General features: G+C 53.1%; 2 protein-coding genes across 5 annotated transcripts; both read left to right on the forward strand.

Moving 5' to 3' along the window:
* The first annotated feature begins 16,371 nt into the window (after positions 1-16,371).
* ERGIC1 (endoplasmic reticulum-golgi intermediate compartment 1) lies at positions 16,372-120,001 on the forward strand. 3 transcript variants are annotated; one of them, XM_075996291.1, is made up of 11 exons: positions 16,372-16,839; positions 34,770-34,890; positions 67,425-67,486; positions 74,990-75,062; positions 84,172-84,266; positions 87,733-87,857; positions 95,458-95,562; positions 98,962-99,022; positions 103,589-103,689; positions 106,824-106,946; positions 118,033-120,001. In XM_075996291.1, exons 1-11 carry the CDS (start codon positions 16,467-16,469, stop codon positions 118,138-118,140), a joined length of 1,347 nt encoding a protein of 448 aa, XP_075852406.1. In that variant the 5' UTR covers positions 16,372-16,466; the 3' UTR covers positions 118,141-120,001. The 3 variants fall into 3 exon arrangements, with proteins under 3 accessions (XP_075852406.1, XP_075852408.1, XP_075852407.1); XM_075996292.1 differs by lacking the exon at positions 34,770-34,890 and adding an exon at positions 59,061-59,107 and having other exon boundaries at positions 16,804-16,839; XM_075996293.1 differs by lacking the exon at positions 34,770-34,890 and having other exon boundaries at positions 16,680-16,839.
* Positions 120,002-126,490: 6,489 nt separating this feature from the next.
* On the forward strand, positions 126,491-133,944 carry RPL26L1 (ribosomal protein L26 like 1). Of its 2 annotated transcripts, none has more exons than XM_012765500.3 (4): positions 126,491-126,556; positions 126,942-127,118; positions 132,812-132,952; positions 133,602-133,944. In XM_012765500.3, the coding sequence occupies exons 2-4, from the start codon at positions 126,951-126,953 to the stop codon at positions 133,728-133,730; spliced, it is 438 nt and encodes a 145-aa protein (XP_012620954.1). In that variant the 5' UTR covers positions 126,491-126,556; positions 126,942-126,950; the 3' UTR covers positions 133,731-133,944. The 2 variants fall into 2 exon arrangements, with proteins under 2 accessions (XP_012620954.1, XP_012620955.1); XM_012765501.3 differs by having other exon boundaries at positions 126,501-126,560.
* The last annotated feature ends 6,420 nt before the right edge of the window (positions 133,945-140,364 follow it).

Genomic DNA, 140,364 nt, shown 5'->3' on the forward strand with positions numbered 1-140,364 from the left:
AATTTTATGTGTATGTATATATCTATTTTGCCACAATAAAAAATACCAATAAACATTTTGCTTAATAAAATGTCTTACAGATGAAGAAATATCCCAGAAAACCATCCACATCAGCAGGATAAGGAATAAAAAATGAGAATTGGTATTTGCATACAATGTATTACCACACAGCAATGAAAATTAATGATCTATAACTACACCATCAACATGGGTGAATCTTACAAACATAACAAATGAAAAGGGCAAGTCACAAAATAATACACTCCAGTTATACCAGGGTCAAAAACATTACAGTGTTTTGGGGCACAATGTACATACAGTAAACTGTAAAGAAACACAAAGGAATAGTTCACACAGAATTCAAGATGGTGGCTACCTTTAGGGGGGCTGGGCAGAGCACACATTCACAGAGGGCAGTGGGGGGTTCCAGGGTCTTGGTGATGGCCTGTTTCTTAAGGTGAGCGAAGGACATGTAACACAGTACTCACCCCTTCTCTCATAGATACGGAAGGGCAATATTGAGGGGGGGAAGACGTAACAGAAGAAATGGCTTGAAAAAATGGCAAAAATATTTTATGTCTTTTTAAACATTCCCCACTCCTTTTGGAGAGCTAAGACTTGCATCCCTGCCCCAGGCCAGTGGTTGGGAGGGGCAGGGGAATGTCTTTTGGTTTTTGTGCCACAGGAGATGGCTCAAGGGATTTGCCTGGGGGGAGGTCAGAGATGGTCTTAGCCTGAGACAGGATTGATCCGGGCAGAGGTCAGAGACTGCTTTAGCCAGAAATGGGATAAATCTGTATGGAGGTCACGAGATTGTCTTAACCAAAGATGGGATGAATCCAGGAGGAGGTCATGAGATTGTTTTAGCCAAACATGGGATTGATTGGAACCTTTACAAGCTCTGTACTTGTGCTCAGAGGCAGGAGCTGGTGCTTTGAGATGGGAGTCTGCCACTTTCCTCTTTGCTGGGAAATTAATAAACTCCTCTTTGCTTCAAACCACTTGTCCTCGTTCTTCTGATGTGGCCTCAGGGACAAGTGCCAACATTTGGTAACAGATATACGGGTATTCATTCTATATTTGTTCTTTTAAGTTATATATATGTCTTGTATACACTTTTTGGTATATGTATGATATGACATAATTATTTAAAAACCCTATATATAGAAAAAAGAGTGGAAGAATTCTAAATATGATGGTGTCTCAGTAGGTGGACTCTTACTTTCTACTTTCTGTATGTTTAGAATACTCTTTTGCACTTTTATAATGAAAAGAGCATTAAATTATATTAGGAAAAAAAGAAATGAAGAGAGTTTTCCCCTCAGATTTGTTCGGAGAAAAGGGAAGTGAGGAGAAATGGGTGAAAGCACTGGGCTTCCCCAAATTCTACTCGTAACAGAAGATGACATTGGAATTTTGAGACCAAATGCTACTTAGGAGATAATAAGTTTTAACTGATATCTTGAGAAGGGGAACATTCCTCCAAAAAGCGAACTCCCCAGTCCCTCTTCTCAAAAAATCCTCGCCTGTTTCAAGAGTGGGCAGAGGGTCGTGATGCCCTTTTGAAACAAGGAGACGTGACCAAGGAGTTGAAGCCGCAGGTTCAGCCAGTCCTTGGCAGGATTGATTTCAAATGAAAACGTTGGCACAAATCTCCTTTCAACAGCTTGAGGAACAGATGAAAGAGATGAAGGGAGGAACATACCAGAGCTAAGAGGGATCATTGAGCCAGGAGATGGTTTGAGAAAATAGGACCCAACACAGTCAGCACGCATCTAGATAGTACGATTGTCTTGGGGGCAAATTTAATTCAGGAGGTCTTGGGTTTCTCATCTTAGTACTATCTCTTGTGTGCTTAGTCTCCAATCATTCACTCTTTTTGTCACAGCAAGTGTTACAGCGGGTGGTCACGAGGACAAACAGAGCCGCACGCTGAGAGTCGGAGAATCAGTTTATTCGCTGGTGGGCACAGAGGAGCCTCACCACCCAATTCTGAGCCCCGTCTACCCGATTTTTCCCACTTTTATTAAGTTGGGGTGGTCCGGGGGTGGGGTATCAGGTGTAGGTTAGTTGATATGTCAGGTATTAGGTTAATATTATGTTGATGCGCCAGGCAATGGATTTAGCGTTGTGCTGATGCCAGGCAATAGAGAGTCGATGGGCCAGGTCGCAGGGTAGATTATGCTGATGTGGGTCTTCCGTGAGTGGGGGGGGGCTCCGGTGCCTGATGCTCCAGGTAATAGATGGGGGTTCCCTTATGGTTTTGGGGCACTGTGTGCTCCATGCACACGCCTGCAGGCCCACCGTGCGTGCCAGCCTCACCCAGCACCTGGAGACACAGGTGAATGAGACAGCCACTCTCCCTTCAAGGGGCTCACCTTCAAACGCAAGTGGGGGGGAAGGGGGGCAGATCTAATGACAACTGGAATGGGGCAGGAAATGCTTTGATGAGAGGATGTACAGGAAATTGTGGGCCACAGAGGAGAGACATCTGACCCAGCCCGGGGGTGACATGGAGGAGACCGCAAGGAGATGGCCGGTGTTTCAGGTCGTAGAGGATGAGTTGCAGTAAACTGGCAAAGAGGGGCTGGGAGGCGAGTTCTCCCAAACAGAGAGGACTGCGCGGGCCAAGACATGGAGGGCAGAAACAACGTGGCATGAAGGGCGCTGTGAGCACTGTAGTTCGGTTTTTCTGGGAGAGTGACGTGAGGCAGAGCCAGGCTGGGGCGGGGTGGGAGTCGGAGGTTGGAGAAATTAACATGAATCATGTCTAGAAGATGCTTTCTAGAGGGTAGAGGGACTTAGACTCTGTCCCTTGGAAACTGGGGAGCCATGGAGGTATTTTCACAGGGAAGGGAGGTGGCCAACGAGTGCCTTGCATCAGGATCACGCTGCCATTTAAATGGCCCATGTGATGAGATAAGCCAGAGGAAATGTAGGGTGCCAACCACGGGCAGATTAGGAGGGGGCAGATTCAACCTAAACTTGGAGAGAGAGAAATTGCCGTCTGAATCCTGCTTCGCTGCTCCCCAGCTGTGGTGAGTCACCCACATTCTCTGAGCCTCTGTTTGCTCATCTGTAAAGTGGGGTCGACGTGAGCACCCCGGGAGATGCTGCCCGAGGAAGCCTTGGCGTAGATGGGTAGATCAGTACGCACCTGATCTCCTTCCTAGATGTTTTGTTAATCCCAAAATTAAGTGGCTGAATAATGTACATGATACTATTCATCTTAAAAGACTAATAAAATAAAACATACATGTATGTAAAATGCAGAGGAAAAGGTTGGAAGGACTCATACTAAATTGAAAACAGCGGTTACTGCTGGAGGGGTAGAAGGAACCAAGATTGGCGCTGGGGATCAAAGGCGGGTTTAGCCTTATCTGCAAAGTTGCCATTTGTATAGGGACAATGTACTCCTACATTACTTGTGTCCTTACCAATTGATTTTAAATGACCTAAAGTAGCCCTTGACGGAGAGTAGGTGTTCGGTCAATGTCATCTCGCTTCCGCCTGCTCGCCCAGCGTCTTTCCAGCTCCATCTCCTCCTTCACACCAACTCCAGCTGCGGTTCAGAGCCAGAGTCATTCCTGGCCTGGCGTACTCGCTCAACAAATGTTTGTAGAAGACCCCCTCTGGCGGGGTCCGCTGATGCCTTGGAAGGGGATTAAGGGTGACCCCGAGGCTCCCGTGTCCTGGAGACCCTCCTCAGCAGGGCCCCTGAGGAGGCCGCCGCCCCTCGAGCCCTCTGGCAGACCCTCAACTCCTTGGGAAGCTTCCGCTCTCACTCCCTTCTGGATTCGGAGCTCCCGGCTGGGAAAGCTGAGTCGTCCCTGCCTCTGTGGTCTTCCCAGAGAAAGGCCAGGGTCCCCGCGGGCACCCCACAAAGCCCAGGCTGATGAAGGAGACCGTGGGCTGTGGTTGCCCTTGTGGGGGGAGGTGCAAGAGAGACTCCATGTCTATTGGAGACCCTTTTTCCTGTTTGAATGTCTTTTTCAGTATGTTTGTTTTTAAATTAAATAATTACTATTCCTTTAATTAGATGAGATCGGGTATGTTGAGGGTGGTATGGCCGTAGACTATTACTTTAATTAAATAATTAGTTGATGTGAACAAAAAATGAATTTCACACAAGCGAATTCTATTTTGATACCTCTGATTTGGGTCAAACGAGAGGTCTTGGTGAATATATGATTTTAGGGATTAGAGCAAAAATAACAATGGTGATTCTAATTACGAACAATTGTGGTACCACTCTGCTGGGCGGAGGACAGAGTTGGCGTCTGCATCCTGTCTACATAACACCTGAAACACTTCCTGGGGCTTGGGTGAGGATTTGTTGAACTTAATTCACATCGGAGGCCAAGTCTAGGGTCTGCCGAAAACGTCGTTGTTGTGTAAAGGGGGAGAAAAAAGTGAGGAGAGGGTGGAGGAACTCACAGAGTGAAGAGAGGCCTTGGTTGTCATTCTGACCAGCCCCTCACCTCACCACCGAGGCCACCAGACCAGAACCAGACCCACGTAGTGGGGATACAGTATGACCACAGAATCAGCACGTGACCCTCCAACAGACTCACGAGGTGGGTATTATGTCCATTTTGCAGAGGAAAAAACTGAGGCTAGAGTGGGGCATGGGACATCCCCAAGGGGACCCGGGCAGGAATTGACGGGGCCAGGCTTAGGACCCTGCACTCCGACCCCAAAGCTCTTTCTGGTACCTTGGCCCCACCTCTCATCCTGCAGCTCTTGGGGTTACAGTGAGCCAGTTTTTCATTTAGCCCTTCTCCATTTGAGGCACCTTGGAAATGTGAATCTGGCCAGAGCCACCTGGAACATATTATTATTGGTCTTGTTTATGTCTGTTATAACTTATGGAGTGCCGAGCACGGACGCGTGGGGGGAGAGCGTTTCCGCCCTGTCACTGGCGTGCCACCTTACAGTGAACGATGATAACTGCCAATCCTCGCAGACCCTCAGTTTGCAGATGAAGAGGCCGAGGCCCAGGGAGGCGCAGCGACTTGCTTTAGTGACACAGGAATCACACCAGAAGTCGTCAGGTCTCCCTCCTCAGAGAAGAAAGACCTCTCTGTTTCCTCCCCAGAGTCAAGCTCAATTTGACGCCAGCTGGTCACTGATCCACCCTGGGGACGCAGCACAGTCATCGGCAGGAGAGCGGCCCCACCTGCCTCTGGACGTCAGTGCTGCCAGCACACGGTGACACCCACACACCGTGACACAAGGTGACTCGCGGGCCACACAAAGGCCTCCCCAGTCCCGGACGGCAGAAGAGCAGGCAGGGGTGGGGCGGGGTGGGGGGATGGACATGGGGCCCGTGGGCAGGTCCCCAGGCCCCTGCTCCAGACAGCGGAGGAAGGGGTGCAGGTGAGTTCCAGGTCAGAAAGCGATGAAGGAGGACAGTCACCGCAGCCTGCGGGAGCTGCCTGCTGGAGGCAGGAGCTGCAGTCTCTGGGTGAGACACCCCAAACCCGTGAGCGTCACAGCACCTGAAAAGTGTGGATGAAGTGCCCACACCCAACACAGACCAGAGGGCCACTGTCTGTTTGAAACAAATGTGCTCTTTCTGTAGGGACCAAATGCTGCTACCTTCCCTTGCAAACACCCTCCCTAGAGTTCTCAGAGTAGGAGGGGGAGGCCAAAGTACCGTTTCATTGAGCATATACTATGCACCTGATTCCATGCTAAGCTCTGGACTGCTACCAAGTCACTTAACATTATGATATGAGCATTACGAACACTCACTTGACAGTTGCAAGCTGAGGCACAGAGTGGTTCAGTAACTGGGCCAGGGTCACACAGCCTGGAGAATGGGGGAACCAAGGTGGGATTGAAACACAGGTCTGGCACAATCCAAAGCACATTACATCATGCGCCTCCCAGAGCAGGGGACCGATGAACAGTTAATGTGTCAGGGGAAAAGGGTCAGGTAAGTGGGTCTCAAGCAAAAGTCAAGACTGAACTGTACCTTACAAGAGAAATTAGATGCTTCTGGGTTTATCTGGATTCAGAGACAGAGTGAAGATTCATGAAGGAGGAAGTAGGTGGGACTCGGAAAAATAGAGTCCAAAGAGCTGAGACCTCTCAGGTGCATTGAAAATGGTAGAAAGTTGCTTCCCAGGAGCTGGTGACCAAGTAGGTTCTGACATAGCTGTGGGCAGCCCTGAGCACTTCAGATTAAATGGAAACACTGCATGCGTGCACACACGTGTGAGCACACTCTTGAGCACACAGTCATGGGCACACACACGAGCACACGTGCACATGCATCCTCCCACTGAACGTGCATCTGTGTGGGATACAGAGGTTGGGGCAGTGGCAAGAGAGGGACGCACGTCTCCCCTCCACATACACGGTCACTTGGTTGAACACCTACTGTGTACCTGGCACTCTGCCAGACACAGGTGGTACAAAGGGGTGTCACCATGATTCCGGCTCCAAGGTGGGCAAGATTTACAGGCACGAAAAGTTACCTATTTGGGCTACTCATCACCCCTCAAAGGGCTTAGGTTGGCAGGGTGTTTTTGAACTTTCAAAGCACTTCTATGTATGTTCTCCGTCAGTGAGAGGAAGAGACCGGCGCGGGCGGGCGTGGGAGAAACTGTGAAGAATGCCTCCGTGTCACCACTGATGAGCCTGGCCTGAATCAATGGCTGGGACGGCTGCCACAGAGCTTTCTAATCCATCATTCCTTCCGTGTTTACTTAGTTGGCATCCTACAAGGAAGAGCTCTCCCTTCACCCCACTTACTGACCTATTTGTTTATTTGTTATAAACTCACATTCTTATTTTATCCCATGTATAATCATCCATTATCCTCATTATCGATTTTGATGTTGAAATTATCCCAGATTTGGCCAGCGGGAGCTCCCTGAAGCTGGCTCTGACGTCCTTTTGACATGTCCCCATCATACTTTGAGCATGTCCTTACTTCTGACCTGAGAGGGTGCTCCAGATTCGTCTGGTACTTTCCCTGTCCTAGGCTAAGAATCAGCTACAGGTTGAGTGTCCTTTATCTGAAATGCTTGGGGCCAGAGTGCTTCAGATTTTGGATTTTGGAATATTTGCACAAACACAAGGAGGTGTCTTGACAATGGAACCCAAGTCTAGACATGAGATTCCTTTATATTTCATATATACCTTGTACACATAGCCTGGAGGTAATTTTATACAATATTTTTAATCATTTTGTGCATGAAGCAACGTTGTGATTGTATTTTGACTGTAATTTGTCACATGAGGTCAGGTGTGGAATTTTCCACTGTGGTGTCATGTCGGTGCTCAAAAAGCTCCAGATTTTGGACTTCAGATTTTGTTAGATTAGGAATGCTCAATCTGTGCTTCTCCTAGGAGCCCTGGTTCTATTTAGTGGAGATTGGTATTTGGAAGCCAAGTTCTGGGCAGTAAGGGTGTCCTTGCTTCCAGGACTTCCTAGATGACAAAGCTAAGAAGACGTATGTACATTCTCCTGTGCACCTCTCTATCATGTCTATGCACACAGCAGAATCCGCGAGTTCACACCAATACCTTCAATTCCAATTCGAAACCACATGGCCTCTTCTAGTCTTCCCCTTTCCCACATCTGTAACTCCCATCTCCAACAGTAGGAACCGGGATCCCACCGTCCCCGACATACATACTCCATTGTTCAATGCCCCTGTATGCAACAACCACCCATCAACACAGGCCTCCTCCTTGGCCCCGGCCTTACTGGACACAGTGGCCACACAGGCCAAGTTCCCACTAGCCCTGGCATCGCTTTCACTCTGATATGCATTCATTCCTTCAATAAGTATTTATTGATCACTTACTATGTATGTGCCAGTCACTATTCTAGATTCTGGGAACCAAACACACACCAAAAACTCCCTGCCCTCATGGAGCTGTTGTTCTAGTGGGGGAAAGAGACAACATGCACAACAGGTAAATGAGAAACAAGTGAATGAAACAGCAAGTTAGAAGGTGATGAATTCTACGAAAACACAAAACAAAACAAGAGTAGGGTAAAGGGGGATCAGGAGTGTTGGGGAAGGTACGTAATTTGACCTGGGGAACCAGGAAAGCCTCCCTGAGATGACATTTGAGCAAACACTTGAAGAGGAGGGGGTGAGACAGGCAGACATCCAGGGAGGGCAGCCGTGCAAAGACCCTGAGGCAGGAGCATCCTGTGCTCGAGGCGCTGCGAAGAGCCGCTGCAGGTGGAGCAGAGTGAGCAGGGATGGGGTCAGAAAGGAGGCCAAGAACGTAGTGGGGCAGACCCTGCAGCCTGCCAGTTATTGTAAAGACTTTGCTTGTTACTCTAAGTGAGACAGGAGCCTCTGGAGTGTTCTGAGCGGAGGAGGCGCAGGGTCTTAGCATGAAAGGTCTGCTCTGGCTGCAGTGCTGGGAACAGGCTGCAGGTGACAAGATGGAAAGCCAGAAACTGGTTGAGTAGTGACGCCTGATCCCGGTGAGAGATGGTAACAGCTTAGATCAGGGTGGCAGCCATGGGAGGTGGTTAAAAGGGCCCAGATTCTGATTTATTTTGAGGGCTAGGGGGCCTGACATCAGAGTTCCAGGGTCTGCCAAAGTTCGGTGACCCTGGCAGATCTGCCCCCAGCTTGGGTGTGCCCCTGAAACCCTAGCAGTACAGGCGAAATAAAAGCAGACTAGCCCTTGGACAGACCGAGCCACCCGCAGGTCATCTGGGTGACCTGGTACGTCTCACGCTCTGAACTTGCACTAAGGTGATTCCAGAATGCTGGTTTCCCCCCAGTGCCTGACAAAAGCAAAACAAAACAAAACAAAACAAAAAAAACACCCAGATCTAAAATTATTTTTACAAATGTTTTTTTCAAACACAATTTTCAGCACATAACCAAAGATAACTAGATTCATGAAGAGACAAGACACTATGAATGAAAACAAGCAGAAATGGGCCTCAGGGACTCCAGACATGGGAGCATCAGACACTGACTGTGGTGTAATTATGCTGCTATGTTCGAGGAGATAAAACGCTATGCTAAAAATTCTGTAAGGAAATTGGAAACCATGCAAAGCAGCTATGGCAGCCCATGTCCTGGCCTGAAAGCAATGGCGTAATCTAAGTGGTTAATGAAGAGCTTAACAAAGAGATGCTTTTACCAGTATGAGAAGAATGTAGGGAAACTACAAGAGATACCCTAGAGCTAGCACCCTGGAGTAAGTATCAGTGCAGTGTTACTGCCCATAGGCCTGAAAGGGCAGGAGAGGGAGTGGTGAGTGGAACCCAGAAGGGTGCTGGGTGGAGAGGACCACCTGTTGGGAATTATGACGTTCATGAAGGGCACAGTCACCTGGGTGGGCACTCAGGGTGGAAGCTGGAGAATGCATACCAAAATCCATTCTTCTCCTTCCTTCCAATCTGTTGCTGGTGCCCCCCCCCCAGGCTGAAACCAATCAGAAGCCAAGAGAATACGTGTCCATCAACGCAGGTCAACCTCCCAGGACACAGGGAAGGGTCAAGGAGCAGAGTTGTTCTGGAGGGACAAGCAGAAGGCGTCCAGCATGCCTTCTATTCAAATAGAATATTTGAAAAAGGATAGAATACAAATACGAAAACAGAAAAATACAATAATTAAAAGTAATTCAATGGACAAGTTTAATATCAGATTAAGCACAGCCAAAGAGAGAATTAGTGAACTAGAAAATAGGTCAGAAGAAACTTTGCAAAATGAACAGAGATAATAAAAACAAAATGGGAGAAGAGAGATAATAGGGCAGAGGCAATATCTGTAAATATGGTGGTTGATTATTTTCCAGAACATTGAAAAATCCACAGATTCAATACGTTCAATGGACATCAGCGTTACCCCCATGCTCATCATAGTGAGCTCACCCTGCAGAGACAGAGAGGAGCCAGCCGTGGATGACAGCAAGGATAATGGGCAACTGGAAGTTCATGGAGTCTCCCGCAGCCAAGATGGGGAGACTGAGAGTGGGGGCAAATGTGGGAAATATGAGGAAATGCCTGCGGGCTCCTACGAACTCTAGTGTCTGAGCCTCCTTGTCCCTGGAACACTTCTGAGCAGTTTAACTGCCCCCAGACCGTCCCTCAAGCCCTGTAGATTTGGGCCTGCTCCCCATCTCCTCTTGGACATTGCAGCAGCCCCCTCCTTGGCCTCCCACACCAGCCCGTCCTCCACGTGGGCCACCAGAGTGATGCTTCCAAAAAATTTCAAATTGTGGGTGGTGTGCTTTCCCATTGCTTCAGTTTCTATAAGGAGGGCTTTCCCCTCAACACCCTGGGCTCCCCCCACCGCCACCAGGGGAGATGGGTGAATTCTAATTGGTGAGTTTGGGACTGGAGTCTGAGACTATGGTGCCCAGCTCTTCCCTTCCTCCTTTTGGGAGAAGGCTGCTCACGGGGAGCTGCATTTTGCTCTGCCCTCCCCAAGGAGCCTGTGTTTTTCCTTCCCTTCTGATGCCTCCTGGGTGGGTCTGTCTGCCAAATTCTGAGGTTCACCATTAGGAAGACCCCCTGCAGACAGAAATCACATGCATTCAGAACATGTGCAGGAAAGAGAATACAGTATATTGGGCTCCCTAAAACTGCAAACCAAAATATTGCAGTATGTCCTAACTTGAAATGCTTCAGGACCCCTCATTACCTACAGAAAAAAAGTTTAACTTTTTAACAGGGCATTCAAAGTCCTTCACAGCTCAGCCCCCAACTATCTACGGCTCTAGCTGGATGTTAGCGCGGGCTGCAGCCATGCCGTCCTCTCTCCCACCTCCGTGTTGTTGGATCCTTACGCAGTAAGAAGCGAGTTTCTTGCAGACTACTTTATCAAAGGCTGCCTCTGTCTCTCTCTTCACTGACTCTGGGGAAGCCATGCCATGAGCAGTGTTTTGGAGAGGTCCACGTGGGGAGGGCTGACGACTCCAGACAACAGCCATGGGAGTGAGCTTCTATCCTGCAGAAACCGCAGCCTCGACTGAGCCACAGCCAGCAGGCCAAGCTGCGCCTGGATTCCTGACCCTCAGACGGGGGAACGTATCGCGTGCATGCCGTGGTTTGAATGTGTCTCCCGAATTTCATGTGTTGGAAACTTGCCCCAATTCATGCGTTGATGGTATTTGGAGGTGGAGCCTTTGGGAAATAATTAGGATTAGATAAGGTCATCTGGGGTAGGCCCCCTTGATGGAACTGGTGGCTTTACGAGGAGAGAAAGAGACACCTGAGCTGACACGCTCTTGCCTTCTCGCCATCTGATGCCTCCACCATGTTCCGACGCAGCAAGAAGGCCCTCCCCAGACGCAGCCCCTCGGCCTTGCACTTCCCAGCCTCCAGAACTGTAAGAAATAAATTCCTTTTCTTTATAAATTACTCGGTTTGTGGTATTCTGTTATAGCAACAGAAAATTGACCAAGACAATGTGTATTATTTTAAAGTTTTAAGTTGTGGATAGTTTGTTATGCAGCAATGGATACTAATGTGCCCAGCCTACCTCTCTCCCCCTGACTAATTCCCACTTGTTCATCAGGTCTGAGCTCAGACTCTTCCTCCTCCCAGAAGCCTTCCCTGACTCCCTCCCCAAGACGTATGATGATTTAGCCTTCCAGTGTCCTCTTCCTCCTCTATAGCAGCACTGCACAGACTTTTCGCTAGGGAGCCACTCTTCTCTCATCTGATCTGTGTGCGTAGGCTGCGGCTGACTCCACCCCAAGCTGGAGGGGCTGGCTGGTTTGCACACCCCAGTCCCCTGGAGCCACACTTGGGGCCCTTGAGGGGCAGCTCAGGAGCCTGTGCAAAGGAATCAGGGAAGAGCTGATCTTTATCTTCTGGAGTTGCCCAGTGGGATGACTTCAGCCTGGAGCTACAGGCAGACATTTTGCCAGCATAGGAGGAAGCCTGTTCAACGTGAAGCCAGGATTAAAAATGAGCCTAGGATGGGAAGAGACAGATTCCTGGGCAGTTATTGAAACACCTGGATTCAATGTGCCTGAAACCCGAATCTACCTCTGGGCTTTTGGACTTTTCTTTTTTCTTTTCTTCCTTTCTATTGTTTTACCATAAACTTTTCCTCTTTTCTTTTCCCTCCTTCCCTTCCTTCTCCTCTGTCTTTCTTTCTTTTTTTATTTTTAAAAATATAAATAATATTTCTTTTTCTTTTTTTTTCTTTTTTGTTCCTGCTCTTTGAACAGAACAGGAGCCCATGGGTGGATCGGAGATCCCTCCTGGACTCCCGGAACATCCAGTGCTGCCGTGTGCTGCACCTTCCACACAAAACTGCACCAGGGGTTGATGCTCTTGCCCCTGAGTTTTTGCGCTGGCATCACACTTTTGCCTACCTCCTCCCTTCTTTCTTGAAATCAGGGATATGTCATGCTCATTTCTATATCCAGAGCGCCTGTCATAAGGAGGTGTGCAGTAAATAGTGGTATAATGAATGAATAGGAGAAAGAATGATGAATGAACGAGTGTCTTCTAATTGCTTGGGAGACTTTAATAGAGCAAGAAAGGAGAGTTCTTCAGAGACCTACCTGCTATGAGACCTAAGTCACCCTCACGTCCTCTCTGAGCTGACAAAGGATTATTATTTTTTAATCTTTCTTTATCCAGACCACAGCTGAACCAGCCACACCCATGGAACACAAACCAATCTCCCATTACAGAAAAACAAATGTGACCCAGCCATTCCCCTGCTTAAAACAACTTTCAGTGACGTCGTTGGCAGGAGTGGGAGGAAGAGAGTATTTGGATTCAGGGAACATTTCTGCATTATAGAACGTTCATGTGTTTATTGATTGATTCAATCAGCAAGCATTTAATTAGCATCTACTATGTGCCAGGCACTATACATTTACTTCATTTTCACAGCCAGCTTTTAGGACAATGTATTTATTATCTGTTGCTGCATAACCAACTACCCCAACTTTAGGGGCTTATAACAACAAACGTTTGGATGCCTGTGCTCAGGGTCTCTCAGGAGGTGGCAGCCAAGCTGTCAGCAGAGCTGCGGTCATGTCAAGGCTCAACTGGAGCTGAGGGATCCATTTCTAAACTCATGCACACGGCCGTTGTCAGGCCCTGGAAGGTTCACTTGCAAGTTCACTCTCGGGGCTTCTCCACTGGGCTGCCTTGCCACATGGGAGCTGAAATGTGATTGATCCGAGAGACAGTGAGAATGTCCAAGACAGAAGTCACAATCTTTTTGTAACCTAATCTCAGAAGCAACATGCCCATCACTTCCGCCATATTCTGTTTATTAGAAGTGAGACAGGAAGTCCAGCCTACACCTGAAGGGAGGAAATGACACAAGGGCATGAATACCAGGAGGTGGATTAACTGGGGCAGTTTTAGAGACTACCTGTCACAAGTAAGGTATTATTATCCTTCATTGCACACCCGGACACTCAGCTAGTTAAGCAGCTTGTTCAGGTCACCCAGCTAGAGAGTTGTCTGAGTCCGGAGTGGTTTTCTATTTTCCCAGGGTGGTTGGGGTGAGATGAAGGAAAACAGGCGGAAGTTGCTGGCAGAAAAGGAAAATGGGATGGAGTCTGTGTTCATTATCTGCTGCTGTGTAGCTGATTATGCATAAACTAGCAGCTTAAAATAAGCGTTTATTCTTGTACAGTTTATGTGGGTGAGGAGCAGCTCGCCGGGAGCAGCTGAGCTGGTGGCTCTGGTTCAGGGTCTCTCATGAGGCTGTAGTTAGTCGGGGGCCGGGCAGCAGCTTGAAGACTTGACCTGGGCTGAGGATGTGCTTCCAAGACAGCTCAGTCACATGGCTGCTGGCCAGAGGCTTCAGCTTCTCACCACGTGGACCCTACCGTAATCATGCTCGAGCACCCAGAACAGGTGATTCAAGAGAGGTTAAGCGGAGCCCCAAAGTTGTTTTTTTTTTTTGAGACTGAGTCTCACTCTATTGCCTGGGCTAGAGTGCTGCGGTGTCAGCCTAGCTCACAGCAACCTCAAACTCCCAGGCTTAAGCGATCCTCCTGTCTCAGCCTCCTGAGTTGCTGGGACAGACTATAGGGATGTATCACTATGCCTGGCTAATTTTTTTTTTTTTTTTTTTTTAGAGATGGGGTCTCGCTATGTTGCCCATGCTCATCTTTTTTTTTTTTTTTTGGATACAGTCTCACTTTGTTGCCCAGGCTAGAGTGAGTGCCATGGTGTCAGCCTAGCTCATAGCAACCTCAAACTCCTAGGCTCAAGCAATCCTTCTGCCTCAGCCTCCCGAGTAGCTGGAACTACAGGCATGCGCCACCATGCCCGGCTAATTTTTTTTTTTTTGTATATATATTTTTAGTTGGTAAATTAATTTCTTTCTATTTTTAGTAGAGACGGGGTCTCGCTCTTGCTCAGGCTGGTATTGAACTCCTGACCTCAAGCAATCCACCCACCTCAGCCTCCCAGAGTGCTAGGATTACAGGCATGAGCCACCGCACCTGGGCTGCCCATGCTCATCTTGAACTCCTGGGCTCAAGTGATCCTTCCAGCTCAGCTTCCCAAAGTGCTAGGATTGCAGGCGTGAGCCCCAGGCCTGGCCATCAATGTCTTGGATGACCTGGTCTCAGGAGTCATACCCTGGTGTTTCTGCAATGTCCTGTTGATTGCACAGGACAGGTCCACCCTGTTCATTGTGGGAGGTGATTATACAAGGGCATGGGATACTAGGAGATCAGGGTCACTGGAGGTTGGCTGCTACAAAAATGGAAAACTCAACTTTATTTACTTATGTTTTTTAGAGACAGGGTCTTGCTCTGTCACCCAGGCTGGAGTGCAGTGGTGTGATCAAAATACACTGCAACCTTCAACTCTTGGGCTTAAGTGATCCTCCCACCTCAGCTTCTGGGTAGCAGGGACTATAGGCGTATTCCACTGAGCCTGGTTAATGTTTTTTCTGTGGTTTTTTTATTTTTTAGAGATGGGGTCTTGCTATATTGCCCAGGCTAGTCTCAAAGTCCTGGCCTTGAATGACCCTCCCACCTTGACCTCCAAATTAATGGGATTATGGGCATGAGCCACTGAACCTGGCTCTAAAACTCAGCTTTTATTGAGTCACTCCCCTGCTCAAAGAGGTCCACAACCTTCCCATATACTGCAGCCACAGTCTGATTTCTTTACCTCCATCTCGCTGTCTCCTGCGTGGACGGACCAGCTGGGACTGACAGTCTGGTCTGCTTACTGACCTCAACAGTCCCAAGGCAAAGACACTTGTCACGGGCCCTCTCTGCTCTGCGGGAAGGCCCGCCCCTCGAAGCCTCCGTCAGCCTTCAGCACGGTTACCACGCCGCCGCCATGGGCAGGCTCTGGTGGGACACTAGGGCACAAAGGTGACACCACCCTCCCTGAGGGAGCTTCCACTCAAGATAGGAAGGTAGCTATTAGCCAATTAATAATCATCTAATCACAAATTGTGCCGCCTTCTCCCAAGGAAAGCTACAGCGTACCACGGGGCCATAGAACAGGGTACCAGCCTATTCCGTGTGTAGTATTTGTGCAGTCAAGTATAATAATTAACTAGGCTGGGTACGTGTATTAGTGTTAGGTTCAGGTGTAAGTGTCTGAAAATCCAAAACAACCAGAGCTGAAAGATGATAGGTGTTTATTTCTCTCTTGTGTAGAAGTCTGGGCAGGTGTTTGAGGACGGGTACGGTGCTACCCAGCAATCACTCCTTGGCCCCAGGGGCTGCTCAAGGTCCTGGTCTGGCTGAGATTCTCTCCCGCCAGGGTGCCAGGCTGCTTGTTGGGAGGGTGAGGAAGGGATGCATCGGGAGGGAGAGTAGGGGTCAGAGGGAGGAGAAGCAATTGCCAGGCCTCGGTGGATGCCCCCTGGGGGGAAGGCTTTGGCCCACCCCATGCTGGCAGGTCCCTCCAGACCCTCCCAGAGGGACAGGTACCGCTGTTTCCCTCTATTTGTGCATGAGGAAACTGCCCATCGGCCCTGCTCTTTGAACATGCCTCCCACTGTCCTCCCCAGGTTTTTCAAGGCCTGTGTCACTGCAACCTTGAAGAAGGGGTCAGTGACAGAACCCTGGGGGCCTTTTTGAGGAGGAAACTGAGGCTCAAAGAGGGGAACAATGGCACAGTCCGCCATAAGCTGAGGCACAGCGCAGGCCCGGTCGGCCTGGGAGACAAACTCGCACGTGGGCCCGGCTAGGGCGGCGCCCGGGAGAACCCGCTGCAGCGGCCCGCCGGTGGAGGTGGGCACGGACAGCCACGGCGCCCACTATCAATACTGTGGCCTCGGGTGCAAGGCTCTGCGCTGTCAGTAACCAGTTCTCATGTGACCCCCAGGAAAACTCCTAAAGCGTCGCCGTCGTCCTTGTGCAGATGCGCAGAGGAAGGGCTGCTCGGAGAGGCCCGGGCTCTTCCAGAGAGGCCCCTGGGGGCGGGCGCGGGCCTCTTGGCAAGTCTGGGGCGGCCTGACCTCCCCGTGCCCGCAGCAGCCCATGGACTCCCCCAACTCGGAACCGTTCTGCAGATGCGGAAGAGGCGGCTCTGGGAGGCAGGGCGATCTGCCCCGGCCGCACGGAGACGAGAGGGAGACCGGGCGCGAGGCCGGAAGGAGCGAGAGCGAGGGCTGGAGGCCGGGCTCCCGCGCCCAGGCCCGGCCCCCGCCGCCGGCCCCTTTAACCCGCGGCGGAAGGGGCGGCCGGGGGCGGCGCCCAATGGGCTGCGCGGAGCGTCACTTCCCGGCGGCGGGCGGCGAGTGGCGAGAGCCGGACGGCCGGCGGGGGCGGGACGGCGGAGGAGGCGTTGGCAGCGGGCTGGGACCCACGCGGCGCCGCGGCCCGCCTGGTCTGCAGCGCTCCCACCCCCGGCGGCGGCGGCACGATGCCCTTTGACTTCAGGAGGTGAGTGTGGCGACCCCCGCCACTCGGGAGCCCCTCCGCGGGCAGAGGGGGCGCCGCGGAACCCTCCCGCCCTGCACGCACAGGCGCCCCCTGCCCCGTGCATGCCTCGGGGACCCCGGGCGGGCCCCTGGCCGCACATGAGGCCAGCCAGAGCCCCGGAGTGGCCCCTTGTGCAGCCCGAGACAAACCCACCCACCTTCCTCCCGCCAAGCCCCCTCCCCTGCCTCCCCTGACACCTTGCATTCCCCTCCCCCCAGTCTGGGAAACAGATTTCCTCCCTCCCCCCATGGGAACAACCCTTACAACCCGGCATCTCCCCCCCCCCAGCCTCCTTCAGTGGACCCCTCCCCAGCTGACAGGTGGGGCCTGAGCACCTGGGGTGAGCCTGCGGGGGCCTGCAGCCCCAGCCAGCCTGGCAGCAGCTGGAGGGTTTTAGGCTGGGCTCATCAGAGGCCTGTCCCCAGCCAGCCCCCACCCTGTGCTCTGGGTGTGGGGCACATGGGAAGGGGAGGAGGCGGTGAGCCCTGGGCAGAGCTCTGCTTGGGGGCCATCAGGGTCTGGCCTTGGCTTTCTGCAGTCACCACAAAGGGCCCTTTGTGGGGTCCACCTACCTCTTGGTCCACCTTGTGCCAGGGAAGGGGGTCTCCACCTGTCCTTTCCTTAAGGTATGAAGCCCTAGGGGCTGTCCTGGCAGCCACTCTTGGTGTCGAGCTGGGAAAACAGGGGTTTGGTGTAGGGAGGAGCTGGATTAGAATCATAGCTCTGCCATCGCCACTGAGCTGCTTGGTATATTCTAGAAGTTAGGGCAAAGGCTCTGGGTTCAGACTTCCCCTTCACCACTCAGCTGGATGAGCTCAGTAAGTGTGTGAGTCCTTTCAGTGTTTCCGTTTCACCACCTGCAAATTGGGGCTAAAAATAAGGTCCCCACCTGTGAGGGCTGCGTGCAGGAGGCACCCCAACAGAGTGCAGCGTGATTGAGAGCTCAGACGTGGGCATCAGTGGCACGGCCTCTCCATGGGTGCCTTCCTCTCCATCAAATGATGCCTGTGTCACAGAGGGACTGCTCCTCTCCCAAAGGGAGAAGCCTACCCAGAGAGAGAGGTCCCTAGCCTGCCGTGACCCCATGGCTTGGGGACATGTTGGGATTTAGGCCCAGAGAGGACGTCGGCCTTGGGCCTCTTTACTGGCTGGCGTGGTTTTCCAACCTGTCCTGAGCACCGGGGCCATCTAGCAAACATTGCCAGCTTCCCGCCTCCTCCAGGCAGCTGTGAGGCGGGCACCAGTGTCCCTGGACAAAAGCTCGCAGACCCAGGGCAGTTCTGAACAAGGAAAGGCCCTTGATGGAATTCAGGGCAGTCCTAATGCCGACAGCTCGTGTCCGGGCCGTGAGAGCTGTGTTGGCTCATGGACTCCTGGTTCCGAAAAGCCGCCCCGTACCCAGGCTGAGCATGAGGATTCCCACCTCCTGCCCCTCCTCCGTCCCCGTGGGCTTCAGTAGGTTCCGCTGAGGTTGAGCTTGTTGGCGAAGTCACTGCTTTCAGTCCTCTTTCCCTGTCCCTCCGCACCGCACCCTTCCGCCATACAGGGCTGGCACTTGAGGGTCTTGCCCTGGACCTCATGGGCTCCAGATAAAAAGGGTGGGCCTGGGACCCAGGTCACACATTGAGGTTTGAGGGGCAGGTACATGAATTAAGGGAAAGAGGCGAGGCCAGCTCTGGCCTCTGGCCTTGGAGGGGCCTGCCTGCCAAAGGCTGTGTCTGTGTGAGGCGTTGATTTTTCAAGTGGAAAACGCCCAGCTCTGCGAGGCCGGCTAGCCTGGGCTGCCTTGCCTGCTTCCGGTCCCGAGTGCCCAGGTGCCATCAGGGCCCCAGCTTAACTCTGCTTTCCTCCAGGGCTTGGGCTCAGCACGGAACGTTGATAATGTATTGAGCGCTTCATGTTTGCGCCCTGGAGGACGAGCCATTTGTGTGTCACAGACCTGCACTCTTTAGGGGTCCTCAAACTTTTTAAACAGGGGGCCAGTTCACTGTCCCTCAGACTGTTGGAGGGCCGGACTATAGTTTAAAAAAAAACTATGAACAAATTCCTATGCACACTGCACATATCTTATTTCGAAGTAAAAAAACAAATGGGCAGAAACCTGCATGTGGCCTGCGGGCCGTAGTTTGAGGACGCCTGCTTTAAGGTCTGTGAACCGCAAGGCTCCGGGACCTGGGTTCTGAAACAGGTTCCACCGTCCGTGCACCTTCCTCTGCGGTGTGCATTCATCAGGCCCCTAGCCAGCGTCCCCCAAGCTCAGCCCACGGCCCAGCCTCTCAGCACTCAGAAGGGAAGCGGGAGGGCTGGAGGGGCCCCGAGAGAGGGGCGTGCACATGAACAGGCACACAGGGGGTGTTCACTGCCGTATGGACACCTTGGGGTGCAGACTTCCATTCCCGCGTCACCTGAGAGGGGGAGTTAGTCTTCATTTTAACTCGGAGGAGAAGGAGACGCTGCTGAGTGAAGCCATTTTCAGTGGCTGGTGGAGCCGGGTCTTGAACTCAGGGCTGTCGGCTCCAAAGCCTTAGCTCTGGGAGAAAAGGGAAAGCTTGGAGGGTCCCACCACCCCGTCAGATCTTCTGAGAATACTGGGGAGGGGAGACGGGGTGTCCCATGATTAGTGCCCCACAGTTCGAGGCCAGGGAGAAAGCCAGGCTTCGTGCTCATGTTGCTCTTTTCAGAACAAAGTCGGAAGGGGAGAAATAGCATCCTCTTGCCCTTTCCTGTGGATACTCCTTGCTTTCTCACTGCCTATAGGGCCTGGCACGACTTACTCAGCTTGCTGTGCTTTTCTGTCCAATGGGAACGAGGAGAGATGGCACAGTGTGTGTACAGCATTTAGACACAGAGTAAGCACCCATTTGTGTCTTTTCATTTAACCACCTGCCATCTCCTAACACACTGTGTCATTCACTTAATTATTATGCTTGTTCTCTCTCCTCCCATTAGTCTGTGAGCACCTGAGGGCAAGAATTTTATCTGGTTTGTTGAAGATTGTATCTCCAGCTCCTGGAATGGTGTTTGGGCCAAACTTGCCTCCTTAGACATGCCTCTTAAAAGTCTGTTCAGGAAGCCAAAGACATGGTGTGATTTGATATGCCAGCTTTAGTGGGCAGATTTTCAGCTATTGGTGGAGAATTCTTCGCGCTCTGTCCTTGAATTTGCCCTTTCTAAATTGCTTTTGGAGTTGGGGGAGGAGGCTGAATGCAGAGGAGGGACCTGAGCTTTAATGATTACTTCTGTTTGCTTTGCTCTTGTTAAATTGTTTCACTAATAGCTGGATGTTGCAGTTGTGCAACTGGCCTTGTGACCCAGATCCGTGTGTATTTTTCCCAGTTCCGGCTGGCCTGGGGCCAATAGCACCTGCCGCCTGCTGCTCAGGAGGTTGTGGCAGCCCAGCCTAGGGTGGGTGAGGAGGGGAGACAGCAGCACCCAGCAGTCCCTGCAGCCAGGCCCAGCGGAGCCCGAGCACTGCTTTCAGGGAGCTGCAGGTGACTGGCTCCCAGGTGGCAGCCCCAAGACCTGGGCTGGGCCACCGCCCTTCCACTGACTAGCTATACTCCGAGACAGTTGATTTATCCTCTCAGAGCCTCAGTTTCTTCATTTTAAGGAGGGAATGGTACCCTTCACTGCCTTACCTGGTAGGGTAGATGTAGGGGCAAGTGAGATATCCCTGCAACATAGGGCCAGATACATAATTTGTGGGGCCCTTGTTGGAAAAGTATTAGGAATTTCAGGACAGCAACAGCAGAGCATTCAGCCAAGCACGGAGCCCCCGAGCGTGTGGCCGTGTGACTGCACAGGCCGCGCAGCTCTCATGCTGGCCCTGCGGCAATGCGTGGGTTGGGCCCCATGGCCTGCCCCTCACCCTGGCATTCTGAGTGGTCCACCCCCCCCACACACACACACACCAGGAGACCCCAGACCTCCTCAGGACCCGTGAGTGGCTTTCCAAAGTTGAACTAATCTTTTCTTTTCTTTTCTTTTCTTTGAGACAGAGTCTCGCTTTGTTGCCCAGGCTAGAGTGAGTGCCATGGCGTCAGCCTAGCTCACAGCAACCTCAAACTCCTGGGCTCAAGCGATCCTCCTGCCTCAGCCTCCCAAGTAGCTGGGACTACAGGCATGCGCCACCATGCCCAGCCCATTTTTTCTATATATATCAGTTGGCCAATTAATTTCTATTTATAGTAGAGATGGGGTCTCAGTCTTGCTCAGGCTGGTTTCGAACTCCTGACCTCGAGCAATCTTCCCACCTCGGCCTCCCAGAGTGCTAGGATTACAGGTGTGAGCCACTGCGCCTGGCCTGAACTCATGTTTTCATGTCCTGCTCAGCCTTCAAATGTGTCTGGAATTGGGGGAGGACCCAGCCTGAACTCCGTGATACCTCGTTCTGCCCCGGCCAAGGTGGCCTCTGGGGCCCCCTCACCTGCGACAGCAGGCCGAGCCCGGCCGCACTGCTCCACTCAGCAGAGAGTGGCTAATGTGAGTGCCTGTGTTTCCGCCTTGCCTCGTTCCAGAAAGAACGCTAGGAAGCTGATAAGAACCACAAATTTTTAAAAATATAGAGTTAAAAATCAGGTGAAAAGAAAATGAAAGAGCAGAGGGAAAGCCATGTGAAAAAGCCGGTATTTCGTGTGTGCCGAGCTCCTGCTAGTGCCAGGCGCCATTGTAAGGGCCTCGCACGTGCCGGCTCGTGCAGTCCCCCAGCGACCCTGCGAGGCACCGCTGCGGACGTGCCGTGGGGGTGCAGCGGGGTGAGGGGACGTGGCCGGCGGCAGGAGCTGGGGCTGGAACGCTGCCATCGCGCCGGAGCTCTGCCGTGTCCTGCAGCCTCCGCCAGCGCTGGTTCTTTCCCCATCACTCGACTCAGAGAGCTGAGATCTCTTCTAATTGGATTCACTGGGTTTCTCATCACTAATCCTCACCTGGCAGTGCTCATTAACAAGCTTAAAATCATCAGCCTTCCTTTTTCCCAAGCCTCAGGTAGTCTGACACCGGATCCTGAGATTGTCCCTAAAGACTCCCACACCAGGCTTTGCTGCGATGACCACCGGGGGCTTTCAGGCTTAGAGTGTGCTCACCTGCTCATCTGGACATGGAGTGAGATGGGAAATTCCCCCTCCGAAGGCAGCTGGGATTCCTGACTATGAAACCACAGCAGCTTGAGACAGGGCCTCCGCCAGCTGTGGCCTTGTTAAGCTCCGTTCCCACCTGGTGATCCTCACGTCGTGTTGCGGAGTTGCTCTTGGCTGGTGTTCATCAGGCCTGGGGGAGCCAGGCAGGGTATAAAGGAGGGTAGTTGGGGTGAGGCTTACCTGGCACCTCTAAATCAATGAGCCTCAACCCTGGCTGTACATTGGAATCACTTGAGAAGTTTTAAAAATCCCCAAACTCAGGCTGCACCCCAGACCCAGTATCAGGAGCTGAGGGTGGGTCGTAGGTGTAATTTTTTTTAAGTCTCTCTTGTGGTTCTAATGCACGACGAGACTGAGGACTGCTCTAAATTGGGAGAACCAGTAGCGAGCAGGGCTGCGATCGCCAGGGAAGGGGGTGTGGGGAATAGAGCCCTGCAGGGGAAGTCTGGGAGGCAGAGTTCTGGTCCCAGCTGTCACTCCCAAGTGGCCTTCAGCAAGTCTGTTACCCCACCGGGAAAGCGGGCGAGAAGGGGTCTTAACTGTCTGCTAGAATTGCTCTTCGAAGTGTAGTCCCAGATAACAGCCTCAGCATCACCTGGGAGCTTGGAAATGGAGAAGCTCAGGGCCCACCCGAACCTGAATCTGTTTTAAGATTCGTATGTGCATTAACATTTCCAAAGCCCTGCTCTGCAGGACTGACTGGACTCCACACCCTCCAGTCTATGCTCCTCCATATAGCACTGGCTACCTTGCTAAAGGCTCTGAGAAGGCCGGCGCAGTGGCTCACACCTGTGATCCTAGCACTCTGGGAGGCCGAGGCAGGGGGATTGCTTGAGGTCAGGAGTTCCAGACCAGCCTGAGCAAGAGTGAAACCCCGTTTCCACTAAAAATAGAAAAGATTAGCTGGGTGTGCTGGCTTGCACCTGTAGTCCCAGTTACTTGGGAGGCTGAGGCAGGAGTTTGAGGTTGCTGTGAGCTAGGCTGATGCCATGGCACTCTAGCCTGGGCTAGAGTGAGACTCCGTCTCAAAAAAAAAAAAGTCTCTGAGAAGTCCTGTGCAGAAGGACCCAGAGTCACTTGCTTCAGCCTCACTTTTGCCAAATATATAGTCTAAGACACCCTGTTGTTTATGGAGCATCTCGTACTATTTCTCAGAACACAGTTTGGGAAACACAGCTCTAATTGATCCTTTAAGGAAGTGGTAATTAGCCTAATGCTCCGTTGTCAACTTTAACTTTTAGGTCTATTAACTTAATTATATTGGTTGTGTATGCAGGGAAAGCACAGGACAGGAACAAAACGTCCAGCACTGCTGTGTATTCGTTTTTTTTTTTTTTTTTTTTTTTTTTTTTGAGACAGAGTCTCGCTTTCTTGCCTAGGCTAGAGTGAGTGCCGTGGCATCAGCCTAGCTCACAGCAACCTCAAACTCCTGGGCTCAAGTGATCCTCCTGCCTCAGCCTCCCGAGTAGCTGGGACTACAGGCACAAGCCACTATGCCCGGCTGATTTTTATATTATATATATTAGTTGGCCAATTAATTTCTTTCTATTTTTATGGTAGAGACGGGGTCTCGCTCAGGCTGGTTTTGAACTCCTGACCTTGAGCAATCCGCCCGCCTCGGCCTCCCAGAGTGCTAGGATTACAGGCGTGAGCCACCGCGCCCGGCCTGTGTATTCGTTTTTAAAAGTCTTGACCCATGGCAGAGGCTGGATGAACTTGGAGTTCCCCATGCTGCCCAGAGCCAGGGGACATGTAAGGGCCTTTACAGAGACCTTCTCGTCCTCTGAGTGAGCCTTGTTGTAGCTGTTTTACATCCAGGGAGGTCACCCTCCGATGCTGGGCCACACGGCCTCGCGTCACGGAGCCCCGAGGACCCGCACGTCTGACGGTGTGGTCCCCCATTCTCTCCAACACCAGCCTTCTGGAACCTGCAGGCAGCACAGCTGGGCAGGAAGCAAGGTCCGTTTGAAACGGACTAACTGTTCTGTTTATCCAAAAGGTGGAGATGCCATTCGAGAGGAGAGGCCTGGCTATAATTAAACTTGAGTATAGTCACAAGTCCCGAAACACTCGGTGCTGGCGTGCGGTGCCCCTCCATCGCATAGGCTTTCTTTCTCGCATTCTAGTCTGGGTCTTGAATCTCTTTGGAGGCAGAGAGGAAGTAATGCTAATCTTATTAGTAATGACTAACTGTTCTTACGCTTGTGCTGCGTTGAGAACTGTGCTGGGCATGTCATTGGACTTAAACTCACACCGGCCTCACAAGATAGATACAGTTATAAGTAATTTATTTTTATTTTCTTTGTTTTATTTTTTAAAATCAGCATATAGTAAAATTGACTGACTTTTATGTATGTACTCCTTTTTTTTTTTGAGACAGAGTCTCACTTTGTTGCCCAGGTTAGAGGGCCGTGGCATAAGCCTCGCTCACAGCAACCTCAAACTCCTGGGCTCAAGCAATCCTCCTGCCTCAGCCTCCTGAGTAGCTGGGACTACAGGCATGTGCCACCATGCCCGGCTAAATTTTTTTTTTTTGTATATGTATTTTAGTTTGTCCATTAATTTCTTTCTATTTTTAGTAGAGACGAGGTCTTGCTCAGGCTGGTTTCGAACTCCTGACCTCGAGCAATCCGCCCGCCTTGGCCTCCCAGAGTGCTAGGATTACAGGTGTGAGCCACCACACCCGGCCTGTATTCTTATTTTTTTTTACTTTAAAAGATTTTTATTTTTAGAAACGGGGTCTTATGCTTTCGCCTGGGCTGGAGAGCAGTAGCACAATCATAGCTCACTGCAGCCTCAAACTCCTGGACTCAAGGGATCCTCCCACCTCAGCCTCCCAAGTAGCTAGGACTATAGCCACCGCATCCAGCTAATTAAAAAAATTTTTTTGTAGAGGTGCGGTCTTGCTGTGTTGCCCAGGCTGGTCTCAAACTCTTGACCTCAGGCAATCCTCCTGTCTTGGCCTCCCAAAGTACTAGGATTAAGGCTTGAGCCATCATGCTGTGTGCTCTTCTATGAGATTTAAAACATGCTCATCATGTAACCACCGCAGCCACCCAGATACAGAACACCCCAGTCACCCTCCAAAACCTCCCATGCCATCACTGTGTCGTAGGCACACTGTTAACTCAGTCGTTTTCCATGTGGTGAGAACACTCAACGCGAGATCCGCCCTTTTAACAAGTACTTGAGTGTGCAACACAGTATTATTAGTTGTAGGCACTGGGTTATACAGCAGGTAGAACTTACTCATTTGGTACAACTCAAACTTTATGCCTCTCCAACAACTCCCCCTGGTCCCTGGCAACCACCGCTCTACTTTCTGCTTCTGTAAGTTTGCCTATTTTGGATGCCTCACATAAGTAGAATCATACACTATTTGCCTTTCTGTGTCTGGCTTATTTCATGTACCATAATGAGAACATTATACTGGCAGGTTTACTAATGTTGTCACAGATGACAGAATTTCTTTTTTAAGGCTGAATAGTGTTCCATTGTGTATATATACCACATTACTCATCCATGAATAGACGTTTAGGTTGTTTCTTCATCTTGACTTCTGTGAATAATGCTGTAATGAACGGGGAAGTGCAAATATCTCTTCGAGATCCTGATGTCAGTTCTTTTGGATAAATACCCAAAAGTGGAATTGCTGGATCGTATGGTAGTTCTACTTTTAATTTTTTTGAGAAACCTCTGTACTGTTTTCCATAGTGGCTGCACCATTTAAATTCTCACCAGCAGTGCACAAGGGTTTCCTTTCTCCACACCCTCCCCAACGTGTCTTTTGTTTTTCTGAAAGTAGTCATCTGAACAGGTATGAGGTGATGTCTCATTGTGGTTTTGATTTGCATTTCCCTGATGATTAGTGATGTTGAGCATCTTTCTATATACATTTATATGTCTTCTTTTGAGAAATGTCTTCTTAGGTCCTTTGGGCATTTTTAAACTAGGTTATTTGTTTTTGCTATTGAGTTGAAGGAGTTCCTGATATATTTTGGATATTAACCCCTTATCAGATACATGCTTTGCAGATGTTTTCTACCATTCTGTAGGTTGCCTTTTCACTCTGTTGTTTCCCTTATTCAGTTATAGAATAGAGGCCAAGGTGCAGAGCTGGGAAGTGACTGGCCCAGGACACACAGCTGGTGGCGTGCAAGGCTGGGGTTCCAGCTAGCCTGCCTTCTCCTTGTCGATTCTTGTGATTCCCCACCAGACCTTCTCTCACCACCACTTTCACACCAGGAGTCATCAACATACAGAATTTAACCAAAATGTTCCTGGAGAACTTTGGGGGGCCCTGGTGGTATTTGGCCTGTCTTGATGTTTTGCTGGGTCCAAGCGTATGTTCATGGTGTATAGAAAGTACCTCCAAATGTTCAGGGAAAGTGTTGCATGGTCTGACCCTGGCCACCAACTTCAGAATATTCTACATTGGAAATCCCTCCAAGGACTGACTGTAGGATCCCCTGGGGAGCTCTGTCAAACCAGCCTCAGAACAGACCCTCGCCTTTGCTCATTTGGGAGATCTCCCTGGATTTGAATCCCTTCCTCATTGGTCACCAGCTATGGCATTTTACCTCTGTGAGCCTCAATTTTCCTCATCTGCAAATTGGGATGTTCATACTTTCTTTGCAGGGATTGTGTGAGGATGAGATGAGCTTGTGTGGAATGTGGACAAGTGTGCTTGGAAAATGGGAGTACCTTTCCCCTCCTGGCCTTGCCTGGCGCACAGATCCACACTCCTGGCTGAGCCCTGGCAGAGATTTGCGGGTCATCTGGTGGGTTGACGTGGTAAACCAGGGCCCCTGGTTTGGAGGGCCAGAGGCACAGTCATGCGCGAACCCCTGTAGTGGTTAGAGCTGGCCTCCCCTCCCTTGGTGGCACCCACAGGGCCAGAGACACCAGATAGCAATGCATTCATCTGTGGTGAGAGAGAAAGTGGTCTCATGGCCACACGCCCAGGTGCGCCCAGCGCCCGCAGGTACCGGCTTGGCCACGGGAGCAGGTTGTGGGCATGGGCACCCGCAGCGGGACAGGCAGCTCCAATGCGGCTCTGCTGTTTATTGCCCACGGGTTCCCCGATTTTTCAAGAGATGATGAAAATCTCATAAATTATGTGAAAATGGTTGGCAACTGATCCCACCAAATGCACCGTGGCGAGGGCTGCCATGCGGTGGCCCGTGAGCAGCAGCGTGCAGCCTCTGCGGTGTGCATGCCTGTGCGGGCAGAGCCGAGGGACCTGGGGAGGTGGCCTGGTGGGCACGGCCTTGGCAGAGGCAGCCTCGGGCACTGTCCCTGCTGAGCCCTGTCCCACGCTGGGCCTGCGCAGCCCAAGGACCCTGAGTCCCCGGCGTCAGCTGGGCTCACCTGCTCGGAGGTGCCGGGCCGGCGCTGTCAGCCTCGCCGCTGGACCTGCCTTTGCTCCCTGGTGATCCGGGGCTGGCTGAAGTCCCTTCTGAGTGACACGCCCTTGGCACACCCTTCAAGACTCGCCCCCAGGTGTCTCGTTCAGGCGCCTTCCCAGGCCTGTGCTGTGAGAACAGCGGTGCCCACAGTGGTTACCATTTATCAAGTGCCAGGATGAAGGCTTTTCTTGGATTCCCTCGGGTGGGAACCGTTAATCATTCCCGTCCCCCTAAGGAGGCTGCTGGGACACAGGGCACAGGACTTGGCCAAGGTCACACAGTGGGTGACACAACTGAGCCTCAGCGCCTGTCTTGACGCCCAGATGGCTTTCTCAGCCACCGTTTCATGCCCTGGGGGGGCAGTGTCATCGCCTCGATTCCCTCGTGGCTGTTCCACGGCACCCCCTACGTCAGCAGCTGGCTACTTGGTCATGTTTACAGTTGTTGCCATGGAAGCCTTGGGAGGAGGCAGGACCTGGGTGGCCACTTCCTGCCACCCTGTGCATCTGAGGGCCGGCCTGCCACGGGGCCCCTGGCGGGGAGCTGCGGGAGTGCAGATTTCCTGCGGTCGGCGCGGGGCGGCTCGTCCTGCCGCAGACAGCTCTGGTCAGTCCGCAACCCCATGAGCAGGCATTTGCTGAGGACCTGCTGTGTGCTGGGTATTGTTCTAGAAGTTGGGGGGGTTCTGAGCTAACTAGACTGCCCCTGCCTGCCACCACGTGAGACGTAGGTCTTAGCTCTGGTATTTTACTTCTCTCTCTCTGTGTCTCTAATACAGTTCTCATCGTAGAATCATTTGGATTTGCGGGCAAGTTGTTAAGCAGTACAGGTGCCACAGGTGCCCTGCGGTTCCCACCCTGCGCTACCCCATGTCCTGTGTAAGAAGCTGACCTTGGCACGTGACTATTCACTGAGCTCCAGGCTTCAGTAGGGTCTCCCCAGTGTCCCTCAACGTCCTCTCGGCACTCCAGGGTCCCGCATTGCATCTGGAGCTCGTGTCTCCCCTGTCCCCGCTGGTTGGGGACAATTTCTCAGTCCTTCCTGGTTTGTCAGGACCTTGGCAGTCCGAGGAGGACTATCCAGGCATCCTGTGGAGTGTCCCCCAGCAGCCTGGGTTTGTCCGGTGACTTCTCACGGGTAGACGGGGCTAGGGGTCTGGGACAGCCTGGATCTGAGTGCCCTTCCCAGCACACCCCTCCAGGGTCCGTGACACCCACGTGCTCTCTCCGATGAGCCTGGCCTTCAGCACCTGGTAACAGCCGCAGGCAGCTCCTCACCTGCGTCTGCAGTCTTTCTTTCCCCCCTCTTCCTCACTGGGCGCCGACCCTCCCTCCTAGAGGGAAGAGGACTGACTGCTGCGACGTCACGTGACGGAACAGTGCCTCTTTCTGCCCCGACTGCGGGACCCGCAGCCCTGGGCACGCGTCACCTCCGAGCCTTGTGGTGTGAGATGGGGGTGGGGAGTGAAGGGCGCTCTTAGGGCCATTGCCCCCCACCCCTGTGCCGGGCTGATGTCTGGCGGTTTATAGTCATGACGTCATTTTACCTTATTACAAACCTGGGGGGGGAGGTACCGTCTGGGCTCAGAGCGGGGAGGGGCAGAGCTGGAGTCACAGCCGATCTGACCCCCAGCCCACAATATTTCCGTTACACCCCGTGCCCTTTGTAAGATGAGCCGATAGCGGGGGCTGTGGGAGCCACGTCATAAGAGAAACCTCCAAAGGACTGGGAATATTTCTCCTAGGGCAGGGATGTATTTAAGGGGTTAGTGTGAGACTTTTAGGCCCCTTACCGTAGACGGGGTGGTGGGCTTATCCCCAGCCCTCCCTGTGGACGCAGGAGGTGTGTCTTGGCTCCAGGTGAGACAGCGTCTCCCCACCTGTCTGCACCGGCCAAAGCCCCACACACCTCTGCAGCCGGCCGCCAGCACCACCCCCTCCTCCCCGGCTCCGTGTCCCCTCCTGTCCCCATCCGACTCTGTGCCGCAGGCTCTCTTGGTCCCTTCCCGTCTCGCCCACAGGGCTCCAGGGCTGCAGCAGTGGCACACTTGCGCACACTTGTGCTGGCGCCTGCAGGGCCCAGCCCAGGGCCGCACGCAGTCGGGCGTGGCAGTCTCCGAGTGGTGTGCTCAGAGAGGCTGCATGGCACTGGGGCACAGCGAGGGCTTTGCACATCCAGCAGTCCTGGGTTCACGTCTCAGCTTCACTGCTCCCTTGGTGTGCGACCGTGGGCAAGATGCTCCACTGCTCTGGGCCTCAGTTGCCTCATTGAAAGAAAAGCCTAATAAATAGTGCCTCAATCCATGGAGTGTCATGAGAACTAAATGAGTGTCTCTGCAAAGCCCTTAGGACTGTGCTTGGCATCTGTTAAGTGCCTGGTACCTATTTGGTACAGGAAAGAGCACCAGGATGCCCAGGCTGTCATAGAAGCCTTGTAAAATGGGCAGGAGATTGGACTAGAGATGCCTCCTTTGTTTTAGCCTAAGTGAGTAAATTCCTATAAACAACCCAAGAATCTCAGGGTTGGAATGCAACATGAGCTGGTGTTTCACTCACGTAAAGTGCTAACAGAAGGCAGGGTGCTCTGCTCCCTCTGGGTACTCAGCAACCTTGGCTCCTTCTGTCTCCTGGCTCTGCCCCCTTGGGGCGTGTGGGGTCCTCTCCCTGGCCTGGCAGTGGCAGGAGAGAAAGGAGGACGTGGAGGGGTGGGTGGCAGGTGGGATGTGGCACCCTTACTTCTGCTCACACTCCTTTGTCCAGAACTCAGGGACTTGGTCACGCCCAACTGCAGGAGAGCTCAGGAAACAGGTCCAGCGGTGCCCAGGAGAAAGAGAAAAGAACGGGCTTTAATGAGCATATTGATAAACACATCTCTGCCATGCTAGCTGAAGTTAGTGTTCAATCTTTCACCACTCTGGTACCATCTTCATGATTTTTGGCATATGCTTAAACAATGTGTGTTAGTTACTTAATAATTTTTCTTTAAATTGCTCAGGTTTTGAACTTAACACTTTCATCCGTGAAAGGTAACTTTGTAACATCTTTACAAATAGAAAAAGCAACATAACCTACTGTAAGTTGATACAAATAATTGCAGTGTTGTCTGTTCTAGCTAGTCCTTGGAGCCTGTTGAAGTTGCTGGGTCTCTTAAAAACAAGTGCTAGCTCACACCTGGAATCCTAGCACTCCAGGAGGCTGAGGTGGGCAGATCGCTCAAGGTCAGGAGTTCAAAACCAGCCTGAGCAAGAGCAAGAGCAAGACGCCATCTCTACTATAAATAGAAAGAAATTAATTGGCCAACTAAAAATATATAGAAAAAATTAGCTGGGCATAGTGGTGCATGCCTGTAGTCCCAACTACTCGGGAGGCTGAGGCAGGAGGATTGCTTGAGCTCAGGAGTTTGAGGTTGCTGTGAACTAGGCTGATGCCTCAGTACTCTACCCCGGGCAAAGAGTGAGAGTCTGTCTCAAAAAAAGAAAGGAAGAAAGGAGGGAAGGAAGGGAAGAAAAGGAAGGAAAGGAAGAAAAGAAAAGAAAGAAAGGAAGAAAAGAAAGGAAAGAAAGGAAGAAAAGTGCTAGAGAGAGGATGTGTTGAAGTTGGGACAGTACCTCCCTGAGACTTTCTCATGGAAGTTCTTAGACTACTCAGAAGACAGCTGAATAGGGAATAACCTTCTTACTGTGAGGTCTGATGTCACTTAACTGCCAGCTCCTTGTTGCCTGAAGTCACTCCAGGTCCCACTGATGGCTTGAGTGCCATACCTTGGGAAATGCTGGCTCAGGGGACAGCTAGCACACAATTTGTGCACAGACAAATGCAAAACTTGCTGCCAGGAGAGGTGGATGAAAGTCAACCTCTCACCTTGTAGCACTCACGAGTATACAAAGGACATTATAGTCTGTCCATAGATCTTGGCACCTTGATCTGTGCAGGAGGGATCAGTGGTGTCACTTTAGCAATGGGGAAACTGAGGCCCAGAGCAGGGCATGATCCCCTCAGGGTTACACAGCAGATTGCCCCTGACTGCCATCTCAAACCAGGTGTGCATGCACTGAGCAGGGGTCATGTGCATTCATGCCATTCTCCCACCTCTTTGTCCCTGTCACCCGTCACCTGCCTGGGACCTGTGGCTGTGTTTGCACAGGAGTAATAGCCTCCCAGGCCAACTGCCAGGAGCGAGAAGTCAGAAGGCAGCCCTGGGCATGCTTGAGAACTTGGCACCCACTTGCTGGCCAGTGGGTGACAGCGTTGGCCGGTACTGACCCCTGGAGGACTGCTCTGCTACATGCTGTTGAGGGGAGGGCTGGCTTGGGTCCCCGCGTGTCTTTCTGACATTGTGCTCTGGACCCCGGTGGGACTAGTTCCTGGGGCAGAGGAGTCTGGCTTACCCCCCACCCAACACTCCCAGTTCCCCACTAGTCCTAACAGCACCAAGCCCCGCCCACTGACAGCGTGCAGGCCACCCGGGGGCTCCTGGCAACGTGGCCATTTGTGGGGAGGTGGGGTGCATTCCTGCATTCGCTCCAAGATTTATCAGAGGGACTTTGGGGAAGAAGTCTGACGCTGTGTCTGCCTTCACGGCAGGTCCAGGCCGTTGAGGAAAGATGGGCGGAACAGCGAACCAGTGACTGCACGGTGGTCGTTTCCACCGTGGTGAGCACTGGAAGGAAGGAAAAGGACATGGGTGACAGTTTTTAGGGAAGGAGCTCAGCGGATTAGAGTGGCTAACTCGTAACTTTCCCCAAGAAAGATCTTCCCAGGGCTTGGTGCGCACCGTCTGGGGCACGGACACGCCTGAAGCCCTGACTCCGTGGGGCAAGGGCAATATGCGTAACCTAAACATGTGTAGGTAATATGGCCCCTGCAATATGCTGAAATAAAAAGAAAAAACATCCTCCCAGACTGCCCCTTCACTCTAACTTGGGTCGCCCAGCCCTTCCCCGCTGCACCTTTCCGTGACACCGGGCGGCCCTTCACGTGGCCCGCGCAGTCGCAGTGCAGTCTGTGCAGTTCGCCGTTGCACCCCGGCTGCCTCCTCGGGGTGCGGGGGGCGAGCTCGCGCTGCCTATTCCCCACGGGTCTGCACGCGGCCGGGCCGGGAGGTGTTTACTGAAGGCAGGAGGACAGCACTGGCTGCCATCCCCCGCCTGCCTCGTGGCAGAGGCCCTGCCGCCAAGATGGGTGCTTACTGCCGAATGTCTTGGAGTTCGGAAAGTGTTTCCGGTTTTCTCCCAAGGGTGCAAGCACATCTGGAAGGATTCATTTCACCTGTGTCCTGAGGAATGGGGAGGGCCGGCATTCCTCAGGCCCTGCCCAGAGGAGGAGAGGGTGGCCCGCTACCTGTCCTGACGGGAGGCCACCAGGTGCGGCCCACCCTCCACCCCATCCCCCGCCTGAAATGGCACATTAGCCCCAGAATGTGCCTAAAGGAAGTCAGGGGAGCGGAGGGAGGGAGAGGAGACCTGACGCCCCACCGCAACCCCAGCCTGGGGGTTAGGCTTAATAGTTCCCGCCTGGAGGAGAGGAGAGGAGGCGCAGAGTCAGCTGACAGGTCAACAGAGGCAAGCGCAACTCAAGACTTCCTGAGCCCCAGACGGTGCTGCTTTCTGTTAGATCGCCTGAGCCCGGAAATCTCACTTGTCTGTTTCCTGAGCTGAGCAACTGTATTCTCTCTAGTCAGCCGGGGGCTTTCCCTGATGGCCCGGGGCCCCGTGCAGCCCTTAGAGAGTCTGTTCCAGGCCCAGGGATCTGCATTTTCCATAAGTGTCCTCAGCAATTCTTCGGACCGGGCAAGCTGGGGAAGCTTTTCGTGAGGTTCCCGGTTATGCTTCAAGTCGAACTCTGGGAACTGGGTACCATAGATCTTGATTAACTTAATCGTGATCATCACAGAAGTGACCGACAGGACTCAAGAGTCTAGAAAGCCTTTGGAAGGGGTGTGGTCCAGGGATGGTTGTTTTCTCTGCAGATGGGGAAACTGAGGTGCGGGGGGTTGAGGGTTGAGGGCAAACAACCAGCAAGAGGCTGCGGGAACAATGCTGCCAAATTTCTATCCTAGACTTTCCCGCTGGCTGCAGGAGCTGTCTGTGTCTTGGTGAGTGTCAGGTCCTCAGATCCCCGCCAGGGACACAGCTGCGGGCGTTGGTCGTCTCTGTCCCTGGCGCGCAGCACAAGGCCTCACCCCTTCTCTGTGGCTCCCAGTGTTTCTGGAAGGACGGGAGGGAAGCAGGTCCTAGCCGGTGGCAGCACGGGTGCCGGTAGAGGTGAACACGTGTACCGTGCATCTCTGGGCACCGGGAGTGGCGCTACGTCCTGCGACTGTACCGTCTTACTCAGCTCTCTCAACACACCTGTGATGTCGCAGCTCTTATGCCCCCCCACTTTACAGCTGAGAACACCGAGGGGAGGTATTTTCCCAGTGTTGGTGTGCTTCAAGGTGCGGGGCTGAGTAGAATCAGCAAACATGGAAGCTGGAGGGCCAGGGTGATGAGTGAAGCCGGCCCCTCCGTTGTGGAGTTGGGGGACCAAGCTTCTGCAAGTGGAAGAGTCCTGCCCACGTTTACCCAGCAAGCCAGCGGCGGGAGCTGGTCCCCGCCTTGGGCCTGCCTGACTTTCCTCAACTCGGCTTCCGCTGGCCGAGCTACAAACTGGGTCGCGCTGGGAGCCAGGTGTTCTGTCAGAGCTGAGTGCGCCCTGAGGCAAAGGAGGGCCTGAGAAGGTTCGCCCGCCACCTCCGCCCTGCCCCGCCCTGGGCCGGCCCCTCACAGTGGGGCCACACAGGCACGTCACCCGCTTGGACCTCTGCCTGCCTGGCACTCAGCAGAGCATGGCGAGTCAGCCACCCGGGCCTCGGGTGTTCTAGAGCCTCCGCTCCTGCTGCCAGGCAGACCTGGGCCGGCTGGCAGAGGGCTGGGGGAGGGGAGGGCACAATGGAGTACAGAGGGACCTAGGCTTCGGAGTCTGCTGGACCTGGGTCCCCATCCCAGGGCTCCCACCCACATGCTGTGTGTTCTTAGGCAGCTCACCTCACCTCTCTGAGCCTGTTTTCTGGTCTACAGATGGGGATGTAAGTCCGACCTCACAGGGTTGCTGTGCGGAGTTAACGAGAGCTCTCACACAGGCCCTGGCTCATAGTAGGTCCTCACTCAGCATCAGGGCCCCTCGTTTTTTCTTTATGAAACTTCCTGATGGACTTGATCTTCTAAAGCAGAGGTTGCAAACGAGTAGCACTGGGGGTTGGATTTTACCTACAAATGTGATTATTTGGCCCTTACATTAAAAAAAGAAATTGAATTTAATGCCAGCATTTTTTCAATGAGAATATTTCACATAAAAATTTGGATTTTCAGTGTGCCTGGAAAAATGGACCTGGCTGGCCACGGTCGTTGCTGAGGAGTGGCCACCCCGTGACGGACACATGCCGTCCAGCCCCCACCGCCCCCTGTTGCCGCACACCCAGCCTGCCCCCTCGTACGTGAGACCTGCACCCCAGTTCCAGACGGGCCAGCTCATGGGCCTGGGGAATCTGAGGAGAAATGACCCACAGGCAAAGTTGGGCTGGGCAGGGCTTGGGGAGGGGCGAGGCTGAGACCAGAGGTGCTGGGCTGAGACAGGGAGAGGGGTGTGGCCAGTCTGGGGACTTCAGGCACCCTGAGGACTTCTCTGAAATATGAGGATGCTTTTGCAGTGAAACTGGATTGATTCAGCCTAGTAAAGAGGTGGCGGTTAAGAGCCCAAATTCCTGAGACAGACTCCCTGGGTAACAATGTTGCACTTACCAGCTCTGTGACCTTGGGCAAGTTCCTAAACCTCTCTGTGGCCCCATTTCTTGTTTGCAGAATGAGAATAATGGGTTGTTAATATATGTGCCCCAACACATGGCAAGTGCCCACCCATGTCAGAGGCTAATATGATTACATCCCCAAATGGGACGTTTGCCTGGCATCATCTTTAAGAGATGTCCGTAAAGGTTCCTGGAGAGATTGCCTGTGTCTGGAAATCCCAAGTAGAGGCTAGTGTCATTAGGCCTGTGCCTGCCAGCACGTGAGACAGCCAAAGGAAACTCCCAAAGGATCAGGTGAGTTGTATCATTTGATTGGTGGAGCCGTGGTGCATTTGTTGTGCCTCCACTTTGATCCCTACACTTCAAGACTCCATCAAGGCCACCCCGGGGCACTTGGGAGAGATGAAGGGAGCGAGGCCCAGAGGCAGCTTTTAATTTTCCAGAATGCAGGCATGACCTCCCTGGGTGCCCTCTGTGAGTTGATGAGCCTGCAGAACCTGGTTTTTGCTGGCCGATAGCAAATCAAAGGAGTGTCTGGCCAGGCACTGTGGCTCACGCCTGTAATCCTAGCATTATGGGAAGATCGCTTGAGGCCAGGTGTTTGAGACCAGCCTGGGCAACATAGCAAGACCATCCCTACAAAAATTGTAAAAAATCAGCTGTGTGTGGTGGTGCACACCTGTAGTCCCAGCTACTCGGGAGACTGAGACAGAAGGATGGCTTGAACCCATGGGTTTGCGGTTGCAGTGAGCTCTGACGAGGCCACTGCACTCTAGCCCAGGCAATAGACAAGACTCTGTCTCAAACAAAACAAACCAAAGGGACTTCTTGGCCTCTAACCCAGACCACCTCCTTATAGGGTCTTCTGATGTGCTCCATGCCAACAGTGGATATCAGGGACCCAGATGTGGGGGGTGGCCTCCCTTTTGAAAGGAGCCCGTGGCCTTTGGGAGATGGTAGAGACCAGTGGCTCAGAGCTTGGTCTCTGGAGTCCCACTTAGGCTGTCATCAGCATGAGAGCAGAGACCAGCTCTGCGTTACTCACCACCGGGTCCCCAGGGCTAAGGACAGTGCTGGGCACACGGAAGGCTCTTTAAAAGAGAGTGTCGAATATGAATGGGCAGAGCCTCCCTCTTGGTTTGGATCTAAGCTCTGTTCCCGGCAGGCGCTCTGACTTGCCATCAGTGGGGATGGTAATGACACCTTCCTCCTGGAGACAGTAGAGTCTCAATGAGAGAGCGTGTAATCACTCGGCGCAGCCCCCAGCCGTGCTCAGCACCTGCGGCTGTGTTTGCCGTTTGGTGTGCACAGGTATTTCTGTGTGTAGACCTTGTTGCAGGCTCCTACATGGACACTGGCCCTGCAGGTGACAGTGTAACGGCTGTGCTTTTTGAGTCTTTACCTGAGCATGCTGGCAGTGATATCCCAGAGGAGAGGGCATGTGGGTTTGGCCCAGGGAGAGACCCTCTGGGGACAGCCACCTGTTTGTTCAGGAAGTGCTGTGTGTACTTATGTGTGTACAAGGGTACGTGTGAGTGTGCACAAGTGTGAAACCGTGAGTCCGTGCCTTTGCTGCAGGCCCACCAGGTGGCCACAGCACCCCAGCGGGTGTCACACCGTGGGGCTCCCAGTGAGGGATGGGGATGTGGATTTCACGTCCACCCCCTCCCCGGCTTAACTGGTTTGCCACGTGATGTTGCCTGGAAAGATAACCGCACAGAAGATACGGTACCAGGTGAGTGTCCCTGGGCCTGCTCCTGCTAGAGGAGTCGTGGGTGCACCTCCCACCCCGCCTGGCTTTTGGAAGTCCCTTTAGCACCCAAGGGTTCCCATGGTGGAATGGAGGTATCTTCCCCAGTGAAGCCTTCTGCCAGGTGCCTCTCGGCTGTTCTCAGAATGCATGCGTGGCAATTCCCTCATTTGATCCCCAAGCAGCCCTGGGGGGAAGGGGTGGCCCATTTCACAGATGGGAAAATTGAGGCCTGTGGAGTCAGTCTGACTGGCTGGGGGCAGTCTACTGGTCAGAATGCAGATTCCCATGGCCCCACCTGGAGATTGTGATGTGGGGGTCATGGCCTGGGCCTTCTGTATTTTAAGCATAACTCCTCTCTGGAGAGTCATGATGGTCAGGACAGTGGCACACGCAGGAGCTCTGGGTCTCACAGACCTGGGATGTGCCCTGGCCCTGCCGTGTGCTCAGACGGTGCACATCACGCCACCTCCCTGGGCTTCCTTCAGCCTCCCCAGCTGGGAGACAGCGTGATGGTGCCCACCTCAAGGGTCATGGTGGAAATTCCATGAGCAGTCGCGGGACGTGCTAGGGTAACGCAGTGCCTGGCATGGCGGGAGAGCTCAGGAAACATCCATTTGTTGCTATCCACTGGGATTTGCTACAAAAGCAATTTAAGAAACAACAGAAGGAGATACCCACGTGCATAATTTACAGTAGTGTACCTTCTCATCTCCTTTGAAGTGGGAGTTTAGGATACTGAAATCAGGGTTGCGGTGCCCCCAATTTAGAGATGAAACCACAGTGGGTCCTCAGATAACGCCGTTTTTTTATAACGTTGATGGGGGACAAAACTCAGTTCCCGGCTGGGGCCGCTGCGGGTTATCCCTTCGGCTGTGTGCACTTTCTCTGGGCACTCGCTCTGGTCCCCCGTGTCCCAGTGCTGTGCCCGGCAGGTTCCCCGGCGTGTCTGAGCGGGTCTGAGTCAGCGTGGGTGTGGCCCTGCCGTGGACGGCGTCCTGGCCGGGGCTGGTGCCCACCTTGCACTCCGAGCTGCCGGGACAGGCTCTGGCCACCCGCACCCCTGAGCTGAAATAATTGAGTAAATAATTATCTTACTTGTTTTGATTCATCTTTCTTCAATGGATGCATAGCTCACATGTACTTCAGTGTTTAATATTAGAAGCGTTTTGGTCTTTATTTAGAAGCTTGATGATGTTTTTTTGACCAGAAATATGCAGTAGGAACTTAACTCTTGTTTATATCAATTAGCCTATGGGAAAATGGGTCTTGTTATACATGTTTTGCTTAAAGTCACAGTTTCCAAGGACCATGATGTTACATGAGGACTTACTACACCGAGGGGGCCGGTTGGAGCTCATGTGGGCACTCAGCCCTGGGGCTCTGGGGCTCCAAAAACAGACCCCTTCAGAGAGCTGCCTGGGCCGTGTTCCCACGATGGGTGGGGTGGGCGGGCATGGGGGTGGCTGCCTTGCTTGGGGACGGGCGTGGGCTGGGGTGTCACAGGTCACCGCACCACCCACCACCTCCCCTGAGTGGCATTTCCCGGAGCGCCAGGACATGCTGCCGGGCAGGGAGGCAATGCTGGTTTCCAGTTGGGCACTGGGGGTGGGAGAGGAAACCCACCCACCTGCCTCCCATACCTGGTCTGGACCTAGAGAACACTGCCTGCCGTGTGTCCCCACACCTGCTGCTGGTGGCTTGGCTGAGCCAGAGGTTCCGCCCAGAGCACTTCCGCTGAGATGGTCTCAGTCCTCGGCAGCCCTTGCTGGCTCTGCTCGTCCATTTGTGTGAGAGTTATGTGTTGAGCACCTGCTGTGTGCCACTCACCGTGGTCAGCGTGGCACCCGCCCTCGACTCGCGGAGCTTACACGCTAGCAGGGAAGACGGACGGTTAAATGCTCGAGAGTTTTCTGAGCAAGAACGTATCTGGGGACTCTGGGGCTACTCTGATCTAACGTACGGGGCTCGAGGAGGGCCTTCCGTGACGTTCCGCCCGAGACCTCGGTGGAGGGTAGAGCGGGTTGGGTGCTGGGCAAGGGGGCCGAGCCCGTCCAGCCGAGGCGGGAACGCGCCGTCAGCGCGCGGCGAGCCCCAGAGCGCGCCGGGGGCAGAGCCTTCCCGGAGCGGCGAGCAGTGTGAGCACGGGCTTTGCGCGGGGAGCCGGGTCCCCGTGGGGAGTGGGCAGCCCTCCTGGCTGCGCTGGGGAGACCGGCCTGGGTGCCGCCCGCCGGGGGCCGACCAGAAGCTGCTGGCTCTTGTGGCGGCCAGTCTCTTTGCCAAGAGGCCTCTTTGATTCACATTTTCCACATCGACTTGATGTTTTGAAAACGTTGACCTTCAATTCATCAAATGTCACTTATTAAATTGTAAGCCACGTCCCATTTAATTAAAAAAAGACAATGGACCGGTGACTCAGTTGTGGCCTCCTGGCGGGAGGGCGCCCGCAGCACCGGAGGCCAGAGAAAAGGCACGCGCCTTATCAGTGACCCTGTGCCGGCGGGCTGGCGGCCAGGCCGGGGAGCCGGGGCTGGAGCCCCGAGGGAAAGGTGAGGTTTGCCCACTCGGGCCAAGGCATCGAAGGCCACACGCGGTGTGCTTGCCGGGAAGAGGCAGAGGCAGCTGTGCGGGCAGGGAGCGAACCGGGCTCCTGGAGAGGGACGCGTGAGAGACGGGAGCCGTGCGACGGGCAGGGGAAGGGACGGCATTCGAGTTAGGGCTCTGCGCCGGGTGGGAGGTGGCAGGTGGCGCAGGCAAGCGTGGGGGCCGCAGTGGCAGGTGAGCGGGCGTGCACGTGCACATGGGCAGTGGGGAGCCATGTGGGGTGCTGAGCAGGAGCTGGTGCTTGGGAAAAAGGAGGAGATCCAGGAGTGTCAGACTCCCCAAGGCCTGGAGGAAGGCGATGGGAAAGCCCTTCCCAGTGGCAGTGGAGGGAGTGGCCCCCTGGGAGGACTGCTCCCAGGTCTGCCCCTCGGGGGCGGAAGACAGACTAAGGCTGACCTGGACGAGTCCTGGCCTTGCCGCCCTCTCCGCTCAGCCCAGTGGCGCCCCAGGTGAGGTGGGGGAGGCAGTCCGGCCCCGGCTGCACGGAGCTGCGAAGTCAGGCGAGCAAGTGCCTGGGGCACGTCACAGACGCGTGTAGACAGCGCTGGGGGGGGGCGGAATTTCAGGTCGGGGCCTCCAAAAACCCCACAGCAGGAAATTCACGGTTGGGGGGAATTTAGACACTTTTTGCAAAAATAGTGTTGGGGCCCCCTGGGCCCCTGATAGACCTTGGGAACATTTCGATGTGTGTTGACGTCCATTAGAATAATACAGCAAGGAAAACAGCCACAGTGTTTTACATGTCTTAATTAGGAACGGGGAACTCCTTAAGCTTCAGTTCGCTCATCTGTGAAATGGGGCCTATGATAGTACCTGCTTCACACCTGTTGTGAGGGTTAGATGGGCTGATGCAGGTGAGACGCTCAGCATTGAACGTGGCTCAGGTGTGTTCTCAGTTGATATCCCTGCAATGGTCCGATGCATTCCACTCACCATCCTTCCTCCTGGAAGGAGGAAGCATTTCTGCTCCAGGAGTTTCGAGGAGATTCTTTTGGGTGTGTTTTCCTTCTTTGCAGGGATGCCTGGGGTAGGAGACTTCTCCCCTTGAGTCTGGAACTCACCACCTGTGTGCAGCAATGAGTAGTCATGGCCTCCAACCCCTTGCCCGCTGTGGGACCTCAGGCAGGTTCTTCATCTCCCTGGGACTCAGTTTCCTCATCTGTAACAGTGGGCTAATAATGGTGCCCCTCCCCCCAGCCCTGTGTGAGGGTAAAACAAGATAGTGTATCTGAATTGCCAGCGAGGGCTCAGCGACGGCCACATGATCATGGGCCACCTCCTGGGGTCCCACATGCCCCAAGACCCCAGGCACCCCTCTTACACATGGCTCGGTTCCTTTCTGGGGTTCTTGAGTTCCAGCTTCTGTTATGGTTCCTGGATTTCTCCATCTGCTCTGTGCTTTACCTCCCTTTTCACGTTTCATCTCCCCAGGTTGTTCGTTCGTTCGTTCGTTCATTCATTCATTCATTCATTCATTCATTCATGTGTTCACTCACTTCTTCATTTGTGGACAGTTTTGCTAGTCATTGTGTTAGGCACTGGGGGTCCAGTGGTGAATGCCAGGGATATAGCCCCTGCCCTCATGGATCAATCAAACATCCAATTAAGTTTATAATTATCAGTTGATATGAGGACTATGAAGGAAAAAAAGCAGGGCTCTGAGATCTGAGTCTTCTCAGTCGAGAAAGCCGACTGCAGTGATATTTAAGCTGTCTGAGATATGCTTAGGCTCACGGGTCATTGAGAAGGAGGGGCCCAGGAGCAGGGAACAGCAGGGGCAAAGGCCCTGGGGCAGGCAGAAGTGGCTGCAGGACAGAGAGCTGGGGAGTGCCAGGGCTGGAGGAGTCAGCTGGGCCAGGCCATGAAAGGCGCTTAGGGCAGTAAGGGATTTGTCTTTTATCCAGAGACTTTGGCCCTTGAAGACCTGTAAGCAGACCCTCATGAAATGTCTACTCTGGCCTGAAAGGGAAGAGTGGCCGCGTTAAGAGTCTCCTCGGTGTGTGGGCTGGGGGGGCATCACCACACACTAGGCCCTTCCTTCCTCCTCAGTCATGCGCTAGAGGAACGGCTCATGGTTTGCGCTGAGTGCCACCAGAATCCTGGCGGTCACACAGCAAAGTCACAGACGCTTGGGGTGGGGCAAGGGGCCTGCACTGAGTCTTCTGCTGTCACGCAGCTGTGAGGGTTCCAATCCAGGCCGAGTCTGAGGCCGCAAGGAGAAGGCTGCTGACGTGGGCCCTACTGCGTGCCCGGCAGACCCAAGTCCACGGTCTTGGCTAACCTTAGCGGCACCCTGTGGGCGTGGGTGGGAGCCCCCTGTTGTCCAGAGAAAGAAAACACGGCTGGGACCGAAGTCCGTGCTCCCCTGCCCTGCAGGTCACAGCAGGGAGAGCACGTTCCTGTCTCTGAAGCACTTTGGACAGCAAAACCAGGTCAGAAGCTCCGCATGTGGCCACAAGGCCCGCGGCCGGGGACCCGCTCTGAGGGCGTGATTCCAAGGTCCACGCTGTTGGGCCACTTTGTCCAGACTCATCTTCATAGCTCCTGGGGTCTCCCAGGCCTGGGTGGGCAACGGGTAGGCTTACCAGGGAGGGCTCCGCTCCCCTAAACACCCCCCTACACACTCCCCCACCCCCATCCTTCCTCCCGGTCCCTGGGTCAAGGTGGGGCCATTCCTGTACATACCAGTCCCCTTACATGCACGTTTTTCCTCTATGATTTTTCCTGTTTTGATGAGGCACTGCTCTTGGCCCTGCAGGTTCCCAAGAGGGACTGAGGCCGGTCATTCAGGAACTTTGCTCCCAGGCCCAGCCCATACCCAGCTGCATTCCGCCAGGGCCTCGGCCTTGGCGCGCCCGTGAATGGGGCCGCCCCCCACCCGGTTCCCACGTTCCCTGGCGGCCTCCTTATCGCCCTTCCCAGCTGACTGAGAGGCCGCATTCCAGCCTGGAGGTGGCCATGCCCCCTTTCTGTTTTCCTCCAGGCCGAGGGGCTGAGAGCGTACTAGAGTTCGTGGTCCTGCCGACTCTGAGCCTGCTGCACCGGGGCCTGGTTCACAGGCTGCCCGGGGCAAAGGAGGGGGATGGAGTGATGCCTGTCAAGTACGTTAGGTCGTGCGTTTGCTCGTTCAGTCAGTCGTTGGCTGGTTTGTTCACTCAGCAAATGCAGCGGGCACCTGCTGTGCCAGGCATCGTCCTAGGCCTCGGGCATACAAAGAATGGAAGTTTAAAAGTATCCCGGAGGTAACAGGGCCATCCCCCTGCCCTGTGAGGTGTAGCTGCTCTCATTGGCTCCACTTTGCAGGTTAAAACTGAGGCTCACCTCTCTGCCTCTGGGGGGTCACTTCAAAAGCCTCCATTCTTCAGGGCCGCTAGAGCCCTCTGCGGCCCCCACAGCTCCTGGGCTCGGTGTGGGCTTGGTTGCAGCCCTTGCTCACCTTGGCAGGTGCCCTTGGGCAGGGGACAGCCTGCCCGGCTGCATGGTGGCCCTGCCAAGGCGACAGCATGGCCAGTAGGCTGTGGGCTCAGGATTTTGAAGCCAGGTTTCTCTAACCCCAGACTCCACAGTCCGTAGTTTGGGCTTCTGGATTATTGTGGGCTGGGTCATCTCTGTTGCTTTTTTCCCTGCCGTGTTCCTTGCCGTGAAGCCGTGCTGTGCTACAGGCCCTGTCTTCATTACTCCGCTCTGCCAGAGACACTTTTGTTGGAAGTATTTGTCCTGAGTAATTACAAGGTTTTAATCTTACCTTTGACGTACGTTTAGCCGTCCCATACTCATGCGTGTTTGTTCATTACTTACTCATTCTTTCAACAAGCGGCACTTACTCAGTGCCAGGCCCCTGCCGGGGAGGGGGCAGGGACAGAGGTGAACAGGTGTCTCCAGCCTCGGCAGCTCAGGCGTGTGAGGTAGTGGGCTCCGCTGGGGGAGCAGAGGAGGGCAGGGAGAGGTGTGGCAACCCTTGAGGGAGGGACCATGATGCTGACGACAACGATAATAGCCAACCCTGGAACAGCACTCTCGGTATGCCTGCACCGCGCTGCCCTCTCACCTGTTCACTCATGGAATCCACACAACCTGTTATTGGCAACATTTCATACGTCGGGAAATCGAGGTTAACTGGCTTGCCCAGGGGCACCCTGGGCCAGGGGCAGAGCTGGGTTTTGCACCCGGGCATCCCAGCTCCTGAGTCAGTGCTCCTAACACCCGAACCGTACGGCGTGAACGTGAGCTCGCCAGATGCGGGAATGGGAACCGCGTATGCAAGTCTCAGAACCGTGACCGTGAAAGAAGCCGTCTGCTCCGAGGCTCGTGTTGCAGAATCCAGGCCCGCGGGCGCCTGGGAAGAAGCTGTCCTTGGGCCGGTGCCGAGCATGGGTCCCGGGGTCAGGGCAAGGGGAGGGACTGGCCACAGGTCCTTCTGGAGCTGGAGCTCTGCAGCGATCTTGTGCGAGGAAGGCCAGGGTGTTGGCCACGCCCGCGTTTCTTTGTGAGCACAAAAACATATTCTACAGCCAGCCCTGGAGTTCCGCAGTGTTTGGAGCTCTGCCCGAGGGCCTGGGCCGGGGCCGCATGGAGGAGGAAGGGCCCGGCCGGGGCGGAGGTAGGCTAGGCCAGTCTGGGCCCGAGCCTGGCGCCGGTGCTGACCGCCGGGTCACTCTAGGTAAAGCTCACCCACCTTCCCGGCACTCAGTGCTCTGCCTCAAATTCCCTGCAAAGAATAAGCCAGTCTTCACCTTGGCCTGCAGGGCCCTGCGTGGTCTGACCTCCATCCACCTCTCTGGCCTCGCCTGTGCCATCTGCCCCTCCCTGCACGCCACGCACGGGTCAGCTTCACGCCCACCACAGAGCCTTGCAGAGCACTGGCTGTTCCCTCTGCTTGGAACGCTCTTCCCGGCTCTCAGCATGGCCGGCTCCCTCCCTCCCTCAGTCTCTGTTCGGGAGCCTGCCCTGACCTCACCAGCCTGACGTGCCCTCCACCACGCTCAGTCGGGTCGCCCTGGCTCTTCTTAGCTCACACCACGCTTTTGGCTCATCTGTGATCTGTCCCCTTCGTGGGAGCACTGGCTCCTCAGAGGCATAGGCCTCGTCTGCCCCGTTCTCTCCTGTTACCCCAGTGCCATCCGTGGGCGGGCACCTGCGGGCATTAGCACTTGTTGGCTAAATGGATGAACCTCAGTGTCCTCATCCGTAAAATGGGAGCAGCATGCTGACCTGCTAAGGTTGGTGTAAAGATTAAAGGCACGTATTTGGTCAAGGCGCACCTAGTGCAGTGCCGGATACATAGTAGGTACATAAGAATTGGTAACTAACGAAGGCGTCAGCCGGCTGTGAATTAATGGCCTAGTTTAGGCTCAGCGTACACCGCGTGGTGCTGGTTTTTGACATGGCCAGGCCGGTCTGGTGCTAGCAGCTCCAAAACTCAGGATGATGGGAGGGGCAGAATAAGGGGAGGGAAGAAAAGAGAAAAAAATAAAAAGGAAAAGTTCTGGGCTGCAGTGGACTATTTTTCAATAGAAACGTAGAAAGAGACAGTTTACCTCAAAGCCCAGCTTTGCCCACTGGAAAGTTTGTAAATTCCTGCCAAGGACTTTCTATTTTTAAGGAAGGAGGGAGAATAAGGGACAGATATTCCGATTAATAAATGTAGAAAAAAATGATGGAATTTGGAAATCTCCGTTAGAACACCACAGTAATAATTGCATTAGTTTAAATTCATTGATGAATGCTAAAATTAGTGCATAAAAACTTAAGCAGAAACAAGATATTTGTGTAGTTTCAGAGTGTCTCCCCCTAAATATTTAGCAGGAAGGTAGTAACTCTGGAGAGAAGAATCCTGCCCGGTCCGTCTTAGCCAAGCCAGGAAAGCTGTGGCCCAGCAGCGAGATTTACCCACATCACGTTGCCTGGCGCGGAGCCCTGAGAGGGGTGCATCACTGCGGGATCGTTCCTGAAAACATCAGACGATCCCAGCTTGGGAGACATTCCAGAAAATACCTGGCAAGTGTTCTTCGAAAGTATCATGGTCACGAGAGGCCCAGGGACTGTCGCACGGTGGAAGGGACACAACTAAACGCTGTGGGATCCCGGCCCAGAGCAAGGACGTCCAGGGGAAACCAGTGAGGTCCCAGTGAGGCTTGTGGTTCCGTTAACAGGACTGGGCCGAGGTTCATCTCTCGGCTTGGAGAATGTTTCTGTGGGTACACGAGGGGACGCCGGGCACAGGGAGAACGGAACCTCTGCGTCACCGTGCGACTCTTCTGCAAGGCCAGAGTGACCGCCAAATGCAGAGTTTGAAAGCGCGGCGCAGGTTAAGGGGACGATAAAGAAGTAGAGTCGAGGCCGGGCGCTGTGGCTCACGCCTGTAATCCTAGCTCTTGGGAGGCCGAGGCGGGCGGATTGCTCAAGGTCAGGAGTTCAAAACCAGCCTGAGCAAGAGCGAGACCCCGTCTCTACTATAAATAGAAAGAAATTAATTGGCCAACTGATATATATATAAAAAATTAGCCGGGCATGGTGGCGCATGCCTGTAGTCCCAGCTACTCGGGAGGCTGAGGCAGGAGGATCGCTTGAGCCCAGGAGTTTGAGGTTGCTGTGAGCTAGGCTGACGCCACGGCACTCACTCTAGCCTGGGCAACAAAGCGAGACTCTGTCTCAAAAAAAAAAAAAAAAAAGTAGAGTCGAGGGAAACGTGGGTGGAGGCTTCACTGTGGCATTGAGACGGCACAAACGAGCACGCGTCACATCGTGGAAAGGCCTGGGGATGGGGACGGGCATTTAGTGCAGCATTGCTGTGGAGGGTAAAGCATGAACCATACTAACAGGTCCTATGTTTTTGAGCACTTACTATATGCCAGGCACAGTGCTGAATGCTCTCATCTAATCCTGACCATGTTTTGCGTATCAGGCCTCTGAGTCTCAGAGACTTCACGTAAGCCCAGCCCACAGCAAGCAAGGGAAGAACCAAGATTCCAACCTGAGTCAGCCTGACTTGATGTCCGTGTCCTCGGGGCCTTGGAGCCTGTCCCCAGTACATCTGACATGGTGCCTTGTTCAAGGTTGTTCCCAGAGGAGGTGATCCATACATAGGTGAATAAAGGGGGGATCAGATATCAAGTGGCATTGGAAGAAATTCTAAAACAGCCTCTTTAATATTACCCTAAGCCAGTGCAAAGGGTCCCCAGGCCTGTCTGATGATTTGATTTTCTTTTTTTATTTTTAAGTAAGTTTTAAATTGAAGTATTGCTGACTGTAAAGTGTTCTCATTTTAAGTGTACAACTGAATGGCCTTTTACACACATACCACCACGTGACCAGCCCAGATCCAGGTACAGACCATTTTCAGCACCTGCACGCGAGCTGGCCTGTCTCCTGACTTCCCTCACTGTGCACTAGTTTTGCCTGTTCCTCAGTGCCACGTAAATGGAACGAACGTACACCCTGTGTGTCTCGGAGTTCTTCCGTTCCGTATCTGTGGGACTCATTCATGTTGCATGCATCCGTAATCCATTCTTTTCTGTTGTGGTAGTGTCTCAGTTTTGGTACTTTTGGGCTTTTTTTTTTATTTGTAGACTATTTTAGACATAAAAAAATCACATTGAGAATAATAGATGCCCACCTCCTCCATTATAAGAAAACAAGCCTTCACCCCTAAGTTCCCCTTTTTCTGCCTTCTCGTTCCACGCTGACCTGTCCCAGCAGAACCAGCCTCCCACAGGCAGTGCTCATCCTTCGCATGCACGGTGGTCAGTTTTTACTAGAACATCTACGTGTGTATTCTTAATCGATCCTTAATTTGGGGTATGTGGAGGTCCACACTTTTTCTTTTCTTTTTTTTTTTTTTTGCATTGTCACAGCCAGTTAAATTTTCGCTTACATGTTCCATGTCACATCCTGGGATTCAGAACCTCAGCTCCATACTCTTGAGGTCAAGAGAGTTGGAGCAAAGTCCAGAAGGAAAGGCCGGTCCGGGAGAAGCAGGAAGAGAGCAGAGTGAGGAGAGGCCCAGGCGGAGGGAGCTGGGGGTACAGCACAGATGCTCATGGCCCTCGTGACAGCGGCTGTGACCTGGGGGCTCCCCAGGGCCCCTGCAGCTACCCTGGTTTCCCTTCATCTTGCGCCCTTGGGAGCACAGTGTCCCCTCCTTCTGGCCTGATTGCCAGTACCCACTGGAGCCGTCTCTTTGCCCAGCAGCCCTCTGAGGGATTTGGGGAGATTGGGGAAGAAGAAAATGCTTGTGGTCCTCGATGTACCCCACTCCCTGCAACTACGTGATGACAGGGAAAGCAGAGAGCAGTCACTCGTGGAGGCCGGGCACTGTGCTGCGTGTTTTCCGTGTGCTAACACATGAACCCCTCGGAACAACCCAGGAGGTGGGCACTGTTTGACAGCCTGGGGAACAAGGCATGGGACAGTGAGGTAAATTTAGGCCACAGCTGGCAACTGGCAGAGCAGGGGCTTGAACCCAGAAAGACCGGCTCCAGACCCAAATACTCTCCAGCCTGTCCTCTGTCGGGGCACGGGAGGCCCACTGGCCCTTCCCGGTGCTCGTCTCGTTCAGTGAGCACAGCGTTCACGGTGGAGGCTGTCCTGACTCACAGGCAGGCGGGGACTTCCTTTGTTTGGCTCCCACTTTTATCTGCGCAGTCTCTGCAGACCCGTGCTCGGCTCAGGGCCGTGGGGGCTCTGAAGGGCAAGGGTGTAAGGCCCAGCTCCAGTGCTTCCTAGCAACTGGGTGACCTTGGGTGACCTTGATCTTCCTTATCTGGAAAGTGAGGATCCTAACAGCCCTTCCCTCCTGGGGTCACTGACGCTGCATGGTCAGGGTGTGACACCAACCACTCTGGCTGCAGGTGGCAGTGATGGGCCTGCCAGGCAGGCAGGTCTGACTTGCTTGAAAGGCCACAGATATTTCAAGGGAGAGCACAGGAGTCCTTGTTTAGGCCCCACAGTTCCATGGACCTCACGGTGGACACGTGTGAGCTGTGTGCTACTCTCCCGTAACTTTTCCCTGTGTCCCTAGTTCTGCCCCTTGGTGGCTGCAAGAACAACTGGTGGCTGGCCTTGGCAACGGCCTCAGTGTTCCGGCTCTCTGCTGTCATTTGAAACCAGGAAGACAGCCAGGCAGACCTTGGCTGGCTGCAGAGGTGTTACCGCCCCCATTCCTGGCCACCTGCTCACTGTCCAGCGGGTCCCAGCTAGGCCGGGCAGGGCAGGGTGGCACTAGCCTCTCCCCACAGCCCCCTGCCCCAGCACTAACCAGCAGAGGGGCTCCTCAGCCCTGATGTTGGGCAGCAGGGGAGACTTTGATCCCATCCTCTGTTCCCTTCCTGCATTCCGCAGGGCTGTTCGCAGAAAGCGTGAGGACCTCTCTCCCTCCCAGTGAGCAACGGGCGTTTTGTGATTGCCTGCTGGGTTCCTAGGGCTCTTTCCACATTCCAGTGATCTCACTTGTTTTTCCAAATCACTGCAGGAGAGAGGTGTAATGCCCTCTCCTCGTTTTTACAGATGAGCAAACTGAGGCTCGGAGAGGTCTAGCCAATTGCCTCAGCAGTGCCAGGATTTGAACCCAAGACTGGTTGTCTCCACTTCCCCCCATGCTGCTCCACAGGGCAGAGAGGGCATAAGAAAGCCCCCAGATGGCAGCGACAGCCCCAGTGCTGGTGGTGATGGTGACCACAGCTAACATCTGCTTGTTCTGCGCTGTTAACTGCCATCCGCATTTCTGCATTTAATCCTCACTCCCGTGAGCCAGGCAGTATTTTTGTCCCCACTTTACAGATGAAAAATGCTGGAGGTTCAGGGAAAAATCTGTCCAAATCATGCAGCCAGTGCATGAGGCAGTAGAGCCTCTGGTTGCGAAAATCTGTAGGGATTAAAAGATCCAGGTACGCTGGTCCATCCAGACAGTGGAATATTGTTCAGCATTAAAAAGAAATGAGCTATCAAACTGTGACAAGACGTGGAGGAACCTTAAATGCATATCACTAAGTGAAAGAATTCAATCTGAAAAGGCTACACGCTCTGTGATCCCAACTATCTGACATTCTGGAAAAGGCAGAACTATGGAGACAGTGAAAGGATCAGTGGTTGCCAGGGGGCGCGGAGAGGGTGAGCAGGTGGAGCACGGAGGATTTTTAGTGAAGCGCTGTGTGATGCTGTAATGGTGGATACATGTCATTCGAAATTTGTCCAGGCCCGTGGAACGCACAACACCGAGAGTGACCCCTAATGTCAGCTGTGGACCTTGGGCAATGATGGCGTGTCAGCGGTGGCTCATCAGCCGTAACAAACGCACCCTCTGGTCCAGGACGTTGGGTGTGGGGAGGCTGTGCCTATGGGGACGGGGACATGGAAATCTCTGTACCTTCTGCTCACTTTTGCCATGAACCTAAAACTGCTCTAAAATATAGTCTATTTTTTTAAAAAAGAAAATCGAGTCCATGCTGGACTTGCTGGTGCTTGAGCTGCCACCGGCCTGTGCTCAGCCCGCACCCCCAGCAGAGACGGGAAGAGGCGTGGATCTGCAGAGTACGGGGGCTCGTCTCGCCCAGCCGTCTTCCAAGCCTGCTGTCAGGCGTAGCTGAAATCCGGTCCAGCAGCGAGCCCCTCGTGGGGACCGGGGGAGGCAAGGGTTGTGGTTAGGTGGCCAGGAGAGGCTGAGGGGGTGGCAGGCATGCTGGGGGCTCTGCCAGGGCATGGGCTGGTCTCCACTCGGGGAGGAGGAAGGAGGAGGTGAGGGAGGTGACAACTGCATTCTTTGGTCCCCACTCCCCAGGACAGCGTGTGCTCAGGGCCGGCTGGCCTCACTGCTGCCAGGGAATTGCAAAATCCAGGCTCAGTTGAATCAATGTCCTTTGGAAAAGTACATTTTGCTCAGGAGCCAAGTAAAACCGAAGGCTCTGCAGCCGGCGCACTGAATGGTGAGCTGTGACTCACCCCGAGTGGGAGGGGAGGGCCAAGCTGGGAGGCAGGCCGCGGCTCTCGGGTGGGCCCGGCTCCCTCTGGGGCCAGCCCTCGGCCAGCCCAGGCCCTCAGCTGGGCCAGTGTGTGTGCCGCAGGCAGCAGCCTCAGATGGCTTGCTGTTTGGAAACGATGCTGTCTCTGAGAAGTGATGGATAAAATGAATCACTGTGGAAATCAGATTTTCTTAATGACTTGCATTATTGGTTTAGAGATGGCTTCTCTCCAAGATGAGTCGTTGGTAGAGAACAGCTCCCAAAGCCTAAAGATTCAGGGGCATCTGGGTGTCATGGGACAAGCCCCAGACGGGACTCTGGTTCTTGCTTGCGACATTAAGGTTTCAGTGCAGCTTTCTGGATGTCAGTTTTTTGCCTTTAAAATGGGTCTGGACTAAATCAGCCTCAGTGAACACCCAGAAAACATGTAGCTACTGTTGCCATTCCCGTGTCCTTGGCAGGCATTGCTAATCTACCCCCGCACTTGGACACGGGGCCACGGCTCGGCCTTAGCGGCTGGACAAGGCAACTGCGAGACCTGATGCCCCGGGTGAAGCCTCTCGGCCACACGAGCTCCGTGCTCTCCAAGTTCCCTTCCAGCCCTGCAACTTTCAGCTGTCTCTGCCCTCTTACTGTCTTGTCGGTTCTACTGTCTGTTCCGAAACCGAAACACTTCACGTTTAAGGTCAAGTTCACGAACTGATAGTCCCCAGGCCAAATCTGACTCATAGAAGTGTTTGCTTTGCATATTATTTTATTTTTAAAAATAGTTGGTATCATTTTTTAATTGGTAATTTCACATAAGACCCCCAGATTTCTGGTTTTCCTGAGCTGACCACCCTGGGGCCCTGTCCCAGCCGTGTGCCAAGCCGGGAGGCTTTGCGGGGACTCTCCTGCCCAGCCCACTCGCTCATTTCTCGCCTGCCTGGTCCCAGCAGGCGTTTCTCTGCTCCAGAGAAGTGCGCTTGTCGCTCACCTGCTGACGTGAGCAGCTAGGTGACCCACGCTTGGTCTGTTCCTTCGCTTGGGACACTGGCGTTTCCCAGAATCTCGTTCAGAGGGAAAGGTGCTTTCTATCTATGAATAATAATTGCCTGGTAAATTGGTTTTACATTTTTATTTTCCTATGTGAGTTTTCCTTAAAGCAAGGGCTCAGCCATGCCACAGGCTGTTGAAGAAAGCACAGGTTGAGACAGGTGTTGGGAATCTGCTGGGGGCGAGGGTCCTTTCCCCTCCCTCCCTCCCTCCCTTCCCGCCTCCTGTCCTGTCCTGGTGAAGCCCCATTGCCGGGTGGTTGGGAAGCCAGGTAGCTCCCTGAGGGGACGCACCTGCACGACTCAGGTGAGCTCATGGCTCAGGAAAGTGCCACAGTCCTCCGTGGCTCAGTGCCCTCCTGTTGCTCATGGACGGCGCCCCACCTTAGGATGGCAGTGCCAGGCGCTGGGGGCCAAGATGTGTGTGACAGCTTCCTGCCCTTGAGGCACTCGCAGCTTCGAGGGGAAGACACCAACAGTGCGAGTGAGACAGGGCGGGTGTGCTGTTCATTTGCGACTGCAGTCTACACACGTTCAGTGATGACACAGCGCATGTCAGGTGACAACAGGCAGACACACCGAAGGGGCACCTCAGCCTGCCCGAGGCTGAGTGGAGATGGTGTCTCAGAGAAGGGATTTGTGAGCTGCATTTTAACGAATGCCCAGGGCCTCAGACCTCACCTCCACTCCAGGTGTGTCAGCCTCCCTGCTGCTCTAGGAACCTGCCAGCGAGGCTCCCTGCCTCAGGGCCTTTGCACTTGCCGTCCCTTCTGCCTGGGTGCTCTTCCCTGGCTGTCTGTGCTGCCGTCGCACCCAACTCAGACCTCCCTTTGCACGCCTCCTTGTCAGCTGGAGCCTTGCCTGACACTCCTCACCCCACCTAAGAGACCCCCAAATTACACTCTAGCTCCTTAGCCTGTTTTATTCTTTTTTTTTTTTTTTTGAGACAGAGTCTCGCTTTGTTGCCCAGGCTAGAGTGAGTGCGTGGTGTCAGCCTAGCTCACGGCAACCTCAATCTCCTAGGCTCTAGCAATCCTCCTGCCTCAGTCACCCGAGTAGCTGGGACTACAGGCATGCGCCACCATGCCTGGCTAATTTTTTCTATATATATTAGTTGGCCAATTAATTACATTCTATTTGTAGTAGAGACGGGGTCTCACTCTTGCTCAGGCTGGTTTCTTTTTTTTTTTTTTTTTTTTTTTTTTTCTTAGCTCTGAAGGAAATCTACCAGGCTGGTTTCGAACTCCTGACCTTGAGCAATCTTCCCACCTCGGCCTCCCAGAGTGCTAGGATTACAGGCGTGAGCCACCGCGCCCGGCCTGTTTTATTCTTCTTCGCAGCACTCACCAGCACTGACATCTATTAGTTCATTCCTTTTTTTGTCTTCCCCGCTAGGCTCGAAGCTAGGTGGGGCAGGGAGTTTTGTGTCTGAGCCCTGTCGTGTTCCCGGCACCCACGGCAGCGCTTGGTCCAGAGTCGGTCCTGGATGATGGAGAGGATGAATGAGCGAGCCGGAGAAGGAGGGGCGTGATGCAGATGGGGACAGAGCTGGGACAGGACAGCCTCTGGGGACAGAGCTGGAGGGGCAGGGGCGGGAAGATGCGGCAGGCAACATAGCCAAAGGCAGGTCTCCCCAGACGGGTCCTGACTGCCTCTATTTCTTCATTTACAATCTGCTTATTATATTAATAGAAAAAGTGACAATGTTGTGATGTGCCCAGATGAAAATGATCACCGACTAACCTCTCAGCCAGGCCAGCAGGAACATTGCGATCCCTTTCCTTATGCCCTTCTGCACGGGCGTGTCTGAAAAGTCTCACCTTTAATTTGTGACCCAGATCTTTAGAGCACACACAGCTTCCTGCCCTTTCGGGTCCCTCTGCCGGCCCCCAGCCTAGCACAGGAACCTCGCGTGCAGACGGACAAGGGCGCAAGTCTGAGGTTGGCCACGCTAACGAGTGACCTTGGCCTCAGGGGTCGGGAACCTTTGTGGGAGTTTCTGCCCTCCGCCCGGGCACCTTCTGCCCTTTCCTCTCCAGCCTGTCCCCGCCTGTCTTCTTGGGCTCCAGGTCTCCATCCGAGAGCCACGTAGTCCTCCCCGAACCTGTTTCCTTTTTCTGTGAGCACTCACAGCTTTGAAGGGAAGACACCAATAGCGCGAATGAGACAGGGCAGGTGTGCTGCCCTGGTAGTAGGGACGAAGCCAGTGTTTATACTGGAATGGTTTTGGGGATCGGATGAGACGGTGTGAGTTACTAGGGGGGTTCCTGGGAGATACTCCGTAAATGTCATTATCCTTCCCCTCTGAAAGTCTTCGTCCTGTCCTGTGCTTTTACCCCAAGCTTGGCCACAACTCAGCCTCAACTTAGTTCTCAAGGTCACTAAGAGAGTTGTCAAAAAGGCGGCTCGTAGCGCAGAGGAAAACTGAATCCAGTGGGCAGGTGTAGGCAGAGGTCAAGGGACAGCTGGGGCCCTCAACAGGGGCGCCCTCCACAGGCATCTTGGCGTGGCTGTTTTTCCCCAAAAATGCTCTCCTCCTTAAAAACAGACACCAACCATGTATTCCTTTTAAATCTCTGCGACAGGCCGCGCCTGGCGGGGAGCCACGAGCATGAGAATCCGATCCCCGGAATAGCTCCTGCCGCTCAGCGTTTAAATGCCGTCTGTATTTTTATCCGATGATGGGTCACTTTTGAAAAACCCTTCTCATGTTCTGCCCCTCTAAGAATACATTTCCATTTATAGCATCTGCACTCGGTTGTTGTGTCCTGTGTCCTGGTGTGGGGCCGGGTGGCCGCATCCTGTTTCCAGTGAGCTGGAAGCGCTTGGGGGCCCCGGCTCACCCCGCCAGCACCCCCGTGGCCTTGACAAGCGGGAAGCCTGACTCCTGGCCAGGGCCGGGCTGCCTTCCTCTTCCTGCACGAGCCTGAGCTCATCTGCTGTTGTGGGCTGGGGGAGGGTGGGGGCGAGGGCCCTCCCGGTGGCACCGTGCCACAGCCCCTCGGCCCCATGGGACCTTTGTCCTTTACCCACTCACCAAGCACCCACCAAGCCCTGCACGTGTAGGGGTGGGGGGCAGTGCTGAGCACGGACAGCCAAGTTCCCCACGGCCCACAGGAGCTTTGGGGCGACCAAGGGGTTCCGGGGTCAGTGTGCAGCCTCCAGGGTAGGGCTGACCAGGGGTCCAGCCCTGACTCTGCGTCTCGCTGCTGTGTGAGCTTAGGCAAGCGTCTCAGCCTCTCTGGGCCTCGGTTTCCGCATTTGTTAAAGGTTCCTCGTGGGTAGTGGGGAGGATTCCATGGGAGGGAGGGGGCCAAGCGTCTAAGCAGTGCTTGGCCCATAGGGTAGGAGTCCCTTTCCCGTCCCTCCGCTGACCTGTGATGAGTCAGGTGGTACAAACTGTAAGTCTTAGGAAATACATTTGAAATTAGAAATAAACGTGCAGCTTACACCTTAGGCATTCTAGCATGCATTGGCATCTCCTGAACTGCGCTTTCTAGCAACGCAGATTCCTGCCCTCCCCACGCACACCCTGATTTAGTCCCTTCTGCAAGGCCCTAGAATCTGCGGATTGAACCAGCTCCCCGCTGGAATCTAGGCAGTGGTCCTCGGACCACGCCTTGAGGAACGCTGCCTCCCCACCCATCGCACAAGTGTTTCTCCTGGACCTACTCTGCGCAGGCCCCTTCCTGTAGGCCCCGGCGACACAGGTGAGGTGCCACTGTCCTGTCACTTCCCTTCCAGTGGTGCAGTCGGGCGCACACAGGGACATGTGACAGCAGGGAGTGGCGTGGAGTGCTGTGAAGGAAGAGAGCAGGGACGCACAGGCTGCTCCGAGGAGGTTACGTTTGAACGTAGGCGCACACGAACGGGGAGCGAGCCGTGCAGATGTGAGAGGGAAGAACATTCCAGATAGGACAGCAGTGTGCTCAAGTTCTCCAGCTGATGTCAGCAAGACGCCAAGACCTTCCCACGCCTCCTCTGCATCTTCCCTTACGTTGTATCGTAAGGAGCGCTTTGGGCTGAAGTAACAGAAAACCTGACTCACAGCGGCTTAAACAAATAAGGTTTGGATTTTGTCTTTGTTTTCTCACATAACAAGAAGACGAGATAGGCAGCTGCCAATGTTGGTTTAGCACCCCAAGGATGCCAGAGTCTTTATCTCTGCTGGTGGCTACGCCTTTCCCTTGTGGTCCCAAAAGAGCTGCCCCAGCTCCTGCTCTTACATCTGCATTCAAGACTAGAAGATGGGAGTGGGGGTGGAGGTGTCAGTGCCAGGGAAGCCTGACACTTGGATCACAAAACCAAAAGCTCCCTGCCCCCAGCAGCCTTCTGCTTAAATGTCATTGGTCAGGACTGTCATGTGGCCACCCCATGCTGCAAGGAAGGCTGGGGAAGTGCGTGGCTAGCGTGAAATTGAAGTAGGATCCGACGAGGTCTACCTATTGCATATGATGAACGTGTTTCTTAAGATTCTTTTAATCTGTACCAGTTCCACCTCCGCGCTTTTCCCTCCAATCTATTTATTGAAGAAACTGTGTCATTTATTCTGTAGAGTGGCCCACAAAATGGATTTGGCTTATTGAATCGTGGTAACCTGTTCCTGGTATTTTCTGTAAACTGGTAGTTAGATCTGGATCCTTGATTAGATTTGGGTTCAGTTCTCTTGGCAAGAAGCATTCCTAGTACGGCTGTATATTGCGTCATGTTGAGGGGTGCAGAATAACCAGTTTTCTTCTCTCTCGCTGCTAAGATTGCCCCCTGGGTTGCGGTGGCGGCAGCCTGGCCCGCCTTTAGGGTTTGCTGCCATTGCTGGTCATTGCCCACCTCCAGCGTCCTCGGAGGGTGCACGGCAAGGCTTTTCCCATTAGTCCTTCTGCATTTTCTTTGAAATTATTCCATAAAATAGAACTTTGCCCTCATCAAGTCTTTGGTTACCTAGGCACATATTTTGTGCAAAAAGAAAGAATGAGTGCCTTCCCTTTACTTACCGGTTTTCAGAATAACGAGTTGGTGGCCTAGCAGCTCTAAACGTGTCGTCCAATAAGGCCTTCTATTTGTTTTTTGAAGTACTGTTATGAACTCTTGGATTGCTTAATGTATCTGATGTATTTCAATCATGGCTGGTGTTACAATTTTTTATTCAAACAGCTTTATTGAGGTATAATTGACTTACAATAAATGTCCCATGTTTAAAGTGTAAAATCTGAGCAATTTGACATAGGTGTACACCCATGGAACCCTCATCGCAGTCAAGGTAGTGAACTCTCCATCACTTCCCAAAGTTCGCTCATGCCTGTCCTTCCTCCCTCCCCGGGCAGCCAGCGACCTACTGTCACTCTAGATTAGTTTGCATTTTCTAGAATTTTATATAGATGGAATCATGCCATCTGTACCCTCATTTGCCTGCCAGTCAGCATAATTATTTGAGAATCATCCATGCTACCTTTGTCAATGTTGCTCTTTATTGCTGAGTAGTATTCTGTTTTACGGATATGCTATACTTCATTTATCCATTTTCCTGTTGGCCATTTGGGTTGTTTCCATCTTGTGACTGTTACAAATAAAGTTTCCATGAACATTCATACACATTCTTTATATGGGCATATGCTTTCATTCCTCTTGGACAAAAGTCTAGGAGGGCTGGATCATATGGCTGGTGTATGTTTATCTTTTTAAGAAATCGTTGGCTGGTTCAATACTAGCAGGTTACCAGAACTTATTAGTGTCACTAAAGTTGGCATAAATCCCCCACTGCTCAATTTGACTGGCTGAAAAAAAAGGAGAAAAGAAAGAAAGAAGTTGCCAAACTCTTTTCTGAAAGTGGTCGCAGTACTTTAGCAGTGTGTAAGAGTTCGAGTTGCTGCACACCCTCACCAACACTTGGCATGACCAGTCTTTATAATTTCAGCTGTTGTAATCAGTGTAGAGTTGCATCTCATTGTGGATTTTATTTGTATTTCTCCAATGACTTTGATGTTAGCATCTTTTCATGTGGTCCTTGGCCACTGGGAAATCTTTGGTGAAATGTCTGTTAGACAATCTTTTGCCCATTTTTTTTAATCAGGCTCTTTGTCTTGTTATTATTGAGTTTTGAGAGTTCTTTATACTGAATATAAACCCTTTATCAGACAACTGATTCATATAATTTTTCCCAATTTGTGGTTCATCTTTTCCTTCTTTTCACAGTGCCTTTCAAAGAGCAGTTTTTAATTTTGATGAAGCTTAATGTATCAGTTTTTTCTTTTATGCATCGGGCTTTTTGGTGTCTCATCCAAAAAATCTTTGCCTAACCTAAGCTCACAAAGATTTTTCTCTTGTGATTTCCTCTGGAAGGTTTGTAGTAAGTCTTGAAGTCAGATCCAACTTTGTTGTTTTTCAAAGTTGCTTTGTCTATTCTAAGGCCTTTGCATTTCCACATGAATCTTAGAACCAGCTTTCTACAAAAATGCCTGCTGGGACTTTGACTGGAATTGAGTTGAATCCATAGGTTTATCTGGGAAGAAATGTCACTTTAACAATATTGAGTCTTCCTACCCACTAACATGGCATAGTTCTCCATTTATTTATGTCTTCTTTAATTCCGCTCAGCAATGTTTTCTAGTTTTCAGTATGTGCTTCTTATACTTCTGTCAACTTTATATCTAAATATTTAATGTTTTTATGTATCTCTTAATAATAAAAGTAATCATTTGTGTAAGCTTTTGGTTCCACTTTCTATTATTTCTCTCTAAAGGCATAAGCAAGGATGTACATTCATTTTTATCACTATGGCCCCACACACAAACACACACGCAATCTGACAGAATACCACGTTCTTCCCAGCACCTTTTTCCATGTCAGTATGTAGGGACCGTCCTCACCCCCCACCCTCCCCCGTCCAGCTGCATCATCCTCCCCTTTGGGGGCGAGCTGTAGTGTGGTGACCAGTCCCTCGGGCGGGATGTTTGGATGGCCCCCAGTCATTTGCCATTACAGCTGGTGCCGTGGTGAGCAGCCTTGTGCAGACGTCGTTTTATATTCTCACCTGGAATTTGCTGAGAGCCCTTCGTGGGCCAGGCCCCGCGTGACCCACAGGAGACCAGGGACAGACCCAACCCAGCCCAGCAGGGGCAGAAGGCCCTGCCGCCCCTCGGGCCGGGCCAGGTGTGTGGAGATGCCCAGGGAGGCGGGGAGCTGCCTCGGGATGGGGACTGCAGTTCGTGTGACTTTCTGGAAGCCCGGCAACCAGACTTACTCCTCTTCTTTGTCCAGACTTGGTCTCCGCGGGAAGGAGGGAGAGAAGGGCCAGGGTTTGCAGTCAGAGAGTATCTGGGCGTGGGAGAGGTCACGTGTGGGGCGATTGGGATAGAAGTAGAGGCTGCAGAGCTCGGGGCCGCGCTGCAGACAGAGACCCCAGTGTGGGCTCAGGTCGGGGAGAGTGCAGGGACAAACCGTGCAGGTGTTGGTGACATCAGCACTGCACACCGTGGGGGTGGGGCCGTCCCTAGACCTCCTGTGTCTCCCTCTTCCAGGCAGGCATGTGGCCCGTGGTGAGAAGCAAATGTCCTGCAGCCAGACCGTGAGTTCAAGTCCTGGCCCTCCATCTGGGCAAGTAAAATGGAAAGAATGCTGTGGTCTGCCGCACAGGGTTTTCTAAGTGACCTGAGATGAGGAACACGAGTCTAAGCCCGGGGCTGCTGCAGGGGAGCCCTCGCGACGGGGGGCGGCGGTCTGGCTGTGAGTGCTGCTGCACTCCTCCTCGACGCTTCTCCACCTGGGCTAGAGACAGACGTGGACGTTTTTCCTTTTCTTTTCTTTTGAGGCAGAGTCTCACTCTGTTGCCCGGGCTAGAGTGCCGTGGCGTCAGCCTCGCTCACAGCAACCTCAAACTCCTGGGCTCAAGCCATCCTCCTGCCTCAGCCTCCCGTGTAGCTGGGACTACAGGCATGTGCCACCATGCCTGGCTAAGTTTTTCTATATATATTTTTAGTTGGCCGGCTAATTTCTTTCTATTTTTAGTAGAGACAGGGTCTCGCTTTTGCCCAGACTGGTTTCGAACTCCTGACTTTGAGTGATCCTCCTGCCTCGGCCTTCCAGAGTGCTAGGATTATAGGTGTGAGCCGCCGCGCCCGGCCAGAGATGGACTGTTCTTCCCTTTGGATGGAGGAGGAAGAGTGGGTTAGCAGTTTGAATGTCAAAGTCAGGATCCAGGGGGCAATGAGAGTGGTCCTAGGGCTCACTCTCACCCACCTCCACCCGGCTCTGGTGTGCTTGTTTGCCTCTGTGCCCGAGCACACACGCACACGCGCGTACACGTGCACACACACACTAGCACGGCCCTGTGCCAGCGCTTCCCAGGGAGGGAGAGGGATTGAGTAAGTGGACAAGCGGGCGGGTTTCTCACCCGCCTCCCTGGCACTCAGCACTGAGGGCTCGGGCAGGCTGTGGGCAGGGTCGGCCGGGCCAGAGCTCCATCTGAAACCCGCGATGGTTGTTTTTGGGATGAATGACCCACCGCTTCCAATGACTTACTCCTAAATGGCGTCTAATTTCATTAAGCCTTGGAAACAGTGACATCACAGCGCCTGCTGGGGAGCCGCCCACATACGGCGGACCACGGAGTGAGCGCGAGAACAGGGGAGAAGTGAGGTCCCAGGCAGCAAAAGTTAAAATAGCAAAGCTGAGGCATTCTGCTATGAAAAGAAATTACGGCTGAAATCCATTAGTCAGACGTTTCCAGCGGCGGTTTCCGTGCTTGGGAGCAGGGGAAGACGCGTGTGTTTATTTTGGGTTGGGCTATGTAGCCCTCCTTGCTCTGTAGGCTAGATGTGGCCCGATGTGGATTTCTGTTAGGTAGATCCTGTGTTCTCACTGACTTTTAGTGCCGACATTGCCCTACATTCTCGTGGAATTTGTTCTATCCTAAGATGAAGCTAGAGGCATGGATTTGGCACCTTTTTTTGGTTAAAATAGTGACACTTGTGCTTACTGCACCATTATGAGAAGTCACAAGGCAATTCAGGCGGCCTTGACCTTTGCCCGTGGGCTCCTTTGCCAGGTTGCTCCAAGCGAGCTCTGCCTGCTCAGGCACAGAGAAAAAAGGGAGCGGGAAAGACTGCTGGGCTCCAGCTTCCTGGTCTCTGCGGGGGCCGTCAAGGCTGTGGCCGTGATGTCAGCCTGCAGGAGCGGAAGCCACTGAAGCCTCTTGGAGACAGCGCAGATGGATGGGAAACGAGCATGCGTGTGGGAAGTTTTGTTCCGCACACAACGGGGTTCTCAGCGTCGGGTCGGCGCCGTACGCATCTGGGGCGGGCGAGTCTTCGTTGTGCGGGGCCGTCCTGTGCCCTGCAGGAGGCTCAGCAGCATCCCTGGCCTGTGTCCCCAAGGTGCCAGCAGCACCCCCACCATTTGTGACACACCAAAAGAACAGTGTCCCCTGAGGGGCAAAACCTCCCCTGTTGGAGAGCCACTGGCATGCGGCCTTCCAGGGCACGAGAGCTACCAGGATTCCCAAGCGTTTTGTTGGCTTGTTTTTGTCTTTTAAATGCTCTGAGTTTAATTATACCTGGAACTGGGTGAGTCACTCCTCGAGGCTTCCGATTCTCCACCGCGAAGCACATGGTTGGACGCAGTGATGTCGGGCTTCCAGAGCGGTCTGGGGGCGGGCGGGTGCTGAGGGCAGGTGGCCCCGTGGGGTCTCTGGGTCCGGATCCCATCCTGGCAGGGGACAGACCTCTTGCCCAGCTGGCTCCAGTCACTGCTCCCATTCTCTCAGCTCCTGGCACCCAGGTCAGTCTTTCTTAAACCCAGTTGATTGTCATCTTGCTTTAGTTTCAGCCCATCTTGCCTTTTTTTAAAGTGAAAATTTCTAAATATCCACAAAAGGGGAGAGAACAGGGTGGGGGGCTGCCGTGTACCCATCACCCAGATTCATCACCATCTATTTCGTCTTCATCTCGTTTTTAAGGCCAGCCCTGGGCCCTGGGCCTGCGCAGGTGTGTTCATTTGACTCTGCTCCCCACGGGCCCAGGGCGGCAGAGAGAGGGGCTGGAGAGGAAAGGCCCAGGACCTGCCCTCGAGAGGCTCAGTCTAGAGAAACTCAGTCTATTGTGAAGACAGGGAGAGAGCATTTTTTATTTGGCGACCATAAAGAATCCATCTTTTAGCTCTCTCTGTTTGAGGCTAACTAAGCCATTCCAATTCTTTAACTTTTCTTCCTAAGAAGCATTTTCCATCCAAATGGGCCTGGTTTGTGCCCACACTTTTGGGAAAAGGAGCAAGAACATAAATTAGGCCTGGATTCAGATCTCTGCCACGGTACTTCATAGGTATGTGAGCTTAGCCAAGTCACTAACCTCTCTGAGCCCCCATCTGCAAAATGGAACAGCAATCCCTGACCCGAAATTTGGTTGAGAGAATTAGACAAGAACATTCTAATCAAAGGCCTAGCATGACCACAGCACATAGTAGGTTCACACTAAAGCGTCCCTTTTCCTCCCCCATTCTCTTTACCCTTTCTTCCACATTCTCTTGGCGGTGAGGTGGCCACGACTGGTCACATCACCCAGTGAGGGATTGACTAATGTGAGCCTCACTTCCTGGTCTGTCACATGCCTAGGTTCTCACCAGCCTCCCAGTGGCCCATTTTCTCAGCGACATTCACTGCTGACTCACTCGGCTTGTGGTCAGCTATGAAACCAGGGTCTTTTTTAGCTCTTTCTTTACCTCGCCACTATTCCCCACTGTGCCGTGGGAATGGAGTCACTATTAGAGTACGTAGGGTTTAGGTGGGCCTTCCTAAAGGAGCCAAAAGCTTTGCTCAACTGACAGCTTCATAACGACAGGGGCTGTGTCAGCCTGGACAGCTTTTATTTCCCCAGCATCTGGAATACTACCTGATAGAGTAGGTGCTTAGCAAATATCCGTTGAATGAATTAATGAATTTTGAACTGGTCCTTGTCTTCCAGGAGATTCCCATCTGAAAAGCAGATGAGCAAAACCTTAAGACCTTAATCTAATTTACCAATAAGTGAGCTCTACTCGTGATTCCCACAAGTATGGGGCAGAGGAAAGACCATGACTATGGACTCAGACTTGGGTTTGCATCGCGGCTCTGATACTCACTGGTTTGGTGAGCTTCAGTTTTCTCTCTAGAAAAATGGGATATCAGCATCTTCCAGGGTTGTGAGAAATAGATGCGAATATCTATGTCACAGTGCCCAGCATGGGCTGGAGGCGACCGTGGTTGAGCACTGCCTGCTTTGATTGCCTCCTGCAGTTTGGTCCAGGTCGCACCTCCCTCTTAGAGCTTTATTCTAGCCTCCCTCCCCAGTCCCCACCCTACAAAGACGTACTCTTCCTGAAACCCTGCACACTCAGCACACGTTTGTTAAACCAGCACCTTGATTCAAATGCCTACATGGACCAAGCATGTGCGAAGAAAGCAGGCTAAGTGGGGTTGTGAAGTGGTATCTCCCCCTTTAATTTTTTTTTTTTTTACATTTTCATTAAATTAATAATGTCAGACTTGGCCCCCCCATATTGCAAAAAACTGTACACAGAGTTCCTGTATGCCCTTTCCCTAAGCTTCCCCAAATGTTGACATCTTACATAACTGCAGTACTGTCAGCACAACCAGGAAAGTAGCATTGTACAATACTGTTGGCCAATCTGCAGCTCTTCCTCAGGTTTCATTAAATGTCCCACTGATGCCCGTTTTCTGACCCTGGATCCCACATCAGATTTAGCCGTCCTGCCTCTTTAGTCTCCTTCAGTCTGTGAAAGTCTTGACCTCTATGACCTTAACACTTTTGACAGATGACGGCCAGTTGTTTTGTGGAATGCCCTTCAGTCTGGACGTGTTTGATGTCTGGTCGCGATCAGACTGAAGCTGTGCATTTTAGGCAGGATCTCCACGAAGGGACATTGCACCCACCGCCTCGGTGCAGCCCACTTTGAGGCACGTGGCGCTGACGTCTCCTCACTGCGACGTTCGCTTTCTTCACTTGGTGGCCGTGGTGTCTGCCACGTTTCTGCACCGCAAAGTTATTCCTTTCCCTTGGTGATAAGTGTTTTATGGTGCAAAGCTATGTCAGCACCCTCTACCTCATCAGACTTGTGATTCATTCATTTCTTTATTTGTATCTATGTAGATTCATGGCTTCTGTTTGATCCAAGGGGTTATAGTCCGTGGCAGTCATTACGTATTTTGGTACTCACATTGTCCTTTCTGAGGCCAGTGGGAGACCCCTCAAGCTGGTTCTTGTCCTTTTGGCATCTCACCTGTGTTCTTGGAACACTTTCTTGGCTTCTACCATAAGAAGATGTGCCGGGCTGATCCCGTATTTTCCCTGCCCAGCCCCCTGGAATCAGCCGTTTCTCCGAGGGGCTCTGATTCTTTGAGCACCGCGTAGTAATTAGAAGCTAAGGTTTGGGTGCTAGTTGCACTTATTGCCATGGGCTGCCACTCTTCCTGGACCTTCTCTATGGAAAGAGCTAGGAAGTACATGCATATATGACGTGCATGTATGTATATGTATTTTGGTATCTGCATATATTAGAAATCATGAATTCACATCGATACCTCCCTCTCCACCCTAACACTGCGTGTGTGAGCCTCCCTTCCCCCACAGCGAAGCGTCTGGCCCCCATAGTCCTTAGTACGGGCACATATTCCATCAGCCCCGTGTGTATTAGTCTCCCGGCTCTCTCCTCCTCACCCTTATTGGGCTCTGACACTCTAGCCTGGGCCACCCCTGCCGCCTCACCCCGAGAAGCCTCTGACTTCCCACCACACACTCAGTTTTGAAATGGTGGTTCCTGTATTTTTTAAACAGCGAGGCTCAGTTTCTGCCTGCAGGCCCCTGATGGTGACCTGGACGAACGCTGGGTTGTCAGCCACCTGGATTTCCTTTAACCTCAGGGCACTGCTGCCAGTTGAGTTTTCAGCTGGAAGGGAACTTTTAGGTACCCTATGTATTCCTTTATTTCACATTCAGGGAAACTGAGGCCCAGCAAGGGACAGGGGGTTTTCTACAGTTCAAAGACCAAGTTGGGGCAGAGAGAGGATGAGATCTCTCCTGCTCCTTCCCCCCAGACCCCCAAGCTTCCAGTCTCCTTAGGAGAGCCCCCCTGTCCTCCACCCAGGCCCAGCCTGGCCCCTCTAAGACAGGCGGCCAGCCACAGCCTTCTCCGCTCTGCAGGGCTTCTCAGCTCAGACGGCGCACGCTGGGCCCAGGCCTCCTCTGCAGTCTCGCCTCTCTTGTCCTGCAGAGTGCTGGCCCAACCTTTGAGAATGGGAAACTTCCATGTAAAATTCCAAGTCTTTTGCTTGTCTTGAAAAATCAGAAGGTCTGGCCCCCTGGCCCACAGCTGCACCTGGCAGGAATCAGCTGAGGCGTAGTGATGGCCACCCCCTTGTGTGTTTTTTCCTCATCCCTCTCCCCACCTCCAGCTCCAAAATTTGCTGACCTTGGGCAGCCCCTACCTTGGGTTGCCCTCTTGGCCCCGGTTGGCGTTGTTGAGAAAATCCTCAGCCGTGGCCTGGCAGGGCGGACCCTCTCCTTCAGCCCCTCCCACCTCTCCGGCCTCCTCTCCCTCCACGCCGCCCCCGTTCTACGCGGAAGTCAGGGCAGCACCCAGCACCCTAGGTTCGGTCCTAATCTTGGTCTTTGCTCTTGCTGTTCTCCCTCCCTGGGCTGCTCTGTCCCTCCACCCACCTGTCTTCTCACCTTCCTGCTCTGTCCACACTTCCCCTCCAAAACCCCAGAGGGATTTTCTCCCCTGAGGTCGTAGGAAACCGAGCACATTTCACGTGTAATTAGGGTGAGCACATGGAGTCAAATATCAGCCCTTGTTCAGGGTTTCCTAGTCGTTGCACTGGGCTTAGCAGGGCACACTCTGCAGCTTTGAGGAAGTCCCCAGGCCAGGTTGGCGCCCGCTGTGGGCTCCTCCAGCAGCCCCGGGATGGAGCACCCCTGCATTCTCCTCCCTTTCTTCCTTTGTCTGTGCTGCCAAACTGCAGGCTCGTGGGGCCAATGTCATGTCCCTAATGCCTAAAACAGGGCTCAGTGCATCGTAGGTGCTTCCTAGATGTTAGTCAAATTAGCATTATCAATAGTAACAGTAAATATACAACACTTCCCTCGCGCCAGACACTGTTCTAAGTGCTCTACGTGCACTCAGTCATTTGAGCCTCACCACTATGCTGTGAGATAGTTACTGTTGTTGCCCCCATTTTACAGACAAAGGAACTGAGGCACAGAGGGTTAAGTGACAGGCCCAAGGTCACACAGTGGTGGTAGAGGCTGAGCCAAGGCAGTCTGATCCCACAGTTTATGCCCTTGTCTCTAACATACCCCTTGGTGCTAACACATTCCGCATTTTCTGAGTACGGGAGGTGAGTAGGTAGGTATGGATAGGCGAGTTGCATGAACCCCCCTCCAGACACCCGCCGCCAGCCCGTTTCTAGTGCTCTCAGGGCCCTAAGCACAGGTGACTGGTAGTCGAGCAGGCAGTGGAGAAAGCAACTTGTCACTTGTCACTCGGCAACCCACAGGGATTTTGTCCCGAGGTCTTAGGAAACCGAGCACATTTCACGTGTAATTAGGGTGAGCACACGGAGTCAAATATCAGCCCTTGTTCAGGGTTTCCAAGTCGGTGCACTGGGCTTAGCAGGGCACACTCTGTAGCCCGGTCGCCAGGAGCCCCGCGCCGGCCTGTCATCCCCGAGGGCAGGAGCCTCTCCACTAAGCCAGGTTCCACTCTGATCAAACTCTGCTGCGTGAGAACTGTCTGCTGCTCCGGTTCAAGGGCGGGGGAGGAGGCCAAGTGCGTGGGCGTCCTCGTGGCACTCTGCGTCAAGTGCTTTACGGACATTTGTCTCCCTGCTCCTCTCGGTAGCCTTGCAGGGTCGAGCAGTGGTAGCTCCATTTTACAGATCAGGAAACTGAGGCTCAAGGAGGTACAGTTGTTTGCCTGAGGTCACACAGCAAGGAAGAGGACCAGCCAAGATTTGAACCGAGGCAGTCTGATTCCATGGCCTTAACTCTTAAATAGCCAGTAGCGAGGCAGGGCCAGGATGAAATCCGCGGCTGTCCGATTCCAAAACCCCAAATTCTGCCGCCACACCGACGGCTCTCCTGAGCTCCGGTGGGATCGCTGGGAGACGGGGCATCTGTGTGCTCCCGGGGAGGGAGCCGCGGGGGACGGGGCCAGCGCCGCCACCAGCCGGTGCCCAGGCTGTGGGCTCCAGGCAGGATTTTCCGTGGCCTCACACCTCAGAGTTAATCGGAATCTCCCGAGAAGCAGGCAGCAGGAGCTGGTGGGGTGCAGGGGGGAGTGGAAACAGGAGGAGGAGGCAGGAAAGGGAAGAGGGGGTGGAGGGGTGACGCAGAGCAGGAACGCGTCGTCACAGAACTCGAGAACGGCTGTGCGTTTCCCTGTTTCCTCTGGCGTCAGTCCCCGAGACGCGAGGGTTCGGTTTATTCCACAATTGTGTGTCGAGTGCCTGCCATGCTCCAGGCCCGTGCTCGGGTCTGGGAACACAGCAGGGGACAAAACCCAACAAGGCCCCTTCCCCACGGAGGTGACATTCTGATGTGGGGAGACCACCGAGAAGTGTGAACAGCTGAGTGGGCAAGGTCGTTTGTAATGACCTTGGGCAGTAAGTGCTATGGAGCGAGAAGACACGGAGCTGTGATCTAAGGTGTTGTGGGGGGCAGGGGCCCCATCAGAGGGGCTCATCAGAGCAAGCCCCCTTGGAGGAGGACCCTGACGGAGTAGGAGCAGCGGGTTCTGGGAGGAACCGTGGGTGCTGAAGCCCACGGCGCCCCGGCCTGCAGCTGGAGACCCGCCCTTCGCGCCCGCCTCACTCCTGTTCCGTTTGCTCTCCGCAGGTTTGACATCTACAGGAAGGTGCCCAAGGACCTTACGCAGCCCACGTACACCGGGGCCATTAGTGAGTAGCCGCCCTCCTGACTGTCACCCCCAGCCCCATCCCTGTGCCCGCCCTCCCTGTGGAACGTGTGGTCCAGGGAGGAGAGGTGGAAAGACAGGAGGGAGGGGAGAAATGCCGAGCATCTTGGCAGGCCATTGATGTATTTCTTCATTTAATCTCTGTCCTTACTGTACTGTGTAGGCATCTTCTGCTTCTGGAAAGACCCAAAAGAAATGGGCAATAGTAACTGGGGCTCAGGAGTGGGAGGGGGATTTACTTTTCTCTTTATACTTTTGAAACAATTTGAGGTGTTTTGCTTTTTTTTTAATAGGGTCTTGCTCTGTCACCTGGGTAGAGTGTTGTGGTTACATCATAGCTCACTGCAGCCTCGAACTCCTGGGCTCAGGTGATCTTCCTGCCTCAGCCTCCCAAGTAGCTGGGACTGCAGACATGTACCACACGCCTGGCTAATTTTTCTGTTTTTTTGTAGAGACAGGGTCCAGCTTTTGCTCAGGCCGGTCTCAAACTCCTGGCCTCAAGTGATTCTCCCGCCTCAGCCTCCCAAGGTGTTGGGATTACAGGTGTGAGCTACCACCATGCCTGGCCCAGTTTGAGTTTTTGACTTAAGCCTGTTTTTGTCCATTAAAAAAAACAATCATGATCTCACCCAGATTTTGGTTTATAAAGACAATTCTTCCATAAAAGAAACCCAGGCTCCTTGGAGAAATGGCTGATTCCAGGCTGGGCAGGAAAAGTACAAGATGAGCCCGGAGCACCTAGTATCCCAAGACCCAGGCACCAACCTGAGAGAGGCCCCACAGACCAAAGCTGGGGCCATTTGAGTAATTAAATAAACAATATTATTGGTTTAGAACCCAAAGAATTAAGCGAAAGATCTTGAGTCCGTGCTGGTATGAGTAGATGGGGGAGACACAAATCTTCCTTGCAGAAGAATCCAGCGACACTCAGGCTGGGTGTCCCTCATCTGAAATGCGTGGGACCAGAAGCATTTCCGGGTTTGGAACATTGGCATCATGCTTCCCAGTCGAGCTCCCAAATCTGAAAATCCAAAATGCTCCAATGAGCATTTCCTTTGAACATCATGTTGGCGCTCAGAAAGTTTCAGATTTTGGAGCATTTCGGATATCAGGTTTCCAGATTTGGGATGTTTAACCTGTATCTGGATACTCCCCCATCCTGGAGGCAGAGTTTAATCCCCTTCCCTCGAGTATGGGCTGGACCTTGTAACTTATTTCCAAAGAACAGAGAACAGACAGGAAAACTAGAGACTTCACCATGAGGAAACCCGGGGACGCCACCTTAACCGTGAGGAAAGTTGACGTCACCGTGACACGGCACGTGGATGTCACGAACCCCTGATGCGGCGCAAGGGGCGCCTTTCCTCTGTGGGGTCTTCCCAGAAAACCACAGCCCGGTCCAATCGTGAGAAGACACCGCAGTCCAGCTCGCGGACACTCTACGGGACGCTTGGCCCGCACTCTTCCCAGTGGCAAGGCCCTGGAAACTGAGGAAGGACCGAGGAGCTGTCAGAGATGAGAGACAAGGACCCAGGGTGACTAAATGCAAAGCGAGATCCCGGATCGGTTCCTGGAGCAGAAATAAGGCCTCCGCGGGCAAACTGGTGAAACCTGAATAAGGAAGCTTAGTTTTTGGTCCCGCGCTAGCCTTAATTTCTTCCTTCAGACAAACGTGCCGTGGTCACGTAAGCCGTTAACGGAAGGAGAAGCTGAGTAAGGCTGTGTGGGAACTGTTTTCACTGCCTTTGCATCTATTATTATTTTATAATAAAAAGTTTGTTGTAAAAAACAAACCAAAGCCCCTTGCAAGCGGGGGATGCTTTAGCCTCACTCTCCAGATGACACGATGAGCTCAGAGAGGTGACGTGATTTCGCCGAAGTTTTATATCTCACAAGAGGTGGAGCCAGGCTGGGCCTCAGGTGGGCCCTCCTGCACCCCTCTGGCCTCCCCAGCGCTTGGTGCGGGACAGGGACGCTGCCCACGCACTGTCCCAGCCCTGCTGCCCCAGCCGCGATCCCTGGGCTGCGCGGTGAGATCAGAGCCCCTCCTCCGAGGTCAGGCCATTCTCATCTCAAGGGGATGACCTTGACACCCCACCCCCGGCTGGCCACCCTAGCCCTCCCTCCAGCTGGGCTTGTAGAAGCCACAGGAGCCTTCTTTTATTTTGCAGGGGGAGACAAAGTCTCACTTTGTTCCCCGGGCTAGAGTGTCGTGGTGTCAGCCTAGCTCACAGCAACCTCAAACTCCTGGGCTCAAGTGATCCTCCTGCCTCAGCCTCCCGAGTAGCTGGGACTACAGCCATGTGCCACCATGTCCAGCTAATTTTAAATATATATATATATATATATATATATATATATGTATGTATGTATTTTTTTTTTTTAGTTGTACAGCTAATTTTTTATTTTTGGGGGTAGAGACGGAGTCTCACTCTTGCTCAGGCTCGTCTCGAACTCCTCACCTCAAGAGATCCTCCCACCCGGCCCCCAGAGTGCTGGGATTACGGTGTGAGCCACCACGCCCGGCCCGAAGGTGCCTTCTTGAGCCCTGGAGAACCCAGGGAACAACGCAGCGGAGTGGCAGGATGCCTGTCACATGGGCAGCTGTGTGGCCTTGGGCAAGTCACTTCACCTCTCTGAGCCTCAGTTTCCTGATCTGGGGATTAAATGTGTCCAGAACATGTCCCCGTGCAGGGCACATGCTACGCCCTCTCAGTGTGGGTGACTCTCCTTATCACTATGCCGCTTTGGGTGTTGACCCCCGAGGACAGGGCAGTTAGGGGACCACGAGAGGAAAGGGGCTTGTTCCGTTTCTGAACCTGGTCCAGAAAGTCAAACGAGGCTCCCTGCCTCCCTTTCTACCACCCCCCAACAGCTCAGCCTCTGAATTCTTCCCAGTCTCTGCAGTGTCTCCTTTGATGTGTATCCTTCTAGAACTTTCTGGAAAATACTTAAGCTTTGATATACCTATATCATTGTTTTAATCACAAAAGGGATCATGCTGTGCACAGTGTTCGTGCCCTGCCTTTTTTCTGTCGACACATCCTGGACACCTTTCCTATCAGCACACAAACGGCAGCCACACTCTTCTTTCCAGGTGTGTCATGTTCCGTTATCTGACCACCTGTGGTGTACGTCACCGGCTCCTGGAGGGTGGACGTTCCCCGTTCCAGTTTGTTCCCATTACGGACATCCTTGTCCATATCTTTTTTATATCCTCATATGGTTATTTCTGTAAATGAACTTTCCTAGAAGAGGAATTACTGGGTCAAAGGGCATGTGTTGTTTTGAAATTTAGAAGGTCCTGCCAAATGGCCCTCCAGGGATGGGGTCTGGTAGGCAGCGCTCGGATGGCGAATTTCCTTACAGAAGAGGAAAGGTGTGAGGCATAGGAAGCCCGCCCTTAGCTACCATTTCGTGAGCAAATATTTATTAACCAGGTCGTGGGGCATGGCCCCTTGCCAGGCGCTGGGACCAGGTTGATGAATGGACTTTGGTCTCTGTCCTTAAAGAGCTGAGGGGGATGGGCAGACTCGGACACTCGCCATCTCATTACGTTGTGACATCTCATTATGTGTGACTGAGGGAAGGGTCAGGGACGCTGGGGACTCAGGATCAGAGTGTGAATTTTGCCTCCTCCACTTATGTGGCCGGCGAACTTGGATCCCTGGGTCTCGGCTCAGTGCCCCTTTGCTGGCTGCGCCAGGTTTCCTACCGGCCACCATTCTCTTGGGGTCACATTCCTACTGCCCAGCGCCTGAGTCGGAGTCAGAAGTCGGAGTCGGCCTTCGAGTCTTGCCCAAACATGGATTGAATACCTTCATCCTGCCTTCAGTATCAAGGGCCTTTCTGGTTGAAATACTTTTTACCTTCAAGTTTTTTGTCCATTCATTCATTCATTCAACAAATATGTATTTTGTGCCTTCTCTGGGCCAAGCGCTGCTGGCCCCCGAGGCCACAGAGGTACCGAGACCTCATTTCTGTCCTCCCTGCCTCGGGGAGCCTGAACGATCGGGACCTTTGACCTCTTGCATCTTGGCTGAAGAGACTCGATGCTGATTGTGTCCCCCTGCCGGGCTGACCAGGCTTCTGCCCAAGCCTTGAAAAAGCACACAGGCTTCAGAAGGAGGCCTTGCCACCCGTCCCCCTAGCTCTGGTCTGGGTGGCGTGAGAACCTGGGGCATGTCTGCAGGCATTGCACTCCCTGCCGTGTGCCTGTACGCTGTTACCGCACCCAGTGGGCTTGGGGCCCGCGGGGAGGGCTGCAAATGATGCTGAAATGGGAGTCCCGTGTGATCCTGGTCAGAAAAGGTGCAAAATTCCAGAGAAAGGATGTTTTGCCCACGCAGTGGGATTCTTTCTCGGGAGGTATAAGAACCGCAGCATGCAGGTGAGGGGGAAGAACAGCCGCCAGGACGTGCGGATTGAGAGCCGATCTCCAGAGATTTGTTCGGCAGCTGGCAGGGAAGCTGGAATTAATTTCTTTGTTGTGAATAAAAACCAAAAAAAACCATGGCCACTGTATAAACTGATGTGCAGCCAGTTTAGAGATAGATTGCTGAGTAGGCAAAGCACAGCTGGAAGGGGGTGCCCATGATGCTGCGGTTCATTTAGAGAAAAAAGGGGTTTATATACGTGCAGATGCTCGTATGTCTCTGGATGGACATGAGACTGCAGCAGGGAAGAGGGACTCAAAATATATGTTGTTCTGTGGCTGGATGTTTTTTCTTTTTCTTTTTTTTTTTTTTTTTGAGAGTCTTACTCTGTTGCCCAGGCTAGAGTACAGTAGTGTCATCATAGCTCACAGCAACCTCAAACTTCTGAGTTCAGGCGATCTTTCTACCTCAGCCTCCCAAGAAGCTAGGACTACAGGCATGCACCACCACACCCAGCTAATTATTCCTGTTTTTAGTAGAGATGGGGTCTCACTCTTGCTCAGGCTGGTCTCAAAACTCCTGAGCTCTAGCGATCCTCCTGCCTCAGCCTCCAGAGTGCTAGGATATAGGTATGAGCCACTGCACCTGGCCCGGATGTTTTTTCCTGTATGTATGTATTACCTATTTTTAAAAAAAGTGAAACCTTTCAATGCTGCCCCCATGCAACTTTTTCAAAGTTTGAAACCAATCGGGGTGTCCCCCATGTCTCAGTGTGAGGCCCAGGGCCTTCTGGGCCATTCCAGCCTGCATGTGGAGCCTGAGTTCTTGGGGCTCCTTTTCTAGGGACGCTGGCTCTGGAACACGTGGGTTCCAGTCCTGCCTCCCCGCCCCCACACAGTGGTGCCCGGGCCGGCCTGTTCTTCTCTCTGGGCCCCCCATTCCACACCCTGGCCCGGGCTCGTGCCGCCCGTCGGGGCTGCTGGGAGGGAGAGATGACGGTGCTGAGAATGCACTCGCGATGGAGCACACAGGCGGTGCTCAGCAAACGCTCGCTCCCTCCCCTCTGCACTCAGAATGCATCTTGGGCTGTTTGTTTCGAAGAAAGATAGGTTGATTGACTTGGGGCTGCTTGTTTTAGCTCGATGAGTAGGTAGGTAGAAACAGGTAAACAGACAGGCTAATAAGCTGAGCACCCAGCGTCAGCACCCACCATCATGGCTCTGCCAGTCTAGGGCCATCGGGAAGTGGGACTGGGAACTCTTTTCTTTGCAGAAAACTAAGAGTCAGCCAGTTTTTCGAATCACCAGACCCTCCCAGCATCTCCCTACGGAGGTCCTGATAATGAGCCAATGCTCGAGTGACTGTTACTGCCAGACACCATTTCACACTCAGCCTTTGTGTTATTTAAATCCTGAGAGCAGCCCCATGAGGCAAGTGCTACGATTGCCATCATTTTATAGATGCGGAGACTGAGGCAGAGAGAGGTTAAGTAGTTCACCTAGGGACATGCAGAAGGTGAGTGGCGGGGCCCCACGCGCCCCTGGAGTGTGACCCTGCCCACTAAGCTGCTCTGGGATAAGCTCAGGTGAGGGTGTTGAGCCTCACTTTGGCCCTAGCAGTGCCCCTGCGTCCCTAGTCCCGGGAGAGGAGCTGGAGCGTGGAGTTTTGCCTTTTGCGATGTCCATCTAGTGAGAAAAACATCCACAGATAACCAGTAAAACATGGAAAGCGTCCAGATAGAGGCTGGGGACACGCAGGATGGGGTGACTGGCTCTACCTCTGGGGGTGTGAGGAGCTCCCCTTCAGAAGGGCCATTTGAGTTGGGCCTGGGAAGATGAGTAGGAGTTCACCAAGCATAGAGGATGACCATGGAGGAGGAAGGGAGATGGGGAAGTTGGTTCCTGGCAAAGGAACAGAAATGAAATGCATATTTGGGGAACAGCACGTGGCTGGGTATGGCTGGGTGGTTGGATGTTGGGGGGTGTCAGGAGATCTGAGTCCCAGGGGTGCTTGTTATGTCCTGTCCCGAGGAGTGACTCGTGGGCCACAGGCTCCCATGCCTTTGGGGGCCGGGCGGGTGAGAGACACAACTGACACGGGCAACTCTGGGCTGCTCTGCACTCAGCGTGTCAGACACACGGGACCTTTCCTCACGTCCATAAAGAATTCTTCTCTTGGCCGGGCACAGTGGCTCACGCCTGTAATCCTAGCACTCTGGGAGGCCGAGGTGGGAGGGTCACTCAAGGTCAGGAGTTCGAGACCAGCCTGAGCACGAGTGAGACCCTGTCTCTACTAAAAATAGAAAGAAATTATCTAGACAACTAAAAACATATAGATAAAATTAGCCGGGCATGGTGGCGCATGCCTGTAGTCCCAGCTACTCGGGAGGCTGAGGCAGGAGGATCGCTTGAGCCCAGGAGTTTGAGGTTGCTGTGAGCTAAGGTGACGCCACGGCACTCTAGCATGGGCGACAGAGTGATACTCTGTCTCGATAAAAAAAACAAGAATTCTTCTCTGGAAGTGGCACTCAGCAATCTCCTTTTCCCACGCCTGAGGCCCGGGGCGCCTGTTGAGGGCCCCACAGAGGGGTGACGAACAGCAGCAGGCGCTGCCGCCGCCTTGGGATGGGGCAGCAGGAGGGAGTGGCGGGGCTGCGGCAAGCCGGTGGGCCCAGACCCCTCGTGGGAACGGGCGCCGGGTGTCCTGGAAAAGCCAGAAACCTGGCCTTTCATGCGGTTCTGCTGATTGTTCAGTGTGGACTCCACATCTTAAACTCTGGGTCACTCAAGGCAAACAGAACGCCCCTGCGGGCCGCCCGTTGGCAGCCTCTGAGTTCGGCCCCTGCACCGCGGCGGCTGGCTGGCGGAGAAGGCCGGCTGCCCGGGGACGCTGCCCACGCAGGGACCCGCCCCGGCCCGCGCAGGCCACTCTCAAGGCGGACCCCTTTCTGGAGGTGGGGCTGCTTCCTGTGGAGGCCACGGTTCAGGAGGGCCTTGGAGGGCCAGTGGGCACCCCCAAACCCCGCGTCCCGGGGCCTCCCCGCTCCCCTCCGAGCTGGCCTCCCGCGTCAGTGCCTCCCCTAACAGAGCGGTCTGTGTTGTTTCTTGCAGTCTCTGTCTGCTGCTGCCTCTTCATCCTCTTCCTCTTCCTCTCGGAGCTCACCGGATTCATAACCACGGAAGTGTAAGTCGCGCCTCCCCGGCGGGCACTGCAGGGCGTTCGGGGCCCAGACGAGGGAGGGAGAGGTCGCGATCGGGAAAGAAACCTCCGAACCTTCCAACCTGTTTCCCAGGCGAGGCACCGGTCACACCCTCTGGCCTCTCCTGTTTCTTGGAAGGGTTTAAGGTCGGAGCAAAAGTGAAGGTTGCCCAAAGCCGGAGGGAACGTTGAGTCCTGCGAGGTCCCGGCTCGCAGGTGGACGCAGCGATTGGCTCCTCGGTGCCGTCTGCGAGTTTGGCTGGCGGGCCTTCCCCCTGAATCATCACAGGGTGTTTGTGTGAGAGCTGAGTTCAGAGAAGGGGTGCAGCTGGCTACCAAGGAGGGGTGAGGCTGCTGGCGTCAGAGCCCAGCCCCTTCGCCAAGCCCCTTCCCACCGCCTGGGCCCACGCGGTGCGGAGTCAGAGTGGGCTTCCTGGCAGCGGCTGACGCAGAGTTAATCCGTCCATGGTTCCTAGAATTATCCGCCGTCCGGGTAACCCAGTGAAGGCTCGGGGGTGTGTGTAACAGAAATGCCATTGGGATTACTCAGCCGGGCCTCGTCCCGTCCCGTCCCGTCCCCTCGAGATGGAATTAGACCCAGGAGCTTCCTGCCTTTGGCACTGGCTCGAGGCTTCAAAGGCTTTTCGTTTCTGTGTTTGCAGCAAGCAAGTCGTCACGGGCTGGGCCCCGGCCCCCCGCTCCCCTGTTCAGCCTGGAATTCTCTTTCTCACTTATGGAATTTCTCAGTTTCCTTTGCCTCCCGCTCAGATAGGCAATGGGAAACTGCAGCAGAGCCGCCTGGCCCAAGATGGCCATGTTGTCACACAAGCATCAGCACCTTTGACCCTCAAATAGCTCCAGGAGCAGCTGTCCTGTCCCCTCTTTACATCAGAGGAAACTGAGGCTCAGAGAGATGAAGGAACCTGCCCACAGTCACACAGTTGGCTGGCTCCAAGCCACCAAGCCCATCTCCAAGCCCACGCGAGTGCTTGACCGGCACGCTGAATGGCCTTGTGATGGAACCACTGGCCTCGCCTGTCTGGACACACCTTCCTTCCCTCCACTGGTGTAGGAGAGTTTGCCTTCCTTGTCATTCGGATCCTGTTTTAACCCCTTTGATGGCACCAAGGCCCAGGGTGCCTCATGCAGTGGTGGGAAGAGCATTGGACAAGGTACCGGAAGGCTCAGGGCCAGGTCTCTGCTTGGTTACTACTTTGCTGTGTGACCCTGGGCAAGCTGCCAGACCTCTCTGGGTCTCAAATGAGGGAGGGTAGGCCAGAGTCAAAGCTCCACTTCCAGCTCTGGGAGGGACTTTGTCTACTTCCCAAGACATGACCCCCATAGGGTTCAGAGAAGGGGTTTCATGCCCCCCCAGGTCCCTAGTGGGGGACGACTGTCTGGGCCAAGCATCTTCTCTGTGCACGACTGGGGCCCTGGACTTCTCAGGGATTGTCCTGTCATGGATCGGAGGTGGAAACAGAGCGAGGCTGAGACTCGCTGGTGTTACGAGGTACCTGCTGTGTGCCAGGCACCCTCTGGCCTCTCCGGGAGGGGCCTGCGTGGCTGTGAGAGGGTGCCGTGTAACAGCAGCAGGGACCACGCGGGCAGGAGCGCCCGCCAGTGCGGGCCTGTGGCAAGAATGACCTGGTGACGTGGAGGAACAGGAAGAAGGCTGTGGGCTGGGGACAGTGGGCAGGTGGGAGGGGAGAAGGGGCAGCGGGCAGAGTGCGGAGGGCGAGGGGCGGCCCTGTACGCTGCGGGCGTGATGGCCCTCGCTCCTTGAGTTGAGCTCCCGGAGCCCAGGGCCAGGTCGGCCCCTGCCTCCGTGTGGGTGCCGCTCAGAGGACTGGAATGCCGGCGGTGGACACAGGCAGCCAACAAGCCAACAAAACGAGACTGTTCCCCTTAGTGCGAAGTGCTCCAAAGACCAAAACCAAAGCAAGGGAGGAGCTAGAGAATGAGGGGGCCGTACATGATGTTTTGAAGGTCAAACCAGATTATTTGGCCGAAAGGGACTTAGTGTAGTATCTGATGTAGTTTAATATCAAGAAGTCCCTATCCCTCCACGCATTCGTTCATTTCCTATGTGTCCCCATGCAACCCTAAAAAGGTTTTATGGCCACTCTGTGCCTGGCATGCCATAAGTGCTCAGTGAATGTTAATTTCCTGTCCCTTCTTTCTGCCGTCCTTTGAGTTCAGAATGGGCCTCTCTCACCTGCGAGCAACGTGAGGGGTGGCATTAGTCAGCTCAGCCGTGGCGAGGTGGGGCGCTGAGGCACTGGGCCCCGACAGGTGAGTTTTGACGTCACAGCTTGTGAGAACGCAGGAGGGCCCTTCAGCAAGCCCGGATGCGCGTGCCGCTCACCAAGGGGGGCTGGCTGTTCCGCAGAGCGGTGTGTTCCCGCTGTCCCCTCCTCCACTTCTCCCAGACTTGGTCCTCTGGCTCCTGGGGCATCCTGGACACCCTGACCCCGCCAGGTCCCCAGAGAGGTGGAAAGATGAGGAGTGAGGGGCCGCTTAGTGGTGGCCCGGTGCTAAGCGGGCTCCCTTCTCAGTGTGGGAGGCCGAGGGGGCAGGATGAACAGAGAGGGTGCATGCACCCTGGGGGCTTACTGAACAACCGGAGGGGGGGGAGCATCGCCCCTTTGGCATCTGCCATTTGTCGGAGGCCTCTCTGACCTCCCAGGAGCCTTGCAGGTTTGGGAGGAACAGCAAGTCACAATTTTGCTCCTTTCCTGGGCAGCTGGCCCTCTCCGGTGGTTTGGGACTCGGGTGGGTCAGCGCCCCTCCCCCCACCCTGAGACTGTAACCCGAGGAAATGAGGTCACCGCTGGTTGGATCAACATTGTCCAACCTGGCCTGTGGTTATCAGTGACATAAGACGCTTATTCTGGCCTGGCCCTGTGGGGAGGGAGGCATGTTTGTTTGGGCGGTTGGGCTTCAACCTGGGCTTCGGACAGGCCAGTAATTATCCTGGGGAAAGGGCCCCACAGGGTGTTCTGAGACTCCGAATTTCCAGGGGAGCAGTCTCCTCCTCGGAGAGCCTGGCCATAGAATGTTCCAGCTTTTGGCTGCCCAGGCTCTGACTGCTTTAATAATTATTAACCTCATGAGGATTTATGACAATAAAACATAGCAACTGGAACTCTGTTGATAATTCGTAGCATGATACAGCCCATGGCACTTTCCAGTTAGGGTCTGTGACGTGACCACACCTAGCCCCCAGGTCAGCCCTTCCTGACGATCATCTCACTGGGTCATCCCAGAAACCCTCAAGGTAGCTACTGTTGTCAGCCCCACATAATGGCTGGGGAAACTGAGGCACCAGGAAGTTAAAACCATATGAGGTCAGTGAATGGTGGAGCCAGAGGCAAGCCCAGTCTTCATGACTCGGGGGCCCAGACTCAGCACCCCCACTCTGTCCCAGCACCCTGCTCTGCCCAGAGCATTCTGGGGCCCGGGCACATGGGAGCTGCTGCTTTTGGTCAGAACAGTTGGCTGGAGGACTCGGATGCACCAGTCTAGGGTGTGGTGGCCACGCAGGCAGATAGAACCCCTGGGGGTGGGGGCTTGGATGTCACCGTGTGTCGTGTTCTCACAGGCCTGGGATGGGGAAGCCAGTAGCTTAACAGAGGAGGAGCTGGAGTCTCCCTCTGAGCCCAAGTTACCTGCCTTGAGCCTGAATTGGGGACCAGGCTGGGCAGCGCACCCCTGGTGTCATTTAAGGAGCATTAAGGACATTGCTCTTAGCAGGGGGAGGCCTGAAGGCTTCTGAACATGGAGGGACAGGTTTATGAAGATGGGATTGGGTGGGGCAACCTGGAGGAGCTGGGTGAGGACCCAGGGCAGAGAGGCTGAGGGTGGGGCAGGGCTGGGTAGCTGGCTGTCAGGGGACAAATTCTGGACATCCACCTGGTGGGTAATAGATGCACTTCCGTTTACCTGGAAGAGTCAGGATCTGAAAAGCAAGGTCGAGGAGCACTCCCTTGCATGGGCTGCCTCCCTCCCCTCCCTCGCCCGCCCCAGCCCTTGCAGCTGCGCCCTAGCCCTTGCAGCTGCGTAAGTTTCCGTTTGATCAAATGTGAAGCATGGAGGTCAGCGACTTTGGGCAGGAATCTGAACTATTTGAGTGCGCTTCTAAAAGCAAATAAAATTGTTTTCCATGGATGTCATCGGACTCACGCCTCGGCCTAGAATTTCAAGGCCTTCCATTACATTCCACCTACACTCCCCCCACCCTTCCTTACCTTCTCCCTACAAGGCCACTGCTTGCCAACACTCCCACGCACTTGGCCACTCTGAGCCGACTCCCAGACGCCATCTGGGTCCCCTACCTGGAATGTGCCCCCCACCGCTCTGCCGGTGCATGCCTTCCCCACTTCCTGGGGGTTCATTCGCAAGAAGTTTCAAGCATGTGCCCTGTGCTCAGGCCCAGAGAGCGCTGTCCTGGCGGAGGTGATGGAGGAGGCTTGTGGGGCACAAAGTGGTGGGCCCGGGACCGCCTTCGTGCCCTGCAAGCCACGTGGGCCCTGGTGGGGGCACATCTGAAGATTATCAAAAAGAGCGATGGCACCTGCAGCACAAGTCTGCTTGAGGGACACTCGCTCCTCAGTTTTTCACCAATATGTGTCCCATCTAGGCAGCGTGATGCCTTGGAAAGAGTGTGGACTCTGGGCCCAGCCTCTGGGTTCAGATCCTGCCATAGTGTCCCTGTTATTATCAACTCATTAAACGTTGATACTAATAATAATAATAGTGGGCATTTTTTGAGCACTATTTCCTAAGACTGAGCTCAGCGTTTCTCTTGTTCTTGTTTAATCTCAGCAACCCCATGACATATAGATGCTGTGATTGTCCCCATTTTACATCTGGGGAGACTGAGGAAGGCAGAGCCCCTTGCCCAGGCCAGTCATCCAGGAGATGGCAGAGCCAGGATTCCAACCCAGCCAGCCTGGGCTTCACTCACGCTGCTGTATTTTCTTTTTTTTTTTTTTTTTACTTTTAAAAACTTTTTAATTTTTAAATAGTTATAGATTCAAAATTGCAAAAAGATTTGCAAGGAGGTCCCAAGCACCCCCAGTCCACCTGGTACCTGGCCGTCTTTCATCAGTAGACAGGTGGGAGATGGTGACTCTGTCCCATGCTGTATTTTCTTTACCAAGAAGGGACTGTGGCAGGCTGTGGAAAGAAAAAGACAGAGACACACTCCGCCGTCGGGCAGCCTGTGGCTTGGCCACCCGTCTTCAGCAGCCCTGTGATGGAGCTAGGACCTCGTCCTTATCTCCTCTTCCTCTCCTTTCCTCTCTCCCTCCTTCCCTTCCTTCCTTCCTATGTTCTTTCCTTCTTTTTAGTGAGGTCTGAATAACTCACAGCAAAGTGCAGAACCCTTAAGGTAGAGGGTTGATGCGCTTTCACCTGTGTTTACCCCCATGTACCCATCACCCTGATCAACACACACCTTTCCGTCACTGGTAAGGTTCCCATGAGCCCTTCCCCGTCACTAGCCCCATAGATTTGCCTATTTTAAACAACATCGAAAGCTTTTCCAGTTTTAACAGAGAGGAAACTGAGGCTCAGGGGGGTGAAGCGACTTGTCCCAGGTCTGCCAGCCTCTGCGTGCCAGCGCTGGGGGGGTGAACCCGCACCTGTCCGCCACTGCTGCCGCGGGTCTCCTTGTCGCTCACGCCAGTTAGCAGGAGTCAGGCCCACAGGAGTCCTCGAACCGCAGTGGAGCCACAAAAACATTTATTTTTATTGCAGGTAGACTGACTGCCGCAGCCCATTGGCCTTTTAAAATCAGATCGGTCCCAGCCAGTAAAGTCAGTGAGCCTTGGCAGGCCTCTGCCCCGGGGCGGCGGTGGCAGGAAGCCAGCAGCCAGGGAACGTTTGCCTTGGACTGGAAGGCGGCGTGTTGACCTCATCGGGCAGCACAGGTGACTGAGCCGTGTTTATCCCGGAGCCGGGCCCTCCAGGAAGGAGCCGGGGAGCAGCGGGTCCCTGCCTTACATAACCAGACTGGCTGCACCGCAGCCCCTTTGTTCTGCGTGGCCCTTCAGCCCTGGGGAGCCTGCCCCTGTTCGTTCTGGTTAGGAAGACGGGGACCCATGCCTGGAGAGGCCGCCTGGGCCTGGCGGGTGAGCTCACTTTGGCGCCACCCCTGGGATTCACCTTGCCGTTCGTTGAGGTCACCTCCAGAGGATTAGCAGGGGTGACATCATCCCACAGTCCCTCAGTGATGTGCGGAGGCCCAGCCTGGCCAGGTGGGAAAGGTGAGTAGCTTGAAGGAAGAGTCCCAGCCGGGCAGGGAAGCCAGCGGCTCTCCCTGGGTGACCGTGGCGTTAATCACCCGGCAATTTCGTTACTCAACAACCTCCAGAGTTGCCAATTAAGGCTGGGGTGGAAATTGGGTGCTGAAGGCTAAGGCGGAGCCCTTGGCTGCAGGGAAACCCATCTTCCTCCAGCCTCACTCCTCTCCTGTGTGCTCTTGGTGGCATCTGACACAGGCCAAGCACTGTGAGCCGTGCCAAGCACTGGCCTCTGTCTCCCCTCCCCACACCATGTGGCCTCCCAGGGCCAGGGCTCCCCTCGTTTTCCCCCTTGGCCCTGGATGCTGAGGGCAGGGAGGCAGCATGAGCTGTAGGAAGCCTGGGGTTGAGAGTCTAGCTCAGCTACTTCCTGCTGTGTGACCTTGGGGTTGGAACACACCCTCTCTGAGCCTCAATTTCCTGGTTTTAAAATGAGGGTCAGGCCATTTCACCGCAGCAGATGGGATAACGTGGATGCATGTTACCAGGCAGGGGCCCGCTGTTTGAAGGCCGAGCCCCGTCTGCTGGGCTCATGTCTCTGGGAATATCCTGGTGGCCCTCAGCAGGAAACAAGCCCTGGCTGTCCTTCTGAGCCCACCGTGTTCATGGAGCACCAGCTACATCGCAGCGGGTGCTGGGGGCACAAAGATGGGGTCTCAGTAAAAACAAAATTACCTTGCCCTGATCTGACTCGTTCTTTCCCTGAGACATGCGGCCATTCACAAAGCTCAGAGCTGATTGCTTAGTGCGGTGATCGTCCCTTGTGGCACAGCCGGGCCCAGCCAGAGCCCAGCCCCTCCGGCACTGCTCCAGGCCGGGCCGTCAGGTCTGTTTCCCTCTCCTCGTGGGGACACATCCATGTCCACTGGGCAGCTCCCCAGGGAGCTCTCCAGGACAGCTCGGGCTCGGCTCAGCTCTGGCTTTGGTGCCTCCCGCCCCAGTCCTCTTCCAGGGGCTCTCAGCCCCACGCGTGGGTCCAGAAAGAAACCTGACAGTCCACGCACATGCCTCTCTCGGTGCACCCCACGTCCATCCGTCAGCACGTCCTGCCTGCCCCACGCTGTGTCCTGCGGCCCGTCCTCCTCTCTGCTCCCATCACACGCTGCCTGAAGTGCCATCCTCTCCCAGCTGGTCTTCGTGCCACACACTGGCGCCTCCAGTTCCTCGAGGCAGCCAGGGGGAACCCAGAAGCGCGAGCCTGCCCACGTGGCTGGCTCAGCCTCCAGTCTGGCCTCGCTGCCCCCGCCCCGACTGCGTCACACGCCACACTTCCCTCGCTCTTGCACTGCAGCCACGGGGACCTTCATTCAGGTCCCCAAACGAGCCACGCCCTCCCCACCTCCAGGCTTCGCACTCGCTGCCTGGTCGGCACCTGCTCGTCCTCCGGACCTCAACTCGCATCTCAGAGCAGTCTCCCCAAAGGTCTGTCCCTTCAGTCCAGGGTCCTCAAACTTTTTAAATGAGGGGCCAGTTCACTGTTGCTCAGACCGTTGGAGGCCGTTGGAGAGCGCGGCGCACATTCCACACATGCGCACTGCGGGCCCGGGACCACTCGGCTGCTAAGCAGGACAGGCAGCGGCGGCAAAAACACCTGGTGGCCAGATAAATGTCCTTGGCAGGCCACATGTGGCCCGTGGGCCGTAGTTTGAGGACCCTGCTTTAGTCCCTCTCAGGGTCCCCTACAGCTTTCCGTCAACACGCTGGTCCTCGTTGGTGGCAGCACATTTATTTAGGAGGTGAGCAACGTCTGGCTCTTGCGTCTGTGAGCCCGATGAAGGCAGAGACCGCGTCTGTCTGGTCTTCGCTGTTTCTGGTGCCTAACAGGTAGTAGGTGTTCAAAAAAGTCTCTGTGGAACAAGCGTGGGTGGCTAACAGGTGGCGATATTGCGCCACTGTCCCTGACAGCAAGGTGGTGTGGCTGTGGAGCCACCTGCCCTCTAACTGTGGCCATTGTGGGCAACAGAATAATGACCTCTTGCCCCAAAGATGTCTGTGTCCCTGTCCCTGAAACTTGTGGCTCTGTTACCGTAAGGCTTTGGAGCTGGGAGGGAAGACTGGGTTATCCAGGGGGTCAGACGAAATCACAGAGCCCCCGAGAGAGGGGCAGGAGGTCAGAGGTCGAGGAAGGGGCCGGAGCTTGTAGAAGCTGGGAAAGGCGAGAGAACGGATTCTCCCCCAAACACAGCCCTGTGGACCCACTTTAGGCTTCTGACCCCAAGAGTAGAAGCTAAGTTTGTGTTGTTTTAAGCCATCAGTTTTGTGATAGCGTGTGGGGGGCCACAGGAAACTCACACAGCTGTCAAGCGATTTCTCCGAGCAGGCCCTGGGCGGTTCCGCCAGGGGCTGTTGCGGGTGAGCGCCCGCGCCCCCCGCATCCGCCGCCGGCCGGGAGGGCAGGGGAGGGGCAGTGAGATACTGCGCGGCCGCCTGCCGGGAGGGCAGGGGAGGGGCAGTGAGGTACTGCGCGCCTGTGGTGCCGGCCCGTCCCGCACCGCACCTGCGTTTCTCGGCTCAATGTCAAACCACCGACTTGGGGTGGGGTGTCATCCCCACTTAACAGAGGGGTTCGTGGAGGTGAGCCCAGAGGTGCCTTTGCTCTGAGCGGCAGGGAAGCATTTGCAGAGCGTGACCGAGACGGGAACTGGAGCCTGAGCGCGCAGTGTCCTTGCCCAGGGGGAGTCTGGGTTATCTGAGCAGCGCTCACCAGGCGAAGGGCCCCTGGCTGTCCGCTGCAGCTGGGGTCCGTGCCCGCTTCTCAGTGAGCGTTTCTGTGTTCGTCCGTCCCACAGCGTGAACGAGCTGTACGTCGATGACCCAGATAAGGACAGCGGGGGCAAGATTGACGTCAGCCTGAACATCAGTTTACCCAATCTGCACTGTGAACGTGAGTATTCCCTGCAGCCCTCCCTCTGGCAAGACCCCCCTGTGGGCTAATCTGCGTGCGCAGAAGTGGCAAGATCTCTGGGCCGAGTGAGCTTGGAGGGCAAGCTGCAAACTGCATGTAGCATGTGGTTCTCCCCGCCCTTCCTTTGAGGCAGGTGTAATTGGCATGCATGCACTTAGAGCTTTTCTGGCATAAAAACCACAAGAAACTACCCACAGGGGTTGCCCCTGGAGAGCAGCCACGTTGGTGCAGGGAAGTGGGGCGTGTCTCTCAGGTGCTGTCTCAGGTGCTGTGCCTCAGCTGCAGCGCCCAAGATTCTCATGCAGGTGATTTATCGAGAGCAGGAAGCCATAGGGAGCGAGGGACTCGGGGCAGGGCAAGAGGATGCGCAAAGGTGTGTGTTCAGCTCAAGTCCAATATCAGCCCGATCTCACACAGGATGCTGTGGGGTGTGAATGACACCACAGCGTCTGTCCCACCCAGTAGTCGGGACCAGGCTGTCACCGTCCACGTCCTTGGCTAATGGCTGCAGGGTGATATGTTTTGGGGGGCCGCATAACCTCCCCAGCATCTCAAGCAAGCAGACTGCCAGTGACCCAAGCATCCGTCTGCGGACGGCACAGCGCCGAGCTGTGCGCGCCGGCGCTTGTGGGCACGGCGGTGGGCGGCACCTCGTGACAGGCAGGACAGGGCTCCGCAGCACCTGTGGCGGGGAGAGCCGGGAAACTTCCTTTTTACTTCACATCCATTTCGTTGCTGCTTGTTTTAACCAAGAGAATGAATGACTTGTGTAAAACAAAGCTCATTCAAAGTCCGATTCAGAGTCAGTCCTGGCACCGTAGCTGAGACTGTGCCCCTGGCTAAGGTGATCTGCGAGCCTCAGTTTGCTCATCTGTAAAATAGGCTCAGTAGCATCCATATAGGCCTGAGGTTGCTGGGAGAGTGTGACGAGGTGGTCCCTAGACTTGTTAGCCAGTGGGCTGTGCATCTTCCCCTGGGCAGGAGCTCCCGCCATCCCACGCCCAGCCTGGCACGGACCCTTCCGCAGGCCCTCAGCCCCCCCCGCCCCGCCCCCACCCCGTGAAAGGGCACAGCTTCGGGCAGAGCAGGGAGAGGGAGAGGCCTAGCCCTGTTGTTGCTCTTGGTGAGAATTACGTCACAATTCTGAATCCTCGGTGGCCCCGAGCCAGGGAACCCATTGAAATAGGCCAGTTTTATTTATTTATTTTTTTTCTCTTTCACTTAGAAAAATAATTCATCTGGCAGCTTCTCACTCAGGAGCTGATTGTGTCTCTGGAGCAAGGAAACTCTTAGTCAGAGCAGAGGACTGGGAGGGTGGGGCGGTGGGAGGGGCCGGGGGCCTCAGGCCCCGCTGTGCCGGCCCCTCTGCCCCAGCCCCACCAGACACGTGGTGTCTTCGGGACTAGAACCTGAACCCCCCACCCCACCCCCCCCACCCCCACCCCCCCCCTCGGCCCAGCGTCCTGGCGTTGTTTTAAGAGAACTGCAAGTTCTTTTGAAAAGTGTATGCTCATCATTGTACCTCTGGAAAATCCAGAGAAGCAGGGAGAAGAAATCACCCATAATTTCACCACCTGATGACAGTGTTGGTTGACTTTTTGACATCATTCTGTCCAGCTGGCCTTCCTTTCTGTGCATTTCTGAACATGGCTGAGATCATGCTGCGTGTGCGATCTCATATCCTGCTTTTAAAAATAATATTCTTAATTACACAGCTAATGCAGGAACGCTCTGTTTTATTTTTTAAAAGACACACATTCAAAAATATAAAAATATATTTAAGAAGCTGAAAAAAAAAAAGTAAAAGTGCCCCTCCCCTGCTCCCAGCACATCACCTCCCAAAGGAAGCCTCAGCTGGCAACTGGGGCTCATCTCCCCAGCCCTGCGTGTGCGTGTGTGTGCATGTGTGCTCGCGTGTGCGTGTGTGTGTGTGTGTGTGTGTAGACATACATTGTGCTTGGGTTGTTTTATTTTTCTTTTTACATAATTGGGATTCTATGATGTGGGACCCTCTGGAGTTTCTCTTTTTTTCAGATAACATCTTGGAGCTGTTCTTATATTACTCAGAATATGAGTGAAATAGCAAGAGCTGCCATTTCTTAGTTCCTGTCCCCGGCCGGGCCCGGCCCTGCACCCTTCGGCTGTGTTGATGCCCTGGGGTGCGATGTGACCTAGCAGAGTGGCTAGAGGGTGTGGGCTCTGGAGCAAGGCCACTTGGATTTCAGTCCAGGCGTTGTCCTTTCTTGCCTGTGAGACCTCTGTGCCTTGGTTTCCCCAAATGCAGGTATTATCTTCCCCACAGGGATGTTCAGATGGTGAGGTCTCACTTAAAAGGCACTTATTATAAAAGCGAGTCTAGCACATAGTAAGTGCTGTTTTAATTTTCTTTAATCCTCACAATGAGCATGGGTAAAGGAGGAAACTGAGGCACGGAGCAGTTGGGTAGCCTGCCTGAGGTCCCAGCGCTGTGAGCCGCCACTGCGCTGCTGGGGCCTGCGCTCCGTTCTTGGCGCCTCTACAGCATCGTGAGGGGCTGCTCCCCTGCTGTCCCCGTGACGGGCGGTTGGCTTGCCTTCAGTTGTCCCGATTTCACATGAGATGCCCAAAGCAGCCTTGCACACGCATCCGACACACGCGTGTGTGTCTGGAGGACCAGGCTTGGAACTGCCCACACAGGGACCTCTCACATTTCTTTAAACGTAACATTAAGTGTTAGCATTTCCCCCAACTGCAGACCGGGGCGGCCTCACGTTCCCGTCTGTGGGTGGGCCCTTACCCCCATCCCCACGGAGGGGCTCGGGGCGGCTCCCTTTCCCCGCTAAGGTTGGCCGGCGCAGTCCTAACCTGGAGCCTGCTCACACCATGAGCCCGGGGGCTGTCTTTCCCTTCCTGCGCCTGGCGCTGTCCTGTACTGCAGACCCGTGGGGCGGCATGGCGTGGGGCACAGGAATGGTCGGCGCAGGCCTAGCCTGGAGCCTGCTCACACCATGAGCCTGGGGGCTGTCTGAGGGGCAGTAAGGGCTAACGTTTACTATGCACTTTCCGTGTACCGTGCACCAGACCCTGTTCCGAGCATTCTCTGCACCTGTCTGCTACTTGATCCTCATGATCATGCAAGGAGGGTTCCACTGCTACCAGCTCCATTTTATAGAGAAACTGAGGCATCCAGAGTTAAGTACCTGAGTCGAGATTGCAGGGAAGGTAAAAGGCAGAGCCAGGATTCAGATGACGGTGTGCCCCTTGGAGCCCCTGCCGTCCACTGCCTCCCCGTAGCCTCGCACTGAGCAGTCATCGCCCTGCACCCTGTCATCTTTGGATCCCAGACCATGCGCTCCCGGAGGGCCCCAGGCCCGGCCTGTCCGTGGAACGGGTGAATGAGGAGGGGCTGGTCCCCACCCTCCGTGTCTTCGGGTTTGTGACTCTCGCCTCCCGTTGGACCCCGCAGTGGTCGGGCTGGACATTCAGGATGAGATGGGCAGGCACGAGGTGGGCCACATCGACAACTCCATGAAGATCCCTTTGAACAATGGGGCAGGGTGCCGCTTCGAGGGACAGTTCAGCATCAACAAGGTATGGAGACCCTGCCCAGCCCCTCTTACCCGTTCACTCCATCCCCTTCCTTCCTGTGAACTGGTTGGTGGAGGTGTGTGCCCCTTCGACCTGACCCGACAGAGCCCGCGGCAAGTGAGGGTCCCTGTCCGGCCACCTGGCAGCTGCTGCCAAGAATCTGGGTGGGGGTTTCAGGCTCCGTGAGGTTTTAAGCCTCGGCTGGCTGGCTTAGGAAGGGGCTACTTTCCTCCCCAACGGGGAAGACAGCAGGCGGTGAGAAGGCCTTAGGATTTGCAGCCTGCGTCCTGGGTTCAAGTCCCAGCTCTACCCACTCTTGGCCAAGCAATGCCCTACACATCACCTGACCCATCTTGGGGTGAGGGTGTGGTGGTAACAACAACATCATGATACCACCCACGCCACATAGTTGGTGCGAGGATGGCATGAGCTGATATTCATTCATTCTGTCAGGAAAAATGTATTGAGAACCTTCTGCGTTCCAGGGTCGGCGATAAGCTCTGGGGCCAGCGCAGGAGGCAGTGCGGATAGGGGGCATTTCCGCCTTGAGGCAAGTTCTGCTGGACAGCACAGCTGCCCGGCGATCACTCTGGCAGCTGCTTGCAGGCGGGCCGGAGGGGGCCAAGAGCAGAGGTCACGGGCAGTGGCTGAGGCAGTGGAATCAGAGCCGTGGGCAGACTCGGGATGTAAGATCAATAAGACTGAATGAGGAATGGGATGTAGGGGGAGGGCAAGCGTGGATTCAGAGAAACTTCTTAAGTTTTCGTCTTGACAACCAGGCTCCCGTTTTCTAGAGGTGGAAGCTTGGAAATGTGCAGACTGAAGTGGTAGGGCTGGCGTCAGGCATTCACCTCGGGTGTCGTTGGAGACTCCCGTCAGGTGTCTACGGGGCGGTGTTAGCCTGGACGCTGGATTAGTGTTTCTGGAGTTCAGGAGAGGGTTCTGGGCTGCTGATGTGGAGGTGGTAGTCGTTAGGGAGTGGATGGTGCTGGAAGCCGCAGGTCTCAGTGCTACTCGGAGTGGGGCTCCCAGACCAGCAGCGTCACCCGGGAGCTTACAGGAATGCGGATTCTTGGGCCCCGCCTCAGACCTGCTGAATCTGTGTTGCAACAGCCCTCCCAGGTCTTGCTCTGTTGCTCAGGCTGGTCTCGAACTTCTGGGCTCCCGAGCGATCCTCCCGCCTCAGCCTCCCAAAGTGCTGGGACCACAGGCGTGAACCACCACACCTGACCCCCCATTTGCTTTCTGTATGGCGGACGCTGTGGCTTACCAGCCACTCCTGGAGATCCTGTTGCCACTGAAGTTTAAGGATCACTGGTTTAAGCAAGATTGCCTAAAGAGAGAGAGTAGAGCCTTGTTCTAAACCTGGGTCCGCAGACACTCCAAGGAGTACAGATTGAGTTCAAGGGGTCCGTGAGCTTGGATGGGGTCAAAAATGACATCTTTATTTTGACTAAGCCGTAACTCAAATTTAGCATTTCCTTCTGTGATGAACATGGGCAGCAGGCCGGGCGCTGTGGCTCACGCCTGTAATCCTAGCTCTTGGGAGGCCGAGGCGGGCGGATTGCTCAAGGTCAGGAGTTCAAAACCAGCCTGAGCAAGAGCGAGACCCTGTCTCTACTATAAACAGAAAGAAATTAATTGGCCAACTGATATATATATATAAAAAATTAGCCGGGCATAGTGGCACATGCCTGTAGTCCCAGCTACTCGGGAGGCTGAGGCAGAAGGATCACTCGAGCCCAGGAGATTGAGGTTGCTGTGAGCTAGGCTGACGCCATGGCACTCACTCTAGCCTGGACAACAAAGTGAGACTCTGTCTCAAAAAAAAAAAAAAAAAAAAAAAAAAAAACAAAAAACACGGGCAGCAAACCACAGCAGCGGTATCAGCGCCCTTGACTTTGTCACCGATGGAAGTTGCCGATATGTACGTCACGTTGCAATTATTGCAGATAATTTTGAGATACTGTTTACATACATCACTACTTCAAAATTATAGTAATTATTTAACCCACCACTAGGTCTTGTTATTTAATGCATCATGAAAGCAGTGTAGTGATGCGCTCTAGCCCGGGGAACACAGCAAGACCCTGTCTCAAAAAAAGAAAGTAGCATATTTAAATGTGGTTTTTTAGTATTTTAACTACTATTTAAATATGACCTCCTTTGCAATCCTGTGTGTTTTATGGATTAAAACACCGTAAGCATTTAAAGCATAGGTGCCGTCAGACTGGCAAAGGGTCCTCCGTGGCACCAGAAACATTAAGAACTAAAGTCTCAAAAGAAATGCAGATTGCGGACTAAATTCTGGTGCAGCCACCACTTAGCAGGGGGGAGGTGAAGGGGTAATAAGAGGTGTGAGAAGGAGCAGTCAGACAGGTAGGAGGAGGCCAGGACTGGAATCTGGAACCGAACGTCACGTATCAGAGAGGAGCCCGTGCTGCGAGGTTGGGGAAGGCGAGGCCAGGGCGGGCCACTGACCCGTGTGGGGAGAGGATGTGCAGGGGGAGCCGGGCTGCTGCAGGACCACATCCTTGGGAGGCAGGGGACCGAGGCCGAGAGTCAGGGGTTGAGGCCTTGCAGGGGCAGAGGCGGGCGAGGGCACAGTGCAGGCCGGGGTGGGGTGGGGTTGGCCGTGGGCCCCAGCTCTGCGGGGCGCCATACCCTCTCTCTGTCCCTTCCTCCTCCTCCTCCTCCTCCTCGTCCTCCTCCTGGGGAGCTGCGCTCGCCCACAGGTCTCACTTGACGTGGGTCCCTCTCGGAAGCCCTCCCTTCCTTCCCAGCGCATGTGCACCCGCCGCCACCTGAGTCACACCGCTGCTGTGGTCTGTTTCCTCCTCTGGACTCGTGTTTCTTGGCTGCTTTCGCCCGTTGCCCCCTCTCTGACTCAGTTGCTCAGATTCTGTGCTGTCGGGCGTCCACTGCACGCCTGGCCCGGCTCGGCACTGGGCCGTGGTGCTGAGAGTCACGCCCCTGGCCCCGTCCTTGGTGGCCGTGGTCTCTCCTGGGCTGACAGACAACACCCAGATGAACAGGGGAACTTTGACAGCAGCTGTGAGGACGGTGGGGGTGCGGCGGTGGGGAGTGAGAAGGAGCCCCTGAGGGAAGGTGACCAGGGAGGGCCTGTCTGGGGGCCGGGGAGGATGAACAGACCCACACGTGCTTCTCTAACTGTGGGGCCTCCCCTGGAGAGACCACGGATGAAAAAATAAGCACGCCCCAGATGGGGATCAGGGAGGGACCACATTTATTCAGGCCATCCCAGCACCCAGGATGACAGACAGCCCAGGAGACGCCCCACCCCTCACCCACCTCTTGGCTAACGTGCCCAAGGCTGCAGTCTGCTCCCCTTAGAATGGGCTGTGTTGGGGCCCCCAGCTGGCTCTGGGTGAACCAGAACTTGCCCTTTGGGGTCAGACAGACCTGTGGTCAAGGATGCTGGTGATAATGCTCACTGGTCGAATGACTGGGTAGTTTAGCTTCTCTGGGTCTCAGTTTCCTCATCTGTAAAATGGGAGTAATACTACTGACCTCACAGGTTGTGAGACATGAACAGATTAAAATACATAAAACACTTAGCGCAGTAGGGACTAGATAAGCATCGGTGTCTCTCCCCGGCCTGCCTTACCAGTGGGGCGCTCCCACGACCGCCGCGTCACGGGAACCCGCGTCACCTGGGTTCAAGCGTGCCTGTAAAAAGTACATGGAGGACATCCAAGAAACAGGCCTTCTGCGGTCAGGGGAGGGCCAGGGATGCTCTGAAAGGGCCACACCAGCCGTCGTGTCATGGCTGTCACCTCCTAGGTTCTTACTTGGCCCTTTCCACGTAGCGACTCAATCCTCGCAGCAGCCTGGAGAAAACAGGCACAGGAGATTAAGTGCCTGGTCAAGGTCACAGGCCAGGGCTGACCCCAGCAACCTGGCCCCAGGGCCCTGGCTCTTTACCCGTGGCCTCTGCCTGCGGCTGCTTCTCCCAACACCTCAGCTGCACGTGCCGTGACAGCTTTGCGGTGTACCCGGGCCACAGCCGGGCCCCCTCTGCCCCAGAGCCTTGGAGGGAGTGGAGACCCCCATCCCTCGTTAAGGGACGCCTTTGAGGAGCCGCCCAGCAAGGGGTGCCGCTAAGGACGGCACGGTGACCGTGCACTGTGACGGCAAGGTCAGCAGCTGGCGCCCGCTCTCTCGCGCCCAGCTTTGGGCGCAGATGGCCCGGTGGCCTTCTCATCCATCCATCAGCAAGCTGGCCAGCAGCCAGATGTCAGCGTTTTGAGCTGCAGCCCAACCCCCACCTGAGACCACGTGGCGCCCTCACTTCACCAGCCAGCACGCGAGAGGAGCGCGGGACCGGGCGCGGGGGTGGGGCTGGCTCCAGCTATATGTTTTTGAAATCCGTCGGAGATGCTGACGTAGGTTCCTCGGTCACAGGCTCTAAAAGCGTCCTCTCTCTTTCTGCAGCCCAGCGTGTGCTGGCATGAGTCAGCGCCGGCGATGGATCTGGCGTGCAGTGGGAGTGGGTTACTGAGTCACAGCCTGGTGGGCCTGGCGGCAGGTGGCAGATGCCCAGGGGCCAGCTCCTTGACTCACTTAGCTCTGGGGGCAGGAGGCCCAGGGCCCAGCCCATTCTGAACCCTGCGGTGGCCCTGCTTCTGCCTTCCAGGGCTGGTGGGCAACAGGGACTTAGTGCCGGCTGTATCTTGTGAATATTTTGTAATGAAAACATATCCAGGTATTGTTTATATCAGTGAAAATGAAGTTTAAATTTTTGGAGGCTGGGCGCAGTGGCTCATGCCTATAATCCTAGCTCCACGGGAGGATCTCAATAGCAAGCATTCAAGACCAGCCTGGGCAACATAGCGAGATCTCCATCTCTACCCCTCCAAAAAATTATTTTTGAACACAACGGGCTTTTCCTCATGCCCTGCCTGTGTACATGCTATTCTCTTTTCCAGAAGGGCCCTTCTCTGTTGTCTGTGATGACAAACCTGTTCATCTTACAAACCTGTAATAACTGCCAACTGCTTTGCATGCATCATTTCACCAAATCCTCCCAATAACCCTGTGTAGTTATTATCCCCATTTTGCGATGGGGAAACTGAGGCACAGAGTGGTTACTGACCTTGCCTAGGGGCCCCCAGCTAGGAAGTGGGGCTGGCTTGGGCCCACGTCTAGACTCAGAGCCGCCTCTGCTCTAGCCTGCGTTACTGGGTCCCTGAAGCAGGCGATGCTGTCCCTCCAGGGAGATCTCGCCGAGCTGTTGTTCCTGCCCCACTCCAGACCCTGTGCGTGTCCCTTCTGCACGCTGTCCTGCAGCACGCTCACCAGCGAGCGCACAGGCCGGAGGCCAGGACCAGGCCCCGTTCTGTCAGCCCGATACCTCCCTTGTCAGTCTGAAGCTCAGGCCCTGCCGAAGTAGGAATGTTCCTGCGGGAAGTCGTCTTTGAAACAGACGCACTTGCAAGATCAGCAGTCTCCGACGGACGGCTGCACAGTGAGCCGGGAGCCGTGTTCCTTCCCTAATGCAGCCTCCTCACTCAGTCTCCTTCCTCCAGCTGGGATAAGATAACCCCGGAGGTTTTCCAGTGCGGCATTTGGGGCCTTTGATGAACAGCCTCCATGCCTCTCTTGTGCCTCTGTTTCCCTGTGGCTACCACCACCCAGGCCCGTCTCTCTCTCTCTTTTTTTTTTAAAGAGACAGAGTCTTGCTCTGTCACCCTGGGTAGAGTGCTGTGGCATCAGCCTAGCTCACAGCAACCTCAAACTCCTGGGCTCAAGTGATCCTCCTACCACAGCCTCCCAAGTAGCTGGGAGAAGGTTTGCACCACCACGTCCAGCTAATTTTTCTATTTTTAATAGAGATGGGGTCTTGTTCTTGCTCTGGTTGGTCTCGAGGTCCTGAGCTCAAGTGATTGTCCTGCCTTGGCCTCCCAGAGTGCTAGGATTACAGGCGTGAGCCACCGTGCCCAGGCTCCATTCTTTTTTGGACTTCAACGATACCAAATCCTTCTAGTTCCTGAGACACGGCCATGTGCTGGGCAGTCTCTGGCCTCTGCATGTGTCCATGCCGGCAGCCCTGCCGGATGCCTTGCTCTGTCTTCCTGAGCGACGCAGACCGCTTTGGGGCCTTAGCACAAAGGCGTTCTTTCTCCTGGGACACCTCCCTGAACATGACCCACACCCTTGACTGAGTGCAACCCCCACGGTCTGCAGGTTGCTGTGGGCCAGTGTGGATCGTGCAGAACCTCACTGTCTCCTCCAAGTCTGAGTTGCAGCGGGCCGGCGCCTTGGCTGGGGCCAGCCTCTTGTCCAGTCACCTCTCTAGTTCTGGCACCTCCTGAAGGCCTGGCTCCACGTGCCCATCGGCCTGGAGCTGCTGGGTAACAGGCGTCCAGGCATCAGTGGGAAGGGGCAGCATGTCCAGAAGACGTGAGATCAAACTCAGCTCTCCACATGTGACCTTCGCTAGTTTCTTCACTGCTCTGAGCCTCAGTTTCCTTATCTGTAAAGTGGGAATTATCACGTACCAAAGTCAGAGTCAAAAGATTAAATGTCATTTGTTCGTTCATTCCATCAGTATTTACTGAGCACCTGCTACGTGCTGGGTCCAGGGAGAGCATCAGGGAACAAAACACAAAAGTCCCTGCTGGCGTGGAGCTCGCATTCTGGTAGGAGGAAGCAGACGAGGACATGGGCCACCATTCTCTCTTCAACTCTGAGAGAATAGAAGCCTGGGAGGGTTCTGGGGAGAGGAGTGACCAGATAAGGAGTAGGATTTAGAAAGACCTCTCTGGTCCCTGTTGGGGAGAGGTCTGTGTTCAGGGGAGGACACAGCTGGGAGCCCAGGGAGGAAGCTGCTGTCATTGTCCATGCAGAGGACCTTGGACCAGGGGAGAAGAAGCGGTCAGATGCCAGGTGTGTTTTGAAGGTGGAGCTGACGGGTTTCTTGATGGCTGGGCTGTCAGGTGGGGGAAGTGGGCCTCCCAGGTGACACAAAGGTTTCGGTTTGGGCATCTGGGCGGAGGAGGAAGGACCTTTTGCTGAAACAGGGAGGCCGAGAGAGAATGGGTGGAGGCTCTGGATACACGATTGTCGTCGGCGTCGTTCGTTCTGTAGACATTCATTGCTTCTCACAGGCGAGGTTCTGCGAGGGCCGAGTCCCAGGGGAGAAGTGAGGCTACGCAGTCTGTCCTCTGGGGATCCCCCTGGCTGGTGTAGAGGTGGGTAGGTGGTGATCTCGGTTTGGATTCGAGAAGCCCCGCTGGGCTGCAGGCTCCAGGGCCACGTTCCAGCCCGGCGCAAGGCCAGCAGCCCAGAACGCACGGGGCTGGAGGGGAGAGCTGCTGTCTGAGTCCTGGCTTGTGTCAGCCACCAGGCGGGCGAGTCACGTGCATTCTTTCAGCAGACGGCCCAGCCACCCCTCGGGTCACTGCTGTCCGTGCCCCCATCCACGGTGTGAACCGGGGCTCAGAGAGGTAAGCTGCACACGGTTGGAAATGGTACAGGCCGGGACCCACGCTCGGGACTGGCTGACTCCCACGGGGTGGAGCCCTGCACCCCACTCCCGGGGATGGCCAGCCAAACTCCTAACTCTTGCATGTCCCCCCAGGTCCCCGGCAACTTCCACGTGTCCACACACAGCGCCACCGCCCAGCCACAGAACCCAGACATGACGCATGTCATCCACAAACTCTCCTTTGGGGACACGCTACAGGTGAGCAGGGGACTCTTGAGGTGGTGTGGCCAGTGGTGGGCGTGCAGGGGCCGTGTCACCCGGTGTCCTCCCTGGGTGTGGGAGGTGCCCTCCTCTGGGTTCACTCGTTTGCGCTCTGCTTCCTCGGCCAGCGCCTCGCTGCGTCCTCGTGCTCGGCTGCAGTCCTGTTGGCCCCGTCCTGGACTTGGGGGCTCAGGCTGAGACCTGGGGGCTGGAGGGGGCGGGACTCACCTTTAATGACAAGTACCGAGTGCAGCCACAAGAGGCAGGTGGGAGCACCCCACTCTGCAGACGCGGATGCCGGGCCCAGAGAAGCCGTCTGTCCAGGGTCCCCGGTATGGTACGTAGGTCCGACTCCAGCCCGTGCCCCACGCAGCCGTCTCTGCCTACGCTCAGTGCCCGCCCACCAAACAGGGGCAATGGAATATTCTGAGAGGGCCGCCTTTGGCAGTTCCAGCCGGCAGTTTCCTACCTTAGAACGTGCAGCAAAGGCCCAAACGCTCCCCACCTGCTCTCTGGCAGGTGCAGGTGGGGGCTGCGCCGCTCTCTCTGCTCCCCTCCCACAGCAGTCCTGAAGGCAACTTCTGTCACACCCTGTTGCACACGGGGATCTGGGCTCAGGAGGGGAACGTCATTGCTCCCGGCCACGTTGCTAGGATCGGAACCCCTGGGTCCTGCCCCTCGCCTTGCTCCACGAGATTCCGGACTTCCTGGCTGAGGTTGCTTAGTGGGCGCCTCCTGGCATAACTATGTGCACATAGGCCCACGTGTGCCCGTGAGCACACGCGTGGCACCACAACACATGGGCACGTGTCTGCTCAGACGCTCACACACTCAGCAGAGGCACATTCAGAGCTGTGCCCCAACATATGCGTGCCTGTGTGTACCCCGAGACTCTTCCCCAACACACACCCCCCAGAGACGTGCACAGACTCACCCGGGGCCTCTCAAATACAGACTCTCTCACACACGCGCGCACACACACACACACACACGCGCACATCTGCCCCCACCCACACGTATGTACATTGGAAACAGGACTTCCCGATCGTGGCTGAATGCTCCCTGTGTCAAGCGCCATGCTTTCTAAGCACAGTCTTCCTTTGGTCTCTTAGCAGCCCAAGAAGTAGGTACTGCTATTGTCCCATTTTACAGAGGGGGTAACTGAGGAAACCACAGAGAGGCTGCAGTCTGTTGCAGAGCCTGGGTTCGAATCCCAACAGTCCAGCTTCAGACCCCACTACCGGCACAGCCTCCCTTGCACGCGTGCCCGAGTACACACCCCCGGCACATTCCCCCTCCCACATTTCCTTTGTGCATTTGTCACGCTTGCTTGCGTTTTCTTCTTGTTGGGGGCCTGTGCCCAGCCTGAGGTGCCCGGCCAGCACCTTCCTATTGCTTTGCTGGCCTTGGGGGTTTTCCTCTCGGACGCAGAGCTCAGGAGCCTGGCCTCCCTGCGTGCCATGGGCCAGACTCCCTGTCCACGTTCTCTATGAAGCACAGCCCATCCTGGGACTGTGGACTCACCCCTGCAGGCAGATTCACATGGGATCTGCCCCCCATACCCTGGAGTTTACTTTCAGAAAAATAGATCAAAAAGTGTCTGTGACTCCAGCATGATGTGAGATGTCAGAGGCCGTAGGACAAAGAGTCCTCATGTCCTCAAAGTTGGCTGAAAGGGCTCAGAAGCGTCCACCGGAAGCAGGGAGCTGGGGTTTTATGTGGCAGGTGACCCGTGTTAGATTCAGTGGGGACCGACAGGGTCAGTCTGGTGACTTAGAGCACCCATCTGCCATGGCGAGGATGGGCCCAGGAGGCAAGACTGGAGGCAGGGAGGTGAGGAAGGGCCCAGACCGAGGCAGGTTAGAGGGGAGAGAAGAGGACAGGCTGAAGAGGAAGGGGGAGCAGTCTCTCGTTGCTGCGTTCGGTGGCAAAAACAGCCAGCCAGCCACAGACCTGAGCTTAGTTGTTATTGTGCGGAAACCTGATCTCGTAAAGATACAAAAGTTAACTCAGGGCCCATCCATCCATCCGTGCATTGATGTCCATGCACCCACTCAAACATTTATTGAATACCTACTGTGTGCCAGGCCTTGCACATGTTGGTGAGGACACGCGTGGCACCCGCCCATGTGGAGCTTCCGGTCTAGAGAGGAAGACACATGTTAACCAGACAACCATACAGATTGTATTTGAGATGACACCGTGACGCACTACAGTGGAAGGAACGTTCTCCCACTCGGGTCCCTGTAACCACTGTCCTTGTGGGTTAGAGCCGCAGTATGCAGGTGGTCATGCCCAAGACAACAGATGTGCACGTTTCCTTTTCTCTTGGCTTGTTGAGAGTCAAGTGCTCAATAAACATCAGCCCCCGAGACCAGGATCAGGGCTCAGGTCACCTACCTGCTGCCGGCTGCTCCCGGGGCGGCCCTCTCTGGAGTCTGTGCCCACCTACATCTCTAATGTTTGCTCCTTCCCACACCTCACTCCCCTTCCTCCCTGGGGCCACACGGACCTGTCTGCTCCTCAGGCTCCAGGCTGAGGCCTTTGCACGTGCTCTTGCCTGATTAACTTCTTTTCTCCAGATCTTGGTGTCAATGTCACTTCCTCCAGGAAGCCCTCCAGGGTGTCTAGCCCAGTAGTCCTGTTAACTATGTCTATAGTGGCATGTTCCACGTACTGGGCATGCCTTGTCCTGCTTTAGGTGCTCGTGGAGGCTGACCTGGTTTCCTATCATCCTCCAAGACGCAATGTGGTTTCCAGCCCCACTTTACAGCAGCCCCTGGCAGGGGGACACAGCCCGGCCAGCTGCTGTGAGGAGGGGTCTCTTCACAACTGTATGTTCCCCACAGCAGGCAGGCCTGGTGGGAGGCCGGCAGCTCTGGGCACCCCCCTGCCCTGGGCTCCTCTAGGGGCCTTTCAGAGGGCTCTGGGGGTCTCAGGAGGAATGTGCTGGGACCCAGACTTCACCTTTACTGGAGTTTTCGGCGTGGTTTAATGGAAAGAGCACAGGCTTGGGGTCAAACCTGAATTTGCAGTTTGGCTAAGCCACTTATAGGCTGGGCAAGTTTTGGTGTCTTTCCAAGGCTTGGTTTACTCTTCTGTGAAATGGGCCCAATATACATCGTTAGGGGGATTAAATGAGATGACACGAAGTGACCAAGACAGAGTAGCACATAGTAGGTGCTCAAGGTGGAAACCAAGCAAGTGCCTACTATGTGCCAGGCCTGTGCTGTTTCTTGCTTCCCACGAGTTCTCTACAGGAGAAACCCTACTGGATCTTCCTTTTGCACAGGTGTAAGGTCCCTAAACCAGGGGGTGCCTGACGGGTCCCCCAGCCAGGTCCAGGCCTGGGGGGGTGGTGTCCCGAGGACCCTCCCTCACTGTGCTTCTCCACAGGTGCAGAATGTCCACGGAGCTTTCAATGCGCTCGGGGGGGCAGACAGACTCTCCTCCAACCGTACGTATCCCGCGTTGCGGCTGGCAACAGCCTCCGCTCCGAGGTCCCAGGTACAGCAGGGGGAGGCAGGAGGGGCAGAGGGCTCGCCAGGGAGGCTGCTCACTCTCCATGCCCGTAGCTAGCCGGGGGAAGGTGGAATTATCTCCATCTCATGGAGAAGGGAAGAAAAACAGCTTGTCCCCAGGAAGGTACGTGCCAGCCCTGGCACATCACAGGCACTCAGTGAGTCCCAGCTGTTACCATGATTGTTGTCATTACTGCCACGTCATTGCTCTTAGCTGAGATAATCACCCGAGATCCCACAGGGAGCAATGGCAGGACCAGAATCCACGCTGGCTCCGAGTGGCACCGTGGGAGCAGGTGTGTCGGTGGCCCAGTTAGGTCGGACCACCTGGCGGCTCCCCAGCACTCCCTCCTGCTGGAGCCCCTTCCATGGACAGTGGCTCCTCCCTGAGTCCCCTCCCTCCCCTGCTCCCTGCCACCTTGGCCCACATGAAAGAGAACGCCACGTCTGCACACATGTGCACATGAGCACACACACCCCTACACGCCTACGCGCACGGGGCCTTAAACATGAGCACGGAACGGCTGTGCGGCCTGGTGCCCCGCAGCCCACTGCTAGGTCCTGCTGGGCAGGCTGCCTGGACTTCCTTTATTTCCTCACCTGAGTTTACCTTTGTCACCTGTGTGGCTTTTCTTGTTATTTCCGAAAACACATTTGCCCTCCCACCATCAGGGATCCAAGCAAAAGAAAACATCCCTCCACGACCTGTTCCCCAGCAGATCAGATCTTTCATTTTTCTGTGTCCCTGTGAAACCCCGTCCATGAGCAGAAGTCATTTTATTTCTCCAAGTCGTGGATAGGAGTTTACCTTCAGATTTTTGTGCTTGGCATTGCCACGCAGCCAGGATCGTATTACTTTCCGGCTGTAACGGAGGCACAGCTGCGCAGCCAGCAGCTCTGGTGTGCCTTACTTCAGGCTTGTCTCATCACTACGAATGTCTGTTGTCTCCGGTGTTTCACCACGACAACAGTGCCGCTACACCCGTGCTGTTGGCTGTCCCTTTCCCAGCTGCCTCCGGCCGGGCCTGAGCCCCTGCATCCTGCCTCCCGCAGCCGACGGGTACACAGTGGTGCTTCCTCATTGCTCAGCAGCACCTCCCTGCTCTAATGCAAATGCCTGCTTGTAGCAGGGGGAGAGGACTGCTCACATGGTGGGACGGGCGTTGTCATTCTTGTGTAAGGTAGTGTGTTGTCCCAAGGTGGCCAGACACATACGCCTCAGCTAGGATGGAGCCCTCAGCTGCCTGACATCGCAAGGGGCGGAGCTAGGGGGCCCAGAGTGCGAGAGCAGAGAGGGTGTGTGGACCGAAGACCTTGCCTTCTCTGGGGCTTTCCCTTAGGTGGAAAGAAAAACGTATTAGGTCGAGCAACAGACGCCAACGTAGGGCTGGCTCTCGTGTCCTCAGCTCCCAAGCTGGGTCCCCTGCTGGGCCTCTCCCTGTGCAGGTCCTTCCATGCCCAAGTCTTGCCACCGGGCTGCTGCTTGTCATTTAGGTCTCTGTACAAATGCCACCACCTCATGGGGGAGGACCAGCCTATGCAAAGTAATCCCCACTCCCAGTGACAAGCCTGCTTTTCTTCCTAGCACATCCCACTCTCTGCAGTCATCCTGTTCTTTCAGTCCTCTGTTGCTCTGGGCTGCGGCTCCAGCTGGGAGGTAGCACTGTGCTTTGCCCACCGCCCAGTCCCCAGGACTCAGCGTGGCGTATAGGAAGTGTATAGTCCGCGGTCGGACGGTAGGCAGTCACACCCTGGAGGCTGCCAGAGAGCGGTGCAGCGTGGTCACGAGGACTTTGGACCCCAGGGTCCTGCTCCACTGTTTCCCAGCCTTGTGGCCTTGGAAAAGTCATTTAACTCCTCTCAGCCTCAGTTTCTGCATCTGTAAGGTGGGGAGGATCCTCTCCGCCTTACAGCCTTGCCATGAGGATTTACGAGATGCGTGCAAAGGGTTCAGTACACAGCCTGGCACGCCGTGAGTGCTCAATAAATGTTAGCCATTTATTAGCCACCATCAACAACTACCTCCAGGAACGAGATCCCCGAGGGCAGAATCTAAGGTGAACCTTTCTTTTTTTTTTTTTTTAAGTAGAATTTTGCATTGTATAAGGTGAACCTTTCTTACATGGAATTGTGCCCTATACTGTAGAACTGGAGTGCATAATTGGTCCTGAAGGTGTCATTGGGACTGGAACCAGCTTGTCCTGTGTATTATGGGCTCCTGGTTTAAAACTGTAGATTCTGGGCCCCACCCCAGTGGTGGCGTAGACATGAAACAGGTTGGCTGTGTGCTAGTAATTACTGAAGCTGGGGAAGGGTACATGGGAGATCATTATAGGATTCCCTGTTTTTTATGTTTGAATATTTCCATAATAAGCTGTCGAGAGGGAGCACGAAGGGAAAGTGGGCCTCTTAGACCAGACTGGAGCCAGGGGTCTACAGGAACAGTCAAGGAATCCGTGCAGGTGGCACTAAGTGCAGTGTCTCCAGTGGGCACCTGGCAAGTTGTATCAAAGGCCTTAAAAATGGTCGTTGCCTTTGAGTCATCCATTCTACTCATGGGAGAATAAGCTAAGGAAATAATTAAGAGAGTGAACAAAGATCTAAGAAAAGAATGTTCATTGTGTCATTGTTTATAAGAGTGAAAGTGAGGAGCCACGTCAGTGTCCAGCCACGGGGGCTGCTGGGGGCATGGCCACTGCCCCCACCATGGCGTGCCCGCAGCTGCTGAGCAAGATGCTGCACCAGGACCTCGCTGGCAGGCAGGAAGCAAACATTTACTGGGCACCTAGTGTATGCCAGGCATTGGGCTAGGTTCCGGGGACGTGGAGCTGAGTAAAACAAACCAAACTATAGAACTTACATTCTGTATCTTGGATCTGAGAATATGTTTATGGTGTTCTTAGAAAAAGGTACAGCGTGATTCTATTTTAGGAAAACATGAATATATGTATAAACACAAGTCTGGCAGTTTACACTGAGAGTGCGAACCAGTTTCCTGAGGATGTTGGATTTATGGGTGATTTTTGTTTTGTGTGATCACCCATGTTTTATATACATTTCAACAAAAAATATTACAGGTGTAGTTTGGGTAAGGCATTCACTCCTTCATTCCTTCAGGTTTTAACCCAGGCCCACAGGCATTGGGGACGCCACGTCAGTGTGGTCTCTGGGCCCCTGCTTTAAATGCAGATTCTGAGCCCACCCTGGCCCCACTGAGTGGGTCCCGCCCAGATCAGGTTCAGGGGTCTGCCTCTTAACCCCAGGTGATTCGAGTGCTCCTGACACTGAGAACCATTGAACCGCGGGTGTGGATCCCTTCGTGGACTTAGCTCTGAGGCTGCCGGGCTTTTCCGGGCTTTTCGGAGGAATCGACCCAGAACAACCCGGGAGGCCCTTCCTTTCCTCGCTGAGACGCGGCACCCGCAGGGAGGGCCGGCAGGCAGCACCGGGCCGTGAATGCCGCCTGCATCCCAGCCCTCTTTCAGAAGAGCACTGACTCGGCTCTGAGGCCAGTAGTAGACCCTCAGGTCTGAATTTCTGTGTTGTTTTAGCTCTGTGGGCCCTGACCTGAGATTCTAGAAGGTCCACAAGCTTCTCTTAGCATCGCAGAAGGCCCAAGAGAATGTCCGCCTTTCCTGGGTGATGCTCGGCGGCGCCGGGCCAGCATGAAATCAGCCCAGCGTTTGATTCCGGTTGCCTCATGCTTATCAGCAGCTGAATCATCTGTTCTCCCATTCATACCTCTGCCCAGTCATCCTGCCATCCGCTCGTTCATTCAGCAAGCATTTGCCACGGTCCGCTCCGTACCAGGCCCTGCACGGGGCTCTGGGGACACGAGCTGAGTAAGGCCCCGCCCTGCCCTCTGCAGCCCTGCCATCCGGGAAGAGCTGCTCGGCCACTAATTGAAAACAGGGGAGGAGATTAATCAGCCCTGTAGACACGGTGTTATGGTTGGTGCACTCTTTCTTTTTAAAAGAGAAACACAATTTGTTTTAAACGTAAACATCCAGACAATACCAGAGGGTGCACAACCCAATGGGATCTTTCTCAAATCCTCCCTTCCTCCACGGAGGCTAAAGCTGCTTGTGATTTCTTGGGTATCTTTCCAGATCATTCTGTATATTCACATACCTAGAGAGCGTTCACATACCTGCCCCCAGTTCATGGAAGCAAGTGGTGCCTGTTGTTTTGGCTTACCCGTACCTCTGGGAGGGCAGCCTCTCCTCGTGCCCACGCTTTAACGGTGGCCCTATTGATAGACATGTGGGTTAGTTCCAGAATTTTGATATTATATACAGTGCAGGGGTACAGATCCTGATGGGTAGACTCTCTCAGTTCCTGGAATCTAAGGGGAGACCACGAAGAGGGGTCGTTTGGTGGTAAAAATGCAGGGAATGAGCTTCCTGCAGTGCAAGAGGGTTTAGGGTTAGGACTGAAACCACACAGAGCTGGCAGCGGGTGTGCCGCCCCCCGCCTCACCTTGCTGTGTGTCCTTCCTGCAGCCCTGGCCTCCCACGACTACATCCTGAAGATCGTGCCCACGGTTTACGAGGACAAGAGTGGCAAGCAGCGGTACTCCTACCAGTACACGGTGGCCAACAAGGTGCGTGGGCCACGGCCGGCAGCTGTGTGCAGCCGCGCCCTCTGCTGGCGGAGAGCAGAGGTGACGCGGGCTGCACCCACGCCATGGTTTCTGCTGGTTCCTTTCTGGAGGCCTTTCTTGGGGGTCTGCGGGCCAGGCTCTGTCTCTGGGTAAACATGAAAGGCCTAGTCCCTGCCCTTCACACCCCGTGATTGGTCAGCACACAGCAGATGCTTCGGCTCTCGGGGCACAAGCACTTTATCTGAAATGTTGAGGCTGGTGAGTCACACCAGGTGGCTGTTGATTAATTTGCTGTTGATGAACAGGGGTGTCCCAGGACCCCAACACTCAAGTCATGGAGGAGGCAGGCCCGGTGGGAGGCAGGGCATGGTCAGAGTCAGCGGAGTGGGATGACCCGACAGTTAGTGGTTTCAAGCCCAGGTAGCCTGCGGCTTCAGAGATGGCCCTGCAGGTGCACCTGGGTGCTGGAGCCCTGCTGCTTGAGGTGCCTCCACGAGCCCCTGCTGGAGGGATGTCTCCATTGGCCACCAGGACTCTCCTTTTTCTTCTTTTCCAGGGCTGCCAAGAGACCTTATAACTAATACCTTGTATATTAATGCTATAGTAGGAGTAGTAGCTGTCATTTACTGAGTTACAGTGGGCTAGACTTGCCAGGCTCTCTGCCTGCATCCTTTTTAACTGTCGTGACAGCTCTGACACTGGGACCATTATTGTTCCCATTTTACAGATTTGGCCCTTGAGGCACTGAGAGGTGGTTGTAGAGCTATAAAGTGGCCGAGTGGGGATTAGAACCAAGTTTTTCAGGGACTGCTGAGCCTGGCCTCTTTCTTTTTTTTTTTTTTTTTGAGAGTCTTGCTTTATTGCCCAGGCTAGAGTGAGTGCCGTGGCATAAGCCTAGCTCACAGCAACCTCAAACTCCTGGGCTCAAGCAATCCTCCTGCCTCAGCCTCCCAGGTAGCTGGGACTACAAGCATGCGCCACCATGCCTGGCTAATTTTTTCTATATATATTAGTTGGCCAATTAATTTCTTTCTATTTATAGTAGAGGCAGGTTCTCGCTCTTGCTTAGGCTGGTTTCGAGCTCCTGACCTCGAGCGATCTGCCTGCCTTGGCCTCCCAGAGTGCTAGGATTACAGACGTGAGCCACCGTGCCTGGCCAAGCCTGGCCTCTTGATGACCTCACCTGCTCAGCCTGAGCAAGGTGCTGTGTCCGCCCACCTGAGAGCTGCTCTGTCGGGTGACTTAGTCCCTCTGCTCCAGGCCACCCTAGACGGGTGTTGGTGTAACTCTCCAAGGAGAATCTGTTTCTTTCACTCGCTGTTTCATGGTGGGCGTCTCATTGTAACCCTCAATTGCTGACGGCAGCTAACAGATGGGAAACACAGATGCAGTCCGAGCAGGGAGAGCGTAGGCTCGGGACCAGACTGCCAGTTCCAAGCCCAGCTCTGTCACTCGCTAGCTGTGTGACCCAGGACGAATCACGTGACCACTTTGCCTCGGTTTACTCATTTGTAAAAGGAGGATGGTGTCAAATGAGGCAATGTTTTCAAAAATGCTTAGCCCACAGAGAAGGCTTTGGGTAAATGCTGCTGACTGCTGCTGTGTTTCGCTGTTTTTCTCTGACCCTTAGCTCCGGGCGTGTGACCCAGACGGTCACCCTGCCCCATCATCCCTCCCTAAGAAAGCTAATCTTTCTGTGCTCCTTCCCCCAAGGCTGTGGCAAGGACCCAGCAGCAAGAACCGCGTGCGAAGCATTCTCTGGCTCCGGCCCCGCTCGCCCTGTGAGCGAGCCGCGGTGCCCCCACAGGCGGGCAGGTCTCAGAGCCGCTTGGGCCCAGCAGCTGGGGCTGGGGGTGGGTTTGTCTCCAGTTGTTGCAGACACGTACGAAAAGCCCAGAGGCTTTCGGCACCCTGGAGTGGCCAACCTGGAAAGACCCCTCGGGGCATCATCCCAGACCCCTCAGTGTTGAGATGGGGAAACCGAGGCCCCAAGGGAGTCTGGGACTGGCCCAGGGATGCACTGTTAGCCCAGCCCCTCAGTGTCCTGTAGGTTTCTGCTGTGCAGTCTCAGGGGGGTTGGTGGCAGGGCCGGGCCGGGCCCTCCCACTTTCCGGTTTGTGATGTTCCTCACTCCCCACGTGGCCTTTATACTCCTCTCTCTCTCTCCCCCTCCCTCCCTCCCTCTCTCTCTCTCTCTCTCTGTTTCACACACACACACACACACACACACATACACATATACATATGCATACACATGCATATACATACATGTAAATACACGTGCATATACAGATATACACATACGCATGTACACATGCATGCACACATGCCAGTACATATGCACACATGCTAATGTACATGCATGAACATACGTGTGTACGCATGCATACACAGATATACATGCATGCATATACACATACGCACATACACATGTACACATGCATATACACATGCATACACGCACAGCTGTACACATACACACACAGCTGTCAGGATGTCTCCTTGTCTGGCATGCGTGGCTCAGAATGCCCCCTCCTAAGTCTTCCAGATAGATGCCCCTGGGGAGAATTGGTCACTCGTTCATGGCCCCCTCAGCGCTCCATGTCCCTCCATCCCACGTACATAACATTGCAGTGTTGGGGGTATTTTTATGTCGAGCCTCTTCCTCCAGACTGTGGCCGCCTCGGGGGAGGGGGAGGGCTTGCTCACCTCAGGGTCCCCAGCAGCCAGCAAGGCCAGAGGGTGCCCACAGCGGAGCTGCCCAGCGAGCCATCGCTGAACAAATGGACGTTTCGGCTCAGCCTGGGAGCTGAAGGGGCAATAGGCCCTTACCCGGACTGAGCCCCAGTCACGCTTTCCCGTTTACATCTCTGCCTTCACATTCATATTTTGACTCTGGTGCTGCTGCTGGTCGATTTCTAACAGCCAGAGGGGCAGAAACGCCCAGATGCTATGGCAGAGCCTGGGCCCGCAGGGGAAGGGACCTGGGGAAGGACGGAGGAGTCTGGCTCGGTGGGGGAGGGAGGGGGAAAGCCCTTTCCCAGGTTGCCAGGCGCCCTCCGCAGTGCACCCCCACGCACCGTGAGACAGTGTGTGTTCTGATTCTCACGTCCTCCCCACTTCCTGCACCCCAGGAGTACGTTGCCTACAGCCACACGGGCCGCATCATCCCTGCCATCTGGTTCCGCTACGACCTCAGCCCCATCACGGTCAAGTACACGGAGAGACGGCAGCCGCTGTACAGGTTCATCACCACGGTGAGTGCCCGCCGTGGGCGCCCTCCCCTCGGGCCCTGTCCTCGCTGAAACAGGACGGAGCCTGCAGGGCTGGGGTTGCTGGCTGAATGCCCGAGGCCCGGCCCCCAAGGCCGCTGAGCAATGCTATCAGAAACACATCAGTACGGTGACGTTTCCCCTAGAAAACATTACCCAGGCGGGAATGCCACTAAACCCATTTAATTCCTGTAGCAGATCTGCTCATGACTCCACTAGATGTTTATGATTTTCTGCAGTTTTGTTTTTACAGAAATTATTCTTAGCAGGCTTTATCCTTTTATGTCTAAATTTTACAGTGAAGATTTCACTCATTTTTTCCCCATGCCTAATTTCCAGTTATAGCTGCTGATGTGGTCGGGTCTTTGCTTTCCTCCCTCCCTCCCTGTTCCCTTTCTTTTTGCCGTGTGTCTACCATGCCCAGTTTCCTCTGGGCAGCTTCAAGCTGCTGTCAGTTTTCTTCTGTGCTGAGTATTTCTCTCAAGCATGCTGTTTCCTGGCCTCCCATTCACGCGTCCTTGGGGTGGGAACCGGACAAGCAGAGGGCCCTACTTCAGCCAGGAGGCCCAGGCGATGTTGGGTAAGCCAGAGACCACTGAGGTGAAAGAGACAGGGTGATCCTCCCTACCACACAGACTGGGAAACTGAGGCCTGAAGACAGACATAGCATTGAAAAGCCCGTATGCTTCTATACCTCTTCACACTTTCAATAGTGGCTCAAGATCAGTGGTCTAGTCCTGGCTCTTTCATTTCCTGCAGTACCTAGGTCAGTATTTGTCAGGACTCTGTCATGGAAGATCCAGACCCATGATTGGAGCTGGTTTGGGGGGTGAGTGGGCCTCAGGCATGGTGGGATCCAGCTGCGAACATTGTTGGGACTAGATCTCTCTCCATCTTTTGTTCTGCGCCCCTCTGTGCTGGCTTCATTCTCAAATGGAACTTCCCTGTAGAAATGTCCTCTTTCTCAGTAATTCCATCCCAGGGCCTAGAGAGGCGGGTGCTTTCACTGGCCCGGCCCAGGCCCCATGCCATCCTTGTGGCCTGGGGAGCGGAGGGCTCTGGTTGGCCAGGCTTCGGTCCCATGTGCTCTCTAGAGCCAATGCATCCAGATCATAGGGACAAAGACTGTGAGCAGTGGGGGATCCTCAGGGGAAAAGTCAGGGGCCAGCGTCTGGAAGAGGGAAGGGGGGCGGGGAGGCAGAGGGTGGGTTGTCCCTGACGAGGCCCCCCTCTTCTAGTCTACGACATAGGGGAGGCCGTCCCCACTCTCGCCCCCTCCTAGGGCCTTGTGGGATCCAAGGGGAAGCTCTGTGCAGATACGAAAAGGGCGTCATATGTCTGCTGCCTGCACATGAGCCTCTCAACAGCTCTTTGCTGTGCTTTTTGACCACAGAACAGTGAGACCTCCTGTGAGCGGGAGGTTCTGAGACGCCAAGTTGTTGAACTTCCATTCAACACACAGCACATAACGTAAAGCTGAGACACCACACAGATAGGGAACAGATATTTGCTGCACACACGAGAAAGGAATAATTTTCAGAATTTATATATAAAGAACTCCTACAGATCAGTAAGAAAAAGTTAAACAACCGAAAACAAAAAAGGGTAAGGACTGAGGACCATCCATTCACAGAGGAGCCCTAGTGGCAGCAAAAGGTGCCCAAGTTCACTGGAAATTAGAGCAATGAGATTGAAAACAACAAGGCCCAATTCAATCCTATCAGACTGGCAGAAATTAACAACCTGCTACGGCAGAGACAGGGAGGATGTGAAGCTGTAGGGACACGTGTTCTCGGGCTCACGGGGAAACTGGTGCCGCCACTGTGGAGAGATGCACCAAGCCTGTGGCCCCGGATCTGGGGGTCTGTGAGCAAACGATTTTACCCAAGTCCCACAGGGTCCTGGTGCTGACTCTTCCTTCGGTTCTCCTGCTGCCCACCCAGAATAAGCCAGACACCTAGTGGGTGCCCCGGCCTCCATGCGGATGTGGCCTGGTCCGCAGAGGCCCTGGGGCCTGTGGCGCTGACAGCAGCAGAGACCCACACACACCTCACTGCAGCTGGAGGGGGCTCTTCCACGGCCCCCTCGCCGTTCACTCCTGTACGGAAGGCAGCTGAGACTCTGGGGGTTGAAATCACTTGGCAAGTGAGGTGACTTCATTTATTCATTTGGCATTTGCCGGAATTTACCATTCCTACCCTCAGAGAGCTCCCACCTGGTGGGGAAGGTGAGTGAGCACACGGAGAGCGGCAGTCCCGTTCGGGGGTCCCGGTGGAGAGGAGGGCGCAGAGGAGTCACCGTCCCTTATGTCTGGAAAGTTCCAAGAAGGAAACCCTGAGCTGGGTCTGGAAGGGTGAGGAGGAAGGATCCCATGAAAGGGAATGTGTGTGCAGAGGTACCAGTATGGCGTGTCTTATCAAGGCCTGCGGCTTCCGTTGACGGGTGATGGACAGGTCAGGTTGAGGTGAGCCACTGATGTTCTGAGAGCAGGAGCTTCCAGGAAACTATGGGGGAAGACCCTTCCTTCATTCCCTAGAGACCGAATGCCTCCATGACTCCTTTTCCTTGTCCCCCTCGGCCACCAGCCTGTACTCCGTCTCTGCCCATCCACCTCTACGCAGGTGTGTGCAATGGAGTCCCCAGGCTTGTGGGCCACGCTGCTGCAGGGAACCTCCTGACATCATTAGCCTGGTGGTTTTTCTGAAGGCCCCATGCAGCCACCTTGGTTGCCATGGAAACCGTGGGGTCAGCTCCGAGTGTACAAGCCAGCCGGCTGTCCCTGGCAGATGGCGTCATTGTGGAGCTTCAAAGGCCCTTGTCACAGGGCAGCAGATGCCGGGATGACGCCAACACTCAGACACACACATGCACACACGGCACAAAGATCCCGGGGAGCCCTCCCAGGGCGGGGTGGGGCCGGGTGGAAGTGGAGGCACCTGCTGTGGCTTCTCTTTCTCTCCTTTTAAAAGCAAACACTTGCGTGCAAAGCCCCGGCCCCAAATGGTGGTGGGCCTCTGCAAATAGCTCCTCGGAGGGGCTGCTGCTGAGAGGGGCTTAGGCCGGGATGTCGTCATTGGCGGCCGCAGGGCGGGGAGGCAGCTGTGGGTGGGCAGGAATGAGGGCAGGTGGGGCCACCCAGAGACACGCCAAGTGTCCAGTACCTGGCTTATCCAGGCTGCCCCCAGGGTCTTGTTGCCTGGGAAGGACTTGTTTCCCCCCAGCCTCAACAGTCCTTCCTCCTGGACGTCTTCAGCCAGGCTGTCTGGAGTCCCACTCCCCGGCCACCCAGGGCACCTTGCTCAGACCTGTGCTGTGCGCTATACCAGAAGATTCCACCACCAAGCAAATAAACAGATCGTGTGTGACATCATGAGAGTAATCCCCTTCCAAGTGCTTCCCTCCCACACACCCACATTTGTCCCTTGCCACTTGCCAAGGCTCCTTTTCTGAGATTGCCTTCAAGTGGGTTGTGGTGACAGATTGGATGGCTTTGGAGGTGTCGGATCTCTTTCCTTTGTATGTTTTATTTTATTTTGGAGGAACAGACAGAAGTCACAAAGTGCCAAATTGGGCCAGTATGGCTGTGACAGGTTTTGCCTACCAAAAGGACCAGATGGTGAGGACCTCCTCCTGTCGAATGCTACTCAAAACCCGCCATTTCTGGAGAGTTGTGTAGCTCATTCAACTCAGGTGGTGCTCAGCGCCCTCAGCCAAGGCTTAACCTGAGAATGAGGGAGGGTTGCTGTAGTCAGCCCACCTGCCAACGCTCCTCTCTGCCCCCTGAGCACAAACGCTCCCTCGAACTCTAGACTGCACTTCTGATCTGATTTACCTCTGTCCCCAGCTTCCGGTATGGGGCCTGGACTGGACACAGGTGCTTAGAAATGTATAAGGGACAGCCACATAAAGAAGTGATTATTAGCCAGGCATGGTGGCATGTGTCTGTGGTCCTAGCTACTTGGGAGGCTGAGGCAGGAGGATCGCTTGAGCCCAGGAGTTTGAGGTTGCTGTGAGCCAGACTGACACCATGGCACTCTAGCCTGGGCAACAGAGTGAGACTCTGTCTCAAAATACATGAATAAATAAATAAATGAATGAATAAAGAGTTTGAGGTTGCAGTGAGCTATGATGATGCCATTGCACTTAGCCAGGGTGACAGAGCAAGACTCTGCCTCTTAAAAAAAATAATAAGTGATCATATAGTTACTCTTATTAAGCACCTACTACCTGCTGGGTAATTGTACATCTCTTTAACCCTCCCAGCAACTTTCCAAGGCAGATGATATTGTTCCTGTTTTATTATTGAACTGAGGCTCAGGGAGATAAAGAAACTCATCCACGATCACACAGCCAGTAGATGGCAGGGCTGGGATCTGACCCCCACACCTGCCCCTGCAGCATCGCCTGCCCTGCCCCAGCTTGGGAGCTTCCATCTTCCAAAACAAGGGTGTTGCAACAACAGAGCCCCCGGAAGCCATGGAGCCCTTGGTAGGACACCAGGATCATTTGATATAGTGGCTTTCATCCTGGGAATCATGAAGCAATATAGTGGGAAACAAAGCGATGCCGTGAGTATGCATGCTGAAATCACAGCCACACTCATACACCCATAAAAGCAAGCAAATGTCCGTCTAAGGCTATTTGGCTGATAGTTTGCATTTTTCCTGCCTGTATCTGATTACCTTCTGTTCATCTGTTTGAGCTTCTGCAAGCATTTGCCAGAAACAAAAGGCAGCAAGTTCTGAGCCAGGGGAGATAAGAGGGCAGGGGGTTGTTAAGAAGAAATGACAGGAGACTGAGAAGGTTTTACCTTGTGTGAGTTGGAAAGAGACCACCTTGCCGCTGGAGCGGCAGGACAACCTTCAGGGCCTCCTGTGGGTAGCCTGGAGCCTCTCCTCTCTGCCCCGCCTGTCCTGCTCGGGCTCCCCAGCACCTCTCCTCCCCAGACTGCCAGCTCCAGGAAGACTGGGTCTTGGTCCTCTCTGGTCCCAGACCTGGTACAGGGCAGGTGGGTAATAAGTAGGTGTTAACGAACAGACAGATGGAGAAGTGTCCCTTGGTCCACCCCACCCGAGACAACTTCTGTCATCCGAGGAACAGAACAGAGCCCAAGTTGGCTCGATGATTCAGATCTGGAAATGTGCAAAAAACTTCAGATCCTTCAGTTCAGAGCCGAACTAAATCTTCAGAGGGCTGCGTACCAGGGCCAGACAGGTTGCTGCAGCTGGGTCTGAACACAGGCTCCGACTCCCGGCTCTCTCTCTTCTAAGGCAGGCTCTGCGGCATAAGAGGAATATAAGGCAGAGGGCTCCATTTTGCAAAGTAGGCTTTGAGATGGGGCCCCCTTATTTCAAGATGTTTGATATGTAACCCCTAACAAAATCACAAAAACAAACTCCATACATAGAAGCCGTCCTGGCATGGAGAGAGGGGCTGAGGGGAGTCTTCCAGTGGGAGAGAGTGAAGGCAGCCAAACAGAAAAAGCAGGCCCTCTGCAGCCCCCAAACCTGGATTTTAGTGACCCCCCTCTGAGCCTCTGTGTGCTTGTCTGTGAAGTGAGGGCCCCCAGCAGTCTCCAGCATTGGGTGAGGGACAGAAGAAGGCACTGTCTCAGGCCAGGCACATAGTAGGTGCTCACACAGGGTGGGGTTTGTTGGGGTGGCGTGGGTGGATGTTCTGCAGCTGCACCCACTGTAAAAGTGGCAGGAAGAGGCCGCCACTCTCCCCAGGGCCCTAGGCCGGGGGCGAGGGTGAGGGTGGGTCTGGAAGGCGTGAGGCCACACACCTCCCTCCCCCACCCAGCCTGTCCCGGCCCAGTCATCCACTTCCCTCCCACGACCCCCCCAGCCCTGCCTCCGCGACTTTGGTGTTCTCATCCCCGGCTCCAGTCTGTCTGCCGCCGCTGGCATCTGGTGGGACTCCGATTCATTATTTATTTCCTCATACTGTGCCTTGGCCACAAGCTTTTAAAGCGGTGCTGACTGCTCGGGGAAAGTGGCTGGACGGCGCCCAGGTGCCCATGGCACAGCTGGCAGCTGACGGTGCCGTCTCCGTCCTCACAGCGGGCCCCATTCTACAGATGGGGAAACTAAGGCTCAGAGGGGCCAACTGGCTTTCCTGGCTAGGGTCACAAAGCGAGGAGGGGACCCAAGAGCGTTTCCTCCAGAGTCTTCCCTCCCGCCGTGGTGTGTGCGGCGTTCAGCTCCCCTGCCAGCGTGGCTGAGCACCTTTCCGTGTCGTAAGGAGTTAAGAACTGCCATTAACACGTAAGGGAAACACACACCTTTTAAAGGTAGGTGAACTGACTCCATTCTGGTCACGTGGAAGGCCAGGAAGCTGAAAGAGCCTCCGGAGGAAGTCTCTGGCTGAGAACAAAGGGGCATTATTGATGGCTTCTGGTGGACCCACGTTCGTGTGCTCCTCGCAGACTCACTGGGGCCTGGATTTCAAATTGTCCTCGTTTTTATTTCCGGAGTCATGGCTGCTGACCAGAGTAGGGTTGCACGCGTTGGCCTTGGTGGCCCTTCCTGGCTCAGCAGCCCTGCTCCCTCGCCCCTGCAGGGAAGAACCCCACCCCAGATTGCCCCCGCCTTGCGGCCCGGTCGGGGGATACAATAGCATGGCAGTGGCGAGGGACCCAGGGAACAGGCATCCCAGTGTGCATGTGTGCCACTCATTCATTGCCACAACAGTCCTAAGGGGTGAGACTTAGTCTTCCTGTTTTTAAAAACAAGGAAACTGAGGCATGGGGAGCTGGGGTGGCGCAAGAACACACAGACGGGAGGGGTCCAAGCCAAGTTCTGCCGGACCGCAAAGCCCAGGCTTGCTCCATGGCATCATGGTGCCCCCTGGGCCCCGGCCCTACTTCCAGGTCTAGGGGTCTCGCAGGTGCAGCGACCGAGTGGGGGAGGGGTGCCGCCTGCCTGCCCTGGCCTGAGTCCCCTCCTCTAGGCCACCTTTCCAACAGCGCTGCCTTCCCCCAGCTCCTGGCTGCACTCCTGCGAGTGAGTCCCCGTTGTCCCTGCCTTGGGCGTGGGATTCTCCCGCGCCTGTCCTGAAGGAGTCGTCCATTCGTGCACCCATTCACTCAGTTCACTCCTTTACTTATTCAACCAACATGGACCGGTTATCTTTGCTGCCTTGTGTCCGCAGGCATTCAGGGAAAGGAGAGCTTGAGCCATAGGGTGGATGCAGGGCAGCAGTGAGACTCAAGGAGCTCCCCGACCGGCCAGAGAACGCAGACACCCCCTGGCTAAGGTGCCTTGCCCGGAGAGCTGTTCTTCCTCACAGACACTCCTTGGCATTTGCCTGAGGAAATACGCTGTGCGGGCTCTGCTGCCCCATCTGTCGCATGGGTTGCTTGGAGGGTCAGTGTGAGCGCCCTGGGCAACTGGTAGGAACCTGCCTCTGGCGCCTGGGACCCTTGCTGTCCTGTCTTCCGTGACTTGACTTGCCCCTGCTTCACGTGCCACACAGAGAATGGAGATCGAGACCCGAAGTTCTGCTCTGGGGAGAAAGTGGTATTTTACCCAGTTTTTTAATTAAAGTGGGTCTCAGGTTTAGAAAATCTCAGATCTTAGCAACAAGATTGGAGCCTTCTGATGAGCTGAAAGATAAGATCCGGTGTTGTTTACTGAGCACCTACTAAGTGCCGGGTGCGTGTTGTCTGCAGCACAACAATCAGCAGGGTAGGGGCGGCTTTCCCGTTTATAGATGAAGAAACCGAGCCCGGGACGGCTGTCCCGTGGTTAGAGTCAGTGAGCGATGCGCGACTCGGCGCCCTGCTGCCAGCAGGGAGGCCCGGTGCCTCTGCAGTCCTCAGCACAGCAGCGAGCGGCGACAGCCCAGCCCGGCCACGGCACCCCGAGAGGTCCGGCTCTCCCGGCTCATCTGTGTGGGAACCAAGTGCAGTGGGTGCGACCCGCTTCATTTTTGTTTGCACCAATTCACGTTCCTCTCGGGCCCATCGGCGGGTCAGGAGTCGCCGCCCGCCCTCGTGCCAGCAGCGCCCCGCCCTCGGCTGCCAGCCCCAGACCCCTCCAGCATTCCCGCCCGCCCGGGACACCGCTCTGGGCTCCTGTCCCCAGGTCGCCCGCCGGCCGTGAGCGCGGCCCAGCCTGCTGCTTCGCGGCCGCCGCCGGCGGAGGGCCTGACTGGGGGACGGGCCACGTTCCCCCGAGTCTCAGAGGTGGGAATGGCAACCTTCTCAGGCTCGGGGTGGCCACGGCTGACCGCTTCCCTGGGTGAGTCCAGATGTGGTGACGCCCTGGTGCTGGGGTTCCTGTGTCCCCCATAGGCCAGAACCCAGGGCGCTCCACACCGGGGAGCTCCCTCCTCAAGGCCCTGCTTCACCTCAAGACAGCACGTCACTGAGCCCTGGGCGGCCCAAAGACAAAATAGCGAAAGCCAGGCGCCGTGGCCATGGGCTAGAATTCCCTCCGCTCTGAGAGCCCCCGGAACATGTCAGGACCCCCTCCCCACCCCCGCTCGGCCTTGCCCAGCCCTGCGGCAGATGCGGGGTGGTGGGCGCTGCTGGGTTGGGTGGCATCAGGGACACACGAGGGAGCTCACCACAGGTCCCCTCAGCCTGAAGGCTGGCAGTAACTCACTCTGTGACTGGGCCAGTTGCTTAGCGGCTGCCATGCTCCCAGGGCCTCAGTTTCCCCATAGGCTATATATTTTCTCGTGGCCCTCAATGCATGTGTTGTCTCGCTGTTCTCTGGGCCAGCCCATCGAAAGGAGAGTTCAGACCGGGTGCCAGGTGTGTGTGAGTCATAGGCACTCGGGCTCCAAATAGTGTGTAGATGAATACAGATGTGTGTGTGTGTGTGTGTGTGGTTATTTTTTATTTTTTGCTTCATTGCACTTAAGTCACATTTTCCTGTCTTCTGATCCAAGCCCTAAAAGTGTTTTGTGGTATAAAATCTCCCATCATCTGATCCACTCTTCCGAAATAAACCAGCTCCCCTGCCGTCATCCTCCCTGAAAAGCGCCCCTGCGTCACGCTCTGAGGCTGGCGAGGAGAGGCCTCGCCCGCTTAAAACACTTCAAAATAATCCCCCAGCACCCCTGGTCCTCTCCACTCCCTGGGGGCTGCTCCGGCTTCTCGGGCTGTCCTTACTGGAATGCCAGCTGCTCCACTTGCAGCCCATCCGCGCAGGCCTGCCCTGTCTGTCCTGGCCCCTGCTTAGCTCATCTCATGGAAATATTACTTAAAAAATAAACGCCGGTTCAATTTGCACTTCCCTCTTGCCTTCTCTGTCTCCTGGCGTCCCACCACTTGGCCGCAGTCGATGCATTAAGGCGCTGCTGGCTCCCAGAGAGTCCCCAGTGGTTGTGTGTCTGTGGCTGGCTGCCCCCCAGCGACGGGGCCTCCGGGACCACTAGCGGCCTTAGGGGCCCCGTGGGGTGGCCCAACGGTTGGCTTCATTTAAGTGAGTCCTGTGGTCATTTAAATGTCCCTTACATGTGGCATAGGGGAAAGAGTCAGAGCTCTGGAGGCCAACAGACTTGGCTCTACCTCCGGCACTGTGTCACATTGGACGAGTCATTTCCCTCTCTGGGCCTTGTGGGTGCGTCAGCGACAGGCGCCTCCTTCCCGGGCTGTGGTGTTCCCGCTGCTGGGCGTGCGGGGCGGATGGCGCTGTTGGTCCTTATGGATGGCATACAGCCGGTGCTCAAGGGGGAGTGTGCTAGGGCTTTCTGGCAGACCCTCTATGTGCTCCTTTCGTCGGCCATCGTCCGCACTTTGTGGGTGTTTTGTTCTGTTTTAGGCTAGTCGGGTGAAGCAGTGGGAGTCATATTTTGATTGTTTTAAGTCATCAGAAAGCAAGTTGTAGGCTATAAAATTTTGAGCAAAACATAATGTCAGTTTGATTAGTCCCGAGTGGGGCTGTGACGACTTCAGAGCTAGGTCGGTGATTCCATTAGGCGGGGCCCCTCGAGCCCGAGGGCCAGCGGGCTGTCGCGCTGAGAGCATAGACCGGGAAGCTTTGAGCCGCAGTTCAGCCACCTGCTGTGGCATTGGACAAGTGCTTCGGGGTCTCTGTGCCTCAGTCTCCTTGGCTGTAAAATAGGTATAAACATAGTACCCATCTCCTAGGCTTGAGCTGGGGATTCTCTGAGGTGGGCATGGCACACTTCACGCCATGCCTGGCACAGAGAAGGTGCTGCACAGCTATTGTCTGTTTTATTGTGGTTATTATGTTGTCATGTGGCAGAGAGTTACGTATGCACATACAAGTGACATCATTATCATCAGGGCGATCTTGGCCTTTAGAGTACACTTGGCAATGTTTGGAGACAGTCGGTTGTCACAGCATGGGGGACAGGGCACCACTGGCATCCCGTGGGTCATGGCCAGGGACGCTGCTAAACACCTTCGGCGCATAGGACGGCCCGACAACGGAGAATCGGCTGGCCCCAGTGTCAGTAGTGCCGTTAGAAACCCGCCTTGACGTAAGCTTTCCGGTAGCCCCTTAGGCCTCTCTGCACCTGTGTCACTTGCCTTAGCTGTAATTTTTCACTTACTGGTGTGATTATTTGCTTATTGCCCATCAAGCCCCAGGACTGCCACGTCCTGGCTATGTGACCTTGGGCCCATGGAGCTGCCTTTCAGAACCTCCATTCCTCATCTGAAAATGGAATTATAAATATCTGATAAATTTGGAGTAGAGGTTAAGACCACAGGCTCCAGGGTTAAGACATACCTGAGTACAATCTCAGCTCTGGTACTTACTTAGTGGATTTAGGCAACTTAATACACAAACCTTGGTTTCCTTACCTGTAAAATGGGTCTGATAATTCCCTTCTTCGTTCAGAGGGTTAATACGGGAATTAAAGGAGTTGGTGATAATTATTTTATTATTAAATATCAAATTTATCATCTAACAAGTGGTTTTCTTTGAGCTCTGAGTATGTTCCAGCCCCTGTTGGTGACCACGTGGTCAGCATAACGGGCTCAGGGGGCAGCGTGTGCACTTGCAGAGCTCGTCATCCCCTGACTTGGGGGAGGGGTCTGGCCTGGTGCTCCCTCCAGCGCTGACCTCTGACTTCCCTCCCACCTCTTCAGATCTGTGCCATCATTGGCGGGACCTTCACTGTCGCCGGCATCCTGGACTCGTGCATCTTCACAGCCTCGGAGGCCTGGAAGAAGATCCAGCTGGGCAAGATGCACTGACGTTGCGCCCGGCCCGTGGCCAAGGTCCCGAGGAGGCCACCAGCCCTGCCTCCAGCACCCCGTCTCCTTTTGCCCTCAGCCTGGCCCGGAATCTGGCTGTGTCCCAAAGAGCGTTTGGGAGGTGGGGGGAAGGTAGACGGTGGCTCAAGGTTTCGCAGCTACCTCTTTTCCCCATGTTTAACTTTAGACAAATTGTACTGCCTGGAGTTGTGGTTCCCTTTTCTCTGGGGAGCCCTAAGACTAGAGTCAGGCAAGAAGGACTCCAGGGATATTGGGGACCCCTTCTGGTAGGGCTGCAGTCTCTTCCCTCGTAGGGGAACAGCCCAGAATCCACATCAACCAGCTCTCAGCCAGGCTTTGACAATCTCGCAGGCCCCACCATTTGGACACATTAATCACTTGGTTTCTTCCCTGGGCAGCCTTCCTGCCCCCGAGGCGCCAGACCTGGGCTCTCAGCTTTGGAGCTAGGCTGCCCGAAGGTACTCCCACCTGGTGCCTTCAACAAAGGACGGTACTTCCCAGGCAAGCCCCTGAGATTTTACACTATAGAGTGGAAACCCTACACCTGCCCCATCCCTTTTTGCCCAGCCTAGAGCCCAGGCCTCAAGTCCTTTGCCCCCACCCTTCCCTTGTTCTTCCAAGAAGCAGATGCCCACTTGTTTGGCAGCAGTGGTAGAGACCCAAACCTGCTCGCCAGTCACAAGGCAGGTCACAGATTCCTCTTCTCTTTCGTTCCTCTGAGCCCCCCACCAATGTGCCTCGGCCCCTGTGCTGTGTGGCAACAGCATTTCTTGGTGGAGGGGCCGGTTCCCACTGCCAAGACCCCCCACCACTCTGTTGGGATCTGCAGTGGCAAGGGGTGGGGGTTGTGTGACTGGGAAGTCATCTTTTGAGGACCAGATAGATGTGGCTCGTGCACTTATGTCCAGATGGAAAGCACCCTTCCTTACAACCCTAAAATACTCATGCAGCCGCTCCCAGACAGCTGCTGTTGGTCCCAAGGCCTTGGGTCGGGGATACAAAGCAGGCCAGCCCTTCTCCTGTCTTTGGATCTCCACCTCTGGGTTCCCCAGGGGTGCAGAGCACTTGGACCTCTCTGCAGCCCGGTTAGGGTCCACTTGCCACTGAGCTCTCCCATTGGCTGGCCACACACCAAGATGGTCAGGCCCCTGGGACAGCTCCAGTGCTCCCCACCTGCCCCTGAGAGGGTCCCTATCCCGATGGCCCCCTTCATCCTTCCCCTTTTGTCCTGAAAGGGAGGGGCAACAGTCCAGGCACAAATTCCACCCAGGGAATTTTAGCTATGCCCTCTTGTCCCAGGGAGAGAGCCACCCATCTGTTTTCCATTTATATCAAGATTGTTTGCATACTTTTGTAATGAAGGGGAGTGTCCAGTGGAAGGATTTTTTAAATTATCTATATGGATAGCTCAAGTCCTTGCCATTTGTAATTTTGGTTCTGGATTCCAATTAGAAAAACTACCCCTTTTGCATATGAGTTGACTGATGTTGTGAGTGTAAATGCATTTGGTTATTTCTGATATCTGTGGCCACTTGGATGATTTTTTTTTACATTCTGTTCCTTTTACAGAGAAGAGTCCCTTTGGTGTGTGAATACGTGTGCCTGTAGTGGGTGAGGCAGGGTGGGGTGGGGGCGGGAAATGTATGGCATGCACATGAGTTGAAATTCTACTTTTATGCATTTTTTTAAAGAAATCTAAGAACATAGGGGATGTCAATTTCCTATGGAAGAGACACCTCTAACCTGTTATTCTTATAAGCAAAATCTCAAGGGAAAAAAATGTTTTAGTTCTTTCCCCACTTACTAGGTTCAAATAGATTAAAAGGCTGATTTTCAGATAGATTGCTGTGTGATTCTTTCTACCTTGATTGTGGCTGGGTTGCCCAGAGTCTGGAATCACAGCCAGACTGGAATTTAATTCCGGAGAAGAGAAGATGGACATGTTGGAAAGAAGATCTGTGAGGATGATCAGAAAGTCAAGACCCCTTGGATTAAGCCCTTCCTTTATTGAATCCCTGCAGAACGTTCTTGGATCTGCCACTTTCTAGCTGTGTAGCCTCAGTCTACATCCTTAACCTCACGGTGTCTCAGTTTCCTTGGGTGAAAATGGGGATAGTAATAAAACCACCTGACGGGGCTGTTGTGGAAATAGAGCCTATCCTATGTGCAAAGAAATTGTATCAGAATGAGATCATGTATGTGAGGGAAGTGTTTATTCCTGGCACATGGTCAATTTTCAAAAATGGTAATCATTCCACATGGGTACTCCCAGATATAATCTCTCCGAGAACAGCTAACGTTCTTACACAGCTTTGAGCCAAGGGCTCCGTAAATGAAAGGTAATTCATAAATTATTTTTATTTATATTTATTTATTTATTTTTTTTTTTTGAGACAGAGTCTCGCTTTGTTGCCCAGGCTAGAGTGAGTGCTGTGGCTTCAGCCTAGCTCACAGCAACCTCAAACTCCTGGGCTCAAGCAATCCTGCTGCCTCAGCCTCCCAAGTAGCTGGGACTACAGGCATGCGCCACCATGCCCGGCTAATTTTTTCTATATATATTTGTTGGCCAGTTAATTTCTTTCTATTTATAGTAGAGACGGGGTCTCGCTCTTGCTCAGGCTGGTTTCGAACTCCTGACCTCGAGCTGTCTGCCCGCCTCGGCCTACCAGCATAAATTCTTGATTTCAAAGGACCTGGCACTTCTTTTTCAACTTGAGCTCAATCACCAGCTTCCATGGGTCTTTCCGGGTCTTTCCCGTCCTGCTGTCTGGTCCTTCCAGGCCTTCATCAGAACAGCACTAACACGGGCAGGCACACCAGGACAGACCTGAGCGGCATGAGTCTGCAAGACATCCGTCATTGGTCCTGCCCGTGCTCGCTTTCTTATACCCTGATGCTTGAGTTATGTGTTCCCAAACCTGTTCATGCCAGCTGTGCTTTATACTGTAATGATGTGATTTAGTGAACTACTAGTTAAGCCAGTGAAATAGGATTGAAATATGAACCTAGTAAAACTAAGCTGAATGCTTTGGAGAGACTTGATAAAGGTGAGTTGTCACCCCTTCCTCAAAATGCCACTGAATTAGATGTGATCAAGACTACTGTAAAAGATTGGGGGGGGGGCGGTCCTTGAGGATCCTGCATTTACATGGAAAATGACCAAGATCTCACTCCACATTAAATTAAAGAAACCAAAACGAACTCTTTGGTTGGTTTATGTAAGGAAAATGAAGGAAAACACTAAAAGAGGTTTCTCAATGGAAAAGCCTTGGTTCAGGGTCAAAAGACTAGTGAATGTGGCGGGGCATGAGGGCTCACACCTATAATCCTAGCACTTTGAGGAGCCAACGTGGGAGCATTGCTTGAAGCCAGGACTTCGAGGCCAGCTTGAGCAACACAGCAAGATCCCATCTCTGCAAAAACTACAGAAGTTAGCCAGGTGTGGTGGCATGTGCCTGTAGGCCCAGCTACTCAGAAGCCTGAGGCGGGATAATTGCTTGAGCCCAGGGGTTTGAGGTTGCTATGAGTTATAATAATGCCACTGCATTCCAGCCTGGGCAACAGAGTGAGACCCTGTGCCAAAAAAAAAAAAAAATGGCAAATATGTTTTGAGTTGACATATAACATTTAAGGGATGGATGTCATTTTTAAGATTTCTCCTTTCAATGAATTTTTCCAGTTACCTAACCAAATGTGGATTGCAGTGGTTTCCTTAAGAGGATTGCTAAATCAGGGTTACAGTGCAAGCCCATAGAAGGGGGAATGATAGATTGGGAGCCATGGTGGTTTAGGCAGAAATGGCTTCTCCTGGGAGGTGCTGCAGATGAGATGTTCTTCAAAAGGTGCTTCGTGAGGAGAGAAGCTCAAGTGCTGCAGCCCACATTGCCTGGGTCTAGGTGGGTAGCACAGAGCAGGTGAAGCCTGGGAAGAAGTGAGGTACAGCAATAGGGTTCATAAATGGTAGCCGTGGTTAGTTTTTCCTACTATATGTTACAAATAATTTTTTTATTCTTGCCACAAATAATGTGGCAGGCCACTGGAGATCCCATTCTCTTCTTAAGAAATTGATTCTTAATCCAGAACTGTGGTCCCCAACCTCCGGGCCATGAACCAGTACTGATTTGTGGCCAGTAAGGAACTGGGCCACACAGCAAGAGGTGAGCAGTGAGCGAGCTAACGAAGCCCGTCACTCGCATCACCGCCTGAGCTCGCCTCCTGTCAGATCAGCGGCGGCATTAGATTCTCATAGGAGCTCGAACCCTACCATAAACTGCGCATGCGAGGGATCTAGGTTGCTGCTCCTTATGAGAATCAAATGCCCGATGATCTGAGGGGGAAGCTGGGGCGGTGATGCTAGTGCTGGGGAGCGGCTGCAAATACAGATTATCAATAGCAGAGAGGTCTGACTATACAGTAAATATAATGCATTTGAATCCCAAAACCATCCTCCCCACCCCGGTCCATGGAAAAATTATCTTCCATGAAACTGGTCCCTGGTCCCGAAATGGTTGGGGACCTCTGATCCAGAAGGTTCATTAGCTGCTGCAGCAGATAGATCCAGGAATGTGAGAGGGGGCACGTGCAGAAGACAGCATTCACTGAAGACCCTTTCCCTCCTCAGCAGTTGTTCCCTGTTATGTGGCGCTCGAGTAATGCGCTTTGTTCACAACAGTCATTGGTCACACTGCATGCCGGGCAGAGTGATTGCTCGCCAAGCCTTGTCTTTCTTACAGGTGGGTATATTTCCTCTTTAGTAAGGAAGAAACAGACTTAGTAACTTGTCCTGGTCATACAGGTGGTACAGTTGGAATTCAAACCCAGGTCTGATTCCAGGGTTACGAAGAATTGTACAGTTCTGTCTCCGTCCCAAGATCATCTCAGCTGTGTCAAAAGGAAAAACTGGAAATAGAAGTGGTCAGAGCAGGAAGTGCTTTGTTTTTTTTTTTTTTTCTTTAAAACAATCTGCAGAGACAATCTAAATTGAACATTTGGCAGGGGTGGCCTTTTTAAAAGTTTAAAAACTCTTAAAATGTCATTTTAATTACACAAATAATGTGCCTAAGCATACTGGAAGAAAATTATAAAAAATAAAAAAAGAATAATAGAAGTCACACATAATTCCACCAGATGTGCTCATTTAGTGATTTCATTTTAATGATGCATTTCCATAAACAAAGTGTTCATATTATTTTGTAGTTTACTTTTTTCCTCACTTAGCAGACCTCTTCTTAGGTTAATATATATGGATCTCTTTATTATCTTTATTGGCTACAAGATAAATAATAACTGTATTGAGCATCTAAATCCTTTGCTCCCATCTCACTCAGAGCCTCCGTTTTGTCACCTGTTTAAGGCTAAGTTCAGAGGGTTAACAGATGAAATGCGGTAAACACAATGCCTGACAGTAAATGTCAGCCTAATAAGATTAGCCATTATTATTCATTTAATAAAAACTTTCTACCATTTATTAAGTTCTTACTTTGTGCCAGGCAGTCAGCTAAGGGTTGATTTACTCCTGACACCAAACCAGTGAGGTAAGTACTGACATTATTCCCATTTTTCAGATAAGAAAAGTAAGTGACCCGCCGGGCCCGGTGGCTCACGCCTGTAATCCTAGCTCTCTGGGAGGCCGAGGCGGGCGGATTGCTCGAGGTCAGGAGTTCGAAACCAGCCTAAGCAAGAGCGAGACCCTGTCTCTACTATAAATAGAAAGAAATTAATTGGCCAACTAATATATATAGAAAAAATTAGCCGGGCATGGTGGCGTATGCCTGTAGTCCCAGCCACTTGGGAGGCTGAGGCAGAAGGATTGCTTGAGCCCAGGAGTTTGAGGTTGCTGTGAGCTAGGCTGATGCCACGGCACTCATTCTAGCCTAGGCAACAAAGCGAGACTCTGTCTCAAAAAAAAAAAAAAGAAAGAAAAGTAAGTGACCAAGAGGAATATCTTATCCAAAGCCACAGAGACAGTAACTGGTGGAGATCCAAACCCAGACAGGTCAGATGCCAGGGCTCATGTACTTCTCCACCACGCAACCCACTGCCTCAGAGAAGTAAAAACATTCACTGGACATTTCCTCTATGCTAGGTGCTGGGGCTTCTACACCAGTCCCTGTGCACGTTTCCAAGGGTGGGCATGAGGCAACATAGCCAGTCCCACTCAGTCGTTAGAATGAGAGCCTCAGGCTCTTGCCATCTTTTCTAGTGACGTCATTGTGCCTGCTTTATACTAATTTTACTGAGCCACACAGCAGGTGAAGAAATGCCTCCCTTGGCCTGCTTGACCATGAATACTCCCTATCTTGGGTTCTCACATGGCTTTCCTTTGCCAGTGCAGCTCTGCACTTCTTGATCAGGGACCTGATGTCACTCCTCCCCAGATCTCTAATCAAGCTCTGTACTTGGCTCCATAATAAACTAATGAGCAAATGAATGACTGTGCGAGTAAATGAGCAGGTGAATGACAATAAATGAATGTGTGATAGAGACATGAGTGAACGAACAGAGACACAGCCAGTGAATGAATGAATGAATGAACTCCTTAGGGGAGGTGGGGCGTGGGTCTGATGAACACTGTAAGGATTGCTCCGAGGAGGACCTCTGACTCTTCTGTGTGCACCCCGTCATGCCAACATCTGCCCCTGGGTTCCTGATGGGAAATGACTTCCTTTCTCCTTAGCGCTGGAGCCCACTCACAGCTGGGTGGCCTTTCAGTTGCTCTCGCCCCAACAGCTTTGATTCCGCTGGCTCTGCTGCCTGCGCTTCTGCAGACAGCCCGGGTGTGGCCGTCCTCCAAAGGTCTCCAGCACTGACTTTAGAGGGTCTGGAATAAAACCCAAAATAGGACCCAGGAGGTCTAGGATCAACCCAGAAGCCCTGGTTGGTCATGAGTATTAGTAGATGCTGGTGTTTAACAATTTCCCCACCACATATCAAGGAACACAAACTGGGAGACAGCATGGGACCTGCCTGAGTTTGGCTATTAGACTTTGGGGAAGAAAACTTCCTGAGTTTCGAGGTCCCCATGTGTTGTTTCTTTCCCCCCATACAGAAAAAAAGACCAGACCCGTGTGTCAACTGAGCATTCCAAACTCATATCGGCATCTGGCACGAAGTAGGCCTTCAACAGATATGGAATGAATGAATGGAAGGGAGGGCTGGAGCTAATGAACGAGTAATGCCCTGCACAGAATCAGCCCCTTGGGCCCCTAACTTGAAGACAGAGCAAAGGCTCAGAGCCCTTTCCCTCCCTCCCCGACGCCACAGTGCCCGGGGAGGGGACCTCTCACGCGGTTGGTGCCCCCAGCACTGCGAAGCCGGGACCCAAGACCTACCATACCCAGGGTCCGTTCAGGGTGTCTCAGCCGGACCAGGGACCGGAGGCCGGGGCGGGCGGGGCCGGGGGAGAGGGGCGGGGCGGCGGCCCCAAGCCCTCGGGCTTTCCTAGGCAGAAGAGTCCAGGGAGAGTTCAGAGAGTAGAGGGGTACGCCCCGAGCTCCAGCCAGCGTGGCACATTGCACGTGTTTACATCAAACACAGAAGGCTTACAGTTTGCGCCATCCGGAACTGATAATAAAGCCTGAGTGTGAGGACTCGGGCAAATGCGAGGCCGGCCTTAGCACCGCCCTGGAGCAAGCCCCACACTGGAGGCCTTCCCTTTTGTTAGGGTGGACTGCAATTAAGCGCTCTGTGGCATGCATGTTTTAAACCCTCTAAAGAATTAACCATTTAATTTTCATAATGACCCTATGAAGCACCTACTAAAATCATCCCCATTTTACAGACAAGAAAACTGAGAAGTGTGCAGGCAGTCTCCTAAAGACCAGCAATAGAATAGGCAATTTTTGCAAAGCCAGGTGTTTGCTTCACAACGATCCTCAAACATTGGTGCACCTCAAAATCATGGGGTCTGGGGGTAGAAGGATGAGTGCTTGCTTTAAATTCAGATTTGACCCCGACCTACCACTGTCTGGTTTTGTGAGACTGTGGTAAGACCCGAGAATCTGCATTTTGAACAGGCTTCTCTGATTTTGAAGAAGCTGGTCTGCAGCTGGCACTTGGAGTATCACGGCGGCAGGCAACAGGGGCAAAGAAAGCGTGTGGGCAGGTGAGCGCCCACGGACAGTGTGCTTATTAAAAGAACGCCGACAAGCCTCTACCGCAGACCCTACAAAAGTAGGCCCGTATCCTCGGAGGCGCCAGCTCCCCGGCTCCCAGCATGGCGGGCCTAGCGCCCCTGGGCCCCTAGGAACGAGGCGCTACGGTCCCACCCCAAGCCGCAGGGGGCACCATTCTGCTTCGTCCCGGCGCGAATGGGCCACCGGCATTCTGCGCTTGCGCGGCAAGGCAGCCTACTTCCGGCCCTGCGCGCTCGCTGCTTGAATCCGCGCGGCGCGGGGTAGGTGAGAAGCGGCTAGCGCCTTCGCGGCTTCAGAAGCCCCCGCCGACCCCCTGGGAGCTTTCCTTCCTGTGTCGCGGAGCTACGCGGCATCCCAGCGTGAACCCTCACCTGTCCATTCTTCTCCAGCCCGAACATTCCTCTCTCAGCCTCAAGGACTTAGGCCGCCCTCTCCCTACGACCCCTCTGGCCAGGCGTGCGCTGCCCGCGCACGTCTTAACAACACTCGGGCCAGTCGCACGCCCTCCCCGCCCCAGTCGCCTTCTTCCGAGCCATCTCTTCCCTGTAGAGCACTTCCACAGGGATGGGGAGGATGTTTTGGATAGAGAATGGGCCCCTGTACCCCACTGAGCGCCCCCCTTCACTTCTCTCCCATTCTTTGCAGACAGTCACCATGAAGTTCAATCCCTTCGTGACTTCGGACCGAAGCAAAAACCGCAAACGCCACTTCAATGCCCCCTCGCACGTGCGCAGGAAGATCATGTCGTCCCCGCTCTCCAAGGAGCTGCGGCAGAAGTACAATGTTCGTTCCATGCCCATCCGCAAGGACGATGAAGTCCAGGTGCGTCTTCGTCGGGCTCTAGATAACCAGCTTCGTGGTGCTGGGGCACCGCCTTTGCCTGAGAACGTGGCGAGTACTTGGTGGTGGAAGAGTCACAGACTCATATGCCTCAACACCCTGGCAAGTAGTGTGACCTTTCAGGTGTGTTAGGCTGGAGATGGGGTCCAGAGCCACCAGAGGGTGCCTGCACTGCTTCAGAGCATTCACTTCCTTAACGGTAGTAGTAAAGACTATACGTATGAGCATGTAGTACGCTAGCCAAGCAAAGATCAGCTTTTGATTTAGCTCCCTGGCTGCTAGCTGGTCAAGTGTTGTTCGGGGTGGCTCTTTCAGTCAGACTTTGCAAAGGAAAATGCAACACAGTGAGAGTAGTGTTTTAGTGTCTTTGGACTTAGTGGAGTTGATGGATAGGGATTTGGGGGAGCTGGCACTGGATTTGGCAGCAAATCAGAGGTGCAAAATTATGAAAGTAGGGCCCATGTGAGAAAGTGCCAGCCCTCTGTGCTGACTGGAGCTTTGGATGTGTGGGAGGTGGAAGGGACTTGGGTGTGAGTGAAAAAAGCAAGGGCTAGATTCACCCACTCGAAGGAAATATTTACTGTGCACTTACCAGACATTGTTCTAGACACTAGCAGTAAACAAGACTGACATGGAGGACCTTGTTCTCATGGGGCTCATGTTTTACAGCAGAGTTTCCCCAACCTCAGCACCATTAACGTTTTGGACCGAATAATTGTGAAGGAGCTGTCCTGTGTGTTGTGGAATGTTTAGCAGCATGCTTGGCCTCTGCCTACTCGGTGCCATAAGCACTCCCCTCTCCCCCCACCTCATGTTTGTGACACGCAAAAATATTTGCAGATATTACCATTTTGTCACCTGGTAGTCAAAATCAACTCTCCCTCCTCCAGTTGAGAACCATTGTTTTTGAGTTGAAGATAAGGTGATGAAGTGTGGTGTATCATCTTGAAACACTGGGACTCTCTGAAGGGTTGAGGGACATGTTGAGGGAAAGATTTGAAGCAGGGGATGAGTTAGGCTGAGAGTGTGACAGGAATAGAGTGGACAGAGTAGTTCAGAAGTAAGGGAAGTGAGCCGATAAGAACGGCAAACTGGAAGCTCATGCCACATTTAAAGGAGATAACCGTGTACTTTTAGCCAGCTGCTGTCGTAGGGAAATGCAGGCTCATCATCGTCAGATTCTTGGATTTTCAAAGAGAACTAGAAAATTTGGATTAATTTCCTTCCAGCTGCTACTTCCTGTTCCCTGTTCAAAGCCAAGCTCCTTTAGAGTTACCTACACTTCTTCACTTCCATTTATTCATGGATGCTTTTCAGTCTGATCCCTGTCCCCACTACATTATACAATTGCTTTGGCTGAGATCGTCAATAGGTAATGTCTATTCTCAGAGATTTAAATGCCTGTTGTATGCTAACAACTCCCTCTTTTATATCCCAGTCCAAACCACTTTCCTGAGCACAGACCTCTAGCTCTACCTGTTGAACATCTCTATTTAGATATCTCATTGACACCTCAAGCTTTTTACCCAAGAGTACTGGTGATCCTAACACTCCCACTGCCTCCAGTATCTGATTCTCCTCCCATCTTCCACATTTTTGAGTTGCATATGCCATAAACCTTTACATTATCTTTAATAACTCTTCCCTCCTGTTTTTTTTTTTTAATTTGAGACAGAGTCTCGCTCTGTCACCTGGGCTAGAGTGCAGTGGCATCAGCCTAGCTCCCAGCAACCTCAAACTTCTGGGTTCAAACGATCCTACTGCCTTAGCCTCTAGAGTAGCTGGGACTACAGGCATGCGCCACCATGCCTGGCTAATGTTTTCTATATATTTTTAGTTGTCTAGCTAATTTCTTTCTATTTTTTTAATAGATACGGTCACGCTCTTGGACAGGCTGGTTCCAAACTCCTGGATTCAAATGATCCACCCGCCCTCCATTGTGCAAGGATTACAGGCGTGAGCCACTGTGTCCGACCCACCCCCTCCTTCTAATCTACCACAAAGTCTTGTTGATTCTATCTCCATAGTAAGTCTTGAACCTATTTCCAATGCGGTTCAAGGCAGCATCCAGCTTCCACTCTTAACCTTGTCCATTCTCCACAGAGAGGTATTATTTGCAAATCAGGTTCTACTTAAAACCTACTAATGGGGCTTGCTGTGCTTGTAAAATCTAAAATCATTTATTGCATGGTCCTATGTGATCTAATCCTAGTCTGTTTCTTCAACCTCATCTCTTCCTACTAGCCTAGCACATGCTCTACACTTCAGCTTCAGCCACACCAGCCTTCTCAGGTCTTTAAAACACCTGATCTTTTCTCCCTCTTGTTCCTTCCCCAGAATGTTCCCTTTGACTCGAGTTCCCTTCCTTCCTTGTACCTGGCTAACGCCTCATTTGATCATTTTATTTTTAACTGAACTATAATTTACATACAACAAAATACACAGGTCAGTTTTGGCAGATATAAAATCAGGTTGCTATTGCCATAATTATGGCAGAGACTATTTTTATCATCTCAGTAAGTTGCCAGGTGCCCTATGCTGGTTAGTGATCGTATATTTGTATATTTACTTGTTAACTGCTTACTAGCCATTAGACTAAGCTCTATGAGGCCAGAGAGCTTGTCTTGTACTTGTTGCCTAACCTCAATGCAGAGCGTGGCACTTAGTGGGGGTGGGGTTCAGTCAACATTTGTTGAATGAACGAAAAAAATATTGACTAGATGGTAGAAGATGAGATAAAGGAGGACAGGGGAGAAGGAGCTGCTATTTTTGAGTGCCTAAGAGGTATGAATTGTTTCCTTCAAAGACCATGCTGGATAAACACTTCTCCACCAGGAGTATAAAATAACCCCAATTGGATTTGTTAAAACTGCCTCTTCTCTCTTAGAATCCGAATCTCACTTATCTTCCTCTTTCTCTAAGTAGGTGACAGTTCCTCTTAATTTACAGAGAAAATTAAAACTATCAGTCAGGTACTTTCTGAACTCCTGGCTCCATACCTACTGACTTAACCTGCAGTCCTATCCTTCTTGTCCTCATTCTCCCATTACAATAAAAGAGATATCCCTATTTTTGTCTAAACATGATCTGTCTACCACTGTGTGCTGCAGTCTCTCCTCTCTCCACTTGGAGATCTTTCTGTATAGTTCTTTTACCCTCTTTCTCCATACTTGTTTCTTTCCATCAGCATTTAAACACATTTATGTTTTCCTCTCTTTAAAAGGCTGGGTGCAATGGCTCATGCTTGTCATCCTAGCACTCAGAGAGGTCGAGGCAGGAAGTTCACTTGAGGTCAGGAGTTCGAGACCAGCCTGAGCAAGAATGAGATCCCATATCTACAAACAATAGAAAAATTAGTGGGATGTGGTGGCACATGCCTATAGTCCCAGCTATTAGGGAGGCTGAGGCAGGAGGATCGCTTGAGCCTAGGAGTTTGAGATTGCAGTGAGCTATGATGCTACTGCGGGCATCAGAGCTGGGCGACAGAGCAAGACTCTGTCTCAAATGAGTAAAGTAAGTAAGTAAAGTTTCCCTAATTTCACAATTTCACATCCCACTCGAACTGTCTTTTCTCATCTTCAGAGCCACGCTCCTTGGGACTATATTCTCACCTTCACCTCCCCGGGGTATTCTTTGCCTTACTGTAAATGGCTTCCATTCCACCACTTCACTGGAAGCATCCCAGCCACGGCAACTAGTGACCACTTTGTTGTCAAATCTGTAAATTACTTTATCTTCCCTGTATTTGATGGTTCCACAGCATTTGACAGTCTTCTCTTGGCTTCTGTAACACCACACTCCCACGGTTTCTTGTTCTTTCTGACCACATCATCCTCTTATAAGCTCTTCCAAAATGTTGAGTTTTCTCATATTTCTGTATTCTGCCCTTTTCTCATATTGAAGCAAAATGAGGCTTCAAATTGCATCTCTGATTGACTCCCACATCTCTATTGCTGGCCCAGTTGACCTTCCAGCTGTGTATGGAATTCTCTGTTAGAATGTCCCCAGATTCTTCAAATTCATCATGTTCCAAACTAAACTGTTTCCTCCTAACATCTGTTTACTCCCTGTGTTCCTTGCCTGTGGGAAGGCACATCTATCCATCTGTTGCCCAGGCCAGACTCTGAGTATCCTCTGAGTACCCTTGCTCCTTCACGCTCACCTTTCCAGTCTAGACGATTTACTCGTATACTGTCTCCCTCCTCACTGGGTCTACAGGTTGTTCTGTTCCTTTCACTTGTTTTTATTTTTTAATATCTTTCTTCAATCTCGATGCTAGTTAACAGGAGATTTTTCCCAGACTTCTTCCGGGAATGTCCTGAGAGTCTCTGGTCATGCAGAGTTGGTAGATTTTTCAATGAGGCATGGCTGTCCCCTTTTTAAATCTGAAAAGTGACTTGGAAAATGAGCTGAACAATCTAGGTAGACATTTTAGGAGTATTGGGATTCTCTAGTTGTTTATATCTATTATTTCCTCTAAGTTTATTAATCAGTGTTACATTGTGCCTGCTATTTAACAGGCTGTTACCTTCAGGGAAGCCACATTCTAGTTGGTTTTTTTAATAGAGTAGGTTTAACTGTCCACAAGATTTTAATTTAAATACTTTATTTTTTCCTGAATATAAAATATTTGTATTAATTGTGGAAATCTCAAAATTTAGAAGGATATAAATATTAGAAATCATCATCTGTTGTAATCCTGCTTCCTGCCTAATGGCAGCCATTATCAATATTTCCATCCCATCATGTTACGTGCTGTGTATATGAAACGTGTACCTACAGGTTGAGCATCCCAAAATCTGAAATGCTCTAAAAGTCAGAACTTTTTGAGAAGCAACATGATACTCCAAGGAAATGCTCATTGGAACATTTTGGATTTCTGATTTTTGGATTTGGGATGCTCAACTGGTAATGCAAATATTCTAAAATCTGAAGCACTTCTGGTCCCAAGCATTTTTTTCTAAAGATCATTATCTTGAGTATTTTCCTAGGTCATAAAATATTTTTTGAAGATACATATTTTAAATGGTTACATGGTGGTCTCAGTATGATGTCTTATTCTTTATATTGTTGAAAATAATTACTTTTTTTTTAATTATCAGGACTACTTCTGTGATGACCATCCTAGTTGAAGGCATTTTTGTTGTTGTTCATGTAAGAGAGAAAATTCAGGTGAAAAATATCCACCTGACCTTGTATAACAAAGCAAATTTATACCACAAAAATAGCTGACATTTGAGACCAGGTGCTGTGGATTGCGCCTGTAATCCTAGCACTCTGGGAGGCCAAGGTGAGAGGATTACTTGAGCTCAGGAGTTCACGATCAGCCTGGGCAAGAGCAAGACCTCATCTCTACTAACAGTAGAAAAATTAGCCAGGTATCGTGGTACACACCTGTATTCCCAGCTACTTACAAGGCTGAGGCAAGAGGATTTCTTGAGCTCAAGAGTTTGAGGTTGCAGCGAGCATCTAATGATGCCACTGCACTCTACCCAGACCGACAGAGCGAGACTCTGTCTCAAAAAAAAAAAAAGGAAATAGCTGACATTTGATAGCAAGATTAATCTGGTTTTGTACAAAAAGTTGTATGTTTAGCCTAAGGGTTTATGATTATTAACTTCCTCATGATCATTCATAAGAAATGGGTAAAAAATATGTCTTGTCTTTTTTCTTAGGTGGTTCGAGGACACTACAAAGGTCAGCAAATCGGTAAGGTAGTCCAGGTGTACAGAAAGAAATATGTCATCTACATTGAACGGGTGCAGCGTGAGAAGGCTAATGGCACAACCGTGCACGTGGGCATTCACCCAAGCAAGGTATGCTCCAGAACTGAGTGGTGGTAGCAGCCATGTAACGGGCATAACATTACTGTTATGGCACTACCTGCATGGGTGGTCGAGATAAGGACTTCAGACAGGCCAGGCAGGCTCATTTGATTCGGTGGCTTGATGATGTCATCAAGGATCCAGATTCTCTTCTTGTCTGTTTTGCCATCCTCGGTGATAGCTCTGCCTTCAAATTGGTGGCACTTCTCCACTATATAATATTCAGGTAGAAAAGAGACTATTTCGCCAGCCAAGGGATGGTGAACAAATTTTTCCAGTCAAGTGATATTTCATATCACTAAACTATGGAAATATTCTCCTGAAATCCTCAGGAGTTAGGGGACAAGAGGTTGGATAGCAGAAGAAGGAGCCCAAACTGCTGTTGTCCGTCTCTAGAAAAAATTAAAAACTAGCCAAGTGTGGTGGTGTGTGCTTGTAGTCCCAGCTACTCGAGGGGCTAAGATGGGAAGATCATTTGAGCCCAGGAGTTCAAGGTTATAATGATCTGTGATCACACCACTGCACTCCAGTCTGGGTGAGAGAGCAAGAGCCTGTCTCTTTAAAAAAAAAAGAGAGAGAGAGAGAGCCTTTTCCACTTACAAAATAAGTAAATAAAGACCTGTTTTCTCACTTCTAATAGGTTGTTATCACCAGGCTAAAACTGGACAAAGATCGGAAAAAAATTCTTGAACGCAAAGCCAAGTCTCGGCAAGTTGGAAAAGAGAAAGGCAAATACAAGGAAGAACTTATTGAGAAAATGCAGGAATGAATATAATCTTTGTGCAACCATGGTTTAACTGTAGATTTTTAGCCTAGTGTGTGTTTCTTTGGAACTGTTCAAAAATATCTCTGGAACATTCCATTTCCCTCCTGTTTTGTTGTTGACCTATGGCTCTCTGTAAGTCTACTGTTGCAATTTTGATTAATAATTTTATGAATAAAAATTGGAAATGTTTCCTAATTCCAAATAGTATTTGCATTGTTTGTAAATAAAATCCATCTTATTACCTATTCCTCTTTGCCAGTCTTCCGTGTTTACTGTGTTTAACTTGTGGAGCAGCAAAATAGTGGTGGAGTCAAGAGGCCCTGCTCTGCCTGGCCCCTCTTGCTGGTGCAGCGGAAGGGGCAGGGCTCCAGTTCCTGATGCGGGGTTTGCATGTTCACGGGCGCCAGAGTGTGTGCTGCTTTACACTCGTGTCTCTCAGGCCTGGCACATTGTTCTCTGGCCTCCTGGCTTGTATTTCCCCAGCTTTCTCTCCGTCATGCACCAACCAAACCAAATCATGTGCAGCTCCCCCGCCAGGCTCCCCTCCCCATGGTCTTGACTTTGCAAGCACCGTTTCCATGTGACTAAAATGCCCCTTTCTTCTGGAGCTGAGAAAAGTGTGTGGGCAAGATTTGACTCACAGATTTTGTTTGTCCTTTATTTTTATAATTAAAAATTCCAACATTTAAAACGTGGGAGAATTCACAGATTCCACCTGCGTTACCCGGCTGCGTGGATCCCCGCATAGGTACCTGTCCCTGCACAGCATTGCCAGGAGCCAAGGGGCTGGCTGCTCCCTATCCCACCTGCTCCACTCGTGTACTTGCACCTGAGTTTCAGGTCTGTCTGCTCATTCTTCAAGGTTTAGCTCCAGGACCACATCTAAAATCTTCCCCTACCCCTGTGAAAAATAATCTATTGATTAAAATATATCAAGTAACCATTTATGTCTTTCCAATAACAGCTTATCCGACATAAGTGGATTGTCCTCATAAATGTTGATTGAATCAGAGTGGTTTTCCATTTTGACTGGTAAAGTGAACTTAGCTTAACAGTCCAAATCACAAGCAGCATAAGAAATGAAGTCAAGATATGAACCTTGACCTATGGCATCAAAGGTCATTCACGTCCCACTTTAGCCAGCTGTCTCAGGTATTCCCTCCTTTACTCTGTCAGCCTTTTGTTGGAGTCTGATAAGGGTCTGGACGTTTGTGTGGGACAGACAAGGACCTTCATGTCTGTAGCAGTAGTGCTGCTTAGCGGGAAAGCATCAGCAGCTATCCAGGTCTAATCCCAGCTCCGCCACTGGGTGGTCATCAACCTTTGAGCAAGTTACTCATCTCTGGGCTTCTATTTTCTCAGTAGTAAAACATGATAATACCTACTCTGCCTTCCTATTTCATGGAAAATGCAAAGAAAACACCAAGATCAAATGGGATATTTCTGAGCATACTTTGAGAGCTGTGAGTATACACATGTTAATATCACTGCATTGTTCCATTGACTTGTATTTCCAATTCTGTCGTTGTCTCTGCTCTCAAAGAGGCAATGATTTTTCACGAACAATCAGTGAGATCACAAACTACAAAACTCACGATGTGTTCTCTAACTTGGCATTGATTTAAGGGTGGACAGAATGATACTTTCCTGACTCCAAATCTTTTTGGAGCCAAAAATATTTGGATTCAAATCCTGCTTTGGGGGAGGTCACTTTTATTTCCCTCTGTTTTCCTGCATATGTAGAAAGCTAGAAATGTGTATCTTCAAGGTTGTGAAAACTGAAGTAGCAGTCCACCAGACTCACCTGCTCTTGGGTGCTTGCTAATATTAGTCAGCACCCTCTTGCCTAGAAATGCTGTGATGTAGGAGGTCCAAAGTGAGATATGTATACGTATATTTCTCACATGGACCTTGTATAATTCTTACAACTGGGAAAATTTGGAAAACTGGATCAGGACAAATGTAAAGTATATACACAGCATATAAAACAGAGTAGGTGTCCACCACACGGCATCTATGTAATTATTAACATGCTGAGGTTAACCAGTAAATTCTGTAGTTTGTATCTTCCAATTTGAGTTTTGTCTTTATTCTCAACCAACACATGTTCTAGGACTCCAAAAGTTGCATAAAAGTCAGATTTCATACTAGATTAAGTTTATAGCTCCTTACTATATATTCTGATACCTGGTTTGAGCTCAAGGCTCAGCAGTTACTTTCATCAGTAAATTAAATTATGATATCTCCTAGGAATTAGAGTTGGCTTGTTTTCGTCAACTTACTCCAATACAAATGATAGATAAGAACTTTGAGAACTGTAATCCTCCCACAGGCATCCAAATCATACCAGACTGCTTATGCTGAGCCAAGTGAATAATAGTACATGATCAAGAGTAGGAATTTGGCCTCAATTTGAGTTCAAATCCCAGTCAGTTCCTAGCTGTGTGACCTTGGGCAAATTGCTTAACTTCTCTGGGCCTCAGTTTGTCATTTATAAAATGGAGATAAAACCAGTACCTACCTCACAGGGTTGTCAGACTTAGCACTTGAGATATTGTTTGTAAAGCACAGAGCACTCAGGAAATTTTAACTATTGTCTTTTAGAGGAGATTGGCACTGGGTTCATTCACAGGAGCATAGGGAAAAGTTTTCTCTAGAGAGTTCTGACAAATGTTTCTCAAATGAAGGGGAGGGTTTAAGGGCAGCAGTGATGTGTTTTGGCTGCTGCAGAAAATAGGGACTGGAGAATGCCAGACGGGTGTGCCTGCCTGTCAAGGTTCAGGCCCCAGGGTACTAGCTTGTTTCCCAGAATGACTGAATTAAACAGTCTCCCACTGACCTTTTCATCAAATTTGCAGATGTCCATTCCCTTGAGTGAGTCCTCTTGTGCTATTTTGGGAAGATGCCAAACTTTTTTTTTTTAAGCACAAAATGAGGTTTATTAAGAAGAGAAAGATAGGATTATAGAGCAAGAGCAAGATCTAGGTTTACAGAGTAAGAGCAAGATACGTTCACCACAGAGTGGTGCACGGGCCTCCTGTCGTAACAAAAGGGCCAAAGACGCCGAACTTTTAAACTTTGGTAACTGCTTCTGAATGTCTGCTTTCTCACTGCACTCGCACGAAACACGACACGCAGCCACCGAGCCTTCAGTGTGAGTTGGGGAGGCAAGTAACCGAGTATTCCAGGAACCACACAGCACTCTCCTAACCGAGGGCCCACCACCCTCTGCTGATGCCACAGACTTTGAGCAGGTCCTACCTGGCCTTGACTTGGGTCTTTGTTCTTTCAGTTTTTGTTTAAAGATAAGTAAGACTTGTTAACACTAATCTATTGTACATTTCAAAATAGGTAGAAGAGAACAAATGTTCCTAGCAAAAAAGGAAAGATAAATATATAAGCAATGTGGGGGGTCTGGAAAGAAAGAATTCTACAAAGAAAATAAAGTTAAAAAATTAAATAAAAATTATAAAAGAAAAGATAAATAAGGTAATAGATATGCAAATTGCCCTGATTGATTATATGAATGTATTGAATGATCACATTTACCTCAAAAATATGTACATCTATTGTGTATCAAGAAAAAATAAATAAAAATGTCAGAAAAGATAAGTAATATTTATATATGGTTCAAAATAAAAAGGTAAAAGAAAGTAAACAGTATAAAACAAGTTTCCTTGTCACCTTGACCCTCAATCTCTCAGTTCTCTCCAGGAGGTAGTCGCTGTCACCAATTTCTTTTGTATCCTTCCAGAATAGTCTATACACATACACTTGAATAGTTATTGAAAGTTCAATCCATGAATAAGTTTTTAAGAGAAAAGCAGGTCGTCCAAATTTAAACAGCCATATAACGTTGATTCATTGCCTGAACACCATAATTACAATATAAACATGCACGGAGACTAGCCTTAAAAATAAAACAAAATGCACAGATATAAAATAAAATGTTCTTTGTCCATCAGAAAAAATTCAATCAACCACATCCCAGCCTAATCCTAGCAGGAGGGCAGCTAGTTCTAGAACAGGCTTTCAAAGGTTTCATGCAGTCAATATCTCTGTCTTGTAAAGTTGTGTGCAATTTCATTTTTTTCTATGCTAACATATTGCTTGAACTAGGAGAGGCAACATAGTTTAGTCTGAAGAATAGCTATGACAGGCCGGGTTCGGATCCCAGCTCTTTCACTTAAAACAGCTATACTTGGCCAGGCACAGTGGCTCATGCCTGTAATCCTAGCACTCTGAGAGGCCGAGGCGGAGGATCACTCAAGGTCAGGAGTTTGAAACCAGCCTAAGCAAGAGCAAGACGCCGTCTCTACTAAAAATAGAAAGAAATTAATTGGCCAACTAAAAATATATATAGAAAAAATTAGCCGGGCATGTTGGCGCATGCCTGTAGTCCCAGCTACTCGGGAGGCTGAGGCAGAAGGATCGCTTGAGCTCAGGAGTTTGAGGTTGCTGTGAGCTAGGCTGACGCCACGGTACTCACTCTAGCCTGGGCAACAGAGTGAGACTCTGTTTCAAAACAAAAACAAAAATAAAAACAAAACAGCTATACTTTCAACAAGTTACAAATTTGAGCATTTCTTTTTTCATATGTAAATTTAATAATATCTATATTAGGCATTGTGAGCATTAAATGAGACAAGATAATTCAAAGCACCTAGTTCAATGTCTGGCACGTGGCAGTCACTCCAGCAGTGGTGGCTGCTGCATCAGCGGTGCACTTTCCATGCACTTCTACTGAATCAGCTTCTCCAGTAACGTCCAAGTTACTGTAATGTCCAGTTAGCTTGGAAAGGAGCTTTCTGTTTTCCTCCCTAGCTAGCTGAGGCTTTAATTTTGGAAAAACAATTTAACTGGGTTTTAGTTGAGGGCATGGGCAAGAGGGCTGCCCATGCAGTACCCCCACCCCCACCAAGGGGATGCTGAGGGCCAGGACTGAGCCTCAGGTGGGCCTCCTGATCCCTGCGCTCCCTGCACAGCTGCCTCCCCCATGAGCACTGGGGCAGCCGCAGCAGGGGATAGGCTGGGAGGGGTGGCAGTGGCCCTTCACTTGGGCAGGACATCAGAGGGCTCAGACGCCAGCTTCCCAGGGCGCGTCTGAATCTTCCTCATGACCGTGGCTGGCCATGGAGCCCCCACTGGAGCCAAAGCTGGGCTGGAGGGAGCTCAGGCCATAGCGGAGGCCAGAGCTTCTGAGGCCAACCAAGCCCAGCCCACCTGAGTAGCCACTGGTGTCTTCATGTGGATACTCATGTTCTGTATCCCAGACTCCAGCTGGCTCTCCTTGCCCTCCAGAAGCTTTTGGTAGGTGGCAATCTTGACGTCCAGGGCCAGCTAGATGTTCATCCGGTCCCGGTACTCGCACAGCTGCCTCGCCATGTCCTGCTTGGCCCCTGCAGAGCGGCCCTCAGCTCCACCAGCTCCACCAGCCTTAACGGCCAGCTCCCCAAACAGCTTGGCATCCTCGACGGTGGCCCCCAGGAAGCCCCCTGGCCTTTGAGGCCCTCAGCCTGCAGCCAGCTGACGTTCTGGTTCGTGGCGGAGATCTCCGTCTTCGTGAGCCACGGGTCTCCTGTGCTTCCTAGCCAGTGTCTGCAGCTCCTCATACTTGAACGGGCTCACGCTCTCAGCCTCAGCCCCGCTGGGGTTGGCAACCTGCTCCTTCTGGGCTTGAGCCTTGGCGATGATGCTATCCACGTCCAGGAAGCAGCTGCTGTCCATGGACAGGACCACAGACGTGTCCGAGATCTAGGACTGCAGCCTACGGATCGCCTCCTCCCACAGCTGCCTGGGAAAGCTGACCTCGTCGGTCAGCCCCTCCAAGCGAGACTCCAGCTCTACCTTGCTCATGTAAGCTTCTCCCATAGCCTTTTCATTTTTCTTTTGTATTTTTTTTTTTTTAAGACCAGAGTCTCACTATGTTGCCTGGGCTAGAGTGTCATGGTATCGGCCTAGCTCACAGCAACCTCCAACTTCTGGGCTCAAGCAATCCTCCTGCCTCAGCCTCACGAGTAGCTGGGACTACAGGCATGCGCCACCATGCCTGGCTAATTTTTTCTATATATTTTTAGTTGGCCAATTAATTTCTTTCTAGTTTTAGTTGAGATGGCATCTTGCTCTTGCTCAGGCTGGTTTTGAACTCCTGACCTCAAGCAATCCGCCCGCTTCGGCCTCCCAGAGTGCTAGGATTACAGGCGTGAGCCACCACGCCCGGCCTGTATTTATTGTATTGTATTGTGTTGTATTTTTGGAAACTTGAGTCTGTGCAACCCATATCCTTCTTGATAAGGGCAAACACATTCTCCATTTCTGTACGCTTGTTGATCTCATCCATCCTTGTACTTATTCTTGAAGTCTTATACTAGCCCCTGCGTGGTGCCAACTCCACCCCAGCTTCAGCTCCCCCCCGGCATAGGGTGCCGGCTGCCACAGGAGGTTGTGGATGTAGCTCTCAAGCGTGTTGTCCATGTTGCCCCAAGCTGCCTTTTGCTGTTTCAGTGGGCTCCACTTTGCCTCTAGCATCCTGTTTGCTGCTCCAAGAACTGCACTGTGTCAATGAAGGAGACAAACTTATCGAGGGTCTTGATCTGCTCCTTCTCTGGGGTGCACGTGGCCTGGACAATGGACCCGC

This window comes from Microcebus murinus, chromosome 21 (assembly GCF_040939455.1).
Source record: "Microcebus murinus isolate Inina chromosome 21, M.murinus_Inina_mat1.0, whole genome shotgun sequence".
Lineage (NCBI taxonomy): Eukaryota > Metazoa > Chordata > Mammalia > Primates > Cheirogaleidae > Microcebus > Microcebus murinus.

Coding starts and splice junctions, on each gene's coding strand:
- ERGIC1 (XM_075996291.1), top strand. CDS start 16,467: ATGCGGAAGAGGCGGCTCTGGGAGGCAGGGCGATCTGCCCCGGCCGCA. Junction 67,487..74,989: donor CACGTACACCGGGGCCATTA/GTGAGTAGCCGC, acceptor TGTTTCTTGCAG/TCTCTGTCTGCTGCTGCCTC. Junction 106,947..118,032: donor TGTACAGGTTCATCACCACG/GTGAGTGCCCGC, acceptor CCACCTCTTCAG/ATCTGTGCCATCATTGGCGG.
- RPL26L1 (XM_012765500.3), top strand. CDS start 126,951: ATGAAGTTCAATCCCTTCGTGACTTCGGACCGAAGCAAAAACCGCAAA. Junction 127,119..132,811: donor GCAAGGACGATGAAGTCCAG/GTGCGTCTTCGT, acceptor CTTTTTTCTTAG/GTGGTTCGAGGACACTACAA. Junction 132,953..133,601: donor TGGGCATTCACCCAAGCAAG/GTATGCTCCAGA, acceptor CACTTCTAATAG/GTTGTTATCACCAGGCTAAA.